This window comes from Zingiber officinale, chromosome 2B (assembly GCF_018446385.1).
Source record: "Zingiber officinale cultivar Zhangliang chromosome 2B, Zo_v1.1, whole genome shotgun sequence".
Lineage (NCBI taxonomy): Eukaryota > Viridiplantae > Streptophyta > Magnoliopsida > Zingiberales > Zingiberaceae > Zingiber > Zingiber officinale.
The window spans coordinates 96,684,380-96,828,558 of NC_055989.1; the positions used below are offsets into that span (position 1 = coordinate 96,684,380).

Genomic DNA, 144,179 nt, shown 5'->3' on the forward strand with positions numbered 1-144,179 from the left:
CTTAAAACCATACTTGTTCTACATGCTACATTTATATACATCATTTCTGTTCCTCATATGCACCAACCGAAACTGGGCAATGAGGGCTGTTCGTGCCCATTGCAGCAAGAAAAGGAAGTCTAAACTAATGTGCCAATTGAAAAACAGCTAGGGCTAATTGGCACAAACCAACCTGCAAAGCAAACCTAAAAAGAAAACTACTTGTGCCCTTTTCATTACTCAAATCAAACTTCACGCTAAACCAACAAACAAATTTATACTATCTCAAGTTAATTGCCTAATCCTTCACGTTCTTAATCTGGAATCCCAAACTACCCAGAAGAAGTAGTACAAAACACAAAACTCGTGTAGAAATCCAAATCCTCAATTCACGGCAGAAATCTTCAAAGACAAAACTCTTTCGAAAACCAATCGAAGGGAACTACTCCTACTGCAGGTGAGAAGCAACTCACCGTGATTTGCTTGGACTTACAACCGAAGAAATCACTTCAAAGATTCGGAGAGACTTCAAATCCCGCGGCTCCTTTTTGTTTCCGAGCTCCCCGGGTCGAGGTGGTCACCTACGGGTGAAGATCGGCCAGAAAGAGCCTTCGCCGGCCGCCGGAGGGTGAAAACCCTAGCTCCTTCGTGTTTCCGCCCGAGAGAAGAACGGCGTCGCCGCGTGAGAAGAGAAGGAGATTTTTGAGAGAAAATTTTAGGTTTTCAAAATAAGATTTAAATCTTATACTTTAGGTTATTTTCATTTCTAACTTTACCTTATATACTTGTCTCTGCATATCTGATCAGCAAAGACCGCTGGCGCAGTTGGTCCGTTGAGTTTTGCTCGAAGCCACAGGTCTGGGCTTCGATTCTCAGTCGCGCCCCTTTTATTTCCAATTTATTTTCTTGTTCCTAACTACTAGTTAAATATATATCACTCTATATATGATTAACAAAAACCGTGTAGCTCAACTGGTTGGGCCGGTTTTGCTTGGGTCAGTCCGACCCGAGATCGTGGGTTCGAATCTCACCTTCAACATTTTTTTTTCAAAACTTCTTTCTTTTTGTAACCCTACTAAACGACCTCCAAAAATTACGTAAAAATACTCTAAAAATTTCTAAAAATCTCTAGAATATTTTAAAAGTATTTCCAAATATTTTTATGGACTTTTAGAACTTGAAATAGGGAAAATTGGGTCGTTACAGAAGTATCGTCCCACATTGCTTTAAGAGCCTTCTTTTTGGTCATCCTTGGTTTCTCGTTTTTCAATTTCAGACACTCGTTCTTGTAGTGGCCCTTTTTGTTGCATCCAAAGCATGTCACGCTCCTCAGGTCGGTTGGAGAATTGATCCTCTGAAGGTCCTTTTTGTTGAAGCTCCTTTTCCTCCTGGTGAACATTTTCCTTACCAAGTTCACCAAGTGCTCTTCATCTTCAGAGTTCTGATCAGAGTCATCTTCAGGTTCAGACTTGTTCTTTATCTTCTCCTTGGAGGAACCTGCAAACAAAGCTACACCCTTCTCGGCCCCGACGTTAGTTTGTTCGTGTAGTTCTAATTCACAAAACAACTCGTCTAATTTAAGTTTAGATAAATTTTTAGAAATTTTGTAGGCATCCACAATAGATGCCCACAAACTATTACATGGAAACGCATTCAGTCCATACCTTATTAAGTCCCGGTTCTCCATTTGGTGGCCTATCGCGTGGAGCCCATTGAGGATGTCTTTGATCCTCGCGTGTAGCTGACTTGCAGTTTTCCCTTCCTACATTTTTATATTAAATATTTTATTTAAGAGTAAATCCCTTTTTGTTACCTTAGCGTCGCTGGTTCCTTCGTGCAGCTCGATCAGTTTGTCCCACAGCTCTTTGGTGTTCTTATGTGGTCCGACCCGGTTTAGTTCTTCTCTAGTCAATCCGCACTGTAGGGTGTTGATTGCCTTGTTCTCTGTTGATGCCTTCTTTTTTAGGTCTGATGTCCAATCTTCTGGATCCAGTAGATTCCCGGAACAGTCTATTGGTATTTTGTAGGGTCTGGTGACGCTCATCCATTGGTCGAAGTCCGTCGTGAGATATACTTCCATTCTCTTCTTACAGTACGGGAAATCGTCCCCGTTGAAAAGGGGAGGTCGTACTGTGCTGAAGCCTTCAAGCTGAGACATTTTAATCCCTGCACACAATCAAACAAATAGACAGGCAAATTCCCAAGACTTAGTCTTGGATTAGCAATGCGGGAAGAATTAAAAAATAATAAAGAAACTAAATTGGTGTTGCACCAATTTAGATTTAATTGCAACGAGAAAACTTTCCAAAAATAAAATAGTATCAGATTGGAATTAAACGTAAGACTGAAAGCGAAAGAAGAAAAAAAACAAAAGAAAATTTCTCCCCTTTGTCTGATTGGTGGTTACACCAAATCAGAGCGGTATCTGCTCTGATACCACTTGTTGGATCGTGAAGTTTCGATAGAGGGGGGGTGAATATCGATTGTAAAATTCGTTCGAGTATAAACACAGCGGAAATAGAAAATCAATGCTAACACAGAACCAATTTTACTTGGTTTAGAGCCTGTGTCGACTCCTACTCCAAGGCTCGCACTCTTTGAGTACTTTCGGTGGGCAATCACTAGCAATTCAAAATTTATTACAAACTACGTACAGGAAATGCTAATAAAAAGGAAATACCGACAAAGAAATAAATCGGAAAGAAGAATTGCGTTGTCGGAACTTCGTTAGCGTCGTAGGAGCGCAGAGCAGCAGAGCAAGCAGTAGAAGATCTCTTTTTTCAGTTGTATTTGAAGCTCCCCTCTGACCCTCCTTTTATAGGATGCTTGGGGCGCCTGGATCACTTCCGGGCGCCCTGGTGTGACGTAGCCTGCCCAACCAACGAGCTCCACGTGTCGACGCATGCCAGGGATAGAAATTGCCTCCCGGTCGCCCCGACCACTTTTTCTCCAAAAGATCCTTTATTTGCAATAAAGAGTTAGTCTGAGGCAAACAATATGTATATCCTACAAAATAAGATGTTAGCACAGTTTATACTTTAATCAAAGAAGATTATGACTTAAATTCTGTCTTTCTGAGACCGGAATCTAGTCACAATATCAACTTAGATATTCGAAATGGATCTAAGTCGGATCGACGCCTAATGTTTGTAGAACCGTTAGATTCGATAAAGGGGGGTGAATATCGATTCGAAAAAATAAGAGTTTAAACGCAGCGGAAAAGTAAAATAGACACAATGGTTTTACTTCGTTCGGAGCCTGTGACGACTCCTACCCGAAGGGCCGTGGTCCTTGACCACTTTCGTTGGGCAATCACTAGCAATTCGGAATGATGATTACAAAAGAACCGTACAGGGAATGCTAATGAAAATGAAAAGCAAATACCGACAATAAAGACAAGAAAGGAGCGTAGTGTCGGAGCTTTGTTAGCGTCGCAGAAGTGCAGAGCAGTGGAAGACTTTTCTTTTCGTTGTTGTTCTGAAGCTCTCCTCTGACCCTTCTTTTATATGAGGCTCGGGGCGCCCTGGATGCCTTCCGGGCGCCCTGGTGAGACGTGGCAAGTCCAACCAGCGAGCTCCACGTGGCGACGCGCGATCAGGATGAAATTTCCCTCCCGGGCGCCCGGATCCCTTCCGGGCACCCGGACCCTGTTTTCCCGCAGAATCCGTCCTGCAAGATAGATTGTTAGCACAGTGAGTATGAATTAGCAAAAGGAGTATGACTTAGATTCCGTCTTTCCGAGACCGGAATGTAGTCACGATCTCGACTTAGAGATCCGAAATGGATCTAAGTCAGATCGACGCCTAATGTTCCCTTCCCGGGAATGCATTCTCACAGTCACTCCCTTCTAGGGACTTACCTTTACTTACCTGCTAGACGTTCGGTCAGCCCTTCGACCCGTCTGGACTTCTCGCCAGCTATCCGGTCAGCCCGTCGACCTAGCTGGACTTCTTGCCAAGCGTCCGGTCAGCCCGTCGACCCGCTTGGACTTCTTGCCAGCTATCCGGTCAGCCTGTCGACCTAGCTGGACTTCGTGCCAGACATCCGGTCAGCCCGTCGACCTGTCTGGACTTCTCCTGCACACTCAATCAAAGTGTCAGACAACAACAAAACTAACTTAACATATTTGTCATTCATCAAAACCTGGGTTAAATCGTTAGTGCTAACCGCACCAACAATCTCCCCCTTTTTGATGGAATGACAACCTGGTTAAGTTAGTGAAAACATATGCAAGAAACAACATACATTTATGTGGTTTTAAAGTTAGTTTGTATTTTCAAATTGGTTTAGCTAACTTAACCACCTAACCCTCCCCCTTTGACATTCATCAAAAATAAGCAAGGGTAAACAATCATAGTGTAGAGTTACTGTAAAAAGTAATCAGATTTTGAAACATATCTAAGTTTGGTTCAAAATTGAAAGATAAAACTACAATTTTTAACACCAAGTTAAAAAAATAGTCAAGTTGACTTGGAGGAGACAAGTTGAATTTTGAAAAGTATAAATTTAAAGTTAATCAAGTTTAACTTTTCAAGCGTGTAAAAATTTTCAAATCAGGTTTTTCAAATTTACTTTTCATGTTTAAGTAACATTTACTTTTCAAAAAGGTAAATTTTCAACTTCGATTTTTCAAAACAAAGCAAAAATTAAACAAGTAAGAATAATTTTTCAAGAAGTAAAATTTTTGCCAAAATAAATTTTTAAGGCTAATTTGATAAAAGCTAAGTTTGGAAAGTTGAATTTTCAAGCATATGTTAAAAAACTGAATAAGTTTAAATTTGTAATATTCAACTTTAAAAAAAATTAGGTGGGATTAAACTTAGTTAAATTTAATTTTATGAAAACTGGTGTTTTAAAAATAAGTTAGTTTTAAAATAGATGTAAAAAAACACACAAAATTTTAATTAATTTCTCCCCTGAACTTGATACTTAAAATTTTGTAAATATTTGCTAAAAATATTCAAAGTAATTTTTTTTTTTTAAATGAGGTAGAATTTTCTAGAGAGATTTTAAAGAGAAGATTAAAAAATAACGCTTAAGGAGATAATTAAAAAATAAACCTCCCCCTGAATTTGATATTTCTTTATTAATCCTCCTTATTTATTAATTTTTCTAGGGGATTTAAAAGAAATTGAACCTCCCCCTGAATTGGTTACTCCCCTTAATTTAATATCTCCCCTTTAATACTAAGGTTTGGTTGTATTAAATTTCAAAGCCCTAACACATTTGTCATATATTATTATCTCTGTATCCTTGGTATAACTGTTTATTTGAATTTGATTGATCAATTATTAATTAATGTTAGATTCAGGTGCTTAACTTTAGTTTAAGGTTAAATAAGATAAGATTTTATTAATTCAATAACAGTTAAGCATTATCAATAATTTCTTGATTAGTTTTTACTTGATTTAATAATTTAATAATTAGTGAAATAATTTAAATTTCATATTACTTGATTGAGTTGGTCAATGAAAGTGTTAGTTATAATTATTATTATTATTAAAAAAAATTTTAAAGGGATTTCTAAAACAGCATTTAAAAGGAATTTAAAATGATTTTTATAATATGTTTTATGTCAATTAACATATGTTTGATTCAGTTTTGATTTTAGATTTAAATTAATATTAAGTTTAATTTAAGTGGTTAATTTAAGTTTAATTTTAAGTTTAAGTTAAAAATTTTAATTTTAATTGTAATTTCAATATTAAGTTTTAATTTAAGATTTAATTTTTAGTTAAGTCAAATTAAAAATTAATTTTAAGGTTAAAATGATGTTTAAGATTAAAAATGCGTTTAAAGTCAAAATAATAATTTTTAAAGTGAAAATAATCTATAGAAATAATTTATTATTACTATTTTTAAGTTAACAAAATTTCATTATAGTGAAAAAATAAGAAGAATTTTTTCAAAATGATACAAAATTTTTAGATAGTTTTAAAATGATTTTTAAAATATTTTTTTAAATGATTTTTTAAAAGTTTTTTTAATTAAAAAAATAATTTTTAAGTTAAAATAATTTTAAAAATATAATTTTTTATATTAAAATAATTTTAAGTTAAAATAATTTTTAAGTTAAAATAATTTTAAAAATAACAATAATTTTTAAAAGGTTTTAAAAAGAATTTTTTAAAAGAATTTTTAAAGTTTTTAAAATGATTTTTAAAAGAGTTTTTAAAATAATTTTTAAAATGTTTTAAAAGAATTTTTAAAAGTTTTTAAAATGATTTTTAAAAGAGTTTTTTAAAATAATTTTAAAAATGTTTTAAAAGAATTTTTTAAAGTTTTTTAAAATGATTTTTAAAAGAGTTTTTAAAATAATTTTTAAAATGTTTTAAAATAATTTTTAAAAGAATTTTTTAAAGTTTTTAAAATGATTTTTAAAAGAGTTTTTAAAATGTTTTAAAAGAATTTTTTTAAAGAATCTTTTAAAAGAAGTTTTTTTTTTTTTTAAAGAATTTTAAAAAATAGTTTTTAAAGAATTTAAAAAATAGTTTTTAAATAATTTTAAAAATAGTTTTTAAAGAATTTTAAAAATAATTTTTAAAGAATTTTAAAAATAGTTTTTAAAGAGTTTTAAAAATATTTTTTAAAGAATTTTTCAAATAATTTTTAAAGAATTTTAAAAATAGTTTTTAAAGAATTTTTCAAATAATTTTTAAAGAATTTTAAAAATAGTTTTTAAAGAATTTTTCAAATAATTTTTAAAGAATTTTAAAATAATTTTTTTTTTTTAAATAGTTTTTTTTTTTAAATAATTAAGTTAAAATAATTTTTAGGTTAAAATAAATTTTTAATTTAAATTAATTTTTAGGTTAAAATAAATTTTTAAATAATAAATTTTTAAGTTAAAAAAAATTAAGTTTTAAAATAAATTTTTAAGTTAAATAAATTTTTAAGTTAAAAAAAAATTAAGTTTAATTTGTAAAATAGTTTTTTTTTTAAAAAAAATATTATTTTAATTTAATTTAATTTTAATTAATTTTAATTTACTTTGAAATTCGAAATTTAATTTGAAATTCGAAATTTAATTTTAATTTGAAATTCAAAATTTAATTTTAATTTGAAATTCAAAATTTAATTTTAATTAATTTAATTCAATTTGAATTTGAGATTCAAAAATTAATTTTAATTTCGTTTGAAAATTAATTAATTTAATCCTTATTCATCTCACCCAATCTAGATTATCAATCCGGGAATCTTATAATTTTGTGAGATGAATTAGATTTAATTACAGAGTTTGGTTTAACTTGTGTTAGATTCAGGTTTAGCTTTGGTCTCAACAAATAGGCATTCTTCGGATAAACTTTTAAGCTTGGTGAGTCACTTGGACGTCATTAGAAGTAACCAACCTTTCGAGGTTTTCCGAATAGTCCTATCCACGGAGCTTAGTATTAAACCTTGGTCTAACTAGTTAGGATCCATTTAAAGGTAGCTTCGGTCGGTTCCACTTGGCCAAATGCACCAGATTGAAGTCATATCTTTCTAGACATGCGATGCCCAAGCTTCCCCAACGTACTATCATCAAAAAACTTCACCAGTACCATGATTCAAGTTAAACTTGAACCCTCTTTAACTAGTCCTAATTACCCTGTCGGGTAGGTTGGTTGGGGTTACCCTTTTCGGGTAGATTAGTTTTGGAGGTGCCAGCTATTCTGGAGCCTCCCCCTGAATTATTGGCCATAAATTTAGTTTTTAGTTCTGGGTTTATTATAGTTAAGTTTTGGTTAAAATTTAATGTTTAATTTGTAATTTAGATTCAAGTTTTTAATTTTGAATTAATTAAATTAGTCAAATTATCTTTATTTAAGAGAATGTATTTAAAATTTTCTTTCATTTTCATTTTTATTAGGTTAATTGAATTATTTTTCTTTAATAGCTTATTTTTAAAGTTTAAGTTTTTATTCATTTTTGAATTTGAATTAATTAAATTGTTTGAATTATATTTCCTTAAAGGTTTATCTTTTAACCTTTTATTAATTGTTAATTTTGAATTTTTCAGATTATCTTTATTTAATATGTTATTCTTAACATTTAATTTTAATTTTGTTAAATTTAGTTTTGATTTTATCAAAGTGTTTGATTTTATTAAAGTGTTTGATTTTATTCTTATATTTTCTTTATTTTTTAAGTTGATATAATTAGTGGAATTTATTAGATTATTCTTATCGTTAAAATTTAATTTTTTATTAATTAAATTATCTTGGGTTTGGATAGGATTTTCTAGATTAATATTGTCTAGATTATTAAATAATTTATTAATTTTATCTAGATCAATATTCACCTTGCCCTCTCTATCATTTGAGTTTTCAGATTTGTTTAGGTTCAAGTTTGAATTTTTTAAATTAATTGGATTTGTTTTATCAGATAATATCTTAGGGGTATTTTTGTAATTATTGTCAACTACATTGTTTTCACATATATTTTCAGAAATAACCAGATCAATGCTCATATTTTCTAAACTACTATTAGCAGGGGTATTTTGGTAAATATCACTAACCTTGAGCGCAACCCCTAATTCAGTAGGCTTTTCGATTGGATCTAACCCGAGTTCAGATTCGATTTTTACTTGATCCTCAAGCTCCATCGGCTCCTCGTGAAGTTTGATCAATTGGGTCCAAAGCTCATGTGCATCTTTGTACTTTTTTACTCTGCATAAAACATTGTTAGGTAAAACATTACAAATGATTTTACTTACATTTGTGTTTAGTTCTGAGTTCTGAGAAGGTTTTCTCAATATCAGCCAATAATCAAAGTTTACGCTTCCTAAGAAGCATTCCATTAATCGCTTCCAATAGTTGAAATCTTGATCGTATGGTGGTGGTTCGTGGGGGTTCCGTCCTTCTTGAAGAGTCATTATTCTTGCACACAGAGAAATAGAAAAAAATCCCAAGACTTGGTCTTGGATTAGCAGTGCTGAAAAAATAATATTTCACTATTTTTGAAAAAAATAATAAAATATTATTAAAATATTAATAAAAAAAGATTATTCCAAAATTTTGAAAATGTAATATTTTATCAATACTAATCAACGGTGAAAAGATGATGATGTGTTTTTCAAAAACAGTTTTGGAGGGAAAAAAATGAAAGGCGTAAGGTTTTATTTAAAAGTCAAACGATATCTAATTTTTCTTTCAAAAAGTCCCCCCTTTGCCTGATTGGTGGTTGCACCAAATCAGAGCGGTACCTGCTCTGATACCACTTGTAGGACCGTTAGATTCGATAGAGGGGGGGTGAATATCGATTCGAAAAAACAAGAGTTTAAACGCAGCGGAAAAGTAAAATAGACACAATGGTTTTACTTCGTTCGGAGCCTGTGACGACTCCTACTCGAAGGCCTGTGGTCCTTGACCACTTTCGTTGGGCAATCACTAGCAATTCGGAATGATGATTACAAAAGAACCGTACAGGGAATGCTAATGAAAATGAAAAGCAAATACCGACAATAAAGACAAGAAAGGAGCGTAGTGTCGGAGCTTTGTTAGCGTCGCAGAAGTGCAGAGCAGTGGAAGACTTTTCTTTTCGTTGTTGTTCTGAAGCTCTCCTCTGACCCTTCTTTTATATGAGGCTCGGGGCGCCCTGGATGCCTTCCGGGCGCCCTGGTGAGACGTGGCAAGTCCAACCAGCGAGCTCCACGTGGCGACGCGCGATCAGGATGAAATTTCCCTCCCGGGCGCCCGGACCCTGTTTTCCCGCAGAATCCGTCCTGCAAGACAAACGTTAGTCCGGAGGCAAATTTACCCTGCAACACAGATTGTTAACAAAAGCAAAAGTGAGTATGAATTAGCAAAAAGGAGTATGACTTAGATTCCGTCTTTCCGAGACCGGAATCTAGTCACGATCTCGACTTAGATATCCGAAATGGATCTAAGCCGGATCGACGCCTAATGTTCCCTTCCCGGGAACGCGTCCTCGCAGTCACTCCCCTCCAGTGACTTACCTCACTTACCTGCCAGACGTTCGGTCAGCCCTTCGACCCGTCTGGACTTCTCGCCAGCTATCCGGTCAGCCCGTCGACCTAGCTGGACTTCTCGCCAAGCGTCCGGTCAGCCCGTCGACCCGCTTGGACTTCTCGCCAGCTATCCGGTCAGCCCGTCGACCTAGCTGGACTTCGTGCCAGACATCCGGTCAGCCCGTCGACCTGTCTGGACTTCTCCTGCACACTCAATCAAAGTGTCAGACAACAACAAAACTAACTTAACCTATTTGTCATTCATCAAAACCTGGGTTAAATCGTTAGTGCTAACCGCACCAACAATGTTCCCTTCCCGAGAACGCGCCCTCACAGTCACTCCCTTCCAGTGACTTACCTTTACTCACCTGTCAGACGTCCGGTCAGCCCTTCAACCCGTCTGGACTTCTTGCCAGCTATCCGGTCAGCCCGTCGACCTAGCTGGACTTCTCGCCAAGCGTCCGGTCAGCCCGTCGACCCGCTTGGACTTCTCGCCAGCTATCCGGTCAGCCCGTCGACCTAGCTGGACTTCTATGCACACTCGGTCAGAGTATTAGATAACGACAAACCTAACTTAACCCGATTTGTCATTCATCAAAACCTGAGTTAGACCGTTAGTGCTAACCGCACCAACACTGGTCACCCCTACTGTCAGTCAGCCATCTCACACACGATGGTGAGACCGAGTGGGTAGGGCTGTGATAACCGTGAACTCTGCCATCACTGCTTATGATGAGTGACCGAGTGGATGATATGCTGCCGAAGTACACATATCCTCCTACCCCAAATCATAAGTGGGGGAGCTCAATGCTCTCATCTCCCTGAGCAAGTCCAGATGAGGGATCCCTGCCGGCTACCACGCTGCATCACACTACCCATGAGCGGACCAACGAAGCCAAACAGAGCAAAATTATCTATTGGCTGCCACGCTGCGTCTCCAGACCAGCGGAGCCTGACAGAGCAGAACTGTCTGCCTGCTATCACGCTGAGTCACCAGACCAGCAGAGCCTAACAGCAGAACTGTCACACACCCTGCCTGACATACCACTAACCCATGAGTGGTGGTGTGTGCAGATTTATGTAACTGGCGATGTGCTCAACAATAATGGAGTCGATTATCGCACAACATGCAATCATGCGAGATGGTGCATGACACTAAGCATGGAAATATCCTGATCCTATCTATCTCTACATAATGTGTACCATAGGATAAATAGATCTAATCAATAGTCTAGGTACACAGATCAGATAAGGTATAAAAACCTAGGTCCTGAACATAATAGGGCATGGTTATGTCACTACCTCTATAAGCATACAAAATCAGGTGGGTACTAAAATGGAATGCATAACAAGTAAGCAAAATAAGCATGTAACAGGTATCCGGTAATAACAAACCAATGCAGATAAGAAACATAATCATTACTACTTGTTAAAAACTACTATGCATATCAAATGACATATCTAAAAGATAAGTCAAGGTACCCACCTCCAATAGAAAGGTCCAATCCAGTCCAAATCCGACATCGAGATGCTCGTCTCGCGTCAAAGTCCTGTGTCACCAATATATATATATATATTTTATTTAGCTAAATTCATATAAATCAATCAGCTAAATAAAATACTCAATCCTAATTAGGGAAAACCCTAATCGATCGTAGACATTAACCTTAACTATATTTAATCCACAGGTCAACTAGGGTTAGTTTCCTTAACCCTAATCGTTCTACCATTCGGATTTAAACCTATTAAACCCTAAACATCCTATACTCAAAATAAAATCTAGTCCATAATCAAAATCTACCTCCACAACTTACCCAAATCCAACTGTGGTATTGTTGACCTGAAATCGGAAAGTTTGACGCTGGAGATTTGGTGGCCGGAGTTACAGAGAAGTTGCTGCCGGGAACAAAATGGAGCTGCTGGAACCTTATGGCTTCTGTGGTAGCAACACAACAAATTTCCAATCTTCAAAACAGCAAGCACCAGGAACTAGGGCATGATGGTGAATCAAAAGAGAAAGGTGATTGAGATTAGCTTACCCTCGAATCAACTGTTTCCTCTTCGACAACTGGTTTCAGCGGCGGTTGGTGTCGACTAGGGATAAAAATGGAAGATGGCAGCCTACACTAGGGCCGAGGGGAAGAGGAAAGAACCTCTTTGTCAGCGCTGCTCCGTTCGACAGCGTCGGCCGTAGGCGACGTGAAGAAGAGGTCAGGGGAAAGGAACGGGTGGCGTCGCGAGAGAGTGTAGCGCTCGGCGCAGGGGATGAAAGGCTCGATCTGTTGGAAGACGACACAGATCCATCCTTCCTCCGTGCCCTAGCCACAGCGCACCACGCCGTCGTCGAACAGAGAAGAACCGGAGATCGGTAGAGGGGAGTGGCGTAGGATCGGGCGGAGAAACGTCGGGGAAGAGAGGATAATTGGGAAGAGGTGCGGCGCGATCGGAGAAGAGGATCGAGAAGAGGAATGGGATGGCTGCTTGGGTTTTGTATGTTCGGGGAGAAGGGAAACCGACGAGGAGCGGCTAGGGCAAGGGAGGAGACGGCGCGAAGGAGGAGGGGAGACGACGTGAGTTCGGAGGAGGAGAAGTGAAAAAGAAAATAAAAAAAAAAGAAAAAAAAAAACCAAATTTTCCTCATTTAAATGGCGTAGCCTGAACAGGCTTTCCCGGGGCCCAATTTTTATCCCTGTAACCGAAGTCATACAGTCTCCGAAAAATTTCTAAAAATTATGGAAAATTCCCTTATGGTTATTCACCTTTTTTTGGTATTTTATAGGGAGTTTTCGGTAATGAGCCTATGGCTCAGTATGATAGAAACTCGGTCGATCGGCACGGGAGTCCTTGCTCGAAAAACTATGATAGATTCTATAACCGAAAGAGAATATAATGAAAAAACTGACCTGCCGATCAGCAAAGGATCTGACTCAACTTCTCGACTCCCGAATACCTGTGGAGTGAGGAGAATATGATATACTCGTCAAAACCCATCAAGGTCATGAATATGATAGCATTTTCCGGCGTCGTCCATCTTCACGTTCCAGATCAGGTGTGTTCCCACAGACGACGTCAATTATGTTCCTATCGGGAATCTGAGAAGACAGGACTGTCAGTGTGACGTGTCTGGAATGTTGACCACATCTCCATGACCCAGATGGTGAGCTGTCCTCCGCGTTGACCAAGTCGTCCAAAGTCCTCTGGTCAATAGTACATGTAGCCAGCGACCGGGTTACCCCAGTCCCTGGTACCCGGATGCTCGAGGCGAGCCCCACGGATATATAAGCAGCCAAATAGTGGTAGAACAACTAAATAAATACAAGACGAGTACAGTGACTTACGTTGGCCCTGAGAGGCGTCCTCGGATGGATCGGTGAGCTGGTCGCGCTGCTGCTTGAGTCGTCACGACCCTAAAAGCCAGATGAATGTGCCATCTAAGGAGCCGGATCTGACTGTCGGGAGCCGAGCGCGACTTGGATTCGGCAAACAACATGCTGGCTGAGAGACAATAGCGGCACGCCGGCCGAGAGATGACGTCGACACGTAGGCCGGGATACAATATCAGCACGCAGGCCGAACACACCACAACAGCGCGTAGCCTGAAACACAACGGTGGCTTGAAGGCCGGAATAACGGCACGAAGGCTTAACACCTTATCGACTCGTAGGCCGAAGCAAATAAATACTGTGGAAGCTTAGAACTCGGGCGACGGCTACTCGGAGGCCAAGACCGTGGATGAGGCGGCAATGGCAGCCGCTAGGGGCAGCAACAGTGGTATCCACCGATGGGGTCGGCTGCGACAATGGCGACAGCCGTTGGGGGGCGGCATCAACGGCCGCTGGAGGCATCGATGGTCGCTGGAAGAGGTGACGGTGGCCGCTGTAAGAGGTGGCAGCAGCCGCTGTAGGTGGCGGTTGCTGGAGCTATTGGCCGCTGGGGGCGATGTCCGGAGAGCAGTGGCCGGTGAAGACAGCGATGCCGTCGGCGTACAGGGGGAAGGGGAGACACCAGCGGCCTACCGAAGGCACTGGAGGCCTACCGACGGCCGCTGGAGGAGGTGTCGGCGCTCGCCGAAGGCGTAGGCAGCGTCAAGATGCATCGGCGGCCGCTGTAGGAGGAGTCGCGGCCTGTCGAGGGGCATCGGCAACGGCATCCGCAGCCACTGGAGGCGGCGGTGGCGGCGTGAGGCATTGGTGGTAGTGGTAGGAGGCACCGGGGTCGAAGGAGAAGGGAGGAGATGGCCCCAAAGGCGGTCGTCACCGGCGGATCTTTCCGGCGGCAGCGGTGAAGGACCAAGAAGAAGCCCGTCTTCTTCTTTCCCTGGCGACGACAGACCCAGCCTCCAAAAAAAACCCCCCTCTTGGCCTATGAACAACCTCATATGCACTAAAACCCTTAACATAAGGAAGGACCAAAATGCCCCTTCCTTTTCTCCAAATCCCTTTTGAATCCGAAGACATATCCGCATCACATGGGTTAATCGATGGAAGTGTTCGCTTAGAACCTGATGGGGGAAAACGTCTACTCGGAACCTGACGGGGGAAATGTCTGCTCGGAGTTTTTCAGAGGAACATGCTTGGGGACGTCTGATTGGCTATCCGAGTGACTTTTTAAGTGTTCGATCGGGACTCCAGGAATTGTGCCTTTACTCTCTCTCCTCGAGGAATTAGGCTAGTCCTCATGATCCTCCTCTACGGACTATTTTGAGGTTGGGTCGCTTAAGTTAACCCCTTTGAAACTTTGATTGTCACATATCTCGGGACTTTGATCGTCACATCCACTGACTTATCTGACTTCCACCTCTCGCGTTGAGGGTCTTATTTTATTCATCGTAGCAGGATAGATACAAAACCTAAACCTAGCTAGGCATATATATTATGTGATTGAAGAGCTTAATTTTTTGAAAGAAAATTGATGGTTCTTTAGTACTGTTTCTCTTCCAAGAAAATATCATTAATTAACAAGAAAGAAAGTTTAAGGACAAAATGATGATGATGTAGATTATTAGTAATATATGTATATAATGAAAACTAATGTTAATTAATTGATTAATTAATTACTGAGAGCCGCAAATCCGCCGCCCTTCATCATCTGCTTAAACTCCTTGAAGTTGACCTTGCCGTCGCCGTCGACGTCCACCTTGCTGATCATCTTCTTGCAGTCCTCGACGGTCCGCCCCTGCTTGAGGCCGAGGGAGCTGAGCACCGACCGCAGCTCCTCCACCGTGATGAACCCGTCGCCGTTCTGGTCGAAGACGTCGAACGCCTCCCGCATGTCCTCCTCCGGGTCCTCGTCCCCGCTCTCGTCCATCATCACCGACCGGTACAGCTCCCCGAACTCCTCCACGTCCACGCGCCCGTCGCCATTCGCGTCGATCTTCTCGATCATCGCTGCCAGCTCCTCCTCCGCGGTCTGGATGCCCAGGTTCTTGAGCGACTCCTGCAGCTCCTCCTTCGTGATGCTGCCGTCCCCGTCCCGGTCGAACATCTGGAAGACGCGCTTCAGCTCCGACGGGTCCATTTCCGGCGCCGGACCACCCCTATTAAATCGAGCGGTGTTTGCGGGATAGGTTCGGCAATTGGATCGATCGATCGATGATATACATATACGCATATAAATACATATATATAACTAATTAAAGGCGGAGAAGGGGGCACGTCGCGCGTATCGGAGGAGAGGAGGAGAAGCGAGGCTAACTAAGGCATGCAATTCGAGATGGAGAAGGAATTAAAAAAAGGATAAGACTATAACTGTACTTTATAATTCACTTAATTATCAGACAATAAATGGCGAGGAGATATCCATGCAAATTGAAAGGAAAATCAGTCGTTGACTCTTCTTGCATTGCCGCCCGTCGATCGAGAGGCGAAGAGGAAATTATGGAGATAGTTGTTTTGAGGTGGTAGCATGTGTATACTAATATTAGTGGAGGGGAATGAAAGCCAGACATGCCATGATCACTTCCTTTCTTTTATCCTTATAAATTATATATCTATTTATTTAGATTTAACTATTGTTGATATGCTTGTATTTATATAATAGGTTGAGAATAAACACGTGGCAGATAACAGATATAGTCATACAGTTTGTATGAATTAATAATGTAACAGTGAAAGGAACATATAGATATAGTGAGTAGACTCTAGTTTGATGATCGAGTTTGAAATGCGAAAATGAGATAAACTTAATTAAAGGAAACATAGATCGCATGGGGTAAGGCAAGTTTGGAAGGGAAGGCTTAGTAAAATGAACTCAAGGGCTTAATTAACATGTAAATGACTTTAAAGGCTAAAACAATAAGTTTACCCTATCTAAGATCATCAAGCCATAATGTAACAATTTGTAAGGAGTGTAATTCGACCTAGGAACAATGTATTTTAGGTAATAATTGTAGTAATGAAGCTCAATCACATCTCAAATAAAGTTGAGATTTTTCAAGTATATTCAATTGATTTAAAATTTAAAATAGATTGTAAGCTCTCTATTCGAAAATAGAATATATTTTTTGAGCTTTAGTTGGCTGGATAGGGTTTAGTTGACCAGAGGATTAGTCCAAGCGATTAAACTTTTGACCATAAGCTTGCAATAGTTCCTGCAATTTCAATCGATTGGAGCATGCATAAAAGTGATCACAAATAAATGTTGAAAGATGAGCTTACTATCTAGTTCGTGCATTATGTTAACTGTGAACTTTGTGCTGAATTTTATTATAATCTTATCCAAATAGATGAATTCAACTACAATATATTAGGATTGCATGTCGTGACTTCTTTTTCACTCTTGACATTCTTAGATGTTAATTACCTTATGCCAGGACCACGAATGATCAATTCTATGCCTTCTCGATCTAGCCAGAAACCTTACTTGAACACTACACTCACTTAACCTTGGACCTTATGTACACTAACTTCTTTGAGGGTCCTAGACCTAAAACCATAAATTCAGTAAACCTAAGTCCACATGATAATGCCTTCTACAAAGCCATTGTAGGATGCATTCTTCCTCTAGCTAGCCACCCGGGACCAAGCTGTCACCAGTCATTATTATCTTTTTCTTATGTATGCTCTTAAGAATCATCTTAGCATTGATATAGGTCTTTGGATCTTCAAAATCCTTATTCATTATTCTGGATACAGTTCATCCAGAATAGTCCATATGGCCTATTGTCATATCATCACCTCCATTCTTTCATCATATAACATAAACACTACTGCTGATGGTGTTGTTATCCTTGGCCGGGATAAGAATTCATGGTCTGACCTTAGTGTTCAAGGAACGACTCAAAAGAGGTGCACGTACCCAGGAGCCCAAAGAACCTTAGGAGCCCTAGCTAGTAAGTGTTGAAATACCTTCTGGTGAAGATTTCCATCTTACTCCATATCTAGCGCTACCTTCACCAAATCATACTTGATCCGGTGATAAGAACAGGGACCCCCCCTCTGAGGGAAGTCAACGTCACGTGAAAGTCAAAGGGCCGAACGGCCGACCGGAGAAGAGGAGACCGGTCGGCCAAACGGGATCCCATCGGAGTCAAAGGCACCGGCGAGGAGTCAGGGTTCCGACGCTCGTTGAACAGGATCGTACGGCCGAGCGGGTGGCCAACTCGGCCGAAGGCATAAGGTAGTAATACTGCGATTAGTCTCCACAGAGCACACTACCGGGAATATCCTAAGTGGACCAGCACGTATGATCGGCCGGACACAAGGGGACTGCCGACCGACCGGACACTCAGTATGTAGTAAGAAGAGAACAGGACAAGGAAACATCCTCTGACAGCGGGCATGTTCGAGGAGCAGGCCATACACAGGATCTTATGACAGGGGTCCGCTGTCCCATCAAAGACGTGCTCGGACTGTAGCAGTAAGGGGTCAGGTAAGCTTTTCTGACAAGCCCATATTGAGGTATGGGTTGAGGACACGTGTTCGCCTCGATCTGTGTGCGTGAGTCCCTTTCCAGCCCTATATAAAGGGCCTCACCCTTCACCGGAGGTATGCGTGCTACGATTTTTGGAGCCACTTCTTTGTTGTCTGCTTGCCTGACTTGAGCGTCGGAGGGTCGTCGCCGGGAACCCCCTCCCGGCCCTACTTCTTTGCAGGTTCGCCGGAGCGTCGTACGACCGGTCAGAGATCTGCGTCAGCAACCAGGAGAGCGCCACGTGCCCAGCGTTCGTTGATTCAGCGATTCGGACAGGATCAATACTCATGCATCATCTTCCGAGCCAGATGCTCGTACTCAAGGATGCTCTCGGAGTATTCATGAATGTTTAGATTTGATCGATAGATGCCTTGATTCACTTGCGCAAGGTCAGTGAGAGTTACAACAAACACAACTTGAGATGTGACAGGAGCACCGAGATATGTTTGACTTTCTCCAGGCTTGGCGCATCAGCCAGCACAGTTTGGATCCTCTGGACCAAATAGCCATGGACCATCCCTGGACCACAAAACCCATATAAAACGTGTATCACGTGCAAGGTACGTGCACGTCCGAAACTCAACTCACGCGATACGCAAGCAGAGGCAGCGTTTCTCGCGAGCCCTAGCCTCCATCCTCCCCAAGTCCGCCAAAACGAAGAGCTGCAAAACAGGAGGAGCCCTAACCTCACGCCCAAACGACGAGAGGCAGCGAGCTCTAGCCTCAAGCCGGGGACGGAAAACCCTCACACGAAACGAAAGTTGTGCCCTAGCCGCAAGCCATCGTCCTCGCATCTGCGATCCGCCGACGCCATCTTACACTTCTTCCTTTCCTCTCGCCATCATCCGCCGGCGCCATCTTCCACTTCTTCCTTTCCTCTCGCTATCATCCGCCGGCTTAGTGACTTTGTCAGTCTTCTTTTTCTTTAGCATCTGACAATGATCTCCATTAAAATGCATGCCATCGTTATGTCATTGATTATATTATTGTCAAATTGCTTTGAGGGCCAGCCAACAATTCTTGCAATAGAGGCCTTTTTACAGAATAAAATCCATCTGTAACTTTCTACAAGTAACAGCAGTCTTATAACTATGGATTTTACAAAGTTCTGACAGTTTGTGCGAAAGCTTGTTTTCTATTTTACTGGCTTTGCTTGAAAAATGTTTTGCAGCTGATTAGTAACCTGATATACCACTAGAAGAAACACTAGTATCCATCTTCCAGCCCCACGACCGGCGACGGCCCAAGTTCTGTCGTCGTTTCTGTGTGACTTTAACTGTTGATTTGTCTGCAACAGTTGAAATCTGTTCCAATCTGTTCAACTCTGTTCCAATCCCAAGTTCTGCCGTCGTTTCTGTGTGACCTTAACTGTTGATTTGTGTGCAACAGTTGAAATATGTTCCAATCTGTTCAACTTTGTTCCAATCTTATAACAGAATAACAGATTCTAATACTTTAAAGTTATACTGTTGATTTGAGTTTAACTGTTGATTTGAGTTTAACTGTTAATTGCTTAGGCATAATAACATATTTGAACTTTGAATGTTATAAATAAGCTTATTTCTTTGATGTTGATGTTGAAGTTATAAGAACATATTGGAATTTGAAGTTATAAATAAGCTTATTTCTTTAATGTTGATGTTGAAGTTATAAGAACATCCACATCAAGTAACTCTGATGATTGGAAATAATATGTATTCAGAGTGCAGCACTGAATTCAAATTCAACATCAAATTCCAATCTGTACTCAACATCAAGTAACTCATTGTTTACAACTTTGAATTATAACTTTGAGCTTATTTATTTATTTTTTAATTTATTTAGCATACAATCTATGAACATTAAAAAATATTTGAACTTAAGTAATTCTTGTTTGCTTAATAGGTTGGTATTTCATGGCATCATCAAGTTACAACTCCATCGACAATACAAAATTTGAACATGTACCATGCAGGGACTGCGGACGAAAAACATTGGTATGTGTTTCTAGATCGAGCAAAAATCCCGGAAGGAGGTATTATCAATGTGGGCAGCATGGCTGGCAAAAGTGGGTGGTAGCCGATACTTTTTCTGATGAAGACAACAGTGAAATATGTCGTGGAAGGTTAGGAAAAATAGAGTCAAGGTTAGGTAGTGAACCCATTTCTTCTCGTGGGCATAATCTAGGAAATTCAAATGTACCATCAGTGGTTTGGATATTAGTTATAGTGAATCTGACTCTTTTGGTCGTTTACCTTATTACTTTGTTAGTTCGGTCTTGTTAATTAGTGTTAAGTAATGTTGTTGTTGTAATATGACAAATTAACTGTTTGTAAGTGTTGGTGCAGTAAGCATCCGACGATCAAACCTCAGTTTTGATAATGGAAAAGGGATTCAAAGTTAAGATTCCTTGTTATCTAACGTAGTTAAATAAGGTTTCAGGAAAGTCCTAACTGCGGTTAGGCAAGGGAAAATCCTAAGGGGGGGTAACCTTAGGTCCTAGGGGGCGGTAACCCTAGGTGAAGAAAAATCCTAAGGGGAGGCAACCTTAGGTCCTAGGGGGTGGTAACCCTAGGTGAAGGAAAATCCTAAGGGGGGCAACCTTAGGTCCTAGGGGGTGGTAACCCTAGGTGAAGGAAAATCCGTCCTAGGGGGCGGTAACCCTAGGTGGAGGAAAACCCTAAGGGGCGGCAACCTTAGGTCCTAGGGGGCGGTAACCCTAGGTGGAGGAAAACCCTAAGGGGTGGCAACCTTAGGTCCTAGGGGGCGGTAACCCTAGGTGGAGAAAAACCCTAGGGGCGGTAACCCTAGGTCCTAGGGGGTGGTAACCCTAGGCGAAAAGTCCAGTCGGTCTGGAGGACCGGACTGGCATCAGGTAATCTCTCCTGAGGGGAGTAGGTGAGGACGCGTTCCCCGTAGAGGGAATAGTAGGCGTCGGGTCGACCTAGGGTTTCCGGTAGGAAACCCGAAGTCAGGCTCGGATAGTCCGGAGACTATCAATATCACTTCTATTATGCGTAATGTGCTAACTTTGTACTGCAGGGTATATTTGGGATTAATGTATCTTGCAGGGACCAAAGTGCAAAGGTTAACCTCGGATGAACAGTGTCCGAGGCGCCTCCATGGAGCTTGGAGGCGCCTCGGGTGCAAAAGATGACCTGGATGCGAAGCTTCAATGGAGGCGCCTTGAAGGGGGTTTAAGGCGCCTTGGAAGGCACCTTGAGCAGGGTTTGAGGCGCCTTAAGCAGATGAAGTTCGACCAGATCAAGTTTGATCCGTGCGGAAGAATCGGCAGCATGGAGGCGCCTTGAACACCCTTTATAAGGGGGTTTCGACCAGCACTTCAGGAGATCAAGTCTTAAGTGATTCAAGTGCTACGTGCTGCTCTAAACGACGTTCCGAAGTGCTGCTACTTGTGCTCGACGACCAGGAGCTCCGAATCTTCATTTCTTTGTCGTTGGTATAATTATTTACTGTCGTTCATTGTACTTCAACTTGTAATCTTTTATCGAGCTTATAGTTGTTGCCCACCGGAAGCGATCAATGATCGCGGGCCTTCGAGTAGGAGTCGCCTTAGGCTCCGAACGAAGTAAACGACCGTGTCTCTGTGTTTGTGTTTATTTACATTTTCCGCTGCATATTTTACTCCGATAGTTTTACGAATCGAACGAAATAGCCACGAGCGCTATTCACCCCCCCTCTAGCGCGGTCTCGATCCAACAGTAAGAACCAGTTGACTGATATTTATATGAATAGTTTTGTGTTGTTGTGATTTGCACTGTAATCTTCTGTGGTCGAATGTTGTATTTGTGATTCATCTTGATTTAGTAAACAATGTGTTGTTTCTTCTTAATAGATTTTAAGTTCATTTTTCTGCTTGTTGTACTATTTTTTATTCCCTCGCAGGACTAGGAATATATCGTGGTAAAATCTTAATTTTGACTATCATTATGAATGATCATTTATTTTTTACCTCATTTACTTATTGTAAGCTATATTGATCACAATGAGATTTATGATTGATTTTGATTCTGGTTTTTTAATGAATAATACATCTGAATTGTTCATTTTGATAATGATTTGATCTATGAATTAAAATTCTGTACAAATTACAAAGGTCCTTAGAAGTTTCATATATCACATTTTTATCATTACATATTCAAGATGATGTTTTAGTTGAATTTCTATTACATACATATTTGTTGTAATAGAAATGATTTTTTTCATTGATAGAGTTTGACTGTGAAGGCCATTGTGTTAGTCATATATCAATTTAGCACTTTTGAAGCTTGCGTTTTTCATTGATAAATCAGTCGAGCACTTTTGAAGCCTGGTGGATCTGATTAATTAGGCGAGTCAAATAAGACACAAAATTCATGAGGATGTTAATTTGTGAAAACGGAGGCATAAAGTTCACTGTGGCATAGTTGCGAGCTTGCAGACTGAACCACTGATAAACTATGAGTTGACTGGAACAAATTCTAATGACCCAAGCAATAGAAAATGGAGGACTTTGAGCCAAAGAAAGTCAGAGATAGATTTTCATTGGTTGGTTTTGCACAATAGAATTAAAGAAGGTAGTTAGTTTTTCAGGATTTCTATGTGTTTTTATTCCTATTATAGACATGGTGAAAACCAACACAATTGCTTAGAGGTTGCTTTCTAATCACAACAGGATGACTTTGTATTGCAGACTCAATGAACATTTCAATGCAGAAACTCATCAGTTTTTTTTGCAGTCCATTAGTTCTGTGCTGGTCATTAATGAACAAGGCTTGGAGCAAGAGGCTGAAGGGATGAAAACTAATCACACAACAACAAAACTCATTCAAAATATCGAGTAGTCCATTAGTTCTGTGCTAGTCCAAATTATATAGCATAACAGAGAATCAATAATGTGCATCTTTAACATCTTTAACATCAGCTGTGTTGAACTTCAGGCCAAGCTAATATAGCATCTTTAACATCAAGTAACATTGACCTTGTGTTCAAACAAATAGTAAAAACATCTCCATTGCCAAAAAGAGGACCTATAGTAACAAGCATGAGGACCTCAACTAGTCCTCATGACCAGAATTTTTCAAGCAAGATGTCTGGAACACCAGTGAAGATGCTGATAGCTCAAGAGATGTCAACAGACATAAAGTCTTAGCAGAAACCACTCAGTGTTGTTGCTCGATTGATGGGTCTTGATGATGAGCTAAAACCTCAGTCGTGCCCAGAAGATAGCCAAAATAAGTCCCAAGAAGGCCTTAATCAAGCTTATTTTGTAGCACATACAGATTTCCATCAACAAGATATATTAATTAACAAGGTAGGTCCTTCTCAGTCTCATACAGATGCGCTGGATGTTCTCAGTTCAAATAGAGATTTATTTCTCAAATTTCTTGATGAACCAAACTCCCTGTTCACAAAGCAACTAAACAATAGATTAGTTGGAACCTAAAGTATTTGGAACCTGTCAAGAAAGGAAATCATTTCAATAGATTAACTAGTATTTCAGGTGCACATATAAATAGACATCGACACATACGAGATCGTTAATTTCTAAGGGGAGGAGTCCGCACGAGGTGGTTCAGCAAATTGCACAAATGGGAATTGCACCTATAACAATAAACAATTGTAAACTATTAGGAAGCCGAAACAATAAAGGAAGCCAAAACAACTGTAAATTGCACACATCAACAAGAATTACAAGTGATTATGACATAACCAAATCACTGATAAAGGAAGCCGAAATAATTGAATAAATTGCAGGTCCATACAACAGTGCTTATCAATAGAAATGCAGGTCCATACAACATCACAAGGAGAACAAAATGTTGAATAAATTGCAGCATTTAACTTTATACAAGGCCAAAGCATCGGCAACAAGGTCATTCAATTCTACAAAAAAAAAAATGAGAACTTATACATCACAAATTTTAAATTGACAGTCTGCAGTGTGAAAAAGGATTTGAAGCACTGCCAGAAAAAAAATCCTGGACAAATTTTGAAAGAACGAATTGTAAAATTATGAGATAGAAGTTCAATTAATAAGTATAATCTGTTGAGAAAAGCAAAAGTACAATGTAGGTCAAATTTGCTCAGAAAGTTCATACAGATTGAAACAACAAGATTCAGACAGATATTATAAATTTCAATCAGACTTAAAGAAACTTGTGATAACTAAGATGTATATATACCTGAGAAAGTTGTGATACCATTAATGGTGGAAATTGAGTCTCAGTCATATTGAAACAAACAACAGAGCTACCAATTGTTGGCATAGAATTTATAGGCTAAAACAAAAAAATAAAATACAATCTTAGATAGTTATAACATAAATTATCTTAGATTAACATAAGTAAAATAAATACCAACTTGATGAATGATCCCGTTACATTGTACACTGGCCACGGTGGAAATACTTTGATCTACACCCTGTGTTATAAAAAAATAGAATGATTTTAGTTACAACAAATAATACCAAATAAACAAAATTTGCGAAGTTATGGAATAGAAACCATTACAATTGTTGAAGCTGGTTTGTTTTCCTCGCTGCTTTTCTTTTCCTTGAAAGCTTCTCTAACCCACCTTTCAACCTCTTACCTGACACCATTTTTTTCTTCATTTTAATCCCTTTCACTCCAGTAGAGTTCCCTTCACCATAATCAAATTCCCTGGATGCTTGGCTCACATTTAATTGTTGGACATTTGATTCATTAACTTGTAATTTATCATCCACTATCTTACACAAGCTCAACATAGCATCTTTAACAAACATGTAGGTGTCATCCCTTTCTGCTGCCTTGGTAATCAATTGAACATTCAACCCACATAACTCTTTGTAACGCATGTTTTGAAGTACTTTTGGATCCAAACTAGCATTGTTGGCCATTGAATCATTAACTCCAAAATATCCAATTTTTGCTTTTCTTGTCCACCTTTTCAATACATAATCACTTGAGATCTTCATAATATTTTTCCACGTAAATATTTTCAGAATATGAGAACACAAAATCCCAGCAAATTTAAATTTTCTACAGCTACACTCAATTTTTTCACACTTCTTATCAAATGTAATTATATGATGGTTTTTCTTTTTGTGAGGAGTAACTTTATATTTTGCAAATGTATCAACATCCTCACAAATTTCAAGATTAGAATTATGAGATAAGCACCACTCCTGTTGAAAACACTTGTATACCTCAGGAGTATAAATTTCACTAGCATGCTTTAAAATCTCAATTGGAAACATTAAATAGGGAACAATTGTATTTGATTTGAAATCAGCTTTTAATTCCTCATATCGACGATCATCAAGAAGCCTTTGGAAGTGACTGAAAAAGTCTAAAAACTTATGTTTATAAGTGACATATTTTTTCACAATAGTATTCATGCTCTCACTTCTTTGGGTTGTAGTCATATCTGCACAAAACATTTGTCGTCCATATACTAAAGCCCATTTTTCCTTAATGTTGTACATGCGCCTCAACCAATCATTGTCTTCAAGTGCATACTTGGCTAACATCATGTTCCATGCTGAAATAAAATCTTCCTCTTCATCAAAATCATATATACATGAGGTAAAATCTTTAGCAAAGTCTCTAAACATAGAAAAAATTCCATTCAAATGTATGGCAGGATTTTGATAAATATGCCAAATGCACAAACGATGATGTGTTTCAGGCCATCTGGAAGCTAACGCCTTTGTCATTGCTGCATCTTAATCTGTAAGAATAGTAGTTGGCTTTTTCTCACCCATAGCTCTAGTTAATGTATCAAATAACCACTCAAAAGTCAAACTGGTTTCATCATATAATAAAGCGACACCAAAAAGTATGGATTGTTTATGATGATTAACACCTACAAACAATACAATTGGTCGACCTTCATTGTTCTTTCTGTAGGTTGTGTCAAAGCAAACAACATCTCCAAAATTAGCATAATCAGCTCTCATCTTAGTATCAGACCAAAAAATATTAGTAATCAAATCATCTTCATCAACTTGGATAGCATAAAAAAAATTTGGATCGTCGAATTGCATTTTCTACAGATATTCCAATACACCCCTGTATCTCCAACTCTCATATTTATTGTTCTTTTGGATCGCAAGTAGTTTTTATAATCTTGAGGAATAAATCCTAAATTATCCCTCCCACCTACTTGCCTCACCATAAGATCATGAGATGCTTTTGGGGGGATTCTCACATCACTTGTCATCTCAATCTATATCGCTGCAGAAGAAGATATATTCCTATGACTTCTATAGAGGTGTGTTTTGTTTGAACTTGAGAGATAATGATTATGCTCTTTAACAAACTGTATCACAGTAAACTTGCTTTTTTTCCAATTACAAATCTTCATTTTAGCCTCACAACCAAACCTTGTTTCATCACGACTTGCTTTGACATAAAGATCTCGTTTGTCTTTTCCTCTTTCACCTTGGGCACAACAATAAAAGACTCTATCAAGTAATTTACCCGATTCATCCTTGTGGATTCTACCTCTCCTTACACCAAATCCAACCTTTTTAGCATATGCCAAATAAAATTGATATGCATCTTCTTCTGTCTCAAATTCCAATCCCATTTGTGGTATATCCAAATCGATTTCAATGTTCAAGCCTATACAAGCAAACAAACAAAGCAAGATGGGTAAAAAGGAAAATTTGATATACTGAAGCTCAATACATTTCCTATATGATTTTTATTACCTTCATCAATATCATCAAAGTCAACTTCCCACATATCCTCATTTCCTTCAAAATTCAAACGACGACAACTTGTAGATTCACCCTCCATAATAATTACTTTGATCTTGTTAATAAATTCTATTTAGGGCAAAAAAAAAAAACAGTCGCATATTTTCTATTTTCTGCAACATTCAACTAAAATTGTAAATCTGGAACTCAAACAATTAAATAGGAAGGAATTCAAGCAAAGCCAGTAAAATAGAAAATAAGCTTTCGCACAAACTGTCAAAACTTTGTAAAATCCATAGTTATAAGACTGTTGTTACTTGTAGAAAGTTACAGATGGATTTTATTCTGTAAAAAGGCCTCTATTGCAAGAATTGTTGGCTGGCCCTCAAAGTAATTTGACAATAATATAATCAATCACATAACGATGGCATGCATTTTAATGGAGATCATTGTCAAATGCTAAAGAAAAAGAAGACTGACAATGTCACTAAGCCGGCGGATGATGGCGAGAGGAAAGGAAGAAGTGGAAGATATATGGCGCCGGCGGATGATGGCGAGAGGAAAGGAAGAAGTGGAAGATGGCACCGGCGGATCGCAGATGCGGGGACGATGGCTTGTGGCTAGGGCACAGCTTTCGTTTCACGTGAGGGTTTTCCGTCGCCGGCTTCCGTCCCCGGCTTGAGGCTAGAGCTCGCTGCCTCTCGTCGTTTGGGCGTGAGGTTAGGGCTCCTCCTGTTTTGCAGTTCTTCGTTTCAGCGGACTTGGGGAGGATGGAGGCTAGGGCTCGCGAGAAACGCTGCCTCTGCTTGCGTTTCGCGTGAGTTGAGTTTCGGGTGTGCACGTGCCTTGCACGTGATACACGTTTTATATGGATTTTGTGGTCCAGGAATGATCCAAGGTTATTTGATCTAGAGGATCCGAACTAGATCTCGAGATATTTTCTTTGATCTTATTATTATCTATGCTTGATAGGTCGACTTTTTTTTTACTTATATTTGCCTTCTAGTTATGTTTGACTATTTGACTATTAGGCACCTGGTGCTCTAGTTTTATATATTTGACTTGCTTATGATATGCATAATTAGTATCTTTCTGCGTGCTTGTATATTAAATTAAATTATAGCGGTAAAAAAATATTATATTCATCCTTATGCCTCCATTAATTTATCATATAACTAATATAAAGGAAATAAATAACTACTATTTTTTGGAATAATAAATAGCACATGAAAAAAATATTTATCGTGACTATATTAAAATTCAAACTCTATACCTCAGGATGACAATTTCTTATATGGTAGTTACTATATCATCTTAGGATGACTCGTATTAAATCAAATCATGCACGGATGCTGGGATTTAGGATTTTCCTATCCTTTTGTAATAATTAAACACTAAAGAGAATGTCAAATTAAATTAAGAGAGCATATATTTTTGAAAAATCTGTCTTTAAAATATTTTTTGAAATTATTTAAAAAATTCCTTTTTATACGGTTTAAAAATGCATTTTGAAAAGTTTTACCTGCATATTACTTAAAAAAATTTTGAAAAATATTCTTACCTTTAAAAATATTTTCTTACAAAAATTTTAAAAGCATAGTTTATGTTTACTTTAAAAATTCTTCTATTTTCAAAAACAATTTTTATGCCATCTTTAAAAACTTTATTAAAAATCTCCTTTTTCAAAATCTTTTTGCTACAAATTCTTTTTGAAAATCCGTTTTCTCTTGAAAAATTTCTTTTTAGATTTTGAATACTTAACGTATTTTGAAAACATTTTGAAAAATCTTATTCTGAGTACTTCGAATATTTTTACTTTATCTAAAACATTTTAAAATTTTCTTTATTATGCATGAAATTTTTGGAAACATATTTCATTAACTTTAAAAATACATTTCAAAGTTATTTTGAAAAGTATGCTATGATCCTTTTTTTTTTTTATGTGCCTCAAGAAAGAGAAGTGAGATTAAAAGTTAAGTGTTGAAAATTTTCTTAAAAAATCTCAGAAATGTTAAACTTAGGGGGAGACTTTGAGAAGGGGTTTAAAAAGTAATTATTTATTTTAACTTAATTTCAAAATATGTTGCGGAACATCAAAAAAAAAAAAAAAAAAAAGACTATTAGTGCATAGAGTATTTGATTCGAATCTATGTTTTGATGTTGTGTTTAAAGTTAAGTCATGTTGTGATTAAGTGTGTAGATTGCTTAATCTGGACAGTCCTAGTAGGTTAGTTGGACTAGACACTAGGCAATGAAAGTCTCGACAAATCATAGACACCAGGTAGAAAGTTCAAATGGATCAATGGACCATACATTTGACAAGATGGATTCAATAGTCAGCGAGGGCAATATATTGAATCAGGAGAAAGCTTTGATAGACCGATCAAATGTTGAGTAGATAAAGTCTAAATAGATCTGGAGGATCAGATATTTGGCGGATAAATTGAGATAAACTCCTAGAATGGAGTGGTTCTTATGAAAAGAAGAACAGTGAGATCACTTCCTAGTTGAGACAAATCTTAGGTTTAATCCGGTTGAAAAAAACAACGGAGATTTCTAAATCAAGATTAAGACAGTCAACTGTCATATTTATTCATGCATATTATTATCTGCTATCTAACTCTATTTTATAGAATCAGTATTAGTGTTATTTCTGTGCTAACTTTATTTTACAAAAAAAGCAGAGTTCTTGTTGACTGAGGGATTTAATCAACCAAACAAGGAGGTTCAGTTGATCAATCTAGGTGGATAATCATAGCCAAATTCAAATCATTGTAAAGAAGGAAACATGGTTCATTTAATTGATTAGGTGATCAATCGACCGAACCAATTTTGGAATGTGGATACAAATATGGTTGTATTGTCGCAGTAAAGGAAACCCTTGGGACAGTCGATTGATCAAAGTTCATGCGACTGAAAAATCTGAATTTTGCAGGATTGATCAGATCGTATCCAAGTAAGCAAGGAAAGAAGCTGGACTAGTCGCATAATAAAGGTTTAGTCGACTGATATGGTTCAGTCGATTGAACGGTTTCCAATCTATTGGAAGAGGCTTATAAACGAAGTCTCGAGGTCTAATGCTTAGCATCAATTCACTGCTCGACTCATTCTTCTCATACTTGCTCAGATTGTGCAAGCTTTGTTACTACAACGTCGAGAGACTCTCCGACAACTTACGCTTAATCTTCTACTATTTGTCATCGGTATAATCTTTTATTACTTGCATTCATTTAAGGTGATAGTAGTTTATTACTATTCACCTCATTTCTTGTACAAGTTTATTTCTTTTCTGAAAGTTTTTAGAGAGAAAAATTTTAGTTGATTGTCTATTGAGAAGTAATCAAAGATCACATGCCGTAGAGTAATAGTCACTGGACTACAAACTAAGTAAAAATTAATTGTGTTTTTGTGTGATTATTTTTCTTTATTCTGTTACAACTTTACTTTGATTTATAAAAAGAAAAAAAAATTAATGAACGAACCAGATTCAACTCCCTTTCTTGTCCATTTCAATCCAACAAATATTGTTAAGTAAACAACTTGTTTACAAGTTGGTAAAAATACTTATGATTGAAGACTCTAGGGCTATATAACAACACATCTTAGCCAGCATTATTGTGTGATGGGATTTTCTGATCAGTCAAATCTGCAATTTCCTTTAGATGACCTAAACATCACGGTAGATCAAACTGTCTTTCTAAAATTAAATTCCAAAAATGTTTCTCTTAAACCATCTGAATGAGGAGTTGTAAAGTCAATTCAACTGGCATTGTGTTGACTATGATGACCCCTATGACACAAAATTAAGTTACGATAAACTAGGTAACACTAAATTTAAAATTAAATTTCAAAAATGTTTCTCTTAAACCATCTGAATGAGGAGTTGTAAAGTCAATTCAACTGGCATTGTGTTGACAATGATGACCCCTGTGACACAAAATTAAGTTACGATAGACTAGGTGAACTAAATTTAGGATGATCAATTTCATCATATAAAAATTTCTTATTAGTTATCAAGATAAATTAAGAAATATTCATGGTGAGTGATCCAGAAGTCTAACATCCCATGATTGTACATTCTATTTGGAGAAAAAATCTCTATAAATATATCATAATTGGAGATCGAACTATAGATATCTGAATCACAACTTAACACCCTTCTATTGTACTGTTGCCTAGGGCGACACAAAATTAAGTTGGCTTCCAGCATGGTACCATTAATTATCTAGATGATAAAATACGTAGAATAGTTACCTTTGAGCATAGTGTATACTCCTTCACCCAACTGACCATCTAATCAGGGCTGAGATTAGGTTGAAGATACTTCTTGCTATCACTTTCTTGAATTATGATAAGAGGAACTTGTCTTCCTTAAGGCCAAATGTTATATGTTGTTGGAGATATTGTCCAAGATTATAAGGAAATATTTTGAACAGATAATCTCAAGCTGTCAAGCAGGGAATGATGAGTTGTTTGGGATAGTTGTGCTATTTTGAAGACTGAGCTACCTTGTATGACCGAATTATGTTGCTATAAAGTGTCAAATTAATTGGGTTGCGGAAGATAACTTTGGAGAAGCTTTAATAGCATATCAAAGGAACGATTAGACCAACAATTGAGTGCTTTAATTTGCATTAAGTTTACCAAGAAGCTAAATCTTCACCTTATTGGCTCCCATATACAAATCTTGGTTGGCTTCTTCAAACAATTATTTAAACAACTCGAATATTGTATTATGTTTACCATTGTCAATGTCAACTTTTTTTTTTTTTTACTCTCTTGCATAACTCGTTCTAGGCCAAGTTGTTGAAGTAAGGAAGGTCAGAAGGCGCCCCTTCCCCTTCCCCTTCCTCTTTCAATCCATTCACCTTCCTCCATCAATAAAGGAAGGGGAAGAGTCCTTCTACACCTATATTGTAAGTACTATGTGGTAGTTTTGATGTGATCAACCAAGTTAAGTTAGTTCCTGTTGTGGTTTGATGCCCTGCGTCTGAGTGTGCAAGAACTTAGGAGCACAAGAGGTTGAGTAAAAGACGTAGCTAGTGAGAAGGACGACACGGGAGAGAGTCGACAGACTTGGTGCGTCCGAGGGATGAGGCGCTGTGGAAAAGTACGCTAGCGGACGAGAAGGAGGCGTGTGATGTTTCCGAGGGACGAGAAGTCGGAGCGGAAGGTTGCTCGAGAAGGCATGAAAATGGGTTCCGATGAGCCCTATTTCGGATGGCTGAAATCACCCAAGCGAGCGGAGCTGGAGTAGAAGACCTAGATAAAAGTCAACTTCAAGTTAACGAGAGTTCGGGCGCCCGGACCAACTTGGTCCAATCGGGGCCCCTTGGCGACGCGCCCCTGTGTGAAAACTGTCCAGGCGCCCAAAACCCTTCCAAGCGCCCGAACTAGAGATTTTATTCAGATTCGTTGCGACGCAATCCGTTGCGACGTGGATAAAGTTGTATCCACATCCAAGCACCTAGAACTCTTCTAGGCACCCCGACCAGGGCTATAAATACAACCCTAATCCCAATAGCTAAACAGAACACTTGTAAACGTTCTACTTTCAGTTAAACTTTGTAATTGAGTGTTTTAACTGCTATAAGAGGCTTCTCTACTCGAAGGAGACTTTAGTGGACTTTCAACATCTTGGATTAGAAATCTTCTAATTGCAAACCAAGTAAAACCTCTATGCCTCTTTCTCTTGTTAATTCGCTTGTTATTTCTTTTTGTACAAGTATTTATGTTGATAAAGCTATAAGTCGATAAAGGTGTTTAGTTTTTTATTTCATACTATTCACCCCCTCTAGCCAGCCGCGAAGGATCAACAAGTGGTATCAAAGCGAGGACACCTCTAAATGACTAACCACCAACTGAAGCACAAGAAATGGCCGCAGCTAGCATTTATCCACCAATGTTCGAGGGGAAATTCGTGTTTTGGAAGAGACGAATAGAGGTATTCTTTAAGACAGATTTAAATATTTTATTAATAATAAAATATGGTTTTGAAGCACCAAAGAACATGAACGAAAAAAAAATCGAAGAATATATCTAGACCAAAAAGCAGCGCGACGAGTTTATGGCAAACAGTAAGACTGAATTTAACCTTATAAGCGTATTACTTGTTGAGGAATTCGACAAAATTGGCAACTACAAGAGTGCAAAAAAACTTTAGAAAAAGTTCTTGAAGCTCTATGAAGAACCAACAGAAGCCAAATCCAACTCCTCGATGGACATTGAGTCGTCATCAAAAGAATCCGAGACCGAGGAAATTGCTAAAACAACACTTATAGCCGAATACCTACCTAAAGACAAAGAAAGTTTATCCAAGATGAGAATTGATGAAGGGGGAGAGTCATCGAAAGAAAGCAGTGATGAAGGGGGAGCATCTACCGACAAAAATGATATGATAAATCAGATATGTAAACTTCCTCCAAATCAAATATCTAAGCGTATTAAAATGATAAGTAGATTCCTGTGTAAAACTAGATCTAAGTATGTAAAGTCCATAAAAGAATATGCATGCCTAAAAGAAGAATTCAAGAAGTTAATAGATGAAAATACAAAATTATAATTCATGATCAAATTTTTTATATGCTCCCAAAAGAAATTTCAAATATCATCGAAGACTTAATTGATATTTTAGATACCATAAGGGTCAAATTACAAAAGTAGATAGACAATTAGTTTCTAAAAAGTACTTGATAAATCCAGTTGGAAGAAATCTATTTTGGGTGCCAAAATCATGCTTAAATTGAAAAATCATTATGCATGTTTTATTTTTATTTTGATTTCATATTCTTGCTCAAAATTATCTAACAATTTTTTTTTGTTTAATTTCTATTTGAAATTAAATAGATATTAATTTTTTTTTTTGAGAAAGATGACTTCATTTGTAGAAAAACTTTTATAATTTTCTGTTCATTATATTATTTTTTATAAATTTTCTAATAAAAATCATATTTTTCAATTTAAAATTATTTCATAGGGTTATTCTTGCAAAATATTCTTCTATGAAACTTTATCATGCTCTTTATCTAAAAAATATTTTAAAAATTTTTTGACAGTTGCTAAATTTTCTATGAATTATTTATCTAAATGCAAACTTTTAATATTAAAAATTCTCAAAAAAATATTTTTTTTGAAATTATTTTTTGCAAAGCTACTTACTATAATATATACTCATAAAATTTTTCAAGATTTTTTGAGCTTAAAAACTATTTTATTTTATTTTTTCAAAAATACATCCTTGTGTAGAAAATATTTTATTTCTATTTAAATCAATTTGATAATTTAGTGATTTTTTTTACAATCTTGATTATGTCCGTTTTACCTCTATAAAACTTTTCATAATTTTTCTATGAATAAAAATATTTTTCAACATTATTCTTTCCAAAAATAGATTATAAATTATAAAAATCTAGATTTTCAAGCTTTAAACTTATTTTATGGATGATAATCACCTTATTTTTGACCCTTAGACTCGGTTTTAATTTTATTTCAAGTTATTTTCATGGCATACCCCATTTTTAATGTGATCAAAGAGGATTACCCTAACTTGGGGTTACTCACATCAAAAAGGGAGAGATTATAAGTACCCGTGATAGTTTTGATATAATCAACCATGTCAAATTAGGTCCTATTGTGGTTTGATGCCCTATGTCTGAGTGTGTAGGAACTTAAGAGCACAGGAGGTCGAGTGAAAGATGCAGCTAGCGAGAATGACGACATGGGAGAGAGTCAATGGGATCGGTGCGTCTGAGGAACGAAGCGTTATGGAAGAGTACACTGACGGATAAGAAGGAGGTGCATGACATTTCCGAGGAACGAGAAGTTAGAGCGGAAGGTTGTTTGAGAAGGCTGAAAAATGGGTTCGGGTGAGCCCTATTTTGAATGGCCAAAATCACCCAAGCGAGAGGAGCCAGAGCAGAAGATCTGATGAAAAGTCAACTTTAGGTTGATTGGAGTCTGGGCACAAGGAGCCCGGGCGCCTAGAGCTACTTCGGGCGCTTAGACCGGCTTGGTCCAGTCGGGGCACCTTGGCGACGTGCCCCTAGACGGCCACTCGGAACCCTTCCAAGCATTCAGACCAGAGATTTTATCTAGATCCATTGCGACATGGATAAAGTTTTATCCATGTCCAAGCGCTTGGAATCCTTCCAGGCGCCCCAGTAGCTAAATATAACACTTGTAAATGTTCTACTTTCAGTTTAGCTTTGTAATTGAGTCCTTTAACTGCTGTAAGAGGCTTCTCCACCTTAAGGAGACTTTAATGGACTTTTAATGTCTTGAATTAGCAATCTTCTTATTGCAAATCAAGTAAAACCTCTATGCCTCTTTCTCTTGTTAATTCACTTGTTATTTCTTTTTTGTACAAGTGTTTATGTTGATAAATCTATAAGTAAAAAAAGGTGTTCAGTTTTTTATTTTAAGCTATTCACCCCCTCTAGCAGGTCGCAAGATACTAACATATATATGGTCATCCAAAGCAATCTAAAGGAGTTCATCATAAGAGTGAAGGAAGAACACAAGAGAACGCTTGGGATTTGGTTCGTGGAATCTTAAATAGCTTTCCGATTCGTTCGTAATCATTCTTATGATGACAAGCAAAGATTAACATCTACTATGGGAGAGCACTATGAGTTTTATAGATTTCATATTTCTATATTTTATGCATTTAGATCAATAATGGTATCAGAGTCTCTTGAGACAAACAAAAAAGTCTTTTTGATCGATCTTTCATGATCTTCACTTGTAAGATGTACTCAGCTTTTCTTCAAAAATAATATCCTTCATTTGGGTATATTCTTTTGCAACTAGTCGAGCTCTGCATTGATTAATTGATCCATCCACTTTTCTCTTGATTTTGAGAATCCACTTATTTCCAATAACCCTTTGGCCTAGAGGAAGATCAACTAAATCCCAAAACTCCTAAAGAAATAGCCGAAATGAAGGAAAAATATATGCCAGTGCTATTAATAGTTTGTTGTACACTATGTTGTGTACTCGTCCTGATATAAGCTATGTTGTTGGCTTGGTTAGGTGTTTCCAGTTAAACACGGGATCAAGATACTAGAAAGCAGTGAAAAGGATATTAAAATATCTCAAAAGGATAATAGATTATTATATCTATTTCCAAAGATCTAAGATGAGCCTGAAGGGCTATATAGATGCAAATTGGGTGGGAGACCTTGATGACAAAAAATTCACATCTGACTTCTTGATAAATGGTGGTGTCATCTCATAGAATAGCAAAAGCAGGCTTATGTAGCCTTGTTGACAATGAAAGTTGTGTGGTTTGGCTTGTGTAGCCTTGTCGATAATAGAAGCTATACAGTTGGGCTTGTATAACCTTGTCGATAATGGAAGCTGTGTGACTTACGCAGCAGATGTGTAAGAAGTTGTCTGGTTGAGAAGGTTCCTGAAGCATATAAAGATTGCTAAGGACAGTGGGAATCCTGTTACAGTGTTCTATGACAGTTAAGCTGCTATAGCTTTTTTAAAAAAATCCCAAATATTACAGTAAAGGCAAGAATATAGAAATTAAGTATAATTTTATAAGGAATACTGTTGATAAGAAATAGATAGTTCTTGAGTACATCTCTACACGTAATATCCTTACAGATCCTTTTACTAATCCATTGGCTAAAGAGTAATTTCAAGGATATGAAAAGTCTTTGTGATTTCATAAAATATAACACGTTATAAAATGTGATGATCTATTTAATATATATGTTGTTATATTTTGGACTAAAGGCTCGATGTGCATGTTGGCAGGTTGAGATTAGTCCAGTCACATAGACAATCATCTCTATTTGTTAAATATAAATAGAGGTAAGACCATTACTTATGAAACAACTTATGTAGCTATGAATAGAAATATACCCATAAGTTAAGGTCGCCTTAATAATTGTTTCAAGATGACATCATTTATATAATGATCAGAGTAAATGAACCCACCATTTATTAAATCTTCTTAAGACCAGATTGGAATTCATATGTTGAATTCAAGATCAGACATTAGGTATGTCTAGATCGAAATCTGTACGATGCTAAATTTTGATAAAAATATGTGCTCTTTTTAATAAAGAGAATAACACCATAGCATGTGATTCATATTATATGTGCTATGGCGACAAGAAGGATAGTAGGAGAATGGATCTATGCTTTTCTACTATATGAGACCTTTGAGATTATAAGTTAATCTCAATCTTACCCTAAGTGACTATTTAGCTATCTACTTAAAGTTTTAATCAATGTATGTTACTTTAGCATATTTTCTATTGGTTATGGATGATTTGGTCTATAAAATATCATAAATGGGGAGATTGTTGGTGCAATAGACCTCTAGGGTTTTGATGTTTGACAATATGACCAAGGGTTGACTCAAACAGGATTTGATGTTTGGGAGAGAGAAGTCTAGTCAGGACTAGATGACTAGCAAAGGTAAGTTCTAACCAAAGGTTAGGTAAAGTGGAAGTCCTGGTGAGTGAAGTCGAGCCCTAGTGAGTGAAGCTAGGTGGTGGAAGTCCCGGTGAGTGAAGCCGGACCCTAGTGAGTGAAGCTAGGTGGAGGAAGTCCTGGTGAGTGAAGTCGGGCCCTAGTGAGTGAAGATAGATGGTGGAAGTCCTGGTGAGTGAAGTTGGGCCCTAGTGACTGAAGCTAGGTGGTGGAAATCCCGATGAGTGAAGTCGAGCCCTAGTGAGTGAAGCTAGGTGCTGGAAGTCTCAGTGAGTGAAGTCGGACCCTAGTGAGTGAAGTCGGACAATGGAAGTTCTAGTAAGTGAAGTTAGACAACCCTAGGGAGGTAACCCTAGGTTTACTGTACTATTTTTATTTATTGTGCTAACTCAGTGTTGCTAGGTCGACGGGCTGACCGAGTAGCTGGCACAAAGTCCAGACGGGTCGACGGGTTGATCGGACATCTGGTAGGTAAGTTAAGGTAAGTCACTGGAGGAGAGTGACTGTGAGGACGCGCTCCCGGGTAGGGAACTTAGGCGTCGATCCAAATTAGATCCATTTCAGAAATCTAAGTTGAGATCGTAACTAGATTCCGATCTCGAGGAGATGGAATCTAATTACTACTCTATTTGACCATGAATTGTGCTAACCTTTATTTTGCACGGTAGTATAATTTTTATTTTACCTCGGACTAACACTTTCTTGCAGGAAAAGGACCTTCTGGAGAAAGGTGGTCCGGGCTCCCGGAAGGGATCCAGAACTACGCCTTCTTCTTTATGCAATATATTAGACATCTTTTGTATAATATTGATATAGAATTTTGATAACTTGCATTTTGTTACGACATTTTTATCATTCTGTTAGATGTTTTAATCTGTTTGTGTGTTAATTCACAGTATTTATCAGGTTTCACGAATATGGTTAGTTTTATCACTTTGCTGTGAATATCTGCTAATTTAATGGCCTCAGCACTAATTTGATGTTATTGAATGATGTAGGGAGTCAAGGATTAATTGAGAGGGCTTTTTGGTCATACACATGCAACCAACCGAAGGATGTAGCTTAAGCTTCATTTTTGTGGTCAGGTGTGTTGCTTTGAAGGAGGTATTAAAGATCCCAACAGCAACCAACAGAGGCACCTTTTTTGACCTAGAAGCCCTAGCAGCCATCTCCATCTCTACGTACACTTCTTCTCTTCCTTGGATTCAAGGGGAAGCCGCCCCATCAGCACACTCCAGCAAGTGTCCTCCCTTCCATCGTCATTCACTTCCTTTCCTGTTGGTGCAACCTTAGGTCAAGGTTGACCTGGGTGACCCGACTCGAGTTGACCTGACTCGAGGTATATTTTGATGTTTGACAAGAATAGAGAAGTTGTATTTTGATGTTTGACAAGAATAGGAACTTGGGGGATTGTGGGTGCAACCTTTGGTCAAGGATGACCTGGTTGACCCGACTTGAGTTGACCTGACACGGGAAAAGTCCAAGTATGGAGACTTGGCACGGAAAAGTCCAAGCAGGGAGCTTGGCACGGGAAAAGTCCAAGCAGGGAGACTTGGCACGTAAAAGTTCAAGCAGGGAGCTTGGCACGGGAAAAGTCCAAGCAGGGAGCTTGGCATGGGGAAAAGTCCAAGTATGGAAGCTTGGTATGGGAGGTCGGAGAGGGCTCGGTAGCTCGTTCTCCGGACTAGGTCAGAGAGGGCTCGGTAGCTCGTTCTCTGGACTGGATGGAGTCGGAGAGGGCTCGGTAGCTCGTTCTCCGGACTAGGTCAGAGAGGGCTCGGTAGCTCGTTCTCTGGACTGGATAGAGTCGGAGAGGACTCGGTAGCTCATTCTCCGGACTAGGTCAGAGAGGGCTCGGTAGCTCGTTCTCTGGACCGGACGAAGTCAGAGAGGGCTCGGTAGCTCGTTCTCCGGACTAGGTCAGAGAGGGCTCGGTAGCTCGTTCTCCGGACTAGGTCAGAGAGGGCTCAGTAGCTCGTTCTCTAGATTAGGAAGGCTTTAGGTTTAAAGCTGGAAAATTGGATCGATCTGCTGACCGATCCAGTGATACTATGGGTATCTGGATCGGTCTGCTGACCGATCCAGTGATACACTGATTCTCACAGTGGGTCTTCTGATCGGTCTGGTGACCGATCAGTAACCAAACAGAATGGGAGAAGGAATAGGAGGGATCGGTCTGTGGACCGATCCACCTATGGCCTGATCGGTCAACAGACCGATCAGGGCTCGGCAACCACTCTCTGTCAGAGTTGGGATCGGTCTGGGGACCGATCAGCCTAGGGTCTGATCGGTCCAGGCCTAGCCGTTGAGTCACAACGGCTAGATTTATGCTTCTTCTTTGTCTTCTTCGCATGTTCATATAAGAGGGCCACTACAGGGAAGCAGACATCTTCTTCCTCTTTGCTATCTGAGCTTTGTTGAGCTCTCCACTGCTGAAGCTTGGTGTGAGCTTCCCTCGGCTAGGTTTCCAACTGAACAGTTGCTGATGTGGTTGGCATCCGTGAAGTTGCTGCTTCATCAACAGTCGACGAGAAGGCAAGCAAACTAGTGTTTTACATACATATTGTTCTTGACTTCTTGCTGTATTTCTTGTACGCTGATTTTGCTGTTGCAAGAGAGATTGTGGCGAGGTTTCTCCACCCAGAAGGAGTTTTTATTAGCCGATTTTCCGGGGTCTCATCCACCGACGGATTGATAGGATTCGTCCACCTTACGGACACGCCGAGGAGTAGGAGTATCATCTCCGAACCTCGTTATATCGTCGTGTTTGAGGTTTGATCTTCTCCATTTTCGTTTCTACTCTTTATTTCCGCTGCACTAACTCAAATTGTAGGAAGAAACGAGAATTTGGGGTCGACTATTCACACCCCCCCTCTCTAGCCGCTATCCGAAGGTCCTAACATTTCCCTCTACGGATTCGAGGAAGAGTTTTGAATCCGACGAGTTATCTTTGAGTTCAACCAGATTTGGCCGAACTCAGATTATCGCTGGGTTTCATATTCGGAGAACCTGACACACTTGTCATCTGTCTTTGGAGTTTCGATTGAGATTCCAACGGACGCGTGCTATAGTGCGTTGCTCATCTTCGGGCATATTCTAGTGGAACTGGTCATTTCTATTTTATTGTCTTCTTGTTTGCATCAAGTACTGCTTCATCAGTTTTCCCCATATTAGATTTATGATTTTCGCATTGAGTTTAGCTTAGTTAGTTTTTGAACTTAGATTGAGTTCTTTGTGTGCTTGGAATTGTTCGTTGACAGATTTCCTTAAATCAGTAATTGGTTCATGTTTTTTTTCATTTCTTTAAGTTAGTCTTTTAGTTGTTTTCTAGTTGTTGATTTATGTGATTTCCAAGTAGGAGCATTTCAAACTGTGTGGTAAGGAAATTTCAACCAACCAGATAATTCATCTTAGCGTTAGCTTCCACCGTGATTTCTATGGGAAACGATCCGTGTCTTTTGTTATACCTATACTATTTAATTTACAATAGGGACGGAAATTAAGTTGGTATTATAGTGTGAACCTTGCAACAACAAGACCATTAATTATCAGTTTACAGTCCAGTACCAAATTTGCGCAAGACATTCATAAATTTAGCGTGGAGGTTTCATTATCAATCATTAGGGACAAATTTTGTAAATTAAAATTAGAATGAATTATAAACCTTGTTGTAGGATGTTGGTATGTTGTATATCTAAGTTCGAAGTACGTTTGTTTATTGTAAATTTATACTTTATCTAATTATTTGGTATGAAATTTTTTTAGTCTAGATTTTTGTTATTGTTCTAAATTTTTGTCTTTTGTTGTTCTTGTATTGGAATATTTAAAATTATTGTGTTGTGTTGTTCTAAATTGATCTTGTATTAGATTGTGTGTAAAATTGTTATGTTGTTCTTGTATTGGATTGATATTGAATTATGTAAAATTATTGTGTTGTGTTGTGTTATTCTAAATTGATCTTGTATTGGATTAGTGTAAAATTGTTGTGTTGTTCTTATATTAGATTGATATTAAATTGTGTAAAATTATTGTGTTGTGTTATTCTAGTATTGGATTGTTTGAAATTGTTATATTATGTTATTCTAAATTGATCTTGTATTGGATTGTGTGCAAAATTGTTGTGTTTTTCTTGTATTGGATTGATATTGAATTGTGTAAAATTATAGTGTTGTGTTGAGTTGTTCTAAATTGATCTTGTATCGGATTGTGTGTAAAATTGTTATGTTGTTCTTGTATTGGATAGATATTGAATTGTCTAAAATTATAGTGTTGTGTTGAGTTGTTCTAAATTGATCTTGTATCAGATTGTGTGTAAAATTGTTATGTTGTTCTTGTATTTGATTGATATTGAATTGTGTAAAATTATAGTGTTGTGTTGTGTTGTTCTAAATTGATCTTGTATCATATTGTGTGTAAAATTGTTATGTTGTTCTTATATTGGATTGATATTGAATTGTGTAAAATTATAGTATTGTGTTGTTCTAAATTATTCTTGTATTGGATTGTGTAAAATTATTGTATTGTGTTATATTGGTTTAAATTAATCATGTAAAATTGGATTCGGTGTAAAATTGTTGTTTTATGTTGTGTTATTTGTTATGATGTATCATAATAATGTTAAAGGGTATTAATATATTTAGGAGACCAACCCGAACACATAGGATTTGACCCTTTGTCAATCCAATGTCGTTTGGTCCATCAGCCAATTTTGAACAAAATCGGCTGATGGACCTCAGCTATCCTAAAAATAAAAAATTTAACATCATTAGAAAAAGGGAAGCTCAAGGATCTCAAATATGGTGTGGTCCAGTGATCATCATCTAATTAAGTTGCATTTATATTGAGCTTATGACATATTTCTCGTGCCCAAATTGTGTTTAAAAAATTGTTGCTCTCAATACGATGTATCGTAATGATCTTAGAGGACATTTACACATTCAAGAGACTAGTCCGAACACATAGGACTTTGCCCCATGCTGATCCGTATTGTTTAGTCCATAAACTAATTTTGACCAAAACTGGTTGATAGACCTCAGTTATCCTAAAAATAAAAAATTTAACATCATTAGAAAGAGGGAAGCTCAAGGATCTTAAATATGGCGTGATTATTTCAATGATCATCATCTAAGTTTCATTTATATTAAGCTTATGATGTTATTTCCCGTACCCAAATTATGTTTAAAAAATTATTGTTCTCAATATGATGTATCGTAATGATGTTAGAGGGCATTCATACATTCAAGAGATCATCCTAAACACATAGGACCTCACTTCATGTCAATTCAATATTGTTTGGTCCATCAGTCGATTTTGACAAAAATCAGCTAATGAATCTCAACTACCCTAAAAATAAAATTTTTGACATCATCAAAAAGAGGGAAGCTCAAGGATCTCAAATATGGTATGATTGAGTGATCATCATCTATGTTTCATTTATATTGAGCTTATAACATCATTTCTGTTGGTGCGGTTAGCACTGACGGTTTAACTCAGGTTTTGATGAATGATAAAATAAGGTTAAGTTAGTTTCAATGTGATCTAACACTTTGACGAAGTGTGCAGGAGAAGCCCAACTAGGTCGACGGGCCGATAGGATAGCTAACACGAAGCCCAGCTAGGTCGACAGGCCGACCGGATAGCTGGCACAAAGCCCAGCTAGGTCGACGGGCTGACCGGATAGCTGGCACGAAGCCTAGCTAGGTTGACGGGCTGACTTGATAGCTGGCACGAAGTCCAGACTAGTCGACGAGCGACCAGATGTCTGGCACGAAGTCCAGCTAAGTCAACGGGCTGACCTGATAGCTAGAACAAAGTCTAGACTGGTCGACGGGCTGACCGGATGTCTGGCACGAAGTCCAACTAGGTCGACGGGTTGACCTGATAGCTGACACGAAGTCCAGACAAGTCGACAGGTTGACCTAATGTCTGGCAGGTCCAGACAGGTCGACGGGCTGACCGGATGTCTGGTAGGTAAGTTAAGGTAAGTCATTGGAAGAGAGTGACTTGTGAGGACGCGTTCCCCATTCGAGGGAACAATTGGCGTCGATCCAACTTAGAACTATTTCGGGAATCTAAGTTGAGATCATGACTAGATTCTGATCTCGGTGAGATGGAATCTAATTACTACTCTTTTACTATAATTGTGCTAACTTATATTTTGAAGGGTAATTTATCTTTTATTTTGCCTTGGACTAACATTTTTTTTGCAGGAAAATGACTTTCTAGAGAAAGGTGGTTCAGCCGCTCGGAAGGGATTCGGGTGCCCGGAAGGCAAAAGTTATCTTGACAGCTAGGCGAGCGCTGATTGGATGGTCGACATCACGATCTAAGCGCCCGGAGCATGCCTAAAAAAGAAGGCCTCCACGGAGCATCAAACACAAGAACATCTTCCAACGACTGCTCTACTTCGTTGTGCTCCTGCGACGCTACAGAGCCTTTCCGACAACTTACGGCTCAAGTCTTCTTTTTCAATTGTTGTCGGTATTTCATTTTAAGCATTCTTGTACTTACATCTGTAATCACTTTTTCAAACTGCTAGTGAATTGCCCAACGAAAGCACTCGACGAGTGTGGGCCTTGGAGTAGGAGTCAATGAAGGCTCCGAACCATATAAAACTGATTTCGTGTTAGCGTTGTGTTTTGCTTTTATTTTTATGCTGCTTACTCTAACTCAAAAATGAATTTTCGATCCTTATTCACCCCCCTCTAGCGACTTCCACGATCCAACAATTTCTCGTGCCTAAATCATGGTCAAAAAATCGTTACTCTCAATATGATGTATCGTAATGATGTTAGAGGGCATTTACACATTCAGTAGACCAATCCAAACACATAGAACCTCACTTCATGTCAATCCAATGTCATGTAGTCCATCAGCCAATGTTGACCAAAATCAACTGATGGTTCTCAACTACCCTAAAAATAAAAATTTTAACACCATCAAAAGAGGGAAGTTCAAGGATTTTAAATATGGTATGGTTGAGTGATCATCATCTATGTTTCATTTATATTGAGCTTACGATGTCATTTTTCATATTTGAATCTGTTAGGACCAAAAGTGAGCTAGAGGGGGGGGGGGGGTGAATAGCTCACTCTCCTTTATGGTAACTACCAAGGGCGGAGAAGCCCTACAAGACTCAATATAAGAAGAAGAAAGGGTAGTAAAGAAATACAAGCTTACAAGCTTACAATGAGTGCACATAACCCTAGTTTCTTCTTCTTGCTTTGATCCGCCTCTTGACTTGGAAGAGCCTCCAAGAACCTTCAAGAACTGGCGATCTCGAGCTTGAGAAGAGCTGTGGAGGATCTGGTGAAGATCTGAAATGAATCGGTGAAGAAGTGCCGAAGACAACGCTCGCCTGCGGCTCAAATACGACTCAACGGTCGGATCCCGATTGATTCGATTATTCCCAATCGATCGGGGAGGCTTTGGATCGATCCACGGATCGATCCAGAGTGCCTATGTGCTCTGGAGAAACGCCTGGATCGATCCACGGATCAATCCAGCGCTTATCGCGCGAAGCAGCAGCGTCCCAATCGATCCACTGATCGATTGGGACCTCTGGATCGATCCACTGATCGATCCAGAGACTTTCTGTTCACTGGGAAAAGTCTGGATCGATCCACTGATCGATCCAGAGCCTGGATCGATCAGCGGATCGATCCAGCACTTGGTTTTTTCCCAAAACCAAGTCCCAAACCTCCCAAACCAACATCCGGTCAACCTTAACCAGTTGGTACGTCATGCCTAGCATCTAGTCACTCCCTTGACCTGCTAGGACTCCCTCACCAAGTGTCCGGTCAATCCCTTTGACCCACTTGGACTTTTCTTTTATGCCAAGTATCCGGTCACTCTCTTGACCTACTTGGACTTTCACCTAGCTTTACTCACTAGGATTTTCAATCTGCCTAGCTTCACTCACTAGGTCTTTCACCTTGCCTAGCTTCACTCACTAGGTCTTTCACCTGGCTTCACTCACCAGGATTTTCCTTCTGCCTGGCTTCACTCACCAGGACTTCCATACTGCCTAGCTTCACTCACTGGGACTTTCACCTGGCTTCACTCACCAGGATTTTCACCTGGCTTCACTCACCAGGATTTTCCTTCTGCCTGGCTTCACTCACCAGGACTTTCACTTGGCTTCACTCACCAGGATTTCCATCTGCCTAGCTTCACTCACTAGGACTTTCACCTGACTTCACTTACCAGGATTTCCATCCAGTCAGGTATACCTACTTGACTCTTCTTCATTCACACTGATCAGTCCCTGATCAGAATCTCCCCACATGAACAACTGCACCTGCATTGTCCATGTGTCTACATGTATTGTCAAACATCGAAACTATAACCAAGACTAAAGCTTGGTCAAACCAGTCAACCTTGACCTAAGGGATATTGCACTAACAATCTCCCCCTTTTTGATGTTTGACAATACCTTTAAGTTTGGACCATTCTGAATTAAGCTAATCTCATAACCTTAACTCCATTCATGCCAAAGTATGAATGTTGGTTCCCTTCATTCTCCCCCTATGACCTCCCCCATAGGTAATGAAGGTCTAACTTAAACCACACATTCTCCCCCTATTGGCACACATCAACCCATCTTTGAGCACACATAAACCCGTGTCTCAATTTTGGGCACACTTCAACAAATGCCCCATTGTTGAAAACTCTCCCCCTGAAGAGTTGCTCATCGTTGTTCACAACTTCACTCGTTGTGACCAACACGATAATGAAGGTCTCATACCCTTCATTTATCCTTAACCCTACATTCTTCCTCAATGTAGGCAAATGCCCATCCTTGAGCATTATTCACTTAATCGGAAGGTTAACCACCTTCCAAGGTTTATGAAAAATAATTTTCATGCATTTAAAGAGTCTCTCCCCCTAAAGACATGGTGATAACTTCTGTCATTGCACCAACAATGACTTGGAATCCCTAATCCTTTAGGAAACCCAAATTTAGAAGCTTTGAGGTTCAAATATTCAAAATTTGAAACAACCTCACCCTAGACTTCAATATAGTCTTCCTTAACCAGTCCATCCTTGTTTTCAACACGAAAACACCCTTTTTATGTATACAAATGTATTTTGAGGGGTTTGGAATGGTTACCTAGACTGAAATAGGTTTAAAGATGCTGAAATCAGGCTTTCCCAGCCAAAATCAGCAACTTGGATCGATTGGAGTTGGGTTCCAATCGATTGAACCTTTCTGAATCGATCCACTGATCGATTCAGATTTCCTGGATCGATCAGCTGATCGATCCAGCGAGCTTCTGCTCGCGGGAGACTTGCCTTCTGAATCGATCCACGGATCGATTCAGGCACTCCAATCGATCCATGGATCGATCAGAGCTCTGATAGTAGCTGAATTTCAAAATCAGCCAACTTCAGAAACCCCTAGAAAATTCTACAAAAATCCAAAAATCATGAAATTTCGTGTAGGCATTATTTAGGGCATATACTATCAAGGGAAAATAGTTTTCTATGAAAATACTTCATATTTTCAAAGATTGACACAAACTTGAAAACTTGCTAAAACTTTAGTGTTTTCTTCAAGTTTATGTCTAACTATTCAATGGTGAATACTATCAAAAGATAGCCTTCTCCAAGGTTTTCCAAAATCATTTTGAAAACATTTTCAAAACCAATTTCCCACCATGTTCCTTGGGCTTAATGCACATGACTTGTACATTAGCTTTCCCAATGATGGGAAAACACATAACTATGTGTTTTGATGAACTTAAAAACTCAAACGAATGCACTAAATCAACATCTTGAGTTTTGTTCATCATCCTAGCATCTCACTTGTATTTAATGTGCACTAAAACACATACAAGTCACCTTATAGTCCTTGTGAGATGTGAGATTTTGGTTTTGCCCTATTCTAGGGATCATGCATATCTATCTAGGCATTTTGAGTGGTTATTGACCATCCACCTAGGATGTCATTTGGTATACCACTTGATGATAACTGTCATTTGTCCTTAATTTTAAGGAAATAACATAATGCATGATAATGTTATGGCATACATCAAAAAGAAATAATTTTCAGAAGAAAATTTCCTATAACTACATGATGTATGTATGTCATGACATGGTATTTTTGAGTTTTTCATAATAAGTCATGAATGCACAAATAAAACATGATGTCATGGCATATAATGGGCAACCAAACATGGCAAGATTTAACATAATTAAAATATACCTAGATTACCTATCTAAGTATCCTTAACCACTTAGCTAAATCAAAAAGCATATACCCTAGATCGCCCAATTTCTTTAAGAAAATGCCAAAACCCAACTTGACATTTCTTTAATCTCTTGAATTAATTATGCCAATTAAGAATTTAAAACATTCCTCAAATGTTGACATATTTCATTTTCCCATAAGAGTAATCACTTTAACTAAGGCTTAGATTTGCCTTAAATTCCTAAGACAATACCAAAGTCCCAATTTGGTATTTCTTAACACTTGATTTCTTGTGCCATTTAAAGTCATCTCAAATTTCTTCCTTTATAGCACATTTTACTCTTTCCAAGAGTAACAATAAATCCATTTCATTTCCAAAGGTTAACAAAAACCTCGAAAATGCTCCTTGAGTGTCAATTTCTTCAAAGTTTGGTTAACTACCCTTCTTCTCAGAGTTGACACTCTCTAACCCATTTATGGGATAGAGAAAATGCTCCTAGGAACCCAAAACCTATTGGTGCTCCTTGGATGCTCTAGGTATTCACTAGGGATAACTTCCCTAGATACCTTCCGAGTGACCTTGTTTAGCTTCTTAGAAGTCTTGGTCACTTTTTCTAGGTCAACTCTAGGGATTGCTTCCCTTGTAACCTTCTTTGTGACTTTCTTAGACTTCTTAGAAGTCTTAGTCACATTTGTTGCAAAAATACTCTTAGGGATAACTTCCCTTGTATTTTTGGCTTGATCACTATACCTAGGGTTGGTTCCATAACTATATGGAACCCTATGGTAAGAGGGCACATCCTTCTTAGCCTTTGGTTTGTATCCCAACCTTCTATGGCCATTTGATGGCTTTGATTTTCCTAGCCCTAGGTATTTCTCATTTTGCCCTTGTAGGATATTTTCCATCCTTTTTAGGGTCTTTTCCATTTTATCAAGTCTTGACCTCAAGACTTGATTTTCTATCATTAAATCCTTAGGTTTTAGTCCATGAGCATTTTTGTTCTTGGGCATGTATCTATTATCCTTAGTGTTCCCGCCCAAGTGTCTATCTACCTTCCTAACCTTAGGTTGGGTAGTTTTGGCATGTAGGGCCACATGCTTTTCCTTAAAGCCCTCATGCTTTCTATTCTTATGGTAAATTGCATTAAAATGATAAAAATTAGAACTATCATGCTTTTTACCATAACTTAAAGGGGTAGGCTCAATAAATGTTACCTTCTTCTTTACCTTGGAGGCTCCCCCTTGACTAATGCCTCCTTGAGCCTTGACCATCTTCTTCCCCTTGGGGCATTGACTTCGGTAATGCCCCTTTTGGTTGCACAAGAAGCACACAATGTGCTCCTTGCTCTTCTTTGTTCCGGGGATGGTCTCCTTGAGCTTCTCCTTGCCTTTTTGTGCCATTTGACCCTTTTTCTTGGCCAATTGGGCATTTGCTCTTGTAGTGCCCATGTTCCCTACATTCAAAGCATATAATATGATTTTTATTATTAATTGAAATATTTATACCTTTGCTTGTAGGGGTGACATCTTTTCCTTTGGATCCGGAGGTAGAAGCTTCCTCTTGATCCAAACTTGATACTCCTCCATTTGATTTTGCTTGACTTGTGGAGGTGGATGCTTCTTCATCCTCTTCTTCTCTTGACCCGGATGTGAAGGATTCTCCTTCTTCTTGATCCGGTGTCAATGAAGATTGCTCCCCCTCAATCCTAGAGGTGGAGGCTTCTCCTTCTTCTTCATCCTCTTGTACATGAAACAAGGAATATACTACTTCCTTACTCTTTTGATTGCACTCCTTTGAGGATGAAGCTTCCTCTTGGACTTCTTCTTTGGAAGTTAAGCATCTCTCAACTTCGGAGTCCTCCTCTTGATCTTGATCCATTGAGTCGCCCTCTTTGGATTCCTCTTGATTCGGTACAGTGGAGGGGATCTCATGGATTAATGCCAACTTGCTCCAAAGCTCCTTGGCATCCTTGAATTCTCCAACTTGAGCCAAAATATTGCTTGGCAATAAGTTGACCAAAAGCTTGGTCACTTTATCGTTTGCCTTGCTCCTTTGAACTTGCTCTTGACTCCATTTGCTTTTCTTGAGAGGCTTGCCCTTGGAGTTTGTTGGAGCTTCAAATCCTTCCATGAGAGCAAACCATTGCTCTATCTCCATCATCAAGAAATTTTCGATTCTTGATCTCCAAGAATCGAAGCTTGTGGATGTGTATGGTGGAGCCACCCTTGTGTCAAATCCAAGTCCATCTTGGAATTGCATCTTGAAGTTGAGCCTTTTGATTTCTTTGACTTTGATGAATTTGCTCCAACTTCTTCGCCCTCTAGCTTTGCTTGTTTTGTTTGCCCCTTCCGGCGATGATTCCGGTGAAGAGCGGCCTCGCTCTGATACCACTTGTTAGGACCAAAAGTGAGCTAGAGGGGAGGGTGAATAGCTCGTCGCGTGCCCGTTGTTCGACGTTGCTTGTTTCTTCGAAGATGTGCAGCGGAAAATACAGAAACAAATCACACAACGCTAACACGGTTGGTTTACTTGGTATCCACCTCACAAGAGGTGACTAGTCCAAGGATCCACACCAACACACACACCCTCCACTAATGAAACTCTCCTTTATGGTAACTACTAAGGGCGGAGAAGCCCTACAAGACTCAATATAAGAAGAAGAAAGGGTAGTAAAGAAATACAAGCTTACAATGAGTGCACATAACCCTAGTTTATTCTTCTTGCTTTGATCCACCTCTTGACTTGGAAGAGCCTCCAAGAACCTTCAAGAACTGACGATCTCGAGCTTGAGAAGAGCTGTGGAGGATCTGGTGAAGATCTGAAATGAATCGGTGAAGAAGTGCCGAAGACAACGCTCGCATGCGGCTCAAATACGACTCAACGGTCGGATCCCGATCGATTTGATTATTCCCAATCGATCGGGGAGGCTTTGGATCGATCCACGGATTGATCCAGAGCACCTCTGTGCTCTGGAGAAATGCCTGGATCGATCCACGGATCGATCCAGCGCTTATCGCGTGAAGCAGCAGCGTCCCAATCGATCCACTGATCGATTGGGACCTCTGGATCGATCCACTGATCGATCCAGAGGCTTTCTGTTCGCTGGGAAAAGTCTGGATCGATCCACTGATCGATCCAGAGCCTGGATCGATCAGCGGATCGATCCAGCACTTGGTTTTTGCCCAAAACCAAGTCCCAAACCTCCCAAACCAACATCCGGTCAACCTTAACATGTTGGTACGTCATGCCTAGCATCTAGTCACTCCCTTGACCTGCTAGGACTCCCTCACCAAGTGTCCGGTCAATCCCTTTGACCCACTTGGACTTTTCTTTTATGCCAAGTATCCGGTCACTCTCTTGACCTACTTGTACTTTCACCTAGCTTTACTCACTAGGATTTTCAATCTGCCTAGCTTCACTCACTAGGTCTTTCACCTTGCCTAGCTTCACTCACTAGGTCTTTCACCTGACTTCACTCACCAGGATTTTCCTTCTGCCTGGCTTCACTCACCAGGACTTCCATACTGCCTAGCTTCACTCACTGGGACTTTCACCTGGCTTCACTCACCAGGATTTTCCTTCTGCCTAGCTTCACTCACCAGGACTTTCACCTGACTTCACTCACCAGGATTTCCATCTGCCTAGCTTCACTCACTAGGACTTTCACCTGGCTTCACTTACCAGGATTTCCATCCAGTCAGGTATACCTACTTGACTCTTCTTCATTCACACTGATCAGTCCCTGATCAGAATCTCCCCACATGAACAACTGCACCTGCATTGTCTATGTGTCTACATGTATTGTCAAATATCGAAACTATGACCAAGACTAAAGCTTGGTCAAACCAGTCAACCTTGACCTAAGGGATATTGCACCAACAGAATCATGTTTAACAAATTGTTGCTCTTAATACGATGTATCATAATGATGTTAGAGGGTATTTTCAAATTTAGGAGACCAGCCCGAGCTCATAGGAACCGGTCCATTGACAATCTGATGTCGTTTGGTCCATCAACCTATTTTGGTCAAAACTGGTTGATGGACTTTAGCAACTCTAAAAATTGAAATTTTAATATATTAAGAAAGAAAAGGGATCAAGGATCTCAAATTGGTGTACTTGAGTGATCATAATCGCTTTATCATTTATATTTAGCTTCCAACATCATTTGTCAATTAATCGAATCTATTTGTCATTCAGTCGACTCATATAGTTGTTGGTGCAGAAAGCACCAGACGATCAAACCTATATTTTGATTATGGCAAAGGGTTCAAAGTTAAGGTTACTTACTATCTAACAAGTATGATTTAGCTTGCAGGAAAGTTCTAAGTATTCTTAGGTAAAAGTCCTAGTGGATTCTTGGTAAGTGGAAAACCTTAGGGGGGGTAACCCTAGGTTATGAAAAGTTCTAGTTGCGATTAGGCAACGAAGTCCTGGTCCGAGAGACTAGCAGCCTTAGCGGGTCAAGCACTCTGGGCAAAATCCAAGAGTCTAGGACTCTAGGTGAAAATCTTGGTAGTCGCGGATCAAGTGAAAGTTTAGATGGGTCATGGAGCGAACATTCAGTATGAAGTTCTGGAGTCTCGAACGCTGAGCAAAAGTCCAGACGATCTGGAGGATCGGTCTGATAAAAGGTAATTTCTCCTAAGAGGAGTAGGTGAGGATGCGTTCCCTAAAGAGGAAACAGTAGACATTGGTTCGACCTAGGGTTTCTGGGAAATCCAAAAGTCAAAACCAGACAATCTGAAGACTACCAAAACTAATTTTTACTTCATATATTATTTTCCTATTTTCTAAACTCTATTTTGCAGGAAACTAACATTTTGTAGGGTGAAGTTTCGACCTTGATCCATCGACCGAACCTTTGGATCGGTCGACCGAATCTCCAAGAAAACAGATCAGATTTCTAGCAAGTTGATCGGGTTCGATCAAGGGATCGACCGACCGAACCATGGGTTCAGTCGACCGAATAGTAGATAGGCATCATGTGGTCAGGCTATGTTGATCGGACCAGATAAGCCAGCGAGGAAAGCAGGATTGGTCGACCGAACGAAGGCTCTATCAGAAGTGACAGAATTTGGATGGGAAGCTGGGCAAGTGCGGAAGGTTAGGTCGACCGAACACCTGGATCGATCGACCAATCAGCGTCAACTTAAACTTGATTCCAAGATTAGTGAATCTGGATTAGGTCTACCTTGGCTATAAAAGAGAGTCTCGACCAGCACTTCGAGAATAAATCTTCTGACGAACTTTCTTATACGCTGCTCCAAAGATGTTTCTGTGACTCTGTGACACGACTCCAACAACCGAAAGCACAACTCTTCAGATTCTTACGATGTTAGTATATTTACTTAATGCAAAGTTGTAATTTAATATTCTTGTAAAGATTTTTCGAGCTAATAGTGGATTGTCCAATGAAAGCGATCAACGATCGTGGGCCTTGGAGTAGGAGTCGTCACAGACTCTGAACTAAGTAACCAAAAGTGTTAACACTTGCTTTATCTGTTTACTTATTTCCACTGTGTTTATCTCTCATTGTTTCTGAAAAGTAAAAAAGCCACGAGTGTTGTTCACCCCTCTCCCCTCTAGCACGCATCGATCCTATAATAGTGATAAGTCGAATGAATGGTTTTATCAATCAAATCGATTCGTCTTTGTTTACTTTAGAAATTGAATTAGTCAATTGATTGCTCATATTAGTCGAATTGATTTGTCTCTGTTCAATTTAGAAACTGAATTAGATGATTAATTTCTCATATCAGTCGAATCGATTCATCTTTGTTCAATTCAAAAATTGAATCAGTAGAATAATTTCTCATATCATTCGACTAATTTCTCATATCATTCGAATCGATTCATCTCTGTTCAATTCAGAAACCGAACTAGGCGACTAATTTCTCATATCAATTGAATCGATTCATCTCTAGTTACTTCAGAAACTAATTCAGTTGACTGATTTCTCATATTAGTATAATCAAGTCATCTCTGTTCAATTCAGAAACTGAAATAGTTGACTGATCTGTCATGTTAGTCAAATTGATTCATTTCTTACTTCTCAGTCGAATCGATTTTTTTAATTAGTCTAATTGATTTGTTAATCAATCCAATTGATCTAAACTGGTGTTAGACGAGATTTTAAAGCCAACTCGTATATTTTGAAATCCATTCGACTACTTGCCATAACTCCCGATTTCTTCTCCCTCTTAACCCTAAACACTTTCGACCTTCTTCGGCGACTAGTGCTAGTGCTCCTCTCCCCTCTGACACCTAGTGCTCTAGCGACCTAAGGTAGGACTCTCTACTAGTCCTTCAATTTACTAATCCCAAACCTTAACCCTACTATTTCTCATTGATCCCTCTCTCTCTCTCTCTCTCTCTCTCTCTCTGACATCCCTTAGGGTTTCAACATTTCTTAGAAGTTACTCTGGTCAACTCCTGTGTCTCCTGATCTGACTGTGCCCACTTCATCATCATAATCCATCGCATATATGACTCTTAAGGAATTATCTTAGCCATGGTTAAATTCTGTTATCTTATAATTCATATTATTGTTACTAATCCTATTATTGTTGCATTCATATATACATGTAGACCCAAACATAAGCAAATTGAGGCTGGTGAAAGTCCCTCTAGGACTTCCTCTAAGGGAAAGAGTTCTAGTGATCGGTCTCACTCATTCAAAATCATTCCTGCCTGATATCTACATGTAGAGTTCTTTCGTGACAAGAGTCCTGATATCTTGGAAATTATCGCCCATTATAAATTAGAAAAATTTATGTTTTGCAACACTCCTATCCATCTAGACCTAGTGGTAGAATTCTATGATAACATGAATTTTGTTAATGATGGTCTGGTGTACCAAACTAGTGTAGGCAAGCACGATCTTGACTTTACATCTGACATTTGGAGGTCATTCTTAGGTTGTCGTCCAACCGACAATAAATTTGTGTTCTATCCTATCTATAGAGAGTCTCTTAAAGAGCCTTTTGCCCATTTTACCATAAATGTCATGTTCGACCACTTTTACTGTCGGTCTAGACCTTTGAACAAGAGAATTTTCTCTGCTCAAGGTCTATTAGCTCCCGATAATGTCCTCTATAAAGTCATTGTTATGTGCATATTGCCGATAGTCACTCATGCTCTAGCCTTTATTAGACTGAGTCATATATTTATGTTGTATGCATTTCATCATAGGTTAGATGTAGATGTGGGTTTGAACATGTTTCATTGCATTGTGTATTATACAAAACTCATCCAAAAAAAGATCCACATGACTTTCCCACACCTTATTATAGTATGACTTGCATCAGTAGACATTGATGTTGCTAGGGACAAGGGAAAAATCAAACCCTTAATTGAGTACGATGGGATTGGCCTACGCAACTTTTCCTTCGTTGGGATGAAGGAGGGTGATGGGACTATGGTGTGGGAATTTGATCATGATTATCATGTCAATGAACTTGGTGGTGGGGCTAAGGAATGCGCACCATGGTTGCAAGTTCTAGCGGTAGCTCTGGCGATCATAGATGAAGATAACTCCTCAGAGGATCGAGATGATTGCTTGGAGACAACTTTTGAGTCCATCGATACACTATTTAAGTAGTTGCACATCGATCGTGAATGTGATATGGCTGCTGTGCATATAGAGCTTGGGGATATCGGGCATGAGCAAATTGATCTTCAGATGAATATAGCTTCATTACATGACCTTGTGCACTCATGGATATCGGGTCATCCTTCTCCATCACTTCCTCCTACCGATGATGCAATCGATGCTGTCGGGCATCCACTTATGGTGGAAAAAGGTGAATACGCTCATCCCCAGTGCCCCCGCCAATTCGTCTCAGGGCCAACACGGAGGAGGTAAATCACGAGATGCTACTAGCCTTTGGAATAGTGACTAGCACATAAGGGAGACATTTACCTCGGCTTTGCCAAGATTCGAACCCCAGATCTCATGGTGGCAACACCTCATGCGCTAGCCACTAGATCCATCCGAGGGGACTGCCGGGCATCCAGTACTTATGGACTTAGATTAGGTGTCATATGTTATGCTTTATGTATTAATATGGGTTCACCTAGTATTTTATATGTTGACTTGTTCTAATTATGCCTTGCGAGGCACATTTTTGTATGACTATTATACTTTATATTGATCTTTTGGGGGTGTATGTGTCACATATTTTATATTGTTTGCTATGGGTGTTATATGGAGGAGTGCCCCATCTTATATTGTATGCTTGCATGAGTTATGTGAGGGAGTGCCTTATTTTGGACATTATTGATACCTTGCACCATATTTGAGATCATATGGACCAAATAACATCGGATTAACATGAAACCAATTTCTATGATCTCAGACTGGTCTCGTGAATGTGAAAATGCCCTCTAACATCATTATGATACATCGTATTGAGAGAAATAATTTTTTAAACATGATTTAGTCATGATAAATGATGTTGTAAGTTCAATATAAATGAAATATAGATGTTGATCACTCAAACATGCCATATTTGATATCATTGATCTCTCCTCTTTCTTAACATAAGAAATTTATGATTTTTAGAGTAGCTAAAGTCTATCAGCCTATTTTGATTAAAATTGGCTGATGGACCAAACGATATTAGATTGACATGAGACCAATTCCTATGAGCTCGAGCTGGTCTCTTGAATGTGAAAATGCCAACAACGATTTTTTGAACACGATTAGGCTACGATTAATAATGAGCTTAACATAAATGAAATGTAGATGATGATCACTCAAATACACCATGTTTGAGTTCATTGATCCCTCCTCTTTCTTAAGATAAGAAATTTATTATTTTTAGAGTAGCTAAAGTCCATCAGCCGATTTTGATCAAAATTAGATGATGAACCAAACAACATTGAATTGACATAAGACTAGTTCCTATGAGCTTAGCCTTGTCTCTTGAATGTGAAAATGCTCTCTAACATCATTAAGATATATCATATTCAGAGTAATAATTTTTTGAACATGATTTGACCATGATAAATGACATCGTAACTCAATATAAATGAAACATAGATGATGATCACTCAAACACACCATATTTGAGATCATTGACCCCTCCTCTTTCTTAAGATAAGAAATTTATTATTTTTAGAATTGTTAAAGTCCATCTGTCAGTTTTAACCAAAACTGGTTGATGGACCAAATAACATCAGATTGACATGAGACTAGTTCCTATGAGCTTGGGTTGGTCTCCTGAATATGAAAATGCCCTATAACATCATTAAGATACATCGTATTGGAAGCAACGATTTTTTAAACATGATTTGTCTATGATAAATGATATCGTAAGTTTAATAGATGATGATAACTCAAACACACTATATTTGAGATCATTGGTCCCTCCTCTTTCTTAAGATAAAAAATTTATGATTTTTATAGTAGTTAAAGTCCATTAGCTGGTTTTAACCAAAACTGGTTGATGGACCAAATGATATCAGATTAACATGAGACTAGTTTCTATGAGCTCAGGCTGGTCTCTTAAATGTGAAAATGCCCTCTAACATCATTATAATACATCGTATTGAGAGCAACGATTTTTTGAATATGATTCGTCCATGATAAATGATGTCATAAGTTCAATATAAATAAAATATAGATGTTGATCACTCAAACACACCATATTTGAGGTCATTGATCCCTCCTCTTTTATAAGATAAGAAATTTATGATTTTTAGAGTAGCTAAAATCCATCGGCCGATTTTGACCAAAATCAGCTGATGGACCAAACGATATCAGATTGACATGGGACCAGTTCCTACGCGCTCGGGCTTGTCTCCTAAATGTGAGAATGCCCTCTAACATCATTATAATACATCGTATTGAGAGCAACAAATTTTTGAACATGATAAATAACTTTGTAAGCTCAATATAAATGAAACCTAGATGATGATCACTCAAACACACCATATTTGAGATCATTGATCCCTTCTCTTTCTTAAGATAAGAAATATATGATTTTTAGAGTAGCTAAAGTCCATCAGCCAATTTTGACAAAAATTGGATGATGGATCAAACGACACAGGATTGATATATAGTCATGTTCTATGTGTTCGGGCGGGTATCTTGAATCTGAAAATGCCCAGTAACATCATTACGATATATCATATTGAGAGTAACGATTTTTTGAACACGATTTGGCCATGATAAATAACATCATAAGCTTAATATAAATGAAACCTATATGATGATCACTTAAACATACCAAATTTGAGATCATTGATCCCTCCTCTTTCTTAAGATAAGAAATTTATGATTTTTAGAGTTGCTAAACTCCATCAACTGATTTTAACCAAAATTAATTGATGGACCAAACGATATTAGATTGATATGTGACCAATTTCTATGAGCTCGTGCTGGTCTCCTGATGTGAAAATGCCCTCTAACATCATTATGATATCGAGAGCGGTGATTTTTTGAACATGATTCGGCAATGATAAATGACGTTATAAGGTCAATATAAATGAAACCTAGATGATGATCACTCAAATACACCATATTTAAGATCATTGATCCCTCCTCTTTCTTAAGATAAGAAATTTATGATTTTTTAGAGTAGCAAAAGTCTATTAGCTAGTTTTTGACTAAAATCGATTGATGGACCAAACGACATCAGATTGACATGGATTAATTCCTATGAACTCAGCCTGGTCTCCTGAATATGAAAATGCCCTCTAACATCATTATGATACATCATATTGAGATAAATGATTTTTTGAATACGATTCAGCCATGATAAATGACATCGTAAGCTTAATATAAATGAAATATAGATAATGATCACTCAAACACACCATATTTGAGATCATTGATCCCTCCCCTTTCCTAAGATAAGAAATTTAAGATTTTTAGAGTTGCTAAAGTCCATCAGTCGATTTTGATCAAAATCGGCTGATGGACTAAATGACATCGGATTGACATGGGGTTAGGTCCTATGTGTTCGAGCTGGTCTCCTAAATGTGAAAATACCCTTCAACATCATTACGATATATCGTATTGAGAACAATGATTTTTTAACATGATTCGACCATGATAAATAACGTCATAAGCTCAATATAAATGAAACCTAGATGATGATCATTTAAACACACCATATTTAAGATCATTAATCCCTCCTCTTTCTTAAAATAAGAAATTTATAATTTTTAGAGTTACTAAAGTCCATCAGCTATTTTTGATTAAAATTGACTAATGGACCAAACAACATGGAATTAACATGGGATCAATTCTTATGAACTCATGCTGGTCTCCTGGATGTGAAAATATCCTCTAACATCATTACTATGTACCGTATTGAGAGCAATAATTTTTTTAACATGATTCAACTATGATAAATGAAGCAATAACACAATAATTTACAACAAAAAAATTTTATGCGATACTTTACACAATCCAATACAAAAATAATTTAGAACATGACAATAAATCAATTTACAATAACACAACAATTTATTTCTCTATCTAAAAGAATAATTTAAATTAGTTGACTGATATTTAGATCGGTCGAATTGATTAAATAATCATTTCGATTGATATAAACAATCGATTTGACTGGGAAGTTATTAGGAAGGGAACAGAGATGAATCAATTCGACTGATATGAGAAATCAATCAACTGATTCAGTTTCTGAAGTAAACAGAGGCGAATCAATTTTATTGATAAGAGAAATCAGTCAATTGGTTCAATTTCTAAAGTTAAAAGAGACGAATAGATTCAACTGATATGAGAAATCAATCGATTGATTCAGTTTCTGAAGTAAATGGAGATGAATCGATTCGAGTGATATCACCATCGATTTGATTGATAATTATATCAATCGATTGAATGTAAAATAGATTTGATTGATTGACAAATGATGTCGGAAGCTAAATATAAATGATACATTAATGATAATTACTCAAACATATCATATTTGAGATCCTTGATCCCTCCTCTTTCTTAAGATATGAAATTTATGATTTTTAGAGTTGCTAAGGTCCATCAGTCAGTTTTGATCAAAATCGGCTGATGGATTTAACCATATCAGATTGATATTAAACTAGTTTCTATGTGCTTGGGCTAATCTCCTGAATGTATCCATTCTTTTAAACAACATTGTGATGCACCATAATGAGAGCAGTGATTTTTTGAACATGATTCATCCATGAGGAATGATGTCGAAAGCTCAATAAAAATGATACGGCAATGATGATCACTCAAACACACCATATTTGAGATCATTGATCTCTCCTTTTTCTTAAGACATGAAATTTTGATTTTTAGAGTTGCTAAGGTCCATCAGCCGATTTTGACCAAAATTAGTTGATGAACCAAACGATATTGGATTGACATATGACCAATTCCTATGTGCTCGGACTGGTATCCTGAATGTATCCATGCTCTCAAACATCATTACGATACACCATATCGAGAGCAATAATTTTTTGAACACTACTTTACACAACATACAAATTTTACACAATACTTACACAATCCAATACAAAAATAATTTAGAACACAACAATTTACAACAATACAACACAATAATTTTATAAAATCCAATAACAATCCATTAGATTGTCTAAATAGAAAATGTCTATCATCTATTTTTTAAACATTCATCCAAAACATTCTAATTGCACATACCAACACTCATAATTTATATCTCTACATAAAAGAACATATGAATATAGAAACACAATATAGACAACACTATATTGAGATATTTAAATATATTTAGTAAAATATACATATAAATATATTTAGCAAAATACACTTATATGTTCATTCATCAAAAAGATAAGCTTGTGTGCAAAATACATATAAAAGTTGAACACTATCACAAAAAAACACCAATACATATATCAACTTACTGGAGGCATTCTACATGATCTTTTATTATGACCCAATTGTTTGCACCTACTACACTTGTTTTTAACCTTTCCCATGTGCTTGGATGGGATCCTCACCTTTTTCCTGCTTCCAAGTTGCACAAGACTACTAGGTGGTAAAACAATATATTCTTGTCCACTTATTGGTCAATATTGTTTACTTCTACATGGATAAATATGATCCATGCAAGTACCTTTCTAAGTTTCAAATAAGAAATAATGCTCATAATACTTATATGGGTCTATGTTCTTATATAAACACACTGTCATAGCGTATGAGCAAGGAAGCCCTGAAATCTTGAACTCACTACAATCACATTTACAAGACTCCATGTCAACTATATAGGATGATGATGAAGTTTCTACCTCCATTTCTGTTATGGTATGTGGATGAACCGTATAATACCTAATTTTTTATCTCCTCGTGTCAATCTTCTTCATAGCTAATGGCATCAATATTCTTGCTAAATTAGCCACTTTCTCCCTAGGGTTATAAAACCATTGAGCATCCTTCCTCCTTGTGTTGTTTATTAATACTGTAATTGGGAGTTCTCGAATCTCCTTGAACAATACATTTATATTTTCAGAACAATTCATTGTCAACATTGAGTACCTTCTACAAGGAAAATGTGCATTTGCCCATTTTGTAGGTATTATATTTTGAAGTCATTTATAAGAACCTACATATGTCTTTGACGCAGTTTGCACGATTTGATCAAATTATGAAATTGTATTTTTCTCTAGCTGCAGTCCAAAATAATCCTAATGCAGGTCTATCATGAGTATCTGTAATCATATTATAAGGCAATTGATAACAACATAATCCATGATAAGTAGTAGGGTAAACTTTACTCATTGCAGATAATATTTTACGATATCTATCAGATATAATTATCATATTTGATGGATCAACTATAAGAAATATCTTTAAATGAATTAAAAATCACTCCCATGTAGTGGCACACTCAACCTCATCAATTGTAAAGTCAACTGGAAGAAAATTTTTATTACTATCTACTGTTGTGACCATCAATAATATACCAGGATACTTGCCATTGAGGTGTGTTATATCAATTCCAATTAATTTTTAAAATATGTTTGAAAAGCTCTTCCACATGTACCAAAAGCCCAAAAACAACTTTGAAATTTATCACCATTTCTTTTCAATGTAATGTATATATCTAAGTCTCTATATTTTAGCTCACATAATAGTGTAGGGATATCAACATAATCCTTATCGAAATCACCTACCACCTTATTTATTACTTTCACATATGCATAGTATACCTTTCGATATGATATATTCACTCCAAATCATGATTTCATCTCATTTTGAATGTTTATGGGTCTATAATCTTTTGATGCCACAAAATGACTTTCAATCTGAGAAACTATAAATGAAAATGTGTATGCAGGATGATCAACTATTGTCATACTAAGACTGCACTGATGATGCTTTAAATATTTTGTAACTATGAACTCAATATCTCCCTTTGTAATTAATGTCCATGTATAATTTTCTTTATCATAGATTACTTTAATTCTATTCTTCCTGGTGTCCTTTTTTTTTATATATGAAGCTTCTGTTCATAGCATATTTAGCAAGTGCATCTTTAAAATGTCTTTGCGTTGCCTATACCTGCAATAAGAATTGATATATGGTTTATGTTAGTATTACTGAAATTGAGTTGAGTTAATATTATGAAAGTTAAAAAAAAAACATTACCTGACCAACATAAAATTCCTCAACAAAATCATCTACTTCCTCCATTAGCAATGGAACAAGTCTTGTGTTCATTTCATATACATCTCCAGCTAATGGAAACTGCTCTTTAAGGTCGCTATATTCATTAGTGTTGATTGACTCATCTAATGAACAATGCATATCATTTGCTAAGAATTTATCCTTAAAAACATCTATTTGAATTTCTGCTTCCATTCTATTCTCGTTATATTCTTATTCAGTCCATGTATCCTCAAAAAGATCTTACAATCCTATAAGTATTGGGACATCCTCAACACTAGGAGCTTGTTTATTCAAATTGAAACTGTAATTAATAGTCTCACTAGCATTGACCACAACATTAGAGGAAGTTGATGGTGTCATATTGCCGGTACTCATATTTATATTTGGAGTAATGGATTTATTTCGATTATCTATTTGTGAATCTATAATTTGTATCATAATTGTGAGTACATCATCAGAAATTTAATCTTCTCTACATTGATATAATCATAAATTAACCATATTGTGAACAAAAATTCTATTAAGATTGTGAATATTTTAAAAAATATAATAACTGAGTAGAGGAAGTCAATATATCATTAAATGTGTATCTTACTAAAATTATATTATAAATCTTTTAGGATTTATCCTTTTAGAAACAATTATCTTTTAGATAAAAATAAAATTAGGGTTTTAATTTAAAGAGTTAAATAAAGATATCTAAAAATTAAAAATATTAATCTTCCTACAAATTGATAATACTAATCTATAAAAAGGGGAAAAGACAACTAAAATCTAGTAGAAGAAAATACATGTCTCGATTGATCACATTGAAAACCTTTGTCTTTGGTAGGATTTTAAATGTTGCCAGTGCTTTGGAGTTTTTCTTGAATGGTTACAATTGCCGGAATAGTGCGAGACTTTTGGAGCTGTCAGAACAGTAATTTACACCAAACTAAAGCGTGCAACTTCAGTTTCGAGGATGATTCGCCCTATAGAAAGATTTGAGCGCTAACTCAAAAAAAGAACATACTTGAGTTTCGCTCGACCGTTGCAGTCAGAGATGGTTAGGAGGTTGTGTTTCGTCGGTTAGGACTTCGGTGGCCGAGAGAGGAGGGTCGTTTGTCTTCGTTGAGTTGTTGCATCGTGCTGTAGACCGTCGGAAACATGTCAATGTTCGAAATGACATGGTGTTTAAGTTTAGGTTTGATGAAGAAACTACGCCATTAACAGCCATCAATGTTGGTTCGGAAGTTTGTCGCAAAGAGAAATCGAACACAGTCTGAATTTCTTTTTCGATTCGAATACACGTGACAACCACAACGAAAAAGGTGGAGAGTAAAATTGATATCCCATACATGATTTGATACAATTGCAAAGTAACGTACATGATTTTATAAAAATTTACAAAACATATTTAATAATCTCATCCTTTAAAATAATCACCGAGAGCAAATGTAATATTTTAAATTGTTTGAGGTAAAATAGAAAAAGAGATAAAGAGCAAAATGAAAATTTGCCATATAAAAGAGTTCCTCGGACCAAACCCAAGCCGGTACCAATCCCATCCTTGGTCTACCTCGCACCGCCGCTAGTGTTATTCTCATCTCATCTCCAGAAGCTTCTTCGCCAGCCCAAGCAATCGCTAGCATTGTGCTTCCTCCGGTAATCCAATCCTTCTCTACTCTTCTTCCCTCCGTTCCTATTCACCATCGATCCCGCAGATTGCTAGCGTAATCAACATCGAGTTTGAAATTGCTTGGATTGGTATTTGCGTTGCTGATCGTCGATAATGATATTTCCTGATTCTTACTGTTGATTCAAACGCGTGAGAAGTAGTTCTTTCATCGCAATTTTTAGGATAAATGACGTAGCTTGCAATTGCTAGTTGGGTGTTGAGGGTTCAGGAACACTGCAATTTATTGTTATGAGAGGACATTAGAAACCTCAGCAAGTTTTCATGTATACAACATCCAATATTCTACTTCATGATGGTGATTCCATTCTTCAGTTACAGTATGTAAGTTTATATGTTCAAGAGTTTATCTTTTGTATGTCAAATGGAATCTTCTAGATCGACAATACGCACCAAATTGCACATAGGATATATTGCTAGAAGAAATTATTATTAGGTTAATTTATGAATGTAGTTCATCAAAGAATGAACTTGATTTACTATTTTGGAGTGTCAACGGTAACTAAGCATTTTTGAATTGGCTACAATTGAAATGTACCGCATTACTAATACATTGACTGACTAACTAAACCATTGAACTTCATTGGTTGCAGCATCATATAAACTGACCAGCCAATACTAGCTGATAACCATGTTTAAAAAGCCAGTGGAGGCAAAATTATCACAGAGATTGTCAGGAGCAGACAAGAAGAAGCTACGAAGAACTGTAAAGGAGAAGTTTCAACATGCTTCTGATGCTAATATCGATGAAATTCTTCCCCCTAAGGTGAAAATTTCTATCTAGTCTACAAGATGATGAAAATATGAAGAAACATTGTGTTAGAAGTTCATGGGATTATAAGGATAATGATTTGTTTCTTTGTAACTGCACTGTGTCATGTAATCATTTTCTTTTGTGGTGACGTGCTCAAGGAGTGCATGGTGTGAATGAAAGGACTAATTTATTGTGTCTCATATTCGTTCTCTTTCCATTATTCTTACAGTTGTTTTTTCTGAAAATTTCTTCAATTTGCGTGCTTAGCTTTTGCAGACTTATGACTTTGTACTTATGAAGTTTATTAAATTATAAATTCTTAAAAGTTTATCAGCAGGTGCAATAAAGAGAAAAGATACAATAAGCTAATTTAAATGGAAGCATTTGTAATAACATTTGAGCTTGCTCCTAGGTCCTAACATTATTACTGATGCATTATGATTTATGAAGATAGTGATTGGTTGGGATTGTCCATAAGTATTTAAAAAGGTCAATGCTGAGAGGAAGCGGAAGAAAAAAGGTAGTTTACTCCATTTCTCTGCAGTTAATTTTTGAAAACACATATCATGCTTGCGTTATGTAAATTTGAAGATATAAGATCCTAAGGTGTGATCATAATATTTGACTGAGTGCACAGTTAATTAGAATAGTACAAATAAAAATATTCTAAAATGCCTTGATATTCTTTGTAGCATAATAATAACTTGGAATCTTAAAGATAGAATTCAGAAATCTCCATGATTATCAAAATGATCTACGATATCAATGTGTAAATCTATGCGAAGCAGGTGAATTTGTTCAAGTTTTATTTTGTAATTAGCCTTGATGGTGGATCTCTGTGGAAAATTTGGTTTAGGTTTAAATTTCACAATTCATAGACAAAAAAGTCATTCTTAGGTGCAGATTCATGGATCTTAAGATGTAGTCAGATTAAATGATATCCCGTAAAATTAACATCATCCACAGTGTCATCTATATATGACAAACAGAACTTTATATATGATATCAGAGACGTTTACACAACATTTATGAAATCTCGGTTGACAATCCTCTAAATTTCATCAAATGGAATAAAGAAAATCTATGATCAATTAATGCATGTTTGCTACCACTTAGTAATAATGATGCTTGTACTTTCAGGTAGAATTTGAGATTTCCTCGTGGTAAATGTTTCCTAATAATAACTATTGAGATAATCATTGTCATGCTCTTTTGTTTAATTGCATTCAGAATGCATTGTTTTTTAAAGATCCATTGGGGCTCCTTGTTATTGTTGTTACTACTATTGCTACTACTAGTTGTGCCCCAACTGTTTAGGTTTTCTCTATCATTAAATCACCTATGTTATTTAACAATCATAAGAAATTGATGTTGTGCACTTGCTTATTATTTAATTGATTTTATAGATTGCTGCATCAGTGTAACTAATTGCTTGTAGTATAACCTTGTTCCTTGTGATTCCAAGGTTCATTTTTTGTATTTTTGTCATTTTTAATATTTTTTACTATTCTACTTTGTTTCTTAACCTGTAGTGGCCTACTCCTTTAACTTTTTTTCCTTCCTTTTTGCCAAAATATTTTAGGCTGAGATTACAGTGGTCAAGTGCTCAAACAAGGTTCATGTATATGTTATAGAAGGAGGGTTGCCTATGCTTTTCGATATTGATGGACGAGGAACTGAGATATACCCAACAGGTGTGCAATGCACAGTTCACATTTCAATTATTTGTTAATGAGTTTATGTTACCTTAGTGGGTAATAATTAATCTATTCAAAATTAACTAATCCAATAAAATAAACTTGGTGATGATCTAGATTTGCTTTTAGTTTTCTTCTATTTAACCATTAATTAATTAATTTTACTTTTTATTGCAAACCTAAAAGTGACCCGTCCTTTCTGTTCTATCAATTTGGACTTGTTTAGGCTTTAATACATTTTGATCACCCTTGTCACACTTTTTTTTCTCTTGCAAGTCTTCAATATTGCATGAAGTATCAAAGTCAAACTTTGGTTTAACATGTTTCATTTCATGCTTCCTTTTCTCCTTGCAACTGACTAGATACAATGTTGTTTATTCCCCTCATAAACCCTTCAAAACCTTATGGATTATGCAACTTATTCTGCACATATTTTCTCTCTTTTCCCTTCAACTTGTGCTCATGTCCATCCTATGCTCATGTTTGCCTCCACACCCCTTTTCTATGTTAACAAACCAGCAAAGAAGATAGAAATCCTTCCATGTATCATGTTGATGTGCATGTAGACTTGATAATCCCTTATGAGGTTCCCCTCATGTGGTGATTTCTAGCATCACACCATTGATGACGTTCTCTCCTCAATTTGTGTCTTACAATCTCTGCCCTCAAAGTGATTCACTTTGTGAGAGATCATCAAAACAACCAAGAACATCTTTTAAACTAGGGATAACAATGAATTAGGTTCCTATGATTTATCCCTTATCTAAATTCATTTCCATTTAACTAATCAAGTACTTGACCCATTATACCCACATAAAGTCTTAAAGTTGACACTTGTATCCACTCATTTAACTAAATAGATACTTGTTGGGTGTTTGAAATTGATCCAAAATGGGTGGGGCAGTTAAGTAAACATCAAATAATATAAACACAAATAATAAAAATTAAGTACTATTTCAAACTAATAAAAAGGGTAGTTCGGTGCACGAGGCTCCCGCCAATGCGGGTTCCGGGAAAGGATCTATTGTAGGTACCCTTACCCTGCTTTACAAAAGGTTGTTTTCGAGACTCGCACGACAACAATTTTATCGCTGCGCCAAAGCTTCCCTTCTATTATTTCAAACTAATACTATAAACAAATCCTAATAAAACCATTAAATAACATGAATACAATTTTAACATCAAGGCATATTCATACAATAACAATTTAATATCAAACTTACTATTTACAATTTAAACAAATTATATATATATATATATATATATATATATATATATATATATATATATAGAGAGAGAGAGAGAGAGAGAGAGAGAGAGAGAGAGGGATGTTATGCTAGGCGCCAATGCTGCGCGCCTAGCATCCGCGACTGATACATGGGCCTCGCTGACACGTGGGTTGCCCCTCATAGTCGAGGATTCTAAGCGCGCAACACTGGCGCCTAGCAAAACAACTAGAGATGTCCTGTGGTGGGGCTGGTCAACATGTGGTGAGCCGACCATTTGGTAGGGCGGACCCACCCGTCATCTTGGCGGGTTGGAAAATCCCCAACCCAACTCAAGGCGGGTTGCGGGTTAGGAGGGTCAACCCACAGGCCCATAAAAAAAAATTATATAAAAAAAATAAAATTTTTAAATTTGGTTACAAATTAGATGGGTCAAACCCATGATTTAGCTATGATGATGGTAAGTATCTTTATATCCAAAGTTCAGTTTGGGGTATAGATAGTCTATCTTTCAAAGCGTTTGTTTTTCTTTTTTTTGATAATTTTTCTTTATTTCATTTGTGTACAGAAGTTGACGGAGTTCGATTCAAGATAAAGTCCTATCTTCGAAGTTTTTGAATTTTCCATTTTAATTTTAAGTTTTGGGGAATTTTTGTCCTTAACTCGCGGGCCAACCTGCACGGGTTGTGGCCGACGGGTCGGCCTAACCCACTTTTAAATGGGTTGATAAAATACCTATAAATATTTGACTTGTAAAGATAATGGGTACCTGAAGGCCATTTAAGTTAGTTCTTATGGATAGCTGAGAAAATACAGTTTGGATCTCCTGGTCTCGAATTCCTGGTCTTCTCCTGGTCCCTTCCAAAATGACTCACTTCGGATGCCGTTAAATTTACGCTCATGGCCTAAATTCCGACAAAGAATGCCACACAGAACATACTTAAGTTTAAAACAACACCAATTTGCAAAAAAAAACACAAATTCAATCAAAACTTTCAAATTTCGACAAAAAAAAGCTAAAAACAACCCCCACCATTTATAAAATGCCTATATTTTGTCAAAGAATGCTACATTGAACATACCTAAGCTTAAAACAACACCAATTTATCATTTCAATGACATCGGAAGTGTGTCGTTTTGAAAGAGACCAGGAGGGAACTAGGGATTCGGGACCAGGAGATCCGAACCGGAGAAAATGGATACCCATGAGTGCTCAATTAAATGGGTACCCATTGCCATTTCTACTTATGTACGGACAATGCTATTTGTGCGCACTAACAATGATGTTGTTCTATTGCAGATCAACCACAACAATTCCTCTAGCTCTAAGTTTGTTAGGCAAAGAAATTAAAATTGAGTGCAAGATAATTTCAAATTACAACAATGATTATAACTTTCAGTTATATATGAGTCAATAAATATCAACCCCTTAGATTATTATCAAACCATAACATTCACCCTCATAATCTCATTTATGTTTAGAAAAGTATTAAGCACCTCAATTTATCATAATAAGCATAGATATACAACGACACATCCTTTAGGAGACACCACTGTAGGATTACTGATGCTGATGAGGGGTGAATAGTTGAAAACACATTAGCATCTGATAGAGTTAAATATGTAATAAAAATATGGATAGAAATAAGAACAATGCTAACCTTGTACAAAAGCAACTTTCTTTTCTCTTTACAAATTATAAAACTAATTAAGCATAAGAGAAAATCTGAAACCAAATACGAAAAAGAAGTAACCTTTCAAGGGTTCAAGTATAAAAGAACTCAAGCTCTTTCCAGATTATGGAGATTACTTACCGACATGAAAAAATAATTGTAAACAAAGAATTGCAGCATGAGAGTTGTTTCTTTTGAGGTCCCATTTCTCTCCTATTTATAGTCACAAAGATTGGCTAATTGGATACATTTTGTTTGAATTGCTACTCTTTAATAGACTCAACACCTATTTAGTCAATTTAAATCCTTATTGGTCGACTCAAATTCTCATCAGCTAAAGTTAGTCAACTCAATTGTATAATAAGTTTACAACCTTATCTGCAATGGATAATACTTGAAGTCAACTCTAACATGGGTCGGTCAACTCAAATCTATGTCAACAATTTCAGTTGACTCAAATGGATGTTTCTTTGAACTTTATCCACCGAACAGATAGTTCTTTAGTTGACTTAAAACCTCTTAAGCAGACTTAATTCAATTAAAGAGTGATATTTTTTTATAGTCCACTTTCCAGTTGACTCAAGTCACTTTCAGTCAACTCAAATTGAAATAAAACCCTTATGTTTGCCCGTAGTTAGTCTTCTGTCAACTGTTCAGTTCATTGAAACAATTATACGCTTAATCTAAACCCCTATTTGTTGGTTGAGCGTATGCCTAGGCAAACATCTTCAATCTAAAAAACTAGATTTTAGTCGCACATGTAATTTTGCAAGACTCGTCTCCATCCAAGATGCCTCTAATCAATCTTGAGCTTTTTGAGCATCCTACCAACATCATTTGTATCTGCCATGCTAAGACCTATTGTCAACATATGTTGAGCTTCACCATTTGCCAAAACTTGTTGATTTTTCCCTTTTCCAAGTATGTATTCAAGTTTGACCTACTTAGATTCTCTAACCTCAACACTTATCCTGCACCAAACAAGTTTAGGATTTAGGGTTTAGGGTTTAGAGTTTAAGGTCAAGTTTCTACACCTGCATACTTGACAAAGACATAGAAACACAAGTTGTATTTAACATAAATCCTTTGTCAATTACATCAAAACAACCTGACGTCAGACTTGACCACTTAGGGTATAATTGCACTAACAAACCATAAAATATGACAAGAGTTGAGCTACTTAATTTTGATCGCCAACAAGCTCTAAACTCATTTCTAAATTGGCAAGCTTGCTTGGATTTTTTGGTTAGCTAAGATGGGTTTTCTTTTTTCAAGGAATGATGTTGCAACACACAAGCATGATTTGTCAAGATAATATTTGTCATTGTCACCAAGGAATTTAGGAAAAATATTTAAATAAAATGAAATAAATAGATTGATCACATTGTTAGTGTCACTAAGGAATTCAAAAAAAGAGTAAATTTAATTAAAAAGAATAAAGTGACTAGACCCGACCATAGGCTAGATTCGTTTGGATCTGACCCATAATCGGGTTAACGAGTTGTTAAAGGTAACCCAGGGTTGATAAGCCAAAACTATAACCGACCCATAGCTTGACGAGTCGATTACGGTTTCTTTTTGCAAAAACTATGAATCACCGATTCAAATATTTTTATTTTTAAAAATAACCATTGGAACCATATATTACCATAGTTCCAATGATCACTTTACTTTTTTAAAAAATATATTTTTTGAATGATCCAGATTATTGAATTTTTTTTTGTTAAACAACTACGATTAAGTGAGCATTATTTTATAAATATATCTATTTCGTTTTTTTACATCAACTATCAATATATCTCTTCTATTTCACCTCAAATCTCAATTATCTAAATATTATTTTTTATACTAATCATTTTAATTATTCATTTAAAATTTTAATTACTTCTTTGATCAATTTATAAATTCAATTATCATTTTTCTATATTTTAATTATTTCATTTATAATTTTAACTCTTTCTTCGTATCACTTTAACTCCGTCCATGACGATCGGTCATGGCCGGTCCCAAGCCCAGATAAAGGAGGAGGGTTGCGTTAGGTTGCCAGCCAACGTCAAACTATGACAAATATTCAATGAATGAATCCATTAAACTATTGTGCTAATGCTAGGTTGTTTCCCGGAAGGAACGCGTTGCCGGGTTCGACTGTAACGTTTCGGCAAGGACCGCTACATCTCTAGAATTCGGGTGTAGTGATAAATATGCAAGAGTTCGCGTTACAGGGTTCGACTGTAACGCGTCTCAGCAAGGGCCGCTACATCTCCATGAGAACTTGGGTGTAGTGTTAAATAGGCAAGAGTTCTCACACCATAGGTTAGATAAGAACAAATATGATAGGAAAACTAATAATCTAAGATTTGGAACATGGAACATAGGAACTCTCACCGATAAATCAATGGAGGTAGTTGATATGATGATTAGGAGAAAAATTAGTATTTTGTGTGTACAAGAGACAAAATGGACAGATGAGAAGGCAAAGATGATAGAGAACTCAGATTTTAAGTTATGGTACACTGGAAAGAGTAAAGCAAGAAATGAAGTGGGCATTATTGTAGATAGTCTGTTAAATGATGAAGTTGTAGGAGTAGTTAGAAAAGAGGATAGAATTATAGCCCTTAAGATAATAGTGGCGAAAGAAACTATGAATATAATTAGCGTATATGCACCACAAGTAGGATTAGATGAAGCTACCAAATCAAGGTTTTAGGAGGACTTAGATGAAATATTACAAAATATTCCACCAAATGAAATGATTTTAATAGGAGGTGATCTAAATGGGCATGTCGGAGTGAAAAATGAGGAATATGAGAGAGTACATGTGAGTTATGGGTTTGGAACGAGGAATGAGGAAGGGAAAACTATATTAGATTTTGCGATAGCATATGACCTTATATTAGCTAATACGTTTTTTAAGAAAAGAGAAGAACACTTAGTCACATTCAAAAGTGGGAATGATAAATCGCAAATTGACTTTCTTATGGTTAGGAAGAAGGATAGAAAGATTTGTAAATATTGCAAAGTCATCCCTGGAGAAAGCTTAACTACCCAACATAGGGTAGTAGTGTTGGATATACGCCTCAAACATAGTATCAATAGAAAAAAAATATATACAATTCCTAGAATTAAGTGGTGGAAGTTAAAGGATGAGAATCAACATATATTTAAGGAGAAGGTAGAAGTACAAGCATTAGGTGAAATATACGATGACTCTAATACAACATGGGATAAGATGATATCAAAGTTGAAAATAGTAGCTAAGAGTGTACTCGGTGAGTCAAAGGGACATGCACCACTAAGTAAAGAATCTTGGTGGTGGAATGAGAAAGTACAAGAGAAAGTGAAGGAAAAACGAATAGCTTACAAGGAATTATATATTTGTAAGAACGAGGAAAACTTAAAAAAATATACAATAGCCAAGAAAGAAGCTAAGAAGTAGTGAGTGAAGCAAAAAATGAAACTTTTGAACGGTTATAGGAAAGAGACATTTATAGAATAGCTAAAGTGACAGAAAGAAAAATAAGAGATCTTAGCCAAATAAAATGTATTAAAGATGAATGTAATAGGGTATTAGTAAACGATGGAGAAATAAAAGAACGGTGGAAGAGGTATTTTCATCAACTTTTTAATGAAGGTTTAGGTGACCAACTTAACTTAGGTAATTTAATTAGGTCAAATGAGCATAGAAATTTTAATTTTTATCGTAGAATTTAAAATTCAGAATTAAACAAACTTTAAATGAGATGCACAATGGAAAAGCCGTTGGACCAGATGATATTCCGAGAGATGTATGGAAGTGCTTAGGGAAATAAGGTATTGAATGACTTACAAAATTATTTAACATGATATTGAAAACGAAAAAAATGTCTGATCAATGGAAGGTAAATATAACTAATAAGGGAGACGTACAAAATTCTGCAAACTATAAGGGTATTAAACTAATGAGTCATACTATGAAACTTGGGAAAAATAATAGAAAAAGATTAAGGAAGGAGACTACAGTGACGTAAAATCAATTTGGGTTCATGCCTGAAGGTCGATAATAAGTTATACATCTTCTTAGACAATTAATTGAAAAATATCGGGAGCAAAAACAAGATCTACACATGATATTCATTGACTTAGAAATTATTTTTTCTCCAAGTTAAAGGAAATTATATAAATTTTCTCATAGAGGATTAGATGAAACTACCCTATCAAGATTTTTGGACGATTTAGATGAAGTATTAAAAAATATTCCGTCAAATAAAATGATTTTACAATAAAAATAAGATTACATCAAAAATCAACTCTAATTCTCTATCTTTTTTACACTAATTATGGACGAACTCGCTACACATTCAAGACACAGTACCGTGGTGCATGTTGTTTGCAGATGATATTATTTTGGTAGATGAGACACGTGAAGAAGTAAATGCTAAGCTAGAATCTTGGAGGGAAACACTAGAAGGGAAATGTTTTAAGCTTAGTAGATTAAAGACAAAATATATGGAATTTAAGTTTAGCAATATTAGAAGTAATGAAACAATTGTTAAGATAGGAGAGGACGAGTTGCCCGGAACCGAGAGGTTTAAATATTTAGGATCATTTTTATAAAATGATGGAGGGATTGAGAGAGATGTCTTTCATAGAATACAAGCAGGATGAGTGAAATGGAGGGGAGCGTCGAGTGTTTTATGTGACCGTAAAGTACCTCTTAAACTTAAGGTAAGTTCTATAAAACCGCAGTTAGATCTGTTATGTTATATGGAGCTGAATGTTGGGCTATAACTCTAGCACATGAGCAGAAGATGAGAGTTGCAGAGATGAGGATGTTAAGGTGGATATGTGGACATACGAAGATGGACAAAATAAGAAATGAGAGCATTAGAGAGAAAGTCGGAGTTGCATCTATTGAGTAAAAACTCCGAGAGACACGTTTAAGATGGTATAGACATGTACTTAGACGACCAATAAATGCTCCAGTTAGGCGATGTGAAACTATGATAAACATGCATATCAAACGAGGAAGAGGAAGACCAAAAAAGACTTGGTTAGCAACAATAAAACAAGATAAAATTTATTTAAATATACATGATGATATAATAGGAGATAGAGCTCAATGGCGTAAAAGGATTCATACAGCCGACCCCACCTAGTGGGAAAAGGCTTTGTTGTTGTTGTTGTTGTCTTCGTATCACTTTCAACTTTAATTCAAATGGAAGGATTTAGTTCATCTTACAAGGACAAGGAGAAGGCAACAATTCAATTTTGGTCGAAAAAAATGTTGAACCAGCTAACACCGAACTTGGGGCGACCGATTCGACCCCACGGAAGTTTAAATCGGGAAGTGCTCCTAACAGGTGGCCTCGAATCCTAACATCTCGTAGTTGCACGCCTCATTTGAAGGAAAAATCCCTGCAAATGCGTCGTAGTTAGGGATCGCACCAGTGACAACTTATGCAATAATTCAATTTTGAATTTGGAGACGGATGATATTGAATTTATCGATGATGAACCAACTTTGACATTTTAGATGCAAGAAAGTGTACACGCTTCAAAAGTTCGAGATCCCCACCTTTAAAATGATTTATTTTTACTAAACATTTTAGAAAGATCACTCTTCCGTATGAAGAAATGCGTGTAAAATATAAATATTGAAATAATTTATATGCGTGTAAAATATAAATATTGAAATACATCCTATAAATTTCAATCGTATGGTGGTTATGAGTTATTGAAGTGACATGTTGAAACTAAACATCGAGTTGAGTTTGGAGTCGATCGTTCTCAAACGCAATTAACCAAATTTTCATCATTTGGTATAGGTACTTATTCTAATTTATTCGAGTACTAAATTAAGAGAATCATTGCTATATTTATTTCCGCTGGACATCTTTCTTTTGATTTTGGTTCTAAATGCATATTTTGAAGTTTTTTATCAAGAATTACTTAACTTTGTTGCTAAACCTAATTCCCGATCCACAATCATTCAAGCTGCTATTGTTGGTATATTTTAATATTTGATGTGTATGTCATGTCTTAAATAAATTGATGTAGTTTATAAATGTAATAACTAAAATATAGAAAATGATAATTAAATTTATAAATTGATAGAAGTAATTAAAAATTTAAATGAATAATTGAATAATTAAAATGATGGGTGTAGAAATATAAAGAATAATATTTATATAATTGAAATTTTAGGTGGGGTAGAGGAGATATAATTGATAGTTGATGTAAAAAAATGAAATGAATTAGGGTATTTATAGATTTAGGAAATAATTATAACTTAATCATAGTCGTTGACAAAAAAATGTCAAATAATCTAGATCGGTCAAAAAAAAAAAAGTAAAAGTTAAATGAAGGTTGGAACCACTTGGTCTAATAGTGTTTTTTCCATTTTATTTTTAATTTGAATTGCCAATTTAACCTACTGATTCATGGTTTCTACGAAAAAGATGTCGACCTTAGGTCAAGGTCCGAATCAGACCCATCGATTAAGAACTTTAGAAAATCAAATTAGATAATAAAATTTGTATATCTTATTTGTTGTCATTTTTTAGTGTAATGAAATAATAAGGTAAAATTTTGAAATTAATAGAATGAGGCTTAAAAATATATCGAATTTAAGCTGAGTAGTATTATATATAGCAAGACAATTACAAAGCTAAGAGATGATGCCAACTTCAAAAGGGTTGGAGAGCTAATAGCGAAAGAACATCAACATTGTTTTGGATACCATGTAGATTGCACTACATCAATTTGATGATGGTGGACATCAACAAATTGGATATAGTGAAAAAAGTCGGATTGAAGAGCTTGTTCACTTTTGAGAATTGGGAAGCATCTTGATACTTAGCACCTATGAAGATAGGGAGATGCAAAAAAATTATTATATCTGCTAGGTTTTGAGACTACATTGCAAATATTCTTATGGCAGTAGAGCCTTTTTATGATGTTCTACACAAAGTGGACTCGAACAAGAAACCGCAAATGGGTAATATCTATCATCCAATTCATAAAGTAAAAAATGAAATCAAGAAGTGCCTACAGAACAAGAAGCCGCAAATGGGTAATATCTATCATCCAATTCATAAAGTAAAAAATGAAATCAAGAAGTGCCTACAGTCACCATCAAGTATCAACATTATGTTGATATTATAATGGTAAGATGAGACGATCAAATAGAAAAAACATGTTCACTCGACAAGCATGTATTTTTTTAATAAAAAAATAATATCATTATTAATAATTATATATGGTTAATTTTTTTAAGGTTATTATCTCAATTTTGCATATCAATACCATAAATGATTATCTCCTAATGGCCCTTAAAGTTTAATATCAAGACTATAGAAATAAGAAGTTATTGTAAACAGGAATTCATTGCTCAGAATTTTAATGAAAGTTGATTATTTCAAGCCGCATATGACTCTTTTGATGTTTCTGTCGCAGCGTCATGTCGATGTAAAATGGATGTCGGTGAAAAAAAAATTTACTAGAATTTCTATTATTTGGATGTTGACTGAGACCCTCTCATACATTGCAACTCTAAACATGACTAAAGTCCATAGACAAAGGTAAAGGTAAAGCTTTTGCAATTTTTACTAAAGAGAAAGGGAAAAGCAAAGGGAAAAGATCAATTGAGGATTGGTTAAAATTCAATCAACGAAATTTATTAGTAAGAATATGATGAGAGTGACAGATCATCATTGCATTTTGATACTGCAATTTGACAAAAAGTTTGAAATGATCATAGCGATGTCGACAATAGTGCAACTACTGGTAGTAGAGGTGATGACAGTGACGATGCACTTGGTGGTTGTGAAACTTATGCTCCTTTGACTACCTTAGCTTTAGACATGAAAATGTTACACGCGTGAAACCTAGAATGATGGTCTAGTGGTAAAGCTATTAAGAGTTATTATCCACGTTAGTATAAGGGTGATAGACAAAAGAAAGCTCATGATTATTAAGATATGGCGAAGAGTTTAACTGAGATTGATTTTGATCGAAGTTCATACACTTAACCTTCTTATTATAGTTCCGATGCATCATATGGTGATTCATCATATAAGAACTTGGAGACATGTTTATCCTTATCTTGTGTCTATACTCGTTTTGTTTCTAGTGGTGTTAGTCCAAGTCTGATTCCTAGTGGTGATTTGAGACATGCTAATGGACATGTGGAGAAATCAATATTAATACCACATGCCTTTTGGAAAATTATTTGATTTGGGTGTTGGGAAACTATGGAGTTGATCTCATAAGGATGTTGCAAGAATTGATGCTTCCATTCAATGCATGACACTACTTTTGGTATTATCAAGGTGACATGTTATGTACTTACTAAACTTATGCTATTGTTTGGATAAATTTTAATTCGAGTTTCTCATATATCAAATTTTTTAAAGAGAAATATTTTTGTTTGTTTTTATCAAAAAAACTTAAGATGTTCAATAATTGAAAACTTATATAAAGATAATATAAAATTAAATATACTATAAAAATATTTTTTTTTGAAAACAAAAAAATTATAAACACACTTTCATTTAAGAATTCTATATATAAGTTAAAACGTCATACTATCATCTCTTTGCTATACAATATGAAATTTAGCGTTATTTACATTCTTAAATATACACGCATTTTTTATGACACTTTTGCATATTCTTGAAATAAAAACTTACATTACTATGCATAATTTAAAAGAGTAATAATTTGAATTCACTAGTCGCATAAGCAATAACTATAATCATCAAAACTACAACATGCGACAATTTGAATCCGAAGATCAATCTTCATTATCATTCTAGATGCAAGTTTTTGAACTCATTGTTTCAACGATAAAACTTCAAGGGATTAAAGTTATTATTATATATGTGCAATAATAATAAAAATATAAATTTTGAATTTATACCTTACTAATAACTTTTCTACTATCAAAATATGAAATCAACATTCAATACTTGAAATATGAAATCAATAGTGAGTGTTTATATCAATCAAATATTAATAAAAAATATATATTTTTTAAAAATTAATATACACACATTTTAAAAGAAAAAAAAAATATCAAAATTGTATCGACACAATATGATATAGTATCAACACCATATCATTCTAATCAGGATCAAAACTTCGACATGACTCAAAATTTTAAACCTCGTCTCCTCAAAATTTTAAAATGATCCTCTCCTCAATTGAGTCATGATTGTCTTCGTGATCCTCCTCAAGTTGTGGCTCCTTGTTTATGAATTTGTTCCTTGTCACTTTATTTTTTCTTCCCTTTGATTATCTTCATAATTTACATTGTACTCAACTTTCTCTGTTTTGAGTGCCCTCATAACAGCGTTGGCCACTTGCAATTCTTTATCACTCTCTGATTAAGATGATGAGCTCCTTTTTTCTTGTGCTTCTTGTTCTTGTTTATTCTTAATCGATCCATGATTTTGAGCTTCTTGTGCTTGCAAGGGCCATAAAGTATACCCGCCTTATTCCAAAGATCCTTGGCATCCTTGTAGTTAATTTTGCTCAAGATGTCATTGGGCAATACATCCTTTATATTTGTCATGGCTCTTTCATTCCGTTCAAGAAATTCAACTTGCCTACTAGTTCATTTACTTCGTTTGATAATTTTCCCCATTTATCCTTTGGGGATTCAAATCCTTTATTGTAAGAGCTACTCTAAAATTTTATTGAGACCTGGGAGGATAACTCAGTAGTGAACTTCATCATAGTCTATAAAGATTTTTTTCTTGACAAGGATGCAATCCTGCAAATTTCGAAGCACAAAACAAAATCCATTTCTCATGTTCTATTTTTATCTTTGTAAAGGTCCAATATGATGAAAATGTAGTTAGAAGATTCATATTAGATGGACATATCGTTTTTAATTATAATATTTTGATCTATCATGTGCATGCTAACTGCTGGAGAACAGGGACATGACATAGCTGTATAGACAAGGTTCCAACTTATCCTAAATCATTTTTTTGTTTATTATGACAGATAAACGATATTTAGTGGAATATTTGAAGAATAAAATTTTTTCCAGTTACTGATAGACTGAGAATATTTTTTTTTCTTGTTATATCTGCAGTTTATGCACTGTGGAAAGTTTCTGAACTCTTGCCATCCTTTCTTCTTAAGGGTGGTGAGGTTTCTCGATATGTGATTGGTGGTGCTGATTTGATGTTTCCTGGTATTAGTATACCTCCTGAAGGCCTGCCTTCATTCTTAGCTGGGCAACCATGGGCCGTAAAAGTTCCTGGCAATCCATCACCAATTGCAGTATGTGTGCATTTCATCTAAAAGTTAATTTCAAATTTTGAAGTTCATTTGCATTCTAAATTAGTGCAAATCAAAGTGACGAAGTCCTACTCAATATCTACAGGTTGGAGTCACCACTATGAGTAGTTCAGAAGCACTGAAAGCTGGTTTGCGGGGAAAAGCCTTAAGGATAACACATTATTATCGTGATTTTCTTTGGCAAGTTTTTTGCTACAATATGGACAAACTTTTTTATCTCTTAGTTTCTTAGAAGTTTAGCTTTTCTGTTTATTTTTTTGTCAAACTTCATTACAGGCAATCTGCTGAAGGTCATTATGTTCCAAATGCTGGTTTCTTTGAAGATGTTGTCATGGAAGATCCAGATTCATTGCCAGTTTCTCAGCCTTTGAATCTACCTTTAGATGTTTCAAATGATGAAGATGTTAATATGTCAGAAAGGGAAACTGTTGATATCTTAAATACCAATGCCAGTGAAGTCATTGATTCTCCAGCAATTTCAGACTCTAGTAGTATCCAAAACTCTGAAGAAATAACGTCTGAAATAAGTGGACTAAAAGTATCTGAAAAGGTTGTAGCTGAATCATCAAATGATGATAAGGAGCAACAAATTTTGTCTACTGAAGAAATTGATGCCCTCTTGGAAAAATGTCTTTTGCAAGCATTGCACACTACTGTTAAAGATAAAGACCTTCCCATGCCTGGAAGTACACTATGGTAAAATTTTACATTTTCATTTCATGGTTTAAATTTTTTTGTTTTTATCGGAGTTTTGATTTATGACCGGAACGAGATGGTTTCGATACCGCATCATGGTATATGGTTTTGGTTTTTTAAAATATAAAATCTATTAATTAAAATTAATTTTTTAAATCTAAATAGTAAAAAAAAAAGTGGGATCGCGGAGATCCTGCAGGACAAAATTTTAAACCATGTTCCATTGTATGTATTCTGATTGTTTTTTCAAATATGAGAGTGTTTGTACTGCATCCTACAAATATTAACTTTCTTTTATCAGCCATACATTGTAGGCTGTTTGCAATTTTGAAAATATTTTTTGATTTGAAGTTATGGAATTTAAAAAGCCATGAGTTTGTTGTTGCTATTTCTTTTTGAAAAAAAAAATCTATTATTTGTTAAATTGTAACATCTGAAAACTCTGGAGACTCATGGTAGTTAGGTTGAATAGTTGAGACTTATTGGGTTTATCCAAAAATACATTAATCTCAAGTGAGAAGCTCAAATAATATCTTTACCATGAAACTATGGTTTGTTATGTCTCCATTGTATTTGTTCTGAAGTGTTGTCTTAAATAATTCAGTTGCCCTTCTCCGGTTTCTGCTTATGATGAATAGGTCAAACCATATACTACCCTGCAGACCTGCTGGTGTTACCCTGGACATTAAAAGGTCTTCTCATAAGAAACTTTCCAAGTGGCTACACTCAAAATCTTCAAAAGGGCTGGTGAGCATACATGAAGCTTTCATGTTATATTTTAACAATCTTTTTTGGTATTGTCTTCCTTATTTGACCATCTTTTGGATAATTTATATGCTAGAATGCACATGCATAATTTGTGGAAGTAGGAGTTGCTAGTTGAACAACTAAGGTGATGTAGTTTGAAAATTGGGATTATAAAAATTTCCTTTAAAATTTTAGATGTTAAAAAATTCAAGATGTTCTTTAATTTCTATAGTTAAAAGTTGCAGTTTTTTGAAGGAAATTAGTTGTTTTAGAAGTCGGATATAATTTTAGATATAAAATAGAACTTAGATGACTGGGTCTTCTTTTGAATCTATAGAAGAGGTTAGGATTTCATGTATTAATTAAGCTTCCAATTTAATAATATTTTTCTCTTCATTGAGTTGGGTTGTTAAAGTTTTGTTGGTATGATTTTTTGTGCTGCATCAATTGATATCTAAGCCAAATTTAAAGAATTTGGTATTGGTACTCCTATCCCCACCTATATTTGTTTTGGTCATCATCTTGGTTCCTCCCAGGCACGCCTTTGACCAGAGCTCCATCAGCAGGTTTAAATTGAATTAAATTTATTTAATCAATCAATTAATTATGTAGACAATTAAATCCATCAATTGATTTGATCTAAGCAAATTGATTATCAAAATAAATATTCCCACAAATTGACTATCCAAAAACAAAATTTATAGCAAATCATCAAATAAATACTAACATGGACTCACACAATCACATAAATAATTCACTAGTCATTGAATAAGTACTAACATAAGTCACAAATCATCATTCCACAATTTACACCATGTTCAAAGATACAACATAGGCATCTAAGGATCAAGTCCTAGCTTCGGTAAATTAACGGATGAATTTCTCTTAATAGACGGTTAACCTAAGAACGCTAGATTAATGGGCTACACGCTTCCCAATTTATTCGGTGGGAAACTTTTGTGGGGCCGGATCGATCACTCTCAGGATTAGTCAGTGTAAGTTAAATATCTGATGCCAACTAAAAAAAAAATAAAAAAAAAGATATATCATCTATTCTTAAATAAGTTTTAACTACGACAAAGTTCACCAACTATCTAATTGTGACAATCATATCCCCAGACCACTTAACTATCAATCCAAATGTTAAAAAACATAGCCCAAAATTATAATTGTAACTAAAAAATTAAGTCCATGTGGGTCAACATCTCATGCCATGCTTGGAAGTCATGTATCATCATGCTTCTTCAACCTACAAGAGAATACACACTTAATCACATAATTTAAATAAGCGTCAATAGTATATCAGTTGAAGAATTAGAAAATCTCAAAATAGTAGTAGCTAAGAACAAAAATGATCACTTTCACCTGATCCAACTGTTTATATAACCTAACATATTAAATAAAATTATATAATCTTCAAATGTTGAAATGTAAACTTATCTCAACCTTGATGAGATACGCCATTCCTATGGTAAAATAAAAAGATAAAATGAAAATTTATTTTCTAAAAAAGAAAAGAAATATTTATTAGTGTTAGAACTTGTAATTGAGTTTGGATTGTCATTAGGGCTCATCATATCTTTGGTAAGGTCATTCAACTCCATTTGGTGCAAAGATTCTAATTAACATAAAACATACAACAACAACAACAACAACCATCAAGTTTTTCCTCCTAGGTGGGGTCGGTTAATTAACATAAAACATATAAAGATATAATTAGAAAGTGATATATACACATAAAAAGGTGATAATTTGAGGAATGCATTACCTCTCTATACAAGCAACCTTTCATGCATGAAGTAGTCTATACAAGAAGTGGTTTTAATGTATTATGATATTGATTAAGGACTTGTCATAACTAAATGCAAATCCGATGCACTTGTAGACACCATTATTAATAATCTATCATGACCATGTTGAAAGGATTGAATAACGAACCTAGTTAATCATTCAATGATTCAGAACATCAAATAATACTTTTTATCTAATGTTGGCTCATCTAGAACAATTCCAATCCTGAGTTGCTGTAGGAATCTAACTCATCACTCTCAAAAGTATTGAAGTTCTGTATATAAAACGATCAAGATAGATCAATTAGTAAAACTTTAAGATTCATACCCAAAAGAGAAACATTCTTAATATAACAAAAAATAATACTTTAAATGGATCCTTTTCTAGGTTCATAGGATCCTCAATTAAAATTCTCAATGTAGAAGTTTTGTAAGAGTGTCATGAAGTGATTGACAATTTGCAACTAAAAAAACAATCCTTTTCTATCATTGCAAACTATTTTGAATTGTTGCCATATATCTTCTTGCAACTCCAATGTACAAATTGAATCTTATAGTGAGGGTCTAATATGGTTGTCATTGCTAAGACCAAGCTGAACTAAGACCATACTTTTCAAATTTCTAAACATTTATTTTGCTGTTCTTTGCAAGAGTAGATCCTTGTGCTTCCAAACTCTCTTTCAAAGTTAAGTATGCCATAACAGTAGATGGAAAATATAAATTAGCAGTGGGATACTTAACTCCATAAAAATATGTGTTCTCATAAAAAACTTTCAAAAATCCTACAATTTTCTGAACCTTTTCCCATTTAGTAGAAGTTGGACAATGTTTGTAATTAGAATCACTTAACATAAACAACACTCTCAAGCATAAGATATGTAGATTTCCATCTTGTTGGAATATCTTGTCTTAACCCTTTCTTCCCATCCATAATTAAAAAGTTGATACACTAAAAATTTCTTCCTCATTTGAGAGCCCTTCATGTGCTTCTCACTTTCATGGACTTTTGAATAGCATGGTCCATCTCTTTTAAAATATCTTACATGATCAAATTGAGAATATAAGCATAACATCTGATATGAAAATAACGGTCATAGCTTAGAAGTGATCTTGAATCATTTAATTTCTCCTTTGCCAACTCTACAAATATATCATTAGTTGATGCATTTTATAAAGTCATGGAAAATAGATGCATTTTCTAAAGTAATGGAAAATAATTTTGTTGGGTCGTAAAGTTCGCTAGAAAGGGGGGGGGGGGGGGGGGGAATAGTGATCTTCGAAAATTGTTATTGAGTAAGTAGCGGAAACAGAAAAACACAATGCTAACAAAATCAATTTTACTTGGTTCGGAGCCTTTGCCGATTCTACTCCAAGACCCACACGTGAGAGTGCTTTCGTTGGCAATATACTGACAACAACAACAAGAAATTGAGCCGCAGGTTGCTGGAAGAGCTTCGTAGCGTCACAGGAGCAGCGCGCAACAGAGCAATCGCAGAATGAAATTGTTGTCCTTTGCTCCAGTTGGTGGCCTCCTTATATAGAAAGCTCCGGGCGCCCGGATCCCTTCCGGGCACCTAGAGCGTGACATCGGCCCAGTGAATCAGCGCGCTCCATGTTGTAACGAGATAAATTTTTGCATTCCGAGCGCCCGGATCCCTTCCGAGTGCTCTGACCCCTTTTTCCAGCAAAAGTTTTTTCCTGCAAGAAAAAGATTAGTCCGAGACAATAAATATTATACTATCTTGTAAAACAAAAGTTAGCACAAATATATATATAAACAGAGTAGTAATTAGATTCTGTCTCCTCGAGATCAGAATCTAGTCACGATCTCAACTTAGGTTTTTAAAATGGATCTAAGTTGGATCGACGCCTATAGTTCCCTCAAACGGGGAATGCGTCCTCACCAAGTCACTCCCCTCTAGTGACTTACCTTTACTTACCTTTTGCCAGACATCCGGTCAGCCCGTCGACCTGTTTGGACTTCGTGCCAGTTATCCGGTCATCCTGTTGACCTAGTTGGACTTCGTACCGGCTATTTGGTCAGCCCATCGACCTAGCTGGATTTCTTGCTAGCTATCCAGTCGGTCCGTCGACTAGTTGGGCTTCGCACCAGCTATCCGGTCGGCTCGTCGAACTAGTTGGATTTCTCCTGCACCCTCAGTCAAACTGTTAGATCACAACAAAACTAACTTAACTTACTTTGTCATTCATTAAAACTTGAGTTAGACCGTTAGTGCTAACCGCACCAACAATCTCCCCCTTTTTGATGTAATAACAACCTGAGTTAAGTTAGTGAAAAATATGCAAAAATAACTAGACAGATGGTATGTTTTTAGACTGATTTTGGTGTTTTGTCATGATTTTTGCTAACTTAATCCACCTTACACTCCCCCTTTGACATTCATAAAAAAATAAGCATAGACAAGTAAAGAAAAATTTACTAAGTAACCAAAAAAAACTTAACAGTAGAAAATAGTCAGGATTACTTGGGGAACTTTAATCTAGAAAATAAGTAAAGTATTTTTCAAGGGTAAAAAGTTAATTAATTTGAAGAAACTGAGTAAATAAAATGATTGTTTTCACGATCTACTTAATTTTTTAAAAAAATATGATAAGTCAAAAATTTTGCAAACATAACTTAAAAGATTTGAAATTATTTTTCAAAAACTACTAATTTTTTAATAAAGTTTCCAAAAAAAAAGTTTTTGCAAAAATAGCTTTAAAGTTAAAAAAAATGTTTCGAAAATAGATAACTTTTGAAAACTTTAAAAAACCTTTTTCAAGAAATAGAATTTTGAAACTGAATTAAGATTTTGAAATTCTTTGAAAACTGTGCTAAGTTGTTTTCAAAAATATGAAAGCAATATTTTCAAAACTTAAATAGTTGTAAAACTGATTTTTACAAGTTATTTTTTTTTAAACACTTTTGAAGATAATTAAAGAAGTTTTTAATGCAAAAAAAAATGAAGCAGTTTTTGAAAATATTTTAAAGTTATTAATCCTCCTCCTGAATCTGACATTAATTCAAAATAAACAAAAAATGTCCTTAACTGTCTAACCATTTGTTACTTACTAACTATCAGAAGATAGCAGTTTTCACTTGGTTAGTCAGGTTAAGTTTAGTTTATTCACTCAGTTTGACTAAGCTGAACAACTTAACCTGATTACTGTAAGTTTGGTTTTTAACGCCTAGACTTGTATTGATGCACTGATATAAGCATCTTTAAGTTCAGGCAATCTGCCTATGCATCTCACCCCTTTCTAAGTTTAGCAATACACAAACAAGGTAGTCCTAGTGTGTTGGTGAGATGCTCAAGTTCTAGACCTATAGGAGCATGCTTTCTATGGGTTTGATCTATACTAAGGCTAAAAACTTATCTTGAAAATTCTAAAAACAGGGAATTTTGAGAAATAAAAAGATTTATCCTAGAATTTGAAAGACAAATTTTGAAAACACTTTTGAAAGTAAAGGTCCTAGTCTATTAAGCACATTCCTAATTTCTGACGTAAGTTACTAAACTCATATTCAGGGAGGGGTTTAGTGAATATGCCAGCTAAGTTAGACTTGGACTCAATGTATTTGAGTTCAATATCACCTTTAGTGATATGATCCCTGATAAAGTGATGTCTAATTTCAATGTGTTTAGTTCTTGAATGATGCACAGGATTTTTTGTTAAATTAATTGAACTAACATTATCAATTAGTTCTTTTGTATTTGTAAAGTTTAAATTAAAATCTTTTAAGGTGTGCATCATCTATAATAATTGTACAACACATTCTCCTATAGTTATAAATTCTGACTTAGTAGTAGATAAGGCAACACAGTGTTGCTTTCTATTAAACCAGCTGACAAGTGATGGGTCCAGTAGTTGACATCCACCACTTGTATTTTTACGGTCTAATTTACAGTGTAATCTGAGTCAGAATAACCTATTAGTTCGAAATTGGTTGTTCTAGGATACCAAATTCCTACATTTGATGTTCCTTTGAGATACCTAAAAATTCTTTTGACTTGAGTCAAATGTGATTCTTTAGCACAAGTTTGGTATCTAGCACACATACTAACTGCAAATAAAATATCAGGTCGACTTGCAGTTTAGTATAGTATGCTACCTATGACACTCCTATAGTATTTTAAGTCAGCTAGTTTTCCATTTGGATCATTATCTAAGGTTGTGTTAGTTGTCGTAGGTGTCTTTATTTCCTTAGTGTTTTCCGTTCCAAATTTTTTAAGTAATTCGTTAATATATTTTTGTTGATAAATGTAATTACGCTAATTTGTTTGTTTAATTTGTAGTCTTAAAAAGTAAGTTAGTTTATCTACTAGGATCATTTCAAATTCCTATTCCATTAGAGTTATAAATTCTTGTAAAAATTCTGAATTAGTTGACCTAAAGATTATGTCGTCTACATAAACTTGGGCTATAAAAATATCTTGTTTGATTGACTTGACAAATAGGGTTGGGTCAATTTGTCCTTAGTTGAATCCTTTAGAAATTAGGTGGGAGGTTAATCTTTCATACCATGTCCTAGGTGCTTGTTTAAATCCATATAGGGCTTTTTTAAGTTTAAATACATGATTAGGATGATCTAAACTTTCAAACTCAGGTGGCTGACCTACATAAACTTCTCTTTGATTAGCCCATTTAAGAATGTGGATTTAACATCCATTTGATAAAGTTTAAATCCTTTATGGGCTGCTTAGCTAAGTAACATTCTAATAGACTCAAGTCTGGCTACTGAGACATATGTTTCATCATAGTCAAGTCCCTCTACTTGACTAAATCTCTTAGCAACTAGTCGAGCCTTGTTTCTAATGATTTCCCTAGTTTGTTTCTATTATCTTTTTATTTTTGGGTGGTGGTACTAAATCCTAGTCTGCGTTTCTCTGAAATTGGGCTAGCACTTCTTGCATGGCTATAATCCAGTCTGGGTCAAGTAAGGATTCAGCTATTGTTTTGGGTTCAATCTTTGAAATTAGGGATATTTGACTTAAGTTCCTGAAGGATGACCTAGTCTGAACCCTTAGGTCTGGGTCACCGATTATTTAGTCAATTGGATGATCTGGGTTGACTCTTAGGGTTCTGGGAGGTTTATTCACTTGAAGCTGATTTTCTTCTTCGTGAATTAGGTTTTCATTTGCTCCCCCTTGACTAGTGTTACCTTGAATAAAATTAATTTGTTGAATTTTGGTTTGTTCTAAGTTTTGGTTGGTCTCTTTAAATTTCACATTTGAGGTTTCTTCAATTTTCAGTGTGACTTTATTATATATTCTATAACCTCTATTGTTTAACGAATATCCTACAAATATTCTGTTTTATATTTTGAGATAAATTTTCCTAAGTGTTCTCTTGTATTTAGTATTTAGACTGGACATCCAAATACTTTAAAATATTTAATATTAAGTTGTTTATTATAATATAATTCAAATAAGGTTTTATTGTGGGTTTTATTTATCGTAGTTCGGTTTTGTACATAATAAGTTGTACTAACAGCTTCTGTTTAAAAGTATTTGGTAAGTTGTATTCATTCAGCATTGTCCTAAAAGCTTCAAGTAGAGCTCTGTTTTTTCTTTCTACTATTCCATTTTGTTGAGGTGTTTTAGGACATGAAAATTCGTGATGGTAACCGTTTTCAAGACAAAATTGGTTAAAGTTGTGATTTTTAAATTCTTCTCCGTTTTCACTTCTGATTTTTTTTTTAATTTTCAGGTCTTTTTCATTTTCAACTTGTTTGCAAAAATTAGTGAAGACTTCAAACATTTCATCTTTACTTTTTAAGAATTTTACCCAGGTGAATCTAGAGTAGTCATCTATTATTACTAGACAATATAGGCTTCCATTTATTTATTTGACTCCATGGGAATCAAATAAGTCTAAGTGTAATAGTTCTAGTATTGAATTTGTTTGAAGTTGATTAGTTGGTTTGTGAGTAGATTTTGCTTGTTTTCCTTGTTGACAAGCATTACATATTGTTGAGTCTAAGTTGGGTAATTTTGGTAAGCCTCTAACTAATCCATTTATCTTACTTAAATTTTTGAAGTTTGTGTGTGACATTCTTCTATGTCATAACTAGGTTTCTTCTTTTTGTGTTAAATAACACTTAAAGTGAAGAAGAAGTTAGGTTAATTGCATAGATATTGTCCTTTCTAAATCCTTTTAGACTTACAGTAGGGTTATCTAAGTATTTAATTAAACATTCAATAGAAAAAAATCTAACCTTATATCCAGAATCACACAGTTGACTTATACTAAGAACATTGCACTTGAGTTTTTCAACAAGTAAAACTTTCTTAATAATGAAATCAGTTTTGAGTTCAATGTTACCTCCTAATTGCCTTGAGTTTGCTGTTGTTTTCAAAAATAACTGTTCCTAAGCTCTTGTAGGTTAATTGAGTGAATTTGGTGTGATCGCCTGTCATATGTTTGGAGTAACTACTGTCCAATATCCATTTGGTTTCTTACAACAGGTAGGGGTGTAAATAAACCAACCCGCTCATGAGTTATTCGAAGCTCGATTCGTTAAAAGCTCGTTTAATAAGGCTCGTTAAAATAAACAAATCAAGCTCAAGCTTCACAATATTCGGTTCGTTAGCTCGTGAACATGTTCGTTAAGCTTATGAATCAACTTTTAAATAATAAAATAATAGTTTTGATATTGAATTTATAGATTTTATACTCTACTTATGAAACATATAGACAAATATATTAAATTTATTTATCAGAATAAAATTATAAATTTTAATAAGAATATTATAATTTTCTCTAAATATATAATTTAGACCCGCATGGCGGAAGCTTCGTGCACTGTACTGTCTTTTTTTTCTCTAAATATATAATTTAGTTTTTTATGAATATAAAAATTTATAATTTATGTTTATTAAGCTCGTTTATGCTCGATAAAAGCTCATGAGTCATGAATATATTCGTTAAATAAAGCTCGAGCTTGGCTCGATTATAAACGAGCCAAACTCAAATATTCAAAAGTTCAGCTCGGCTCGGCTCGATTACAACCCTAACAACAGGTAGGAGTTAAGATTAGTTTAAGTTAATTTTAATCTAATTTTTTAATTTTTAATTTTTAATTTGATTTCTAATTTTAATCTTAAAGTTAAATTTTTAAATTTAATTTTTAATTTAAAATGATTTTTAAGTTAAAATAATTTTTAAGTTAAGATAATTTTTAAAATAGTTTTTAAGTTAAAATATTTTTTTTTTAAATAAATTTTAAGTTAAAATAATTTTGAAGATAATTTTAGGTTAAAATAATTTTGCAGATAATTTTTAGGTTAAAATAATTTTGAAGATAATTTGAAATTGAATTTTCAATTTAATTTTAAATTTAATTTGATTTAGTTTATTTTAATTTAATTTGATTTTGATTTTAATTTTAATTTTAAATTTAAATTTAATTTAATTTTAATTTCAATTTAATTTTTAAATTTAATTTAAATTTAATTTAATTTTAATTTAATTTAATTTTAATTTTAATTTTAATTCCTTAATCATCTCACCCGATCTATGTTTTCAATCAGGGAATCCTATAATTCTTGTGAGATGAGTTAAGTTCAATTTTAGGATTTGGTTTAATTTTGTGTAGATTTAAGTTTAGGTTTGAGCTCAACAAACAAACATTCTTTGGATAAACTTCTGGGCTATGGTGAGTCACCTGAACATCATTAGAGTAACCATGCCTTCGAGATTTTCTAAATAGTCCCATCCATTCAACTTAGTACAAAACCTTAGTCTGACTAGTTAGGATCCGTAAAGGGTAACTTCAGTTAGTTTCATTAAGTCAAATGCACCAGGTCGAAGTTATATCTTCCTAGACATGCATAGATAGAGCTTCCCTAAGCTACTATCATCCAAAACTTCACCAGTACCGTAGGTCAAGTTAAACTTTTGTCCCTTTAAGCTAGTTCTAATTACCCTGCCGATAGGTTATTTTTGGAGGTGCCAACTAGTTTGGAGTCTTCCCTGAATTATTGATCTGGATTAAATTTTAGTTCTAGGTTTATGTCGATTACTTTTATAATTGTAATGAACTTGATGATAGTTTGACTTTGATTTGGTTCTGTAGTTATTTCTATTATTTGATTTTGCTTTAGTTGATTTAGTTTTATAGTTAGGATTCTAAATTGGGTTATTTGATTTTACATAATATACTTTATTTTTAGGTATATAGTATTGATTAATTCCTACTTGCGTGGTTAGACACGCTTTTGGAACCCAAGCTTTAGTTTGTGATTTGTTTTGAGTTATAAGTGACATAAATGATTTATTTGTTGAGCTGGATTTGTATCCAAGTCCAGATTTGTTGTATACTGCTTTTTGATTATTTAATATTAGATCTAAATTTTTTAATCTAGTTGTGAAATTTTCTAACAACCCTTTAAGTTTGTTAATTTCAATTTTAAGTGTTGAATTTTTCTCCTCAAGTTTTACAACTTGATTTGTATTAGATTTTTCAATTTGTTCCTTGAGGTGTTGGTTTTCCTCAAGGAGCATTTTATTTTGATTTTCGTGTTCGGTTAATTTTCTATATAAGCATGCAATTGCTTTAAAGAACTTCTTGCTTAAATTAAAATATACCTCATCGGAACCTTCGGAAACGAGTACGGACTTGTGGCTCAATTCAGATTCAGACCCGTCTTCCGATTCGTCCTCCGATTCTGATTCGCGGGCCATCAGTGCGAGGTAGCTTCGGTGCTTCTGATCTCCGGCATCCGATTCATCTGAAGACGATTCGTCCCACGTTGCTTTGAGTGCCTTCTTTTTGGTTGCCTTGGTTTTGTCGTTCTTCAGTTTCGGGCACTCGTTCTTGTAGTGACCCTTCTTATTGCATCCGAAGCAGGTTACATTCTTTGGTTCGGTAGTTGAGTTGATCTTCTGCAGTTCTTCTTTCTACATTTTAATATTAAATAATTTATTCAAGAAAAGATCTCGTTTGGTTATCTTAGCATCGCTGGTTCCCTCGTGAAATTCGATGAGCTTGTCCCACAGTTCCTTCGCATTTTCGTGTGGGCCCACTCGGTTCAGCTCTTCGTTCGTTAGCCCGCATTGTAGTGTGTTGAGGGCCTTGAAGTTCCTCTGGGCTTTCTTCTTCATCTCCGGATTCCAATGTTCCGGGTCCATTGGATTTTCGGAGTTGTCGATTGGAGCCTTGTAGACTCTGGTGACGCTGAACCGTTGAAGTCAGTCTTTAGATAGACCTTCATTCGCTTCTTACAGTATGGGAAGTCGTTACCGTTGAACAGGGGAGGACGGGCGGTGTTGAATCCCTCGATTTGGGCCATAATTCTTACACACAAAAAAACAAAGAAGAGGATCCCAAGACTTGGTCTTGGATTTAGCAGTGTGGGAGAAAAAGTAAAAATTGAAGACTGAATTGGTGTTGCACCAGTTCAGTTTGAATTGTTACGAAAAATTTTTTCCAAAGAGGTAATGATACCAATCTGGATTATTTCGAAAAACTTAAAACCGAAAAATGAGAAAAGAAAAAAAAACTTTCACCCCCTTTGCCTGATTGATGGTTGTACCAAATCAGAGCGGTGCTCTGATATCACTTGTTGGGTCGTAAAGTTCTCTAGAAGGGAAGGGGTGAATAGTGATCTTCGAAAATCGTTATCGAGTAAGCAGCGGAAACAGAAAATGCAACGCTAACAAAATCAATTTTACTTGGTTTGGAGCCTTTGTTGACTCCTACTCCAAGGCCCGCACGTGAGAGTGTTTTTGTTGGACAATCACTAATAATTCGTAAAATGTTATACGATTGAGTACAAGAATTATATAAAAAGAAATACCGACACCAACAACAAGAAATTGAGCCGCAGGTTGCCGGAAGAGCTTCGTAGCGTCGCAGGAGCAGTGCGTAACAGAGCAATCGCAGAAAGAAATTGTTGTTCTTTGCTCCAGGTGGTGACCTCCTTATATAGGAAGCTCCGGGCACTCGGATCCCTTCCGAGCGCCTGGAGCGTGACGTCGGCCCAGCTAATCAGCGTGCTCCACATTGCGACGAGATAAACTTTTGCATTCCGGGCGCTCGGATCCCTTCTGCCCGAACCCCTTTTTCTAGCAAAAGTTTTTTCCTGCAAGAAAAAGATTAGTCCGAAGCAATAAATATTATACTACCCTACAAAGCAAAAGTTAGATTAAATATATATATAAACAGAGTAGTAATTAGATTCTGTCTCCTCGATACCAGAATCTAGTCACGATCTCAACTTAGATTTCCAAAATGGATCTAAGTTGGATCGACGCCTATAGTTCCCTCAAACGGGGAACGCGTCCTCACCAAGTCACTCCCCTCCAGTGACTTACCTTTACTTACCTTTTGCCAGACATCCGGTCAGCCCGTCAACCTGGACTTCGTGCCAGCTATCTGGTCGGCCTGTTGACCTAGCTGGACTTCGTACCAGCTATCCAGTCATCTCGTCAACCTAGCTGGATTTCTTGTCAGCTATCCGGTCGGCCCGTCGACCTAGCTGGATTTCTCTTGCACGCTCAGTCAAAGTGTTAGATCACAATAAAACTAACTTAACCTACTTTGTCATTCATCAAACTTGAGTTAGACCGTTAGTGCTAACCGCATCAACAAATTTATCTTCAATCCCCATTCAACTAATAACGAACTATCTCAGATAATTTAACACCATTGTATGGAGGATGCATATAAGAAAAACTCAGCAATTTCTTTTGAAATTTTCAATCACTATCAACATAATGAGTACTGAGAGAAATATTGTCATTGGTAGCAATAAAAGTCCATAAATCAAAAGTTAACCAAATTCTATTAAAAACTTCTTGTAAATTCATCATCATTTTAGTTTTCTCTCTTAACATTCTCAACATATCAGTTCTAATGGAATTATGATTAACAAATGTACAATCTTCTGCACATAAGAGAAAATTTCCATACTCCAGAATACAAATGTGACAAAATACTTGATAATTGTGAGGTAAATCATGCATCACAGTTTCTCTAGCAAGCAATTCATGAAAAGAGGTAGGATCAAATGTACCGTAGATTATGGTCCACAAGCATTTGCTCAACATTCGTAACACTACTTACACAATTTGTAATGTGTCGTTTTAAGTTTCTAGACCCATATCTACTATTACAAAGAAACAAAGGTCAACATTTCTTACACTTATAGCATGTTTTTCCATCTACTATTGTTTTTTGTACTATTTTCTCAAAATTAATTCAAATAATTGATGCATATTTCCTTTTATGTTTACTTTAATCAGCTTGTACTCATTTATGCTCCTCGTTCATTGCTACATTGTCGTCCTCTTCAATAACATTATTGTAATCCTTGCTACTTGAGTCCAAATTAAGATTACAATTGAATTCCTCTGTATAAAACGCATTAGAGAAAAATATAAATTAAAAGCTTATCAATATATACTAACGCTACATCACAAACATGTTTGAACATATTAAATATAAAACATATCAAGTAAGAATTAATTGAGATGGGAGTGGAAGAAGTGCTACTTGTGATTGTTGATTGAGGATCATTGTTTGAGATTGTTGGTTAGGGATTCTGATAATAGATTCCGTTGTAGAGTTGCATTGAGAGAGGAGCGTGAGCTAGGGCTAATGTAGAGAGGAGGGTGCCAACAACCAAACCGTCAGGAAGTTCTTAGCAGACCAAATACACCATCAGAGCAGTTAGCACGTCGACAAACACAGAGGCCTCTGTTACCGCTAAGACACGTCTGCCATTGGATAACATAGGTTGAGGTTAGGGGATCAAACTTGAAGAGGTGCAAGCCACCGTTGATGTTAGTGTAGATTGGAGTGGGAGGGTGAGTTTTGGAGATGTGGCTGCTGGTGGGAGTCAGGGCTGGTCGTGTAAACGTGTCACTGGAAACCTGCCAGATTTGCTCAAAGAAGAGCCGATGGGGGCAAGGACTTGTGGTCACTAGATGACTACAAGCGATGGGCTGCAAATAAAGAATTGGTTTTCTAGGTTTTGGATGTCGTGAACAACGAACTAACAATGTTGTGAGGGTGAAGTTGTAAAGGTGTGGTGAGGCAGTGAAGGTGAGGGTTTGTGTGTGAGGTAGTGAGGGTTGGGTGGTGGTTTAGTTGGGGGTATTTAATTTGAACGCATACAAGTGTGCTGACCTGTTTAGGACCTGACTCAACCCATTTAATTGTGGGTCTTTAACGGATCAACATGTTTATGGCTTGAATTGTCTAACCTAAACCTGTAAAATTGCAGGTTGGGTCATGTTGTATAAACAGGTCGTGTCATGCCAATTTATGTCACCTCTAGCTGTTGTGGTATTAAGTTAAAGCCTTGGTGAACCCATTATAAATTTGTTAGTGGATTTAAGCTAGATATTGAAAAAGAAGGTAATCTATTTTCATGTACTACAATAGAAGAAAAATATCGTGATTCTCTAATGATTGAATACTCCCTTAAGCATAGGAAAATTATAGGATTCAACTCCTTATATGATTACACAATTCCAATATACACATTCAATTTGACAAAGGAAAATGTCTAAAAATAGAACTAAATTTAAAGCCAACATTTGAAACCTCTACTTTACCTAAATTTGATAAACCTTTAATTAAGCCACAAGATTCAACCCTTGAAGACCATAATAACTTAACCTAAGAAAAATCTTCTATTGACTTAACTGTAGAAGATCTTCATAATGATGATTTAACCTAAGGGACACCACTAAACTAATAACTTTGACCGTGGATTCCCTTAATGGCTTGACTCTAAAAGAGCCTCTAAATGAATTGCCCCGTTCAGAAAGCACTTAACATTACCCCAATAATCTAACTACTAGAATTCTTATCACATCTAATGAACCCTCTCATAAGACAAATCAAGCTTTAATTATATCCCCTAAAGAGTCCAAGGTTGCATGAGCTTTCTAAAGACTCCTTTGATAAGTCCTCACTTGAACCATCTATAGTGTCTTCTTAAGCATCTACTCGAACCTCTTGGCTATCCTTTACTTGAGTCTTTTATAAATCCCTCTAGTACACATTGCATTTAAAAAATAGTTTTATGTATTATTAACATTAATCCAAGCATACAATTGCCTAACTATGTTAAGGTCTCAAAACAACCAACTAATTTTAAAATGAATACAGTAGGTATAAAAATTAATAAAATTGTTTATAATAATTCTAGTAAAACTTTTGCAGGTATTTGTTTATACATAGAAACTTTTGAGATTAAAACTTATTTGCATTGATTTGGTTCCTTTGCTTACTTCTATCCACCAAACTAAAAGTTCTACTATGCATATGAGAGAGACATGTGCTGATAGTAGGAGAAGGATTGAGTTGAATAATAATATTATAAAAAATATATTGATGAACCGCGCAGACTGAAAGACAGACATATATAAAGTATACCTATAAATTTATTAGCCTTAAAATTTTGATTAGTCTTACAAAAGCATTTATATTCATTCTTATTGTAAAAAGTTGAACCTAATATATGTTTACGGTCCAACTTAAATATATATCAACATATTTACATACTACTTCAATTTTCAAAATATAGAGTATGTTACATTAGTGGAAGACATTCAAACCTTCATCTGAGTTATAGAAAATACCTCCATCTCTAGAATAGAGATAATGGTTTCTAACTTATTGGAAGGGATGTTCAAAAAGTTAGAGCAACAAAGCAAAGATGAGGATTTACCAATTTCTCACACATTAGAGGGGCTTCCCAAGAAAGGATAAGAAAGAAATCATGTTTAGTGAATTTTCGTAAGCAATTATTACTTATGTTTGGAAATAATGGAAAAAGGAAGTGCTAATAACTTGCATGGAGTCAAGTTATCCTTGGTTGGAAGAATAACGTAATTTGAAAATTGGGAATCAATTTAAAATTTTCTTTTAAAATATTTAGAGCTTATAAAAAATTTAGATGATATTTTCTTAGAGTTGTTAAAAGTTTGTTATAGTGTTTTGAGAGAATTTAGGCCTTTCGAAAAAGTTGGTTATAATTTTAGAGATAAAATAGACTTCTTCTTAAATGACTTGGTCTTGTGTTGAGTGTACAAGCATAGGTTAGTATCCCATGTATTGAATAATCTTGACTTAATAATATTTTTCTCTTTTCCAAATTGAGTTGTTTAATTTTTTTAGGGTACGAATTTTCGTGCTGCATCATAAGGTGATTCAAAATTTTTGCTATTATTGGCAGTTGTTTGACAGAAGGGGAGCCTTGGTGCAACGATAAAGTTGTTGCCATGTGACCAAAAGGTCATGGGTTCGAATCTTGGAAACAACCTCTTGCAAAAAGCAGGGTAAGACTGCGTAGAATGGATCCTTCCCCGGGACCCCGCATGGCAGGAGCTTTGTGCACCGGGCTGCCCTTTTTTTTTTATTGGCAGTTGTTTGACAAATTTGCTCCTGCCCATGTCCATGATTTTCATTGTCTACTTTTTCTTTCTCTCAATAGTGTGCCAGCAAGCCGTCCACTAGTCATATGCATCTTATGAATTAATCTGGCACTTATCCATGAAATTATTTTTGATTATCGAAGATGTTATTTATGTTGTTGTGCATTTTATTTTTCTATTTCACATTCTGGTCTTCACATTTCATAGAGCAAAGAATAACTCCTGCAAAATGGCTTTAGGCTAGTACCACAAAATTGTATAAGTGATGAGGGTATAATGCAGTGCATTTTGTTGCTATTGAATATTTTCTTCTTTTCATTTGTCTGATTCATAAATTTCCTTGTTGATTATAGATATCTGCAAAGGAAGACAAGTATAAGAAGGAGTTCATTTTACTAGGAATCAACCGTGGCCATTCAGACTACATGTCATTTAAGCCTGAGAAGCGTGTGCAGCAGAGCAATGAACAAAAGCATGATAGCTTGGTCAGTGAGGCTTTAGGCCAACAAACAAAGCTACAACTTGAGGTGGTTGAAGTTTATAAACCAAGCACTCATGTGAATTCAATATTCACAGCTATAGGAGCAGACACTGGAATCTATTATAGCGCATCAGAGGTGTCTGATGTTGTCTTCAGGTGCATTTGCTTACTTTTTTTTTCTACAGCAACATTAGTTCCTGTATATAAAATTTGTCTATCAATTATCTGTTAAATTTTTTGTATTATGACTGGTATACTAGCTGTTAATGGAAAGTATCTTGTTAAATCAGGTATGTTGAGAAGGAGAATTTGGTCAAGCCAACAGACAAGGCAATTGTAATTCTCGATGCTACACTGTGTGATGCACTCTACAAAGGCACTGTTAAGAAGGGATCCACCTACCCAACAGAGATCCACAAGAAGGATTTAGGAGCTACTTTCTTAAGCAGGATGCAGGTTCATCATAAGATATTAAAAGGGCATGAGGTTGTGATCCGCAAGGGTGCTGTTAAACCCATTCAGATAGTAACAGAACGACGTCAAGGAAACAAGAAGGTAACTAGAGTCTCAGGGCTGGAAACTTTCTTATTGGATGCTGATTCACTAGCTTCAGAACTGCAAAAGAAGTTCGCGTGCAGTACATCAGTTGGGGAGCTTCCAGGTTTGATCTTGTTGAATCTGCATAAAATTGATTATTATATAAGTTGTCTGTATAATTTTTTAATTTGCTTATGCATTGTGTATTGGCTTGCTTATTGAAGTTAGGTTAGTTTTGTTTTCCTCATTGTCAATGTGAGCTACTCGATATTTGACCATTCCTGGAACCTATTAGGAAATGCCACATAGGTGCTGAAGACACGCAACTAGAGAAATCATAGGTGTTGAGGACGTGTATGCTTACTAGATAAACAGAACTTTGAAGAAAAAAAAATTGAAATTCATCTAGGTTAGTAATAGAAATCTAGATAGATTAGCAACTCTGCTTTCGTGATCAATAATTGCAATACAATGCAACCTTGCTTAGACATTTTACACCTTGCTAAAATTGTCTACTGTAATCTTGGGAAGTGCTTCTTCTAGTGTTTAATATAAGAAAAACTCATTGAAATGTCTACTATCATTAATAATTGATATAAAATTTTATAGTCACGCATAATTCTGATATTTGCATATATTATGTGAAATTGAAAACTTCTGAGGTGGAAAGGATTGTGAGGGATCTTGAAAATTATTGCCCAAACCTTGTGAACAGAAGAGCACATGTTTCCCTATTCTCTTAACATGACATCTAACCTTTACAATATGTTTTACAGACCTGATTCAAGCATATAGTTATGCTCAACAGTTTGACATCTAAAATAATATATTAATCTTGAAGTTTGGTCTCTCTTCATGCTTGGAGGGTTACTGAGTTTTATAGTTTGCAGGCACTGAATAGGTAATTTTATCACACAACATAAAATTTATGGTCAATTAATTTCAGGTAAGAAAGGACAGCATGAAGTGCTAGTTCAAGGAGGTGTCATTGATGATCTGGCAAGGCATCTTGTCGACCACTATGGGATTCCGAAGAGATATATTGAAGTGTTGGATAAAACAAAAAAATGATGGAAAATGGTTTGAGGTTGATATATGATCAACACTACTACTAGTTTTTTAAATGTAGTTATTTGCAAAGCCAGATGCACTATGGATTTTTTGTGAAGTTTTTGGACTACTATCTCAGATCTCCAATAACAAGTTGTGGTATAAGAATCTCATGGTCATTGATGGCTTGAGTCAATTAAAATCTGAAGGCCTGTTAAACTATCATGGCCATGTTGGATAACTTGAACTTTTCCCTCATAACAATAGCATCACTGTTTCATTTACGGATGTAAAACTTATCGATCAGTATTGTAGTGATTTGCTTCTATTCGATTTAGATGATTGGATTAATCTTAGTCCATTGCATGATTGATTCTAATAACTCATCGTCAGCAGGGAAGTTTATGGGATCTATATTTTATTAGTATGGTTTAATTAAAATTGTTAAATGGATTTTTCATATGCAGAGATGCCAAATGTATTACAATTTGACATAACAAAACAAAGATTTCCAAGGGATACCTAGCTAAAGGAATTGACCTTACTCTGTTGGGTACTAAAATCTATTGCCTCATCTTTTTAAATTTTGTAGGGTGGCTCAATAAATGAGAGGATAATGCTTTGTTCTAGCCTTGTGAATTAGTCTGCCTTTGTTTTGGGTACTAAAATTTATTGCCTCACCTTTTAAAATTATGGACAGTATATTAATAAATAAGGGGATAATGCTTAGTTCCAGCCTTATGAATTGGCGTACCCTTGTTTTAGATACCAAAATTGATAACCACATCTTTTTAAATTGGGTTAGTAGCCTTATGCATTGGTCTGTCCTTGTTTACGGTACCAAAAATCTATAACCATATCTTTTTAAATTGGGTTAGTGTAAGTTAAGGCCTTATATACATATTTACATGTTTTATAAATGTTCACACTATTGATACTAACTTGCTACATGTTGGCTGATAACATTGCACATGTATGTCATACACTTCATTTGTATGAATCAAATGTTTTATATGCCTATTTACACTATATAATTTCATGGCGACATATTTTGATATCATAGAAATACATTGTCATGCAAGGCTTACTTCTTGGGACAAACTTGGTACCTATTAATTGTTGGCAGCGTGTCTAGGCCAAGAGGTTAGCCGACCCATCACTGTCTCTATCAAGGCTCCGTAGTTGGTTGTACACATCTTCTCGACCGCCAAAGGGATGCCAAGATACCAAAAGGGAAAAACTCCATGTTGGAATCCGATGAGCTCGAGCTATTTGTCCTGCATATGTGTGTCCACCAACCATATACATTCTGGATTTGTACAGATTGGCCAACAGATTGGCCTGCAGTCCAGGAATGTCACCAAACTTCTAAAAGATCATCTACGTAAGTGCGTCGAATGTGTGATACCTAACACATAGGATGATGATGATATTGGAAATGTGAATGGAATAAAGAGGTGGAGACGAAGAAATTCTATTGTGCATGAGTTTAGTCTCATATTAGAAGTCCTTGACTTTATTGTTGGTTTAAATTATGACACATGCATTGATATTGTAAACATATGCATGGGGAGAGACTCACGCATGAGTGCACAGGGGTGGGAGCAAATCCAGGGTCCGGATTGTACTGAACCAAGTTGACTCGTGTGCGAGCATGATCTGCCCATGTCAAATGCCGGATTGGTCATGACAAAATTTACCAAAAGAATGAACCAACATATTACCACTTGAATATCTTTTTGCTACATGTTCAAGAGTGTAATGGAAACATTAATGTGAAATTAATGGTGATTCTATAACGTCTCGATATTAATGCCGACATTAAACTCATTAATAGTAATTTTGTAACGTCTCATTATTAATGACGACATTAAACGCATTAATAATGATTTCGTAACGTTTCGGCATTAATGAAGACATTAAACCTATTAATAACGACATTAAATCCAGCATTAAATGATCATAATTTGATCATTTATTGCAGGAAATGTGAGAACTCCTATATAAGGAGGCTAGATCTTGAGCAAAGAGTAAAACGGAAGATAAGCGAAAGAGAAAGCGAGAGGAAGAACAAGGAGCGAACCTCTGTCCACCAATGTTCTCCCACAAAACTCTCTTAGTCATGCATCCGAGCGAACTACTCGTGATAGCACTCAAGTGCATTCTCAGTTCGCCACGAACAACCAGTGCTTGGTTATGTTTGTGGTTCTGCCATTATATCCTGATAAACAGACGACCCGAGAGAACCTCGAAGCACAGCCGGAGGTGGGGCGAATCTGTTTCAAGGAACTGCGTTGAGCGCAGGCCTCGACATCTTATTCGGTGGATTCTCTTTTCGAGTCGGTGATCGACTCCCGATTTTGCTACGCACCATATCGACTCCGCGACTCGGGCCACCGGAAGTTTGGCAGAATTAGCCCCGCTGGCAACTTGCGATTATCATCTCAGGTCATCTCGACAGATAAGTTAGAATTGATTTTGTGTAATTTCAATTCAATTAATTCCCCAATATCTTTGGCAATAGATTGTCCAACAATCTTAAAACAGATTTGATTTTGTTGAGATAGTCACAAAATAGAATGTTGAGGTGCAATAGACTTAACACATGAAGGCTCTTTCCGCCTCGATTGGAACTGTGCCAATCAATCATGGGGAAAAACCAGAGAAGTTTAATGAACTAAACTTCAAGCGGTGGCAGCAGAAGATGCTCTTCTACCTTATCACGCTCAATTTGACTCGGTTCTTGACTGAGGACCCTCCTAAGTGTGCTGAGAATGTTGATGCGCAGACCATCAGTGCAGTGGAGGCATGAACTTATTATGAGTTCCTTTGCCAAACTACATCCTCAACTGCCTTGCCGACTCGTTGTAGCTGTGTATAGCATGAAGAGAACGGCTAAGGAGCTATGGGAGTCCCTGGACAAGAAGTACAAGATGGAGGATGCGGGGGCCAAGAAGTTCATTGTGAGCCGATTCTTGGACTACAAAATGGTTGACTGCAATATGATGTTCAGCCAAGTTTAGGAGCTTCAGGTGATCTTGTACAAGATCCACTCAGAAGGGATGGTTCTGAGTGGGACCTTTCAGGTGGCTGCTATCATTGAGAAGCTGCCTCCCGGCTGGAAGGACTTTAAAAATTACATGAAGCACAAGAAGAAGGAGATGAATGTGGAGGAACTCATTGTTAGACTTCGTATCGAAGAAGACAACAATAGTTCAGAAAGAAAGATGTTCTCTTAGGATACTATGAAAGCTAACGTGGTCTAGCACGGTCAAAGCTCGAAACGGAAGAACCCCAAGTCTTCCAAGATTGGACCCAGAGGAGGCATCAGCAAGAAGAAATTCTCTGGGAAGTGCTTCAACTGTGACCAGTTGGTCACAAATCTTCGGAGTGTAAGAAGCCGAAGAAGAAGCAGGAAGCCAACCTGAACGAAGGACTAGAAATGAATGACTTCTGCACTGTGGTCTCTGAGTTGAACCTGGTGGGTTCAAATCCTCGACAATGGTGGATCGATACTGGAGCCACCAGACATGTGTACTGCAATAAGGAACTGCTCCACAACTTCGAAGAAGTCAATGGAAACAATATGTTCATGGGGAACTCAGTAACCTCAGACATCATGAGCCAAGGAAAAGTGGTGCTGAAGATGACCTCGGGTAAGGACCTTACTCTGAACAATGTGTTATATGTTCCGGAGATTCGGAAGAATCTAGTGTCCGGATCACTACTAAGCAAGCATGACTTTCGCATTATTTTTGAGTTAAACAGAGTTGTGATGTCTAAGAATGGAATATTTGTAGGAAAAGACTATGTATCTGATGGGCTATTTAACCTTAATGTAATGACCATTAGACCTAAGATAAATAAAAACGAAAGTTCTTCCACTTATATGCTTGAGTCTTCATGTTTGGGGCATGGTAGACTATGACATGTTAACTACGATGTGTTGCGTAGATTAATAAACATACAAAGCATACCTACATTCCACCTTGACCCAAAACATAAGTGTGAGATTTGTGTTGAAGCGAAAATGACAAGGCCATTATTTCAATATATTGAAAGAAGCAACGAACCACTCGGGTTAATCTACACCGACGTGTGTGACCTTAAAGGTACACAAACATGTGGTGGGAATAAATACTTCATCACTTTTGTAGATGATAATACAAAATATCATTATGTGTATCTTCTCAAAAGTAAAGATGAAGTTATAGAGAAATTTGCTCTCTATAAGATTGAGGGTGAAAACCAACTTAATAGAAAGATTAAGGTGGTTCGAAGTGACCGAGACGGTGAATATGTATCACCGTTCGATGACTTGTGTGTTGAACATGGGATCAGACATGAAATAATATATCCTTATACTCCTCAGCAAAATGGAGTTGCTGAGCGAAAAAATTGAACTCTAAAGGAGATGATGAATGCTCTTCTATTGAGCTCTGGACTGCCAAAGTTCATGTGGGGGAAAGTTATGTTAACAGCTAATTACCTTTTAAATAAGATGCCCCAAAAGAAAATAGATAAGAGCCATTATGAGTTATGGAATGGAAGATAATCGTCCTACAAATATTTATGAATGTGGGGGTGTCTTGCCAAAGTTTTGGTACATAATCCGAAAAGGATTAAGATAGGGTCAAAGATTGTTGATTGCATATTTATTGGATATGCGCATAACAACAATGCGTATCGATTTTGTGTGTATGAGTCACACAAACCAGAGATATACTAGAACTCAATAATAGAATCGAGAAATGTCTCGTTCTTCGAGCATGTGTTTCCATATAAGGCCAGAGAGGATGCTAGTCTTTCAAAACGGGCATATGAAACACAAGGCGAAGAAGATGATGATGAACCAGTCGAGATTGAGCTTAGACGGAGTAAAAGAGCTCGGGTAGAAAAATCCTACGGATCGAATTTTATCACTTTCATGTTAGAAAGTGAGCCTCGGAGTTACTCAGAAGCAGTAAGCTCGTCTGATGGACCTCACTGGAGAGAGACAATTGCATTTGAGATAGAATCTATCTTGCAAAATCACACTTAGGAACTTGTGGATCTTCCTCCGGGAAGTAAACCACTAGGTTGCAAGAGGATTTTCAAGAAGAAAATGAAGTCAGATGACACAATTGATAAGTAAAAGGTCAGATTGGTAATCAAAGGATACCGACAATGAGAAGGTCTTGATTACTTTGATACGTATTCTCCGGTGTCGAGAATAACTTCTATTAGAGTATTATTGACTATTGCCGCCTTATGGAATCTCGAAATATATTAGATGGATGTAAAGATAGCCTTTCTAAACGGGGATTTAGAAGAGGAAATCTACATGGAGCAACCTGAGAGGTTTTCTGTGTCAGGACAGAAAAACAAGGTTTATAGATTGGTGAAGTCATTATATGGCTTGAAACAAGCAACAAAGCAGTGACATGAGATATTTGATAATGTCATGAAAGAATGTGGATTCAAGATTAATACATATGATAAATGTGTCTATATGAAAGTCACAGAGAATGACTACGTCATCTTGTGCCTATATGTAGATGACATACTTATTATTGGGAGTAATGATAAGATAATCAAATCCACTAAAGATATGTTAAACTCAAGATTTGACATGAAAGACATATACCTAGCTAATGTTATTCTAGGAATCAAAATTCTTAGAACGACAGAGAGACTTGTTCTTAGTCAGTCCCATTACGTGGACAAGATTTTTGAGAAATTCACGAAGGGTGATACTGTGTTGACACGAATGCTGATAGATATGAGTTAACATCTATCGAAAAAACGAGACGAAAGTATTTCTCAGATAGAGAGTACTCTCGAGTGATTGGAAGTTTGATATACCTGATGAGTTGTACATGACCAGACTTAACATATGCAGTAAGTAAACTAAATAGATACACGAGTAATCCCAATGTTGAGCACTGGAAAGAGATAACAAGAATACTGAGGTACTTGAGGTATACTCGTGAATATGGACTGCATTATACTAGATATCCCGCTGTGATCGAAGAATACAACGATGCGAGTTGGATATCTGACATAAGAGATTCCAAGTCTACGAGTGGATATGTCTTCACTCTAGGAGGTGCAACCATTTCCTGAAAATCTTCTAAACAAACCGTAATAACCAGATCCACGATGAAATCTGAGTTTGTAGCTCTTGACAAATGTGGTGAAGGGGCTGAATGACTACGACAATTCTTAGAAGATATTTCGAGATGGCCAAAATTGGTGCTGACAATTTGCATACATTGCGATAGTCATTCAACAATTAGTCGGGTACAGAGTCATCTGTGTAATGGTAAGTTTAGGTATATACGTTGTAAACATAATATCATTAGACAACTACTCTCAACGGGAGTTATCACTGTTGACTATGTGAAGTCAAAGGATAATCTAGCGAATCTGCTAACCAAAGGGTTAAATCGAGAGTTAGTTGTAAGCTCATCACGGGGAATGAGCTTGATGTCGTTGTTAGTGTTCAGTGCAGAGGACACCCAGCCTATGCTGACTGGAGATCCCAAGAACTAGGTTCAAAGGGACAACTAATTTGCATTGACTAGACACACTATGGGGGAATGACCTAATAAATCAGTGAAGGATGAAGATTAAGCACACGACTTTTAATGATCCAGGAAGAGTAATGTGGAATAGTCTTGAGAGATCATCTATGTGAGGAAGAAGTAGGGCCGCTTTGAAGAGAATTGGATGCACAAGTCTTAGAACTTCTCACAGAAGCAGACATGTTTATGGCCAAGAACGAACACACTCATGAGAACTGAGTTGTATCATGGAGAGTCTTGGGTGAGATATATCAATGTTTACACAGACGGCAGAACAGTTCAAGGACATCACATCTATTGTCATCCAGTAAGCAAACAGATCTTCATAAGGGAAGGTTTAAAGGGTAAAACCTACCTATCTTATATTTGACTCAACTGTTGAATGCTATCATATACCCTATTTTCCATTAATGTGGGGGATTGTTGGAAATGTGAATGGAATAAAGAGGTGGAGACGAAGAGACTCTATTGTGCATGAGTTTAGTCCCACATTAGAAGTCTCTTGGCTTTATTGTTGGTTTAAATTATGACACATGCATTGATGTTGTAAACATATGCATGGGGAGAGACTCTCTCACGCGTGAGTGCGCAGGGGTGGGTGCAAATCCAGGGCCCGGATTATACTGAACCAAGGTTGACTCGTGTGCGAGCACGACCTGCGCATGTTAAATGTCGGATCGGTCATGGCAAAATTTGCCCAAAAGATTAATGAACTAACAAATTGCCACTTGAATCTCTTTTTGCTACATGCTCAAGAGTGTAGCGGAAGCATTAATGTGAAATTAATAGTGATTCCGTAACGTCTCGACATTAATACCGATATTAAACTCATTAATAGTGATTTTGTAACGTCTCAGTATTAATGGCGACACTAAACACATTAATAATGATTTCGTAACGTCTCGACGTTAATGAAGACATTAAAACTATTAATGACAACATTAAACCCAGCATTAAATGACCATAATTTGATCATTTATTGCAAAAAAGGTGAGGGCTCCTATATAAGGAGGCTGGATCTCGAGCAAAGAGTAGAGCGGAACCTCTGTCCACGCGTGTTCTCCCACAAAACTCTCTTAGTCGTGCATCCGCTCGGCTGAACTACTCGTGATAGCACTTAGGTGCATTCTCAGTTCGCCATGAACAACCAGTGCTTGGTTGTGTTTGTGGTTTTGTCGTTGTGTCCTGGGAAATAGACGACCCGTGAGAACCTCGAAGCACAGCTGGATGTGGGGCGAATCTGTTTCAAGAAACTGCCTTGAGCGTAGGCCTCGACATCTTACTCGGTGAATTCTTTTTCTGACTCGGCGATCGACTCCCGATTCTACTATGCACTACATCGACTCCATGACTCGGACCACCGGAAGCTTGGCAGAACCAGCCTCGCTGGCAGCCTGAGATTATGTCATCTCGACAGATAAATTAGAATTGATTTTGTGTAATTTCAATTCAGTTAATTCCCTAATATTTCCGGCAACAGATTATCCAACAGATAAACCCCAATTGTGACACAGAATCGAAATACTTCAAGGCAAAGTCCAAACAACAGAGAAAGGGAATCAACCTTCGGCCTCTCACTCCCTTTAAGTGTCTGTATGCTACTCCATTAATACCCACTGAGAAGGAAGTAGTGGTAGTAACACATTCGACAATCCAATCCATGTAGAGTTGTGGAAAATTGAAGCCCTACAAGGTAGTCTAACATATTGAATGCCTTTTAAACCACTTTAAGTACACACCGTGGAAAGGCTCGTTTCCTTGAGTATTTCCGTAGTAACTCTTACACAATATGTATGTTTTCGACTATCGATCGTCCTTGAACGAAGGTTGCTTGAGCTTGATCAACTATGTTGTCAATAACTGCTATTAGAGATTACTGATAAACACCAATTGTATGTCGTACTACGGGTATATCAAACTCAATTAATTTACCAAACTCTTTCTACGCTTATATAATATAGGGATAATTCAGATTATCTCCCAATGAATATAACGGTAAGATAATAATTTTTAGGATCAATTTATTGTTAGGATTTTTATGTTAAAATTGGAGGGGATTTTAGGCTTAAGATTACTAAATGAAAGACAATATGAGTAATTAAAATTATAATTTAATCTAAACTATAATGGTAAGAGAAAAGAAGCCCATGCAGTAAATGAAACTACAAGTTAATGACAAGAACTTAAAAGCATTAAATGCGATAAGCATGCAAACAACTAAGGGAATTGAAATACATTAAAAAAAAATAACAAATTGTAAGGCCATTTAAGCAAACACATGACATATTGAAATAAAACTAAGCTACAAAATTAAGGTAAGTGGAGATCTCTTCGATGGTGGTGGATGTGGATTCTGGAGTTGAAGTGTCTCTCCTAATTTGCTAGAGTGCTATGGATGGATCCTTTTCTTCTAATATGATGAAGAGATGAAGTCGGCGGTGGAATGGTTCAAACTCCTAATCCGGAAGCTTGGTGAAGGACCTGAGATCTCCCTAATTCGTTTGAGCTCGGAGGAATGTTATTGGAGATGGAATGGAACCATTTCCTCTAATCCGAGTGAGAAGGGTGATGCCAGTGAAGTGGTGGATGCGGATTGCCAAAGGTTCCTCTGATGCGGACACTCCCCTCTAATACGAACGGGAGAGATGGAAAATAGCCTCCTTTCCTCCTAATCCAGAGGAAGGGAAATGGAGATGGTGGAGATGGAGACTAGGGTTGATGGAGAGTTGTCGGAGATATCTCCATTTTAACAAGCTTTTTCCCTTTATACTCACCCTTAAACCTCTCAAAATCATGAACCAAACCTAAAATCATGGCTCCTCATGTGCCCAGGCACAGTCATGCTTGTGGGCACACCCTGACCATGCTGGGGTGGAGCTCTTGGGCATGACCATACCTCCAGGCACGACCTGGTTGTACTCTTGGGCATGATTGTGCCTCTAGGTACAACTTGGTCATGCCTGGAGTTGAGGTTCTGGGCACAGTCAGATCTCCAAGCACGGCCTCATCGTGTTCCTTATTGCATTGAGTTTCAAATTCCTCGAAATGTGCTCCTCAATTGTCGTATAAAATAAAATAGGTATCAATTCAAGTATTAGATCATCAATTAGGTGATATTTGGATTACAATTTTAAATAATTCAATGCTCTTAAAACATGATAAATCATGCGAGTAAATCGTATGAGTGCAAAACATGAGTATACGAGAGAAACAATAGATTAAAATGGTTGTTATCAATTATCTTATACACAACCGTGATATTGGCCGGTAGTCCATGACACTAAGGCATGGGCAAATTTAGGGGCTCGATGGGCATGTGATTCCATTTTTTTTTTTAAGCAGGCGGCTAGAGGAAAAGAACTCCGAAATTTTTTTTAAAAAAAAAAACTCTGACACTACTTGCTGTAAATTGAGCTTGTTTTCATTTGGGGCCTGGAGCCTTGTCATTCATAATATCAAAAGAGCGTCTTCCAGATCTCTTTCGGAGTCGCAGGTAGGATGAGGCATTGTTGTTGGACCTCATTGATTACCGGGTCTACTCTAAGCACGGCGTCTGGATTGAGATGCAGTACACGTGTCGCCGACTCTCGTTGCCAACGAATTCTCCATTGAGCTCTGCTTAACTTTTTGTGCATTCATTAAATGCCTTTGTGATCGCCACTATGGTGTTGTGTTTGTTGTTGCGCTTGACAAGGATCGCCCCTTCCAATATTCCACGCTGCAACTCCTCTTATTCCTCCTTAGCACGAAGTGCTTTCTGTGAGATATGTTGGAAATGCTGCTCGTTAAAGAGTCTCAACTTAAGCTTCAATCTGGATATATATATATACGGTAATTTTTGTTGATCAAAATCTGGTCAACTAGAATTTTTTATTCTTCAGATCTACATGCATTTAATTAATGTACACATATGATATTACTAAAATATTCATGTATACACTTGCATGTATTGATTTTAGCTGGCCAGATTCTGACCATTTAGCATTACCCATATATATATAGCTTCTCCTTGCTGACAGGGCCATCTCAAGGTTGCATGAAGTCCTAGGTAAAAAAAAATAATAATAAATTAGCCATTTAATATTTTTTTAAAAAAAAATTCTCTCATCATTTTTCATTCGGATTGGGATCGATAATAGTGGATTTAATTATTTTTTTTAAAATAAAATATTAATTTAAAATAAATTTTTATGTAAAATAAAATCTTCTATTTTTGAGATTGAATAAATTCTTCTATTATTTTTTTTTCATATGTTCCATATATTCATAATCATATTATTTTCATAGACATATTTATATTAAAATAATAATAAAAAAGAAAATATAAGTCCTTAATATTTTATCAAAATAAAATTACTTAAAAATAAATGAACAATAAAACTTGATTTACGCCATGTAATTTTAATTTGATAATATTTCAAACTGATTGTTGAGTATTACCTATACAAATATAACAAAAAAATATAAAATATTAAATTTGATTTGAATCCATTAATTTAAGTAATTTATATTTTATAATAAACTGTACTTAACAAATATACTAAATAAGTGTACTTAAAGATTATTAAAAATATATGATTTTTTAAGTACATATATGTAATTTGTTTGCATTGAGAGAGGAAAAATGAGAAAAAAAATTTTATACAATTGCTAATAATATATTTTCCAATGATATTTGAGTCCATTTCATCCATAATTTATTATTTATAACAATAAAGAACATTTCAAAAATTAAGAAAAGATTGAAAAAAATATTATCCGACGATTAAGGAATGTTAAGGATGTCTTGTCGTTTTCTGAGACTGAAAGAATCATCGATGGACAATGAGGAACAAAAAATATAAATTATAAAAGATCAAAGATGAGACCAAATCAAATTATGTAGTGGTAGTTTTATATAGGATTCTAGAAGAATATAATGATTATAAGTAATATATAATTAGTTGAAATTTTTTTTCCGTCGGAATAAATAGTTGTACAATATGCACTACTATGCACAGAAATCGAAATGAGTTCATGGAATAAATGGCTATAGAATGTACACCACTGTGCACAGAAATCGAAGCATATTTTTGAACTCGAAGCATCAATATTGAGTAGGATTCTAATTAAAATTAACTGTTAATTATTAAATATATTTTGAAATTTTTTAATACTAATTAGTCCCAATAAAATTGAGGCCCTTGGGCCTGCTTACTGATATATCGCGTCGTACCCCCTAGAACGATCAGTAGTGCCGTCCCCTAGCTGCTTCAAAGAATTCCCAAGTGGTATTCGCTTGACGATACTATGCAGCCCATAAACAATGTCGTGAGCATAGATTTTCGAGTGGCTTTGCAATGAATTTGACAATGAACAAGTTTGTCATCAGCCTCTAGAACCTCCACGTCTTCCAGTTGTACATCCCAAAATACCAAAATATATGCATCCATGATAAGAAAAAAAACGAAAGTTGAGCTACTCCCATACTTGGAAACCGCCGGTGAAGGACTATAGTAAGGGTCACCTCAATCATTTTGGTTTCCCCTTTTACTCAAGGGGATTATGAAAACTCCTTATATTCCAACTGGCCATCTTGATTTATGTCGTTCGATGACATCCTCTGTGTCTTATAGATATTGATGTTGTAAGTTGTGCCTCGTTCCCTTCTGCCATAGATGATGATGCTCAGATCCAGAGCTCGAAGAGGATCCCTCCGCCCTTACTAAATAGCTTGTCCTTGATTCGGCCCAAGCAGCGGTCTTTGTCGCTCTAGCTTGGCCACCTTGTGTAGTGCTGCTCAGCACCAGCTTGCCATTTGTTGACTGTTGTGTCTACTGTCCATCACGCTCCTACTCATGCCGTGCTTGTATAGCATTCACTGCCCCGACTTTTAAGATTGGCTGCACTCCAATGAGTGTTGTTTGCTGCTCGCTCAGCTCCCCATTTTCCTTCAGCATCTTCTGTGCCGATGCGACTTGTTGTTCTAGCGTTGGTTGTTGCCCCTCAGCCTTGTCTTGATTGTTCACCCTTTGTTTCTCCTGCCATGACGTGGTGGCCGACTTATAGGCCTCTCTTGATGCCTTGGTCGACTGGATTTGGCTTGGTCCGTAGCACACTTACAGGTCGTTGTTCAGTTGCTCAACTGGTTGTGCATCCTACTGTCCTTGATGTACTAATCTTGGCAATGGATGGTTAGGTGCTTGAACTTCACTTGGCGGGTCAGATGATGTGCCTCCCTCCTTCACAGCTACAACGGGTGCTACTCCATCCACAGATGTATCAACTGCTTGACCCTTGCTGCCTGTGCCACTCCGGCGTTTCTGCCTAGATCCTTCAAGATATCCCAGTGATTGAGGGCTCACTATTTGCTGCGCAGGCTGAGGCCCCTCCTTTGGTTCAGCACAAGCTGCTTGGCATGCCCCGTTTTTGATGTCTAAGTCGATGACAGTCATCACAATAGGGCGGTAGCAACTCAAACTTAATTTCCAAAAACACTCAAAACTTAATTCCAAATCTAGTTGCACCCTGATTGGTAGCGTATCGATTCGGTCCTCACCTTCATCCCTTTCATATTGACCTCCATAAGTAGGCGTGCGTGAGTAGTTCCCTTGTGGCCATTAACTTGTCCGTGTACAAGGTTCTTCCAACCTCTGAACCTATCATGTTGAGCACTCTAGGGGTCCAACAATCTGGGGTAAGCCATGTATTTGGATCCATGCAGGTATGTATCGTCCATCCTCCTCATCATATAGAAAGCAACTGGGCATAAGTTTGAGGAATAAGGGGCTGCTGAGCGCATATAAAAACGAGGTTTCATTGCTTTCGGTTGCACCGCTGCTACCCCTTTGTTTTGATGTGCTTCCAATTGTGCCCGAGGCTCACCCTCAAGGCCAGCAGGATCAGTCAGTTTGTCATACTATCCACCAAGTCAGTAGCCATGCGATCCACCAGGTTAGAAGCCACCTCTTTGCTATGACCGTCCAAGTCAGCAGCTCCATGTTCAGGTCCGATGCAGGGTTGTGTTGGCCATTTTGGATGTTTGAAGCCTCGGATTGGTTTGTGATTCTGTCCAACATAACAACCTTGTTTTTCTTTGCTATTTAGTCTAAATAGCAGGTCTAGAGTTGCATTTCAGAAATCTATAACCTAGAACGGGAAATCCACCAGTGTGACCATTGTCCATCCACCCACCATGGCACCATCGTCTTCTTGCCTTGGAAAGGAAGGGTTGTCTTCTCCAATGATCACCGGAGTTGAGCCCACCTTCAGGCTCTTGGATTTCCACCCCTTGGACACACAACCTTGTGCTGGACTACGCGTCCGACGCAACAGCTGATGTTTCAACCTTTCCTTCAGCCCTGTAATGTTGTACCAACTTTGTAGATGATGAGCATGCACACACAACAACCCATTGGTTCCACAAGCATAACGCAACAAGTTTGTGTCCTCCTTTGTGTCGTTCCTGCCGAGATCCACGACACAGTACAGTTCAAGCACCGTTGATATCAGCAACTAACCTACATGCACAACACAGGTAGTTATGTTGTCTCTGTTGAATAAAAGTGAATGAAGAAGAGATGGAAGAGAAAAGTATTTTCATTGTGAATGAGATTTTAGTTTCACATTTAAAGTTTCATGGCATGATGATTGGTTTATATTGATTCACATGCATTGAGGATGTGAACAAATTCATGGGAAGAGGTTCTCTCTCATGCGTGAGTGCGCAAGAGGGGATGCAAATCCAGGATCCGGATTGTATTGAATCATGTTAACTCGTGTGCGAGCACGACCTATATACGTCGAATGTCAGACCGATCAGGACAAAATTTACCATTGTTTGTCCAACAATCTAACAGTCTCAGCTAGCCACCAGTGAGTCCACTCCGCCTCGTCAATCCGAGTTTCCAACTCACAACTTTGAGTTTCTAGCTCGCAAGAGCACCTTCGGATCACCTTTCCTAGATAGAAGGGAGAGCTCTCTCTCAACTGGATGAGAAATTGACTGAAAGCTCTTTGGATTATTTTGTTCTTACCTTTATGAAAAATTGTCGTCCACGCGATAGGATTTATGATTGTAAGCCAAATACTCAAGCATTTGGTCTATTTTTGATGAACAAGTGGAGTAAGAAAGTGTCATCCAAATTGGCCCTTTGGAACCCTTTACTGAACTCTTGGGGTATGACTCTCAAATATATAGTAGGGAAAATGGTTTTCGCACATCCAATTGCATTGATTACACTATTTTGCTTACGTGTTGTAAATTGTTACAAGCCATTAGTCCATTTAGCTATATAACTTTTGCTCTGTGTCAACCGGGTTCGGTCTAAGCCACCACTTAGACTACACAAAAGTTGTCCTTGGTGAATAAGCTTAAGAGTTGAAGGGGGTGCTAAATGTCAAGCCACCTTTGCTTTTAGTTTTCTACACCAACAACCAACTCTTCAAAGCATGAGTGTGTAAAACAAAGGGGCTAAATAGATATGGCTGAGACAATGCTCAAGAAAGCTCTAGCAGGGTCTTTTAAGCGATCCATTAGCAACACATAATGAACGACGATGTTTGAGGTGGTTTATAATCCACAAGCAAGTGCAAAATCTCGGAGCTCTAATCATAGGTTGATTTTTTTTTCCTTTTGTTTTATAAGTCAGGTATCCAATATTTACGATCCGATTAATGCTGAAGTCGACCGGTCTCATAAAAATTTTTCATCGACTATCAGGATAAATTAAGAAGTACAGATAAATCTTGACGGATAGTCCAACGTCATAAGTAATTCAAATTCCTCAGGTATAATGTGTCCTAGGTGATATTAGAACTCTCATTACTTAGGGAGTCAATTCCATTGTTTACTATCGTACTATAGTCCCGAAGGCTAACCATAGACTGAATTTGCTTGAAGAAAGAAAGGATGAATGAAGTGAAAAAAAATAATTGTTGAACTAGCCTGAGAATGGAATACACAATAGGGGAAAATGGAACCCATGAGTCAATTCACCAAACTTCAAAGTGCCTAAGCTAAAATGATGTTAGGGATTTTAGGAGATTAGAGAACTTCTTATTCAATATAGAATGTATCTATTGCCTGCCCAGGCTTGCTGCAGCGGTAAAGACACAATGTGCGACTTAGTAGCCAAGGTTTAATTCTCAAAAAGGCAAGGAATGTGCTTGTTGTGATTGAATTTCTGGACAAAGCTGACTATTGGGTGACACTGCCGCTCGTACTTTTGGATTTACCTAGTGGGCGAACCAAGGGAAAAATCATCCTCCTTCAAGATTAATCAGGCCGAAATTATTGCCACTGTGTACTTGTTTGAAATGCCAAACTATGTTGGTGGACAAATTATGGAGAGATACAATGAGAGGAAGTCTACATTAATACATGAGAGGATCTCAACAGGGAAATGAAGCCTATATATCTATATATCCTTTAAGAACATGCTAAGCTTATTGTGTGAAAAAGGCTAAGACAATTAAAACAGAATATGGATCGATTCAAGAGTATTGTCCGAGCTTGCTCAATGATTATGCTAGATGCTCTCAAGACGGAAGCAATTAACTAATTGATTGCATTCCCAAAGGTTCTAAACCTCAAGTTCAAATGGAGTTTAGTAAAAGAAATATAGACGTTGACTTAAGCAACGATTGCGCCAAAACAGCTCGTTGGTTGTTCATGGAGCACTTTTGACAGAAAAACAGAAATCACAAATCTGACAAGGGCGATTAAGTTATAAGAGTGGGAGGGAGCTCCTTCGGCATTATTGAGATTTACTGAGCCGCTTCTTCGACTTTTATTTTATTATTTTTTTTTATTTTTTATTATTAAAATCATTTTATTTTTATAATATTTGTAAGAAGAAAAATACAATGTAAGCCGTTACACAATGGCTAACAAATTAATTGTTGTGCGTTCGTTTTTCACATTAAAAATTTATTTTTTATTTAAAAAATAATCTATAAATACATCTTTAATTCCTTATTTTTTTCATTCATCCTATCAGTCTCTCCACTCTCTACTTCTTTCTTCCTTTCATTCTTTATTTATATTCAAGATGAATGAAAATTTTAATATTTCTTTTATAAATCAGTTGAATTCTTCAAATGAGGAAGAAAATATATCTTATCAAAATACTCATATTCCTCCAAATATTCAACATCCTCATTTTTATCTCACACACAATATCTCTAAATTTTTAAAATATTTGATATACTCCACAATATCTTCCGAATTTCCTAAATTCTCAAAATTCTCAAAAATTTTCGATGAATCCAAGTAACCCCATCCCAACTCCATTTAGTATATATGGACAGTGATTTTGGATATCTTCTTTGCCTTGTATTTTTTCTTCAACCATCAATCATACTTTCAAATGACTCAAGAAGGGCTTCTATCAACGACAAAGAATCTCTAACGTCATCATCTATTCCAACAACTCAGTGGCCACCACGCTTATCACAAGAAGAGCGTGAAGTTGAACATGATTTGAAATGAAGATTGATCCGGCCGTAAGAAGGGGGGACCCACTTCCTGAAGGATCTCAGCCTGAGGACCGATGAAAGGCTGTGCGGTGGATGGCCGAGCCGAGCGGATGGGTAGGTCCGAACGGAGCTATAGATAAGCCCATCCATGGGCTCATGTTTCCGACGCCAAGGCAGGAAGACCGAAGGGCCGAGCGGGAGTCCGCTCGGCAGGGGCCAAGGGCCGAAGGGGTTGTCCGTTCGGCCAAAATAGGGGCGAGGGTATAAAGGGTGCCGAGCGGCCTATGCGCTTGGCTCAGGATATGAGATATCAGCAGAAGCATGCCTGATGATTAGGTCGTACACAAGATCGCACGATCTTGCCGTCACATCATGGAGAGGCTGATACAGTAACAGTATGGTCTCATAGACGTCTCCCTGACAGATCCATATTTAGATATGGCCCTTCTGACAGACCCATACCTGGGCATGGCCAAAGGCAGGTGGTTGCCTTGATTGGCACGCCCAGGCTTCTTTGAGAGATCTATATAAGGCTTCCATTTCTCCACTGGAGGTATGAAAAATCTTCATCTTGAAGCCACCTTTTTGTTATTCCTCGCCTGACTTGAGCGTTGGAGGGCCGTCGCCGGGACACCCCTCCTGGCTCGGTTTCGTTGCAGGTTCACCGGAGCATTCGAGGATCTAGCAGGAAGCGCCACGTGCCCAGCGTCCACTGATTCCCGGTTCGGACAGGATCAAATTGGCGCCGTCTGTGGGAACGCTCCTGCATCCGATCGGTAACAATGGACGAGGCTGGACGACAAAACACGGTGACGCTTTCGAGGGAAGAGCTCGACGCTCTGGTCGAGATAAGGGCCGCCAAACTTGTTGAACAAAAACAGAAAGCAGCGGCCGAACGACAGGAGCAACAAGCGACATCTGCGTCTGGTGGCCGAGCGGAAGCACCTCCAGCTACCGTCGCATTTCACCGGGCCTTATTTCGCACCCCTGAAGCCGCACCAGCTCGAAGAGATAGAGGTTCTTCTTCGGACGAAATACCAAGGCGGGATGACAGAAAAGGTAAGGCTCCCCGGGCGGACTCATCTCCCGAGCGGGCCAACCGCCAATTTTCGGAGGTTATTCTACGAGACCCTCTGCCCAAGCACTACGTGCCTCCGACGATAGGCGAGTACAACGGAACAACGGACCCGGATGATCATCTGGGTAAGTTTGATAACACGGCCACGCTCCATCAATACACCGATGGAGTGAAATGTCACGTCTTTCTTACCACACTCTCGGGATCGGCTCAACGGTGGTTCCGGAGGTTGCCGGACGGATCTATCACAAGCTTCAAGGATTTCCGAACGGCCTTCCTCCACCACTTTGCTAGCAGTCGGCGTTATCAGAAGACAAGTGTCAGCCTGTTCGCCATCAAGCAGGATCCAAAGGAAGCGCTTCGGGCTTACATCCAACGATTCAACCAAGTGGCAATGGACATCCCAACGGCCACATCGGAGACGATGATGAACGCCTTCACACAAGGCCTGGTAGATGGTGACTTCTTCCGGTCGCTCATCCGAAAGCCGCCCCGAGATTATGATCACATGTTGCATCGGGCCAACGAATACATAAACGTGGAAGAAGCGCAAGCCGCTCGGAAAAAGGAAACTCTAGCCGAGCGTGCACCTGTTCAGGCCGAGCGGAAACAGCACGCCGCTCAGCAGCCACCTAGAGGACCGAGGGCCGAAGCAATTCGATCCCCCCATGCCAGATCACATGTACAGGAGGTGTCTGCCGCTCGGCCCAAACCGAAGAAGAAGTGGACCCCTCTGTTCTGCTCCTTCCACCAGTCGGATACGCACAACACGAGGGATTGTCGAAGTCTTCCCTTTGTGACTAATCTCATTCCCAGAAGAGCCGAACGACGGTCTCCTCCCCTCGACAGAAGACAGAGGACCTATGAAGCTGACCGGACCCGCACCGAGAGGCGACATCACCAGACGCCCGATCGGCACCGATCCCCAAGACGGGAGAATCGCCGGGCGTCCAGAGAACGGTCCCGACCGTCCGCTCGGGAGGAGGAAAACAGGAGCAATACTTCCCGGGCCGGAGGAGATTCCAACCGAGCCAGAAAGGCGGGCGTTCGGCAGCTGCAGATCCACGCGGTCGGCTGTAGCCAAGAGCGGGCAAGTGGACCGGAAATTACTTTCGGGCTCGGAGATTTAGAAGGAGTAGAAGTGCCCCATGACGCGCGCTGCTCATCAAAGCGGTAATAGCAAATTACACCATTCACCGCATATTTGTTGACACATGGAGCTCGGTCAACATCATATTCAAGAAGGCGTTCGATCAGTTGCAAATTGATCGAGCCGAGCTGCTGCCCATGACGACCCCGCTCTACGGGTTTACGGGCAACGAAGTTCAGCCGGTCGGGCAGATCCGGCTAGCCACCTCGCTGGGAGAAGAGCCGCTCAGGAGGACCAGGACAATAAACTTCGTGGTGGTCGACTCTCCGTCATCCTACAACGTCATTTTGGGACGACCGGCGCTCGGCGAATTCCGAGCGGTTGTCTCAACCTTCCACCAGAAGATAAAGTTCCCGGTGGAGGACCAAGTAGGAGAAGTGTCTGGAGATCAGCTAGCAGCTCGGCGGTGCTATATAGAGATGATTCGGGCAGAAGCTTGCTCCGCTCGGAAGGCGCCCCGAATCGAGGTACACGTCATAACCGAGAAACCTCCTGCTTTAATTTATGATGAAAAGGAGGAAGTTCAGATCCATCCAACCCGATCGGAGGCCACGACTTTTATCGCCTCGGATCTGGAGGAAGAACAGAAGGAGAAGCTGATCTAATGCCTCCAACGAAATCACGATGTCTTCGTCTGGTCGACACATGAATTGCCCGGAATTTCGCCGAGCATAGCGCAGCATGAGTTACATGTCCGACCGGATGCTCGGCCGATAAAACAGAGAAAAAGAGATTTCAGTGCCGAGCAGAATGCCATCATCCGGGCGGAAGTAGAAAAACTTCTGAAGGCCGGCCACGTACGCGAGGTGCAGTTCCCGAGCTGGCTGGCCAACGTAGTATTGGTCTCCAAGGCGGGCGGCAAGTGGAGAGTTTGCATCGACTTTCGGGACTTGAACAAAGCATGTCCCAAGGATTTTTATCCTCTGCCCCGGATAGATCAGCTGGTGGACTCTACGGCCGGCTGCGAATTAATCTGCATGCTTGACGCCTACCAAGGATATCATCAAGTGCCGCTCGCCCGGGAAGATCAAGAAAAAGTAAGCTTCGTGACGGCCGACGACACTTATTGCTACAAAGTGATGCCGTTCAGATTGAAGAATGCCGGGGCCACCTATCAACGCTTGATGAACAAAGTATTCCGGGAGCAGATCAGGCGAAATCTGGAAGTTTATGTAGACGATATTCTTATTAAATCCGTCCGAGCGGTAGATCTCTGCAAGGACATGGAAGAAACCTTCCGAACGCTGCGCAGATATGGAGTCAAGCTGAATCCCCAGAAGTGCCTGTTCGGAGCAAAAGGAGGGCATTTCTTGGGATATATAGTGACCGAGCGGGGAATTGAAGCCAACCCCAACAAGGTGAAAGCTCTGCAAAACATGCTTCCTCCTAGAAACACCAGGGAGGTACAACGGTTGACCGGTCGGATAACTGCATTGTCCAGATTCATCTCCAAAACCGCCGATCGGAGCCTGCCATTCTTCAAGATCCTGCGCAAGGCTACTAAGTTCCAGTGGGATGAAGAGTGTGACCGAGCATTTGAAGAGTTGAAAACATATCTAAATTCTCTGCCTGTGCTGGCCAAGCCAAGCGGGGGTGAGTCACTTTATATGTATCTATCGTCAACTGAGCATGCTGTAGGCTCAGCACTTGTGAGGGCGAACGACGAAGAGCAGCCGGTGTATTTTCTGAGCCACATTTTAAAAGACGCTGAGTCTCGTTACACCGGGCTCGAGAAGTTGGCCTTTGCTTTGGTTCTAGCCGCTCGTCGCCTTCGACCGTATTTCTTGGCTCACACCATCATTGTCCGGACGAACAGTCCGCTCGGAAGAGTGCTGTTGAATCCAGAAGCGTCCGGACGGCTCATCAAGTGGACGACAGAATTAAGCGAGTTTGACATCCAATATCAGACCCGCTCGGCGATTAAAGCCCAATCCTTGGCTGATTTTGTGACCGAAGTGCAAAGGCCTGAGCCGGAAGCTATGTGGAGAATATATGTGGATGGATCCTCCACTCGGCTCGGAAGTGGGATCGGAATAGTACTACTCTCACCTCAGGAAGAAAAGATGCACCTATCCGTCCGGCTGGATTACAAAGCTACTAACAATGAGGCAGAGTATGAGGCCTTTATAGCCGGATTGCAGGCAGCACGGCATGTGGGAGCCGGTCGGGTGACACTTTATTCGGATTCACAGTTGGCCGTTCAGCAGCTTTCCAGCACCTTTGAAATCAACTGTGTTCGGCTCAAACTCTACGCGGAGGCCTTTGAAAAACTCAAAGCCGCTTTCCGAGAGGTGCTTATTCAGAAGATTCCCCGAACGGAGAACCAGGCGGTCGATGAGTTAGCCAAGCTTGCGAGCTCGATAACGCCAGTCGCCCTTCAGCAACCAATTGAAAAAATACTGCTGGTAGCGCATGTCGACCGGATGCAAGGCCTCACGTTTCCAAGTGACTGGAGGACACCTATTATAGAATTCCTCCGTTCGGGCACCACACCATCTGAGGAATATGCAGCCCGGCTCCTCAGAAGAAGAGCCGGTCGGTTTACACTCATCGGAGATCAGCTTTACAAGAAAGCTTTTTCGTGTCCTTTGCTGAAATGTGTAAGCTCGGAAGACTCAGCTTACATCCTCCAGGAAGTACATCAAGGATCATGCGGAGGACATCCTGGCGGGCGCTCGTTGGCCAAGAAGATCCTCTTGGCCGGATACTTTTGGCCAACCTTACAAACAGATGCCGCTCGGACAGTATCTACATGCCTTTCATGCCAGAAGTATCATAACTTCATCCACCGACCGGCAGAGGAGATGAAGGCATCAACCATCTCATGTCCGTTTGATCAATGGGGAATGGATATTGTGGGTCCATTTCCGATGGCGACCGGGCAGAGGAAATTCTTACTAGTGGCGGTAGACTACTTCTCCAAGTGGGTGGAGGCCGAGCCGCTCGCAAAGATTACTGAACAAATGGTTAAAAAATTCATCTGGCAACACATCATTTGTCGGTTCGGCATCCCCCGCCGACTAGTGTCCGACAACGGGCGGCAGTTCACAGGGAAAATGTTAGAAGAGTGGTGCAGGAGCTACGGCATTGAGCAACATTTCACGTCTGTGGCCTATCCCCAGAGCAACGGTCAGGCTGAAGTCGCCAACAGGGAAATTCTCCGTATTCTGCGTGCTCGGCTCGACCATTTGGGGGGAAGTTGGCCAGATGAAGTGCCGAGCGTCTTGTGGGCCATCCGAACGCCGCCAAAAGAAGGGACAGGAGTCACACCGTTCCATTTGGTATATGGCGGTGAGGCCGTCATTCCAGTCGAAGTCGGCGTTGATTCAATCCGGATCCAGAGCTACGATGATGACAACGCCGAACGAAGAAACATGGAGCTGGACTTGGTAGAAGAGGAGAGGGCGAAGGCAGCCGTTCGGCTGATGGCATACCGCCAGCGGATGAAGCAAACTTACAACCGGCGCGTCATTCCCAGATCATTCCAGGTCGGCGATCTTGTCTGGAAGAAAGTCAAGCCGGTCGGCGACGTCGGCAAGCTTGAAGCTCCATGGGCCGGTCCCTTCAGAGTCATCGAAAAGCTCCGCTCGGGCGCGTATTATTTGGAAGACAAGGACGGTCGGCAGCTAGACAGACCGTGGAGCGCGAACCACCTCCAGCCTTACCGGGCGGGATGAAAGAAATGAAGAGTCAAAAGAGCGAAAATGAGACGTTATCGTGGGTCGAAGGCCCTGTACCGTTCGAACGGCGGTAAATTATCTTAGCAAAAATGCTCGACGAAGCAGACCCTGAGCCGTTTGGCTAGAATACGTTCTCCGCACTGGGTGAAAGGTGCGCTAAATGTAACTGTATATGCTCCTCGGTCGCCTAGGCACTTGCGATGCAGGAAGTAGAAGGATGATAGCACAGGGTATCCTCTCCGAGACGGAAGGCCAAGGTCGCTCGACCTGGTAAGGAGTTAGCCCTAAAGCCGTCTAGCCCAGACATTAAACCGGAGAGCCGCGCCGACCGGCTATAAATATCCGAGCCGACGAGCTCCGTCGTTAAAAATCGAGAGACGGGCCGGCGTCTATAAATAATCCGAGCGGAAAGCCGACGAGCACCGTCGTTAAAAATCGAGAGTCGCGCCGACCGGCTATAAATATCCGAGCCGACGAGCACCGTCGTTAAAGAGACGAGCCGGCCGGCTATAAATATCCGAGCCGACGAGCACCGTCGTTAAAAATCGAGAGCGGCGCCTATAAATAATCCGGGCGGAAAGCCGACGAGCACCGTCGTTAAAATCGAGCCCGCTATAAATATCCGAGCCGACGAGCACCGTCGTTAAAATCGAGAGCCGCGCACCGGCTATAAATATCCGAGCCGACGAGCTCCGTCGTTAAAAATCGAGAGACGGAGCTCTATAAATAATCCGAGCCGAAACCCGACGAGCACCGTCGTTAAAAACCGAGAGCCGCGCCGACCGGCTATAAATATCCGAGCCGACGAGCACCGTCGTTAAAAATCGAGAGCCGCGCCGACCGGCTATAAATATCCGAGCCGACGAGCACCGTCGTTAAAAATCGAGAGACGGGCCGGCGTCTATAAATAATCCGAGCGGAAAGCCAGCACCGTCGTTAAAAATCGAGAGCCGCGCCGACCGGCTATAAATATCCGAGCCGACGAGCACCGTCGTTAAAAATCGAGAGCCGCGCCGACCGGCTATAAATATCCGAGCCGACGAGCACCGTCGTTAAAAATCGAGAGACGGGCCGGCGTCTATAAATAATCCGAGCGGAAAGCCGACGAGCACCGTCGTTAAAAATCGAGAGCCGCGCCGACCGGCTATAAATATCCGAGCCGACGAGCACCGTCGTTAAAAATCGAGAGCCGCGCCGACCGGCTATAAATATCCGCGCCGACGAGCACCGTCGTTAAAAATCGAGAGACGGGCCGGCGTCTATAAATAATCCGAGCGGAAAGCCGACGAGCACCGTCGTTAAAATCGAGAACCGGCTATAAATATCCGAGCCGACGAGCACCGTCGTTAAAAATCGAGAGACGCTCCGAATAATCCGAGAGGAAAGCCGACGAGCACCGTCGTTAAAATCGAGAGCCGCTATAAATATCCGAGCCGACGAGCACCGTCGTAATCGCGCCGACCGGCTATAAATATCCGAGCCGACGAGCACCGTCGTTAAAAATCGAGAGCCGCGCCGACCGGCTATAAATATCCGAGCCGACGAGCACCGTCGTTAAAAATCGAGAGACGGGCCGGCGTCTATAAATAATCCGAGCGGAAAGCCGACGAGCACCGTCGTTAAAAATCGAGAGCCGCGCCGACCGGCTATAAATATACCAAGCGGATGAACGAATATCGGAGTAAGAAACTGCGGAAACTATAAATATTAAAGCATTCAGGCCCGAAGGGGGGTTGGTCCTTCGACACTCGGCGTCTGTTGACTCCACGCAAGCAGGATACGTGCAGAGCGAGTAGGTCTGCTCACTCGCACTTTATGCAATGAGCCAAGCCGATCGGACGCGTGAGGGAGAAAGCTTAAGAGCACGACTGGCGAAAATTTTACAAGCATTAATGTTAAGCAAACAGAAGGATATTATGGACAATGAGTAAGAAGACAGGAAAAGGGACATCGTTTCATTAGAAGAAAAATTATGCCGAACGGCACGTACAAAAATTTCACATCCGCCGAGCGGAGGAAGTACAAAAAGTGCTTGAATAACCCACATCACTCCGGATCCTCAAAATTAAAAAAGGTGTCCGGGATGTCGTCGATCATGGCCGCCAGTTCGGGAGATGGGATGCTCAGGTCAGCAGGAAGATGCCCCCCCTTCTTGAAGTACGCCGTGGTGACCTTGACCGCCTCGAGGAAGGTTGAGGAGACGTTGCCACCAAACTTTTCGCCAAATCGCTCTGAGCGGATGTATTCTTGGTGCGCTACAGCTAGGCGACTCGGCTCTCCCTCCTTGTAGTTTTTGAGCAACGCCCGGGAAGCAGTTAAGGAATCTTGGAGGGCCTTCAAGTTTGCTTCAGCCTTTGTGCATTCAGCCGAACGGACCTCCCGTTCGGCGTTCAGCTGGGCCTCCAGATCCTTAGATCGCTGATTTAGCGCATGGACATCTACTTTCATTCTGTCCAGGTCAGCGATCGCCTGCCTCTTCCGGCTACCGGCGCGCTTCACCTCTTTGTCACGCTTCTTCACCAAGTCCTCTAGCCGAGCTACCTCAACAGCCAGGTCGGCAGCCTTCTTCTGTTCGGCCTCAAGAGCTTGTTTCTCCCGCTCGGCCGTGGGACCTTCCGACACTTGGAGTTTTTCCAGAAGGCCCTCCAACTCGGCTAGCCGATGGCTAGTGGCAATTTGCTCAGCCCAGCGCTGTAAGGGAAATAATAATGTCAGGAATCAAACAATAGCATGACACGGGAATGAAGATGGGTTTACCTGAGTGGCCTGCTGCATATTGTTATCGCCGAGCTGCTTGGGCGTCATAAGGGCCACCTGAATCTGGGCGTCCTCGAAAAGTTTGGCGAGCGGACCAGTCAGGGTTATTTCGTGAATGGGGCTCGATGGCCGATCGGCAGACAGTAAATATTCCTCCGATGGGAATCGGAGGGTAGTCTTGATGGTAGGGTGGCCGGACGGCGCTTCTTCAGTCGCGACCGCCTGATGCGAGGACTCCCCTATGGTGGAAGTTTCGCCCAACCGACGTAATCGGCGGCGAGATCGGGGAGGAGAGCCAGAAGACTGTGCGGCAGGCGAAGCCATAGGGGTCCCGATCCGTGACGGCGTGCGGTCGGGCGAAGTTACGCCGATCGGCGCCTGTGGTTCCCCCTCTTGGGCTGAGTGAAGGCGGGGGTCTCTTCGACGTTTCCGCCGAACCTCCAAAGGTGGATCTCCAACCTGGGGAACGCCCAGCTCGGCGGGAGCCGAGGAAACAGGATCGATTTCCGCCTCAACCGCCGCCGAAGCGGATGAGGCAGCTTCTGTTTCAGGAGCGGACTGTGCCCCTCCCTCTCCTGCACCTGCCGGGCGGCTAGGGATTAAACCCTGCTCGGCGAGCTCCTTTTTGGTGGCCGCTTCAATTTCTACAGACTTCAATTTCAAGTGAGCGGTAGCCTTGGATCGCCACATGACGTCAGCTGCAGTGAAAGAAATTAAAATCAGTTAGACAAAAAAGACTAAGAGAGTAAAGAGTCCTTACTCACGCGGAAGGGGAGATTCGCCCGAACGGGAGATAATCCGAAAATATATAGCACCCCCTTCAAGAGCAACTGGTCGATCTTGTATCGCTGGCCGGACAACCAATTCGCCGCATGAAGATAGGCTGGATTACTTCTGAACTTGCCAAGCTCCGGCTGGGTCGGCACGGCGGTCTGCCATTGGGTGCGGAAGGCTGGCCGATCGGGAAGTCGGATGAAGAAGAAAAACTCCTTCCAGTGTTTGTTGGAGGTCGGCATGTTATCAAAAAATTTAAAGCCTATTCTACTTTGGAAGATAAAAATGCCCGGCTCGGATTGTTTGGGGTAGAAGAAGAAATGGAATATCTTAGGGTCAAGAGGAATACTGTGCAACCTAAAGAGGACGACCATCCCGCTCAGCAACCTAAAGGAATTCGGCACAAGCTGGCCGAGCGGGATGCGGAAGTAATTACAAACCTCCAGAATAAATGGATGGGTAGGAAATCTAAGACCGCCCTGGAATTGGTCTAAAAAGAAACAAATGGAGCCGATCGGCGGGTCATGTGGACGGTCGGTCGGGCCGGCTATAATTATTTCGTGGTCATCAGGAAGCCCGTATGTCCGAACAAGGCGCTGGGCATGCTCCTCATCGAATCGGCTCTCCATGGTCAGGTACCAGGGGCCCGAAATGTTAACAGCGGGTTCGGAGGAACTCGCCATCTCAGAAAAAAATCAGAGAAAGGGAAACGAAAGGAGCGAAATGCGCAGGGAAGACCTATTAAGTGAAGGCAGAGGACTCACTGGGAAGGAAACGGGTGGAAAGAATCACCGATGAGGTGATCGCCGCCTAAAACCAGACACTAGATCGCCGGAGGCCGAAGCAGAAGGCAACGCGCGAGCGAATATGCGGCCAAAAAAGGGACGGAGGCTTTATACGGCCGAGGCCGGTCAGCCTCCGCTGTCCGATCCAGGTCACGAGAAACAAGGACGCCATCGGGCCGTCCATTTCAAACGGGTGCGTCCCATCGTAAGTGACGCCGCCGCCACACAAGGGTCGACACGTGGCGCCCTGTCACCGAGTGCAATTAATGCGCCCATACCGCGCATGCTCCGACTTAATGGAGAGGATTTGCATAATTTTCGAGGAGATCTAGACAAGCAAATGTCAACATTAAGCGACAAGACAACCAAAATAAAGAGCCGAGCGGCTGAATTTGGCAGAAGGGCCGGACGGCCCCAGTGATATTATAAGCTACGGAAAAGCGGCGACCGCCCGCTCGGACACATATAGTCCAGTCAGTCGGACTCACTGCCTCCTTCGACTAGACTTGAAGGGAAGGCAAGTGATCCGGCCGTAAGAAGGGGGGACCCACTTCCTGAAGGATCTCAGCCTGAGGACCGATGAAAGGCTGTGCGGTGGATGGCCGAGCCGAGCGGATGGGTAGGTCCGAACGGAGCTATAGATAAGCCCATCCATGGGCTCATGTTTCCGACGCCAAGGCAGGAAGACCGAAGGGCCGAGCGGGAGTCCGCTCGGCAGGGGCCAAGGGCCGAAGGGGTTGTCCGTTCGGCCAAAATAGGGGCGAGGGTATAAAGGGTGCCGAGCGGCCTATGCGCTCGGCTCAGGATATGAGATATCAGCAGAAGCATGCCTGATGATTAGGCCGTACACAAGATCGCACGATCTTGCCGTCACATCATGGAGAGGCTGATACAGTAACAGTATGGTCTCATAGACGTCTCCCTGACAGATCCATATTTAGATATGGCCCTTCTGACAGACCCATACCTGGGCATGGCCAAAGGCAGGTGGTTGCCTTGATTGGCACGCCCAGGCTTCTTTGAGAGATCTATATAAGGCTTCCATTTCTCCACTGGAGGTATGAAAAATCTTCATCTTGAAGCCACCTTTTTGTTATTCCTCGCTTGACTTGAGCGTCGGAGGGTCGTCGCCGGGACACCCCTCCTGGCTCGGTTTCGTTGCAGGTTCACCGGAGCATTCGAGGATCTAGCAGGAAGCGCCACGTGCCCAGCGTCCACTGATTCCCGGTTCGGACAGGATCAAAGATTTTGGTCTCTTGATGAAGACGTGGTCCTTGAAAAGTCATGAGCAACTATCAACACCGATGCAGTCGTTGGTAATGGCCAGAAGGATCAAGTATTTTGGGAATGTATAGCTGATTATTACACCAGGCATTGACCCATTGGAACTTTAATGAGAAGTTATCAGCAGTTAAAATCACATTACTATAAGTTTGCGCCATTGTTAAATGAATTTTTTGCAACTTATAATAATTTTTATACTCATCGTCAAAATGGTTAGAGTGACGAGAATATGTTGGAGAACGCATTGAACATGTGAAAAACTACCAACAATAATAAGGGCTTCAAGTATATGCATGTGTGGAGGGTTCTTAGAGAGTGAGAAATATGTTCCACAATCTGTTGCTCATTACTCTAGCAAGAAGACAAAGACATCCGAATCAGGGGGAACACTTCAACATCAAATCTAGATACGAGTGTTGATGTGGATGACTCTAAAGTCCGAATTCGTCCGATAGAGCAAAAGACAGCGAATAGGAAGGGCAAGCCCAAAGTTAGAGAGAGTGGCATAATGGAACAAAGCATCGACAAAGAATGACAAAGAATATCAAATAAAAAAATAATTTTGCGGGAAGCTAAGATTTTTCATAAGGATTATGAAATTCTTACGAAGGATATTAGTGAGATGACACTAGGACAACTTTATATATATATATATATATATATATATATATATATATATATATATATATGAGAAAATTATTGAAAAAAATTAAAGAGAGACATAGTCTAGTGTAGATGTGTTCAAATTCATTTTTATATATTATTATAATTTATATATTCTTCTAATAATTTTTATGTACTGTAATATTTATGTAACTTTTTTTTAATTATTATATTATTCTATGTTAATAATTTATAAATTTAAATTTTATAAAAATGTAATTATATATAAAGTAAAATACGAAGGAGAGATAAGAAATATATACAATGAATAAGCATGAAATTATGAAAGAATTGTTGAAAGATTTTTTTGTTCTATAGTGGAGAAATATATAAGATTCTTTACTTTTGACGTGGTATATATATGGTAACGAAGAAACTCTATAACAGCATCCATGATTATGGATGCTCTAAGAGGCGATCATCAAAAGTAATGGCCTTTCCTTAGTTGAGATCCACATTTCATTTAAAATCACAAACAACTCCATTGTATTCATTAAACCCAAATGAATTAGCTATAATTTTCCCTCCAATTTAAACGAGTCTAACTTTATGCAATAGTTTTAAATAAAATTGAAGTGTAAACTCAAATTGATCATCCGATTTCATAAAAAAAAATCATAGATTCAAATTAGTCTAAATTCATTAAATCGTGGGACCCTCGAAATATAGTTTTTTATGCTAAATATTATATCTTAAATTAATTAAAATTGTGTTATTCACATGCTATTATATATATATATATATAATAATTGTTACGTTACACGTGTTTATATATTAAACAAACAACCATATTTTATTTAGGGATAACTATGAGTCCTGTGCGGATTTGTGATTCTCATTTTCACCCATCCTTAATTTTATTTAATCGGAGAATTCTTATACCGATTCCACAGGAATTAAATTCCCATCTCCATCTTTTCCCTGCTTTAAATGCCACTTGGCGAAAACATGTTTTCATAGTATATGACATGATATATTATTATTATTATTATTATATTTATATGAGGATATCATCTCTATTTCCGTCCCGTTCAACTTGTGAGAATTAAAAAATTTTCGAATCCGAATCCGAATTTGAAAAAACTCTTTGAACCCATCCCTATGTCAAGTTTTCCCCATGGCCCCGAATTCATAAGAAAAATTGTCATCCTTAAATTTATTAAATAGCACTGGCAGAATTTTAAGATTTCTAGTTTCAGATATCTAATTTTCATAATCTCCTAATCACATATCGTATTATTAGAGTATTATTAGAGCAGAATATAATATTGTCCATCCCAAATGGTTGATATTATCAATTCCAAAATAAAATAAATTATAAAAATATTTTATTTTAGTACAATCACTCTTTACTTGAATAAGTATTGTATTATTGAATATTCCTTCTTTTTTTTTCCATAAAATAATCAAGGAAATTCTTTATAAAAAATCATGACTCTCGAGTTTCATTGTGCTTTTTTGAAAGTGTCTTTAATATATTTATACTTCCGTATGTATTTATATTCTTGGATACGAATTCGATAGTATATATTAAGAATAATATATATTTGAACGGGTAAAGTACAAATATAAAAAAAATCTCATGATTATTTAGTGCATTTCAATTTTCAAAAATATGCAGCGATATTATAAAAGTTAGGTAAGCAAAATCATAAATTCCGAAAACCTACTCGTTCTAATAAATAATAATTATGTAATTCGGACATGTAGCCCTACTCGGTCAAGGGTCTAGACCGGCAGTTGTGGCCCGACTTTGCACGAGCCGAACCCGTTGTCCCGGGCCGGCACGGGTCTCCACCAATAAAAACCCGCCCCGATAGGGAACGTGTGAGGGTTCTTCGTTCCGCTGCAGAAGGACTCCGGTCGATTCTTCTCCAGCCGAAAGGAATGCAATCCAAGTACCGCAACTCCGGCGATGGATACCGTCCGAGGTCGCCGTTCCGCCGCAACCAGAGGCGCGGAGGTTTCAGCCGCAGCTACTCGAAGCCCCACAACCCTCCCGCCACCAAGGTGGAGATCTTGATGGAAGCCGGCCGCCTCGCCGCTGAGTACCTCGTCTACAAGGGCGTGCTCCCCTCCAGCGCTCTTCCTCCCCGCGAACCCTCCGCTGGAGGCACCATACAGGAATTCAGAGGCTACGGGAGAGACAACCCCGCCCCATCGTTCTTCAATGAACCCAGAGTTCCGGCTATGGCCAGGCTTGGATACCCGGAATCTGGAGCTGGGTATTCGAAGAAAAGGTTTAATGATGACTACGAGCGATTTGGGCCTAGGAAGAACGCAAGGGTCCAGAGAACAGGGACATACGCCAGAGGGTTTGGTGGTCCTGATTGGGATAGGGAACGGGGAAGAAACGGGCTGTGGATGGAACGGAGTAGAAACCAATCCGATGTCATGGAAGAGGAAGACGACGACTTTGCCCCAGGATACAGCAGAGATCGGCGGAGCGGGCACGAGGAGGTTGGAAGCAGCAGGGTTGCTGGAGATGAACAGCACTCGAAGAGTGAAGTGGTGGGCGAATCAGGGTCAGAGATTGATGATGCTGGCTCCAAGGCGAGTTCGAATAGTACTAGGAAGGATGCCCCTTCTGCAGGGTCCGCTGATGTGAACAAAGGGGCAGATGATGTGATGGTCTCAAATACAGAAGCTGGAGAAGGTAAGAGTAGCGAGAGAGAACAGCTGGGTAAGAAAAACACAGTGGAGGAGGATTTGGCCATGAAACCTGTTGAAGTCGATGAAGGTGTGTCTGTCAGTGATCATGCTGATGGCCTGTTGAAACTTGGTGGTTTTCCGAAAGTGCCAAAACGACCTCGATCATCATTGGCACATAAAAATCCTACTGATCTTGGTTTTAAAAGTGAGGCTGGAAATAGAGTTGAATCTGCATCCAGGGAAGAAAATGAAATTATTGTGGACGAACTTCCAACTGATTCTTCTTTGAAACAATCCCCAACACCCTTGTCGCACACAAGTCTCATCCACTGTGAGCATGGGAATGAGTTTGAAGTTTCTATAGGAGGAACTGAAACAAGTGCAAGCAAACTTCCAACTGAAGGCTCACAAAAAGATTCTCATATAGTTTACGCTGACAAATCTGATTCTGAAATACCAGTTAATTCCGCTGAGGTCGATATTCAATCCTCCAAGCAATCACTCGAGTCGCAGTGTGAGCTGCAACAGAACCTACCTTCAGAAATGTCCATTACGAAAGTAGATGAAGACAAGGATGATAAGGTTAGCGAACATAGTGGTAACAGGGAACTTGAGAAGCAGATTTGCTCATCTTCAACTAGTACATTCCAGGAGAATGAACCCTCTCAGCTTTACAATGCTACAAAAACACATGTTGAACTGTTCATTGAGAAGCTGCCACAGGACAAAAAAATGACTGGTCCAGGTGATCAACTGAACCCAATCACTGCCCCTTTAGCTCCTAAAGTTTCAGCTGGATCTTTCTTGAAATTGCAAGGGCTAAAGCATAACCAGTCAATGCCATTTAAGATCTGTGACCTTAACCTAATGGAGTCTCCTGAAGTAATTGATATTCCTGAGCGTCAGATTACACACACTTCAGCTCCTCCATTGGAATCTGGAAGACAGCGTTCAGTTGATTTTGGTTTGTCAATAAACAACAGGGCCAAAAGTAGTTATGGCTTCAACCAACTTTCAGGGGATGAAAAAGTCATTCCAGTAATTGATTTGGAGGATAACTCCACAATAGAAGTGAATGATCCTTCCAAATCTAAGTAAGCATTTAGTCAGTGCAAAGGGGCTCGTTTTTTATTTAATTGCCTGCAGTTACCATGTAGATTGATATTTCTTGTAAACTATATTAGCTTATTCTTTCCTCCATCAGTTGCTAAAACATGCCTCCGGACTACCAAACTTGATTCTTTTAAGCTCAATATCATGATGTTGCAGGAATGAAATAGTATATCCAACGGAAAATGTCTTAAACCAGACAGCACATTCAGATAATCTTCCTGCTATTCAGGATACTTTTTTGGCGATTTCTGATTACCTTGGAGCTGACATAACATGCAGCCCATCAGGCCAAGCTGAACTTAATAATCTTCAAGTTGGAATAGGTCTTCATGGTACAGAGGTATCTTTCACTACATTTAACAGAAATTCTATAATTGAGATTCAATAGTCAACAATTTAACAATCACTTACACAAGAACACAATTATTTAATGTATGATGTTACTAATATAAAAACTACTAATTACTTTGCTTTTGGTCTTCTTTAGGGGTTTGCTGTTGTTGATGATTCGATATATGGATCTCTTGGAGACATAGGTTTGTCAAATATTAATTTTGTTAAGTTCTTTTTATTTCTCCATGGAACAACAAAAGTAGTGATCCTTATTTGAAATTGATTGACCATCACATGGTTCTTTTGACTTATAAATTTGCTTGTTCATTTGCAATTTCTTTATCATTTCATTATTGAAAGTTACTAGTTCAGTCAAACAATAATCTAATTTCATTGAAGAGATTCTATAGAAGGCACACAATTCAACTCTTATTAAGTGCATTAGAATAGAAAAAATGATTTGAAACTTTACCAAAAGGTGAGATAACAAAGCCTGTCGATATTACTTCCAGAGTACTTTAGTGAATTTAGAGGAAGAAATGTCTCTAAGTTGTAAGTGTCCACTAGAGAGTTGTAGTATCTTAATTTGTTGTTTATACTAAATTTATTGCGACAAAAATAATATATGCAAATCTTATCCTTGAGGGATTAGCACACCTTTACATAGACTATTGTTAGCACTTTACAACAATTTAATGATCAGTTGATCAATATTGACACCAAATGGAGGATGAAGAATAAATACCCGAGAAAAAAGTAAATGGTGCTAAACTTGATAGGCCAGTTATGCCAAATGAAAGCTTTTTCTACAAGGAATCCTCCAAGAAGATAGAAAGAGGCTAACAATGAAGGAAACCACTTAAAAAAGAGTGAGAAGAGAATGAAAAGGAATCTACTTTCATCAAAAAGACGTAAGAAATGTAATTTTAAAAAGAGAAGCATAAATTAATATTTATTCTGAAACTCTGAAACTACCACTTAAAGGATGTACACTACTACTTTTATGCACTTAAAACTTAGAAAGTGAGTAAAAATGCAAGTGATTTTAACAAAATTTATGTACATACAACTCAAGTACCTATGCTACTTTAATAAAAAATTTCAAGTATCAAATATAAGATGTTAAAACTCCTAAATTTCAAAAAAAAAAAACATGCTTGATAAGCGCTAAGACTCCCATATTCCAAAACAAGTTTGTTTGCATTCCATATACTTACCTTTTCCATTAGTAAACCATTGTGATGTAGATTTGGTGTACATTTTGAGTTGCTCTGATTGTCATGCTAAATTCTATGATCAGGGAGATTGAAGAATCGAGTGATCCTTGCTAGCTCTTGCACTATTCTCTCCTGTAGAATTGAGTGATCCTTGCTAGCTCCAGTACTATTTTTTGGATAGAAAGAGCCAATAAATGTGCTCTTGCTATAATGCTAAAATTTTATCTCAACTAAAATAGTGCGTCTTTGATAATAAAATATGGTAATGAACAATTAAGAATGCACAAACGATTACCTTTCATAGAAAGCCACCTTAGGTCAAGAATTGTTGAGAAGACCTTGGTATACTTTCCAAATCTCATACTTACATTATGGTAAGCAAACATATCTTCTATTAAAAGCATTAGTCACTTGATTTAGAACACTTGATTTTTGTTTGATAACAAAATATATGTTTGAAGAAACTTTAACCATTTGGCATACTTAGAATTGAACTTGTGATGTCCATTGATGTACTTTAAGGCCTCATGATTAGAGGAAAAAATAAAAATAAACTCTTTGGAAATAAGATAATGCCTCTAATGTATTAAAACACAAATGAAATGATAGTATAGAACTCCTTATCATAGATAGACTTATGAGACATAGACAACTTGTTACTAAAGAAAGTAATGGGCTTACCTTCTTGACCAAGTATGGCACCAATACCAACATTTGAGGCATCACAATTAAGTTTAAACACTTGTTGAAGTCGGACAGTGAAAGAATAAGAGCCTTGGTACTCTTCTTTTTGATAAGTTTAATTTTCTTTTGAACCTTTATTGACCATTGACAATTCCTTGCTTTGAGCATCCAGTGATCCGAGAAATAATAAAACTACTTGATGAATTGCTGATAAAATGGAGCATGACTATGAAAACTCTAAATCTTAAGCAACCTACTTAGAATATCATGAAAGTATAGCCTCTACCTTAGAAGGGCCCATCTTGATGCCTTGGAAGGGAATAGCCTAGGAATATAAGGCTATTTGTTAAATGAACATTTCTTTAAATTAACATAAAGCTTTTACTCCAACACTTTAAAGACAAGGTATAAATGCTCCATATGCTCTTCTTGATCTTTATTAGACAATAAGAAATTTTCCAATGGAAAATTTAAAAATATAATTCATTAGTTTCATAAAAGTAATAGGAGTATTGAAAAGATTGAAAAATGTCACTGTCTATTCATATAACTTATCTCTTGTTTCGAAATCATTAAAATTTGTTTTCCATTCATCAGCAAAGGAATAAGTATTCTTGTAACTATTATGCATACCCTTCCTGTCATATTGTCATGGTGTTAATTGACTTTTAGCTCATTGCTTTTTTGAAGCCAAGAGAGATTGTGAGCTCGAGGATGCTCCACCTCTTTAAGTATTGTTTTAGCCATAGCATTTTGGTAATTTCCTCCATTTCATGAAAAGTGCATCTAGTGTGAGAAATCTTAAATTGGAGAAGCATTCAAAGTTCAACGAATGAAAAGAGTTTTACCTTCACCTCCATATGTGATATTATCCTCTTTGATTTTTTCATTATACTTTGGTGATTGCCAATCTCATTTATCTTTTGCCTCAGCCCACTAAGCTAGTAAATTATGATTTATTCCAGTGGCTAAAAAATGTCACGTCTCATCATGAGATGATCAAGTTCCTCTTTCTATTCTCCAACGAAACAATTCTCTCAAGACAAATGATGGAGCTTGGGGCAAGCATCTAGCAAATAGTTCTTTGACAAGAATTTCTTTTTGAATTCCTTCTTCATTTTCTCCTATGTTTTAACCCCTTTTTTTTAATTAGCTCTTCAATTAGGATATTCCTACCAAATAGAAGCATGTACATAATAATTTTAAATTTGACGACAATACATATTACCTTACGATCATTAGGCACAACTTGATAATCCAAGACTTGCTCAAAGTAAGTTGAGATAATATAGAATGCCCATCTTGAGAATGAAATTTCGTTGGAAATGACTACTCCTTCAGGTAGGTTGTCGAAGCAGAGTCTCTTCATCACTTGATTTCTAGCACAATAAAAGGGGTTAATTCATCATCTTCAACATTTTAATCTCTCTGAAATATGATGAGAAACACCATGTTTCAAAATCTCCATGCATTCAAGACACTCTTGGAGAAGCTCAACTTGTCTAAGTGCCGCCATCCCTACATCAAGCAAATCATGGTTGTGAGATGTGGGAAGATCAGGGTTGGGACCTTGCCACTTAGCCATCCAAATCTAGGCTTTGATACCAAATTGACACCAGATGGAGGAGGACGAATAAGTCACCAAGAAAGAAGACAACATTACACTCCATGGGCCAACTACACCAAATGAAAGCTTTCTTTTTGTAAGGAATCTACCAAGAAGATAGAAAAGGGGTAACTATGGAAGAATCCACATTTAGAATAGTGAGAAGGAATTTATCTTATCAAAGAGTCATGAAGAAATCCATCTTAAAAATGGAAAATATAAGCTAATATTTATTTGCAAAATACCATTCAAAAGATGCACAGTGGAACTTTCATAAACTTACAAACTTAGAAAGGAAGTAAAGAAGCAAATGATCTTAATAATGATTGTACCTATGCAACTCAAATACCTATGCGACTTAATAAAAATTCCCAAATACCAAAAGTTAAAACTCCTAAGTTCCACACAAGCATGCTCAATAAGCATGCTAAAATTCCTAAGTTCTAAAAGCAATCATCCATGCATGATTGCATTTCGCATGACAATTCTTTTTCAATGCTTAATTATCATGATGTAGTTATAGCGCACTTACTCAATTTTGCTTCGATCGTCATGCCAAACTTTATTATTCTAGAGATCGTAAAATCGAGTGATCAGATGGGTTGAGTGTCAGAGGATTGGAAAGTTGAGGTCGGATGTCGAAGGATTGGAGCGTTGTGAAGTCATGTTGGTAGCTCACACATCAACTATTATCTAAATTAGTCTTCTAATTTCTAAATTCTGAAATAACCAAATTAGTCTTGGCCATTTTATGTCTCTTTCATGATTATTTTCTTCCCTGTTCATCACTTTCTATGTTGCTGTGTTTTGTTACACAAATGATTAAGTTGGATAGGTAGGCATGTTATACTTTTTTTATAGCCTTTAGTGATCGTCTACTAAAAAATTTATTTGTTTTCTAAGCAAAAGTTTCCATTTCCAGGATTTATGGATGTGTGGGACCAAACACCTCAGGATTATGAGAAGTTCTTTTGACTTAAATTGCATCATGACATCATAGCATGGTTCTCTATTACTCAATATTCTGTGGCTGCCACTTTGATTAGTAGTACGTAAGTTCATTGGCAATAACAACTCTTTTCTGATACATCATTTAATGTTGTAACCATCACTTTGGCCACTGGCCTGAAAAACAGAAATTCGTCAATCTGTATTGTTGTGTTTACTGATGTCAAAACTGCATGTTGCCTTTCCTTGTAAGGGTAATTGTTGTTTCTTCTGATCTAGGTAATTTTGTTTGTTCACTCTTTGCTCAGAGTTTTAGCTTTCTAATAACCTGCTGGTTGATGATGAACAATGATGGTTTTCGTGAATTTACTTATTTACGACCTGCTGCTGCAAATGGAGTATATATAGAGATCATTGAGTGTTTTTATTGTTTCTTTCTTCCATTTATCCATTTCTCCAATACATTCAATCTCATAATTGGATTGGAACTGTTTGGTAAATTGGCAGTTTCCATTTTCATAGATCAGTTATTGAATCTGCAGAGGCTAATGCAGGTATACATAAAACATTACTTGTTTTTTTTTTTAAAAAAATCCCCTGCTTGAGCCACATAAGTAGCTTTCTTGAATGTATTTTAAGGGGTCCCCGGGGCTATGGTGCAGCGGTAGAGCACCCAAGTTATCACCTACGCACCTGCGGTTCAATCCCCAGTTATGGTGTATTTGCAAGAATTTTTTCTCCAAATGGGGCGCGCAACTAAGTGATGCTCCACCTGCATTGAATACTTCCCGATTTATTCTGGTAGCTGGTGGAAAAATTCCGTAAGGCCGGGCCAGGGCTAGCTGTGTTTATCATTTTTTTTTTGAATGTATTTTAAGGGGGATCAGATAGTGATGGCACATGATTGCATATGGCATATGCTGTTAAAAAACCCTTGTGGTTTATTTAAACTAATATAAACTAAATCAAATTGACTGAAATCCTAAGCAACCCTATTTAGTAGTTTATAACATGTAATTTTTAACTTAAATAGTTTGTTTGTAAATGATAAATATTTTAGATAATTATATATATATTTTTTAATATTTGAATACTGTTTGCATGTGCCCTATATATTGTACATGCACTATATAGTGAGTCAACTGCATATTGTTTACATATGCTTTCTTAAACCTTGGAACAAATATAAGTGGTGTTGAAGAATTAGGATGTTAAGCCAGATCACTAAGCAGGTTGTATTAGTTGTGTGATTCAAGTTTTTCTTTGTAGATTGCATTGGATTAAGTGAACAAAGGGCACAAAATTAGGTTCATTGCACCAGGCAATATGCAAAGGAAAATGAAATTTGGGTAAGATAGTACTATAAATATGGACGTGCAGCTAATTATTTTATCCTATCCAACTTTCTTCAGTTGTTAAAACTATTTCAAAAGGCTGAGCTGAGTTATTCAATTTTCTATGTTAATGCAGGTACTTATGATTTTTTTGTGGTTTTTGAAGAATTCGGACATGTATTTACTTAAAAAACATAAGAAACTGTGTTCCTTAGCTTGGGCCTCATATATATATTACAATTAGTAACTTACAAATATTATCTAAATAGATTTGGTTCATTGTCCTTTTCAGGACATTTCAAATTAGATGATTTCCAACACATGGTTTGTAGGAGGGTTGTGAGGTCATGGTTCTTGAGTTGAAAGGATTTACCATTACAATTGGACTTATCTATTTCTCTTGTTGTTTCTTTTCACCTTTTTCATTGATGCCAACTCACTAAGACCATAGCCATGTAAGCCTGATCATCTAAAATGAGATTTCTACACTTCTTGAGAATGACAATGACCTATAGAATGTGTTTGAAAGGATTCACATAATTCAAAGTTTGAGGTAAACAAGTTGCACCAGCTGAAGCATGTTTGTTCATTCAGACTTAGAAGCTAAAGATAAAAGAATTTTATTTTCTCCAAGAAGTTTTAGCATGACCAAAATGACTAATCAACTTGATAATGGTTTATTATTGTAGCTGTTAGTCTACCTGGAAATCTCAATTATTACTTCCTGGGATCTAGCCTCTAAAACTTAATCTTACTTTTTCTTTGAAAGAAGTTGGTTTAGCTAATGTCCTAGTATGTAAACTCGAGAGCCTAGATCTAGGCTCTTTTTATTTCCCCATGATTTTTTTACCAATTTTTTTTTTTCTAAGGTTATCAAGGTTTGATGTATATTGAGCTAGCTGCTGAATTATTTATGGTGATTTTGGGATGTGTTGGTACTTGGTATAAACATCCATGGATATTGTCTAGTTGCAGAATTATTTTTGACTATAGGGATGTTTCTGTATAGAATCCATGCTTTGGGTACCTACTACTTTCAAGTTACAAGAATTTGATTAGTCATACATGCTTAGTTTGCGTATGCAAGGATAATCACTGGAATAAGTTCTGGACTAGATTAGGTTTCTTTATAGTTGTCTCAGTGCTTCTACCTTTTTTTATTTTTGAGCACTTTTTCCTCCTTTTTCTTTTAATTTCTTATCTTATTTCATTGACAATGATTAATATAACAGTAGTAGCCATGAAAGTGAATTGATGTATCCAATTTTCACTGCCGTTCCATTCAGTAAAAGACCACACATTACTGGAGTTTGTTATAATAGCTACCATTGGCATTTGATTGGGAACGGTAGAGTAGGATAATCTTGGAGACACCTCGCATGAAGTTGTAGTGCTTAACTTCAGTAGTACGATATTATTTATGCTTCTTTTCTTTACAATTTTTTGAATATGTTATTAACTCGATGGCTGCCATTCTTTCGTGTTAGCTTAATATGTCACTAGCATTGTTTTTGACCATCCATTTCAAGTTTCTTTAGTATACAACACTGCAAACATGGGTATGCATTCACCATAGGAAGGCCCTCATAGTTATCCACTTGATTTCCTCTAATATAGTCAAATTTTCTATTGTTCAAGTTTGCTTGATAAGATAATCAAGCCGACTTGAGTCTAAAATGAACCAAGCTGTTGAAATAGGTGTTCAAGCTGCTTTGATTTCTTTTTTACGAGTTTAAGTTTGGCTTAAGTTTAGTTTGAGTTTGGTTCATTTAGATGTGATCGAGCTTTTAATTCAAACTCGTTTATCATTTGGAACTTTTACATTCTTAAACTTATTTGGTTGATTAGTAAGCTAAATATTATAAGTTTATTGGCTCATTTTGTCATTTTTTGTTTATTTACAAGTTCAATTCTTGAATATTGTTCATGAATAATTTAGGGTCTCTTGTTCAAGAACATTAATAAACTGAACACATGTATTAAAACTTATTTAATTTAATGAGTTAGTTCATTTAATTGATCTTATGTATGTTGAACAAATATAAATAAGCTCTTACCAAGTCAAATATTAAGCTTGCTCATGAACATTTGGTTCATTTATAACTCTATTCCTTTTTGTGTAATTTAACTTAGTGCGGCTGCTTTAAGATATATGAACTATAGGCTTGGAGGACAACTGAGAAGGCAAGATAAGAGTGGTTCTTACACAGGAAACCCCAAAACTCCTTGAATATATCTCTTGATCTTTTTTAAATGCCATATGATCTGAAAGGACAATTCCTGAGAAAATCTTAGAAAAACAAGGTTAAGTATAAGATTTTCTTGAAGAATCCTCCAATGCTTGGGTTGCTGTAAGAGTTTCCTCTTTCATAGTAGGACTTTGTCTTTACCTCAATCGTTCCCTAGATGCCTGGAACTTTGGCATCTTCCTAGTAAAACTTTGGCATCTTTATTCTGTGCAACATGATGATTTGATATATGTGATGGCCAGGAGTTCATGATATTTTTCTTGTGTAATACACGCCATCTTGAATTCTTATCCATTTCTCTTTCTTCGTTTTCCTAAAATTGTATTTCATTCAAACATCTTCCTTGATTTTCTTCGTTTTTATTTTTAGAGCTTCTTTGTCTTGTGGAATCTGTGTTATTCTAATATACCCTTGAGTTTACAATTGAGCCATTTAGCAAGGGTTGACATGGGTTAGGCTGGTCAAGTTTTAAAATCCTACCTGACCCACCCACCCAGTTTCGTTTCATTTAAGGTGTCATGAAAGCTTAACTTGAATCTGAATCCAGTTTCACTAAAATTCCCTTAAAATTTGTGGGTTGGTTAGTAGATTCATTTCTGGATCTATCACTCACTGAAGTAGTTACTTTCCATGCACATTCACAATGCTATTATCTGTACTCCTCAATCCCATTAGCTGTCTTGACTTGTTCAGTTTTTACCCGAGTTCGTGTAATCTGCAGTGTACAATCCGGAAGTGGGATCTTGTAACTATGGACTTTGCCAAAGGCCTCTCAAGGTCTAGCTGATTGCTTCATTTCTTACTAAAATCAGTCCTTGGAGCAATTAGCTTATCCCTATTGTTCTTGGGCATTTTTTTTTTTTAGAGAAGATGATGGAGGCTGAAGGATGAAACAACCTTCTTTGCTTGTGCTTAGGATGCGCTGAGAGTGATGTAGTGAAGAGAGAGGTATTTGAATAAAGGATATAATTAAAGGAGAGTCCTTGAAGTGATAAGTTATTTTTATAATGGCAATTGAGGGACACATTTAAGGTTTCGGAATGCTCAATAGATGCACCTAACTTTTTTTTCCTCAAAGGGCGGATTTGATTCTCATTTTATCCCTCCCGCACTATAAAAAAAAAAAGTTCCAATCTGGGATAAATTTGGAGATGAATTTATAAAAAAATTCGTTGTAAAAAAATTTGGGATGAATTCTGGGACAAAAATATTTTCGTCCCAGAACTATCGTCCTCAAATTTAGGACGAATTCTGGAATGAATTTAGGGGCGAATCATCTTTTTGTCGCCAAATTCGTTGTAAATTTAGCAACAAAATGAAATTCATCGCAAACATTCTGCAATGAAACTTAGATTTTGTTGCCAAATTTAGCAGCGAAGTTTTAGTTTGTCGCCAAATTCGTTGCTGATTTTGTAATAAAAAAAAATTCATCCCAAAATTAGTAACGACAAAATATTTCGTCCTTGAATTTGGGTAGGTAAAATTTAGGGATGAATAATAATTTCGTTGGTGATTTGCAACGAATTAGATTTCGTCCCAGAATTTGTCCTAAAATCTGTGACGAATCTGAGAATTCGACCCAAATTTTGCGACGAATCTGTGGATTCGTCCTAGAATTTGGGATGAATTCTGGGACGAATATTGCGACGAATTGATTTTGGTCCCAAAATTTGTTCCAAAATCTAGGATGAATCCACATATTTGTCTCAACATCTGGGACGAATATGCGGATTCGTCTCAGAATTTGAGTCGAATTCAAAGATTCGTCCCAGATTCTAGGACGAATTTTAAGATGAAAATTAATTCATCGCAATATTATCATTACACAATATTTTTAATAAATTGGCAACGAATTATTTTTGTCGCCAAATTTATCCCTAAATTTGGAAAATTTGACCAGATTTTATTTGTTTTCATAATTTATCGTGTTAATACAATACATCACAACTGTTTTTAACAGAAACATACTACACATCCAATTTAACATATCACACATCCTAATTAACATTTCACACATCAAATTAATCTACAAAATGATATCAAATCTTAAACTAACATATCAAATGCATACAAGTCCATACAACAAAAAGTTCCATACAACAAAATTTGTTGTACCATACAACGAAGTACCATAAAAATCCATACAAGTCATGATAAAATACACATCCAACAAGTTAAGTTCACAATAAACTACACAAAAAAAACTTAAACTAACAAACTTCTTCTCAATCCAATCTTCTTTTCCTGCATTAAAACAAACAAACAAATAAAATTTTCATTTCTAACCATAAAGAAATTTACTTAAACTAACAAAAAAAATAATTATAATATGTAGAAATAAATATGACATTCATAAGAGATATTGAAATAAACAAACAAACAAAACATTTCATTTCTAATAAGATTATTTAAACTAACAAGAAAAATAATTGTAATATATAGAAACAAGATATGTGCAATAAATTTCTTATGTGTGTAAAAAACTTAATACTTACATTCTCCTTCGACATAGATTTTGCCTCACAAACCCTGTTCAAAACAAATAAATAATATTAATAAAAAAATAAAAAATTGAAATGTTCACAATCCATATACTCAATATTATTAGTTGTAAAATTCAAAAATTGTTTCAACCCATTAATAAACTCATGTGTCTAAGTTCACAACAACAAATACAATAGTAACAATCTTAATCCAAAGGGATCTTAGCCGTCTAATAATAAATCCCCTCAAACTCCATGGTATCATCATACTTATAATAAACAACGGGATCAACATCAAGTAGTCCTAGATATTGATCCGGAGAGAATAACCTAGTGAGATACGCTATCCCTCCGTTAGGGAGTGATTTCCATCAAATATAGATAGGTATAATCTCACTATCATATATATCCTCACACAATTATACAATTATACTACATATGATTTCAACAACCTGTAGGCATGAGCCTAAGTATATAACCATACTATAATATAAATGCACAAACATAAGCCTATAACTAGACTATGGTATGATAATATCATGTGTATATATATAACCAACCTAATCATGAATAACAAATGAGGCTGCATAAATATCAAATAGATCAAAATATAAGGACAAGCAATAAAGTATCAAACTCAAAAATCGATTTAGAGTAGAGTTAAGGTAAGCAATTCAATACTGCCAAATGAATAAAATAGATCATGCATTAAGGTCAAAAATCTAAAGAAACAAGTCAAGAAGTATCCACCTCAAATGTAGATTGTCATGAACCAACTCCGCGTTGAAGAACTTATCTCAAATTAGTATCTTACAATACAGAATACATAATAGCTAAGTTTAACACAAACCAAATAGCTAAACTTAATCCTAATCCGATTAGGTAACTATGTTTTAATTCCATTTAACAATCCATCACTTCCTTAAGGCTAATCTCCTTATGAATTTAATCCAACCCAATTAGTTAACCATTCATGTCGACATGCTTCAATTATCCTATAAGATATAAACTAACAATTCAACTAATGAATTCAACTAAACCATGAATCCATATTTCAAGTATCTTTTATCAATTTATTTGGTCAAGTATCAACTATTAATCCACTTACATTAATCAATATATCACTAACCCCTATTCACTTAATCCCTCAATCCCATTGTTAACATTAAATTACCCTACCCCAAATCAACAACTACATTCCAATTTTAGATTCTACACAGTAACAGTAGGTTAATTAACTTGTACAAAAAACTTAGGTAAGACAATTTGTTACCCTGTCTGTTAGCTCCTCCGGCAGTGGTGGATTCCTCACGGCAGGTGACTGGTGATGAGATCAAATGAGGGCTGCCGGTGGTTGCGAAGCTGGCCACAGTTGTGGCTGGCTGTGGTGGCTGCGGCTGCCGAAGCAGAGAAGGATCGGCTCTGGGAGGAAGAACAGGCAGCGATGACTTCGCTTATGGCAGCAACAGTTGCTGCACGGGGACGCAAGTGTGGGGAAAGAGACAAACACAGATCTCTGGCGTCTTCTCAACCCTTCCGACGACGGCAATGCCGAGTAGAGGA

At 37.7% G+C, this 144,179-nt stretch overlaps 3 protein-coding genes across 7 annotated transcripts; 2 read left to right on the plus strand and 1 right to left on the minus strand.

Annotated features, from left to right (window-relative positions):
- Positions 1 to 14,963: 14,963 nt before the first annotated feature.
- On the minus strand, positions 14,964 to 15,617 carry LOC122049314 (calmodulin-like protein 3). The gene has a single exon (XM_042610714.1). It carries the CDS (start codon positions 15,536 to 15,538, stop codon positions 14,978 to 14,980), a length of 561 nt encoding a protein of 186 aa, XP_042466648.1. The 5' UTR covers positions 15,539 to 15,617; the 3' UTR covers positions 14,964 to 14,977.
- A 47,706-nt stretch (positions 15,618 to 63,323) lies between these two features.
- Positions 63,324 to 99,139, plus strand: LOC122046454 (eukaryotic translation initiation factor 2D-like). Of its 4 annotated transcripts, none has more exons than XM_042607163.1 (10): positions 63,324 to 63,436; positions 64,061 to 64,233; positions 65,804 to 65,915; positions 78,899 to 79,089; positions 79,193 to 79,287; positions 79,384 to 79,803; positions 80,442 to 80,550; positions 97,088 to 97,371; positions 97,506 to 97,876; positions 98,699 to 99,139. In XM_042607163.1, the coding sequence occupies exons 2-10, from the start codon at positions 64,099 to 64,101 to the stop codon at positions 98,821 to 98,823; spliced, it is 1,842 nt and encodes a 613-aa protein (XP_042463097.1). In that variant the 5' UTR covers positions 63,324 to 63,436; positions 64,061 to 64,098; the 3' UTR covers positions 98,824 to 99,139. The 4 variants fall into 4 exon arrangements, with proteins under 4 accessions (XP_042463097.1, XP_042463098.1, XP_042463101.1 ...); XM_042607164.1 differs by lacking the exon at positions 63,324 to 63,436 and adding an exon at positions 63,516 to 63,791; XM_042607167.1 differs by lacking the exon at positions 63,324 to 63,436 and adding an exon at positions 64,676 to 64,741 and having other exon boundaries at positions 64,101 to 64,233.
- Positions 99,140 to 129,830: 30,691 nt separating this feature from the next.
- LOC122046455 (uncharacterized protein At4g26450-like) lies at positions 129,831 to 137,838 on the plus strand. 2 transcript variants are annotated; one of them, XR_006130298.1, is made up of 5 exons: positions 129,831 to 131,743; positions 131,919 to 132,102; positions 132,250 to 132,298; positions 136,525 to 136,654; positions 137,820 to 137,838. XR_006130298.1 is itself a non-coding variant. In XM_042607168.1 (4 exons), the coding sequence occupies exons 1-4, from the start codon at positions 129,885 to 129,887 to the stop codon at positions 136,575 to 136,577; spliced, it is 2,145 nt and encodes a 714-aa protein (XP_042463102.1). In that variant the 5' UTR covers positions 129,831 to 129,884; the 3' UTR covers positions 136,578 to 136,846. The 2 variants fall into 2 exon arrangements, 1 of the variants encoding a protein (XP_042463102.1); XM_042607168.1 differs by lacking the exon at positions 137,820 to 137,838 and having other exon boundaries at positions 136,525 to 136,846.
- The last annotated feature ends 6,341 nt before the right edge of the window (positions 137,839 to 144,179 follow it).

Bases quoted from the DNA above. Each gene is read 5' to 3' on its own strand.
- LOC122046455 (XM_042607168.1), top strand. From the start codon at position 129,885: ATGCAATCCAAGTACCGCAACTCCGGCGATGGATACCGTCCGAGGTCG. The intron at 131,744-131,918 runs GTAAGCATTTAG...ATGATGTTGCAG, and splicing joins AATGATCCTTCCAAATCTAA to GAATGAAATAGTATATCCAA. The intron at 132,103-132,249 runs GTATCTTTCACT...GGTCTTCTTTAG, and splicing joins TAGGTCTTCATGGTACAGAG to GGGTTTGCTGTTGTTGATGA.
- LOC122049314 (XM_042610714.1), bottom strand. From the start codon at position 15,538: ATGCGTATATGTATATCATCGATCGATCGATCCAATTGCCGAACCTAT.
- LOC122046454 (XM_042607163.1), top strand. From the start codon at position 64,099: ATGTTTAAAAAGCCAGTGGAGGCAAAATTATCACAGAGATTGTCAGGA. The intron at 64,234-65,803 runs GTGAAAATTTCT...AAAATATTTTAG, and splicing joins ATGAAATTCTTCCCCCTAAG to GCTGAGATTACAGTGGTCAA. The intron at 97,372-97,505 runs GTGCATTTGCTT...TTGTTAAATCAG, and splicing joins GTGTCTGATGTTGTCTTCAG to GTATGTTGAGAAGGAGAATT.